Consider the following 144179-nt stretch of genomic DNA (forward strand, 5'->3'; position numbering starts at 1 on the left):
TATATTGTTCAAAGATTAAGGGAAATGGTCCTGATCTATTAATCAAATTTTCTTGTGCTTGGAGGAATATAACTATCACTATGAGGGTGATAGCCATATAGTTGTTTGAAGATAATGTGGCTAAATTTATTGGCACACCAATTGAGATATTAAAAATTTTCAAGGATAGGAGAAGAAAAAGGAGCATGCCTATGCTTTCTTCAAAGATAACAAGTAGTTCATGAATTGGAGGATGACATTATGAGGACTTCATTTTCCCCTCTATGGGATGACTTTTGCATGCAAATAATGAAATATATGACAATTGAAGGTGGGTACTAAAAAATGAAGGTAGGTACCAAAAATTATACTCGACCATTTTCCTTGTTAAATTATTATAGACATGGTAGAGCAACAAGAATTCCATTTTTTGATCATGTCCTTAGAGATTAGCTATTTTGGATTACCAAGAGTAGAAGAACAACATGTCCTTATTTATTTTTTTTCCAATTAGGTAAACTTGGTGTTGGCTCAAAAATTGCTAGCAAAAATATTCTAAGCATAAAACTCCTTTGTATTATGAAGGCTAGTTCTAAGGGAAAATTTCTTGTGGTAGACCCTAAAACCCATTCTTAAGAGGGTCAAGGTTAGCTAAAAGGGTATATTGATATTTATCTCTTAGAACCTAGTCCCAAGGATACTTGAAGGTAGCAAATTTTGACGAAATTAAGAAATTTGTTCCTTTTAAAGGTGTGAAAGTTGGCTCTAAGAATGAAACCAAGTCTAGCAAAGGATTTCCCTTAAAAAAATTGTTAAGAAGGATTCAATTGTCTAAGTTGATATTTAGACCTTTCAAATTAATTTTTTCTTTATGCCCTCACCAAAAACTCCAATTTTAAGGGCTTCAAAAAGTGAAATTCTAGGGAGGGTATAAACCTTGGAGAAAAATCTAAACACTTGATTGGGCATTGTGAAAGGTTCAATTACTTGCAACTCAAGACGATTAAGGAGAAAAATGAGTCTTTAAAGTAAAGAGGTCTTCTTAAGGATAATGTTGACTTTAAGGAGGTTGTTTCTAATTTAAAGATTAGGGTGGGGAGGCCTGAATAAGAGTTTTAGGAGATAAAGGGTGTCTTGGGGCAAGTAGGGAAGAAAAAAAGCCATTAGCATATTGTTAGCACTATAGAGGATTTGAACAAAACAAGAAAAAGAAAGAGCATATGCACAATATGGTGCAAGTATGTGGACCATAGGCTGACATAAAAGCAAGGTAGCAAAGTTGAAGAGGTTGAGGACGAGTCCTTGACACTCAAAATTCAAGATCTAAAAAGCCTCAGAGGTAATGGAAAGCCTCAGTGTTCTACTATCTGGTAAGCTTGGGAGCTCTTGGTCTATCATTTTGTTGAATAACGATTGAACTTTGATTGTGTTTTTGTTGATTGTATCTTTGTTTCTATTTAGTCCAAGTGGATTTTAAGATCTACTTTTTAATCTTTTTTTTATTAATGTATTTATTGTACTATCCTTGTAACTTGTCGAAGTTTATGGAGCCCTTTGAAAATCTTACTTCTATCCTTATTAAAAACCAAAACAAAACTTGTACATAATTTTTATGATTTATTATATTATTATTGAAAAATTAAATAACTCTTTAATAAAAAATAAAGAAATAAAGTCTAAAATAAAATAGTCCCTAGATAAAAGTTAAAATAAATAATATTTATGTGTTTTCTTATTTATTGACTATCTATTTATGTTTCCATACATGTGTATGTAGCAGTTTAGAAAAGTATTAAAAATGATATTCATATAGATATTGTAAAATAAACATCTCTCTTATATTAATCTTAATTCATAATAAAGGATAAAAGTAATATATGATAATGTTTATATTCTAAATTAATGTTAAGAAATTAAGATACATCAATTCTAATAGGCCCCAAGATTAATATTTCTAAATATTATTATATTAAAATACTTTTGACATCAATAAGTATTTTAAATCATATGAATATGTTACAACATGACGAGTAAGCATACATCTAAATAATCTTTTGGTTAAGGAGACACAAGCAAGGAGATCCCATCTTTAAAGTCACAAAATGGTTGAAATTGGCCTAATTGTACCTTTCACAATTCGAACCTTAGTAGATGATATAATAAAAGAACATAATATCATTCTCACCAATTATACCCAACCAATTATACTACAAACCTTTAATATTAAAATTAAAATGAATATGAAGCACCAATATAAATTATTAAATCATTATAAATAACCATAAATAAAATTAATAAACATTACCACTACACATTAAAACCATAACAATTTACACACCTTACATCATCAACATTAATCTTTTCTTAATTAAAAAACAATATATTAACAATTAAACATGTAGAATATTAAAATAAAATTATTAAAAAATATTAAATTATTATCATTATTTTAATCAAAGTTAAGTATGTTACAACCAAGACAAGGCTGTCCTCTTAAAACTTTCTAGATACTCAAACTACATTGACTTACCACCAAACCACACATGTACATTTAACTTAAAATTTAAGATAACAATGATATATATATATATATATATCCTCACCAAGAATCCAATTATTATAGGCTTGCACTATTTCATACATATATATAAATATAGACCTCATCAAGAATCCAATTATTATAGGCTTGCACTATTTCATATATGTAATGTATATATCTCCTCACCGATAATCCAATTATTATACGATGCCACCGCCTCCAAATATTCAACTATGGTAGTAGTTTAACAAGCCACCATCTACGTTTTTCTCCCATCTTTCACATCAGACGCCTTGAAAGATACATTCAGTCAATTTTCGAATTTTTTACTCTTTCTAGAAATAGAGGTTGAAGTACTGATTATATAAACGCCGTCATATTCCTCCTTTTCTCTTTCAATGTTTGGTTTCCGTTACTTCACATTTCTTGCCCTGTCACCTCAATTTTTTAATTATTTTGTTCTCAATGTTCAGTTGTTGATGCGGTTGCAAGGAAACTTCGGCCTTAGATTTGGTCTGACAGCTTTGAAAGGGGGGAACGATTTACAGGTGAGCATACAGATAATGTAGAGAGATTCAACACGTTGAGATAATGTCAATGTTCAAAGGTACACATTGTTTGGTATTTTGTCTATTTATAGATTCTCTGGTGTGGGTTGAAGTTCAAGTAGGATTTGTCTTCTTTTCATGGCGTTTTCTCTTTAACTCTGCTTAGATTAGACCCATTGTGATGAATACCCATGATTGCTGAAATCTAGCTCAATTCTGGATATGTATGATTGTAGAAAGCCCTTGTAATGAAAACTGCTGTGTTACTACTCTTGGTGGAAAATATTACTAAAAATGGCTTCTCCAATAGCTGGGTGTGTTGCTTTAATGTATTGATTATTTAAGTCTATAGGGTCGTTGAAACTGCCGCACCCTGTGTGGGCTATATTGTGTGAGCGTTAGTGGAAGGGTAACCGAAATGAGGCATGTAGTGTGTCAGCATTAGCAGAAGGGTAACCAGAATTGTGTATATGGTCTATAAACATTAGCAGAAGGGAAACCAGCAATAGGTTATTCTTTGTGTAAGCATTAGCAGAAGGGAAATCAGAATGGGGTATGCAGTGTGTAAATTTGAGTGGAAGGGAAACTAGCATAGTGGTTGTAGTTTATAGTTAACTATAAACATTAGTGAAGAGAAAAATCAAGTATTGGGTATAGTGTGTACAAAAAATGGCTTCTGATGATGGGGAAGAGAAAGTGATTGCCACCGCTCATCACATTGTCAAGACACTCTGCACTACAGATAGCATGACTGAAGACATGATTCATATTTTCTCCAAGTTTGATCATCGTTTCTCAAACATGGGTGAGAATTTCTCAAGGAGAAATGCACAGTCTTGCACCTCCGAAGGCCTGCAAGAGGTATTGAATTTGTTGGAGGAGAGGATAATGAGATGGGACACACCCACCTCCAAATCTGACAGAGGGCAAATGATGATTTGGGGAGGTGAAGGAGGAGAATCCTTTTTGTATCTTGAGGCAGTAGATCGTGTGCAGAGGATAATCAAATCATTAAGTATGGTCCCAGATGATGAGAAAGATTTTGTTTCATTGGATCGGGCGCAGAACATCCTTCAGCAGGCCATGGCTCGTTTGGAGGAAGAGTTTAGGGTGATTTTAGAAAAGTATAGCGAGTCAGTTGATCCTGATTGGCTTTTTGATCCCATTTCTCAGCCTTGTTTGAGTACCTCAATCAATGATGATAATGCTTCTCACACATCTGCTGAGGATGAAGGAGATGAAGATGATGTACCCATTGCTCAGCCAGTAGCTGATTTGAATTTCACTATTGATATGCTGCCTTTGGAGGTTGTTCTTGATCTTAATGATATTGCTAAGCATATGGTGGATGCAGGGTACGTGGCAGAGTGCTGCCAAGTTTATGGCAGCATTAGAAGGGCATTTCTTGAGGAAAGTATTGCTAGACTGGGTTTTGAAAAGCACATTATAGGACAAGTAGACAAGATGCAATGGGAAAATCTTGAGGTCAATATCTCAAGATGGATACAGGTTATGAAAGTAGCCATACATGTTTTTTTTAGGAGTGAGTCTAAACTCTGTGAGAGAGTCTTTGCCGGTCTACCTTCTGTTTCGGATGCTTGCTTTATAGAGCTTTCCAGAGGAACGCTTCTTGAGCTTCTGAACTTTGCAGAAGCTGTTGCAGTCAGTCGCAGGTCTCCCGAAAAACTTTTTAAATTGTTGGACATGTATGAAACTTTGCGTGACCTTCTTTCTGAAATAATTGCTGTATTTTCTGGTGAAGCTTGTTCTGAGATAAGATCAGAAGCATCTGCAGTTTGGTTACAATTATCAGAAGCGGCATGGGGAATGTTTGTGGAATTTGAGAATGCAATCCAACGAGATTCGGCAAAAATTCCTGTACCTGGAGGTGCCTTGCATCCTCTTACACGTTATGTAATGAATTACATGAGGTTTACATGTGATTATAAAGAGACTCTTGAGCAGATTATGGGAGATGGCAGGGTTGAAGATCCTAGAATGCCTGATCGTTCTTCCAGTCTTTCCCCTGATGATTGCAAGAACAGTGGGGATGAGTTGTCACCGTGGTCCATCCAAATCATTTGGATTATTGAACTTCTAGATGACAATCTAGATGCAAAGTCTAAATTGTACAAGGATCCTTCTCTTAGTTACTTGTTTTTGATGAACAATGGCCGATACATTGTGCAAAAAGTCAAGGATTCAGAAATCGGTTGTTTAGTTGGTGATGACTGGGTGCGGAAGCATGCAACCAAAGTTCGACAATATCACAAAAATTACCAAAGGACTGCCTGGGGTAAAGTCCTTTCTTGTTTAAAAGACGAGGGGATATATGTCAGCGGAAATTTATCTAGCACTAGCAGTGTTTCCAAGGCAGTGCTGAAAGAAAGGTTCAAAAATTTCAACGACTTGTTTGAACAAATTCATAAAGTACAGTCTTCTTGGACTGTTGCAGATGATCAACTTCAAACTGAGTTACGTATTTCCATTGCTGAGATGGTAATTCCAGCTTATCGCTCTTTTTTAGGTAGATTCCGACAGTTCTTGGAAAATGGCAAACATTCAGAGAAGTATATAAAGTACACTCCAGAAGATTTGGAGATCTATATTAATGAATTATTTGACGGGATTTCTGGTTCCATGGGTAGAAGCAAAGCTTTGGCAAATAACTGATGTGTGCCTGGCTTTGTTCAGTTATATGGTTAACAGTTAGTTAAGTTGTTTGGACCATTCAAAATATTTGTGACAGTTTTCTATTTCTACTTAGATTGTTGGATACAGGACACACCTTTAAGATTATACATTGCTGTCCATATGCAAATCTTTGCAATCAAAATCAACAAAGAGTTCTACGCTTCACTTAATCTTCATCACCCTTTTTTTGCAATGATGAGTGTACTAAGTGATCAAGCAAAGATGCTTCTCTCTGTAAAATATTTCCACTGTTAAATCATACTGTACTTCAGGTTCCATTGTCAAGCTATTAAATTTAGGAGACAGATAGAATAATTGGATTTAAGGTCTTAGACTAAACATGCAAATTGATGTTACTGATGATGTAATGGGTTTTGAATGACAAGAGATATTTATTTTCTCAATTTATATAATGTTTGACAGCTAGAGAGTAAACTCCATACACAAAAGTTGCTCTTACTTTTAATGGAAATATTTGTTCAAGGGGCTATTGTGAAAGCATCAGATATACATTTATATAAGGAAGCCTAGGAGATGATATATACGACTATATAACATCTTCTTGATGTGAGTAGGTACGGGACAAGCTTGGCACTGAGGATTCCATTGTGCATCCAGACTATATTTTCATATTACCTTACCATTAATATCTCTATTACATTTTGATTTTCTGTATTTGTTGTGGATTAGGCATATCAATGATTTCTTCTTTCCCCAGGCAATCCCAAGTACGGTGGGTTGGTCTACAAACATTAGTGTTTTCCATTTTCATCACAGTATTGCTTGATTGGAAGTTAAGTATCGCACAGATGAGATTCTAATAACTTCATGGTGGTGCACTGGTTTTTCATTTCTCATGCCTTTTCCGTGGTTCATAGCAAGCACTTGTTAAACATGTGTAGAGTACCAATTTATCATGGGATGGCATGAAATATGAAGGGATGGCTTATTGACGAATCAGTTAACTTCTCTTTTAGTGTCCACTGTCAGATGCTTTTCTATTGATTAAATCTCTTATTGAAATACTGCTGTTCATGTTATGATTGCATAGAATGGCTGAATCTATTCAGATTTTTATTTTATATCATGCCTGCATTTAAAACAATTCTATGAATAAGATGGTATGCTTATTTAGAGTTATTGCTTCAAAATGCTGGGATCCGTATGTTAACTTTCTTTTTCTGCTGTATGTTCTGGATCCTGGGAGATCCAGTGAATTGCACTCGAAATTGCTAAAAATCAGATGTCTTATAATCCAGAAGCAATATAGTTAACGAGGATTTGCTCTTGGCTATGAATGGATATATATCTTCCTGTATTTTTCTAACTACATACATTTTTACGTATAGTCATACAATGTTGTAGAAGGTTAAAAAAAAACATTATAACATATGAAACTGATAGTCTTCCTTAGGCAAATATTTGTCTTTCATTGGTTATGGCTGAGTGCATTAGAAAAAAACAATTGAACTCAGTACTTGAACCATATGGGGGCCTCTGTCCCACTAAGGGCAATAGAAGAGACATTATATGTAATTGTGTCATGCCCCTGATCTGACAGTGACCCCAGCGCATGAAATGGCCTTACAGTAGGATACCATTAATCAGAAAATCGTCTCATTTATGAGACTTCCTGATTTTCTCATGAAAGGAGATGCAGGCCAGTGATCCTTTCAAAATCTACATCAGATGCAGCAATCCTAGCATAATATCAAATAAATTAAGGAAATGGTAAGAGTTGAGTGTACTTTAATTAATGTTGTTATTAATCCTTGAAGTGGTGCAGCCACCTTAATGATTAGTTAGAGGTGAAGAGCATGTAATCAAAGAGGTGCCACACTTTTATTTGTAAACTGTTAATTAGTAGAGGTTAAGAGAAACAATTGGTCAAAGTGAAACATGAATGGGCAACGGTCAGATAGAGGGAGGCGTCTCTCCACAGCAGCCAGCCAATGAAAGAACGTGACCATCCAAGAAGAAGGGGATATAAGGAGGCCATCTCAGTAATCCAAGGACATCATGGAAAGGGGATCAAGGAATATATATTGATCGTTCGTTAAGAGCATTTGTCTGCAGTTAAAATATCATAATTCATATGATTTCTTATGTAATCAATCAGAAGAACCCATATATTAGTGATCTGATCACGCGTACTTCTGCTAATGCCTATGGAGGATGGGAATGATTTGTGCAAAAGGAAAAGCGGTCTAATTCCACACCAATCAGGTGCTCCCAAGATGGGGTAAGGATCAGTGATCCGGAAACCTTGAGGGAGTAGTCCCAAGATGGGGTAAGGGCTTGCATCCGGAAACCTTGAGGAAGCCTCTTGTAGTTTGGTTTCTCAGCACCCTAGCACCATAATTACCCCTTCCTCCATCAGGTGGTAACCAGATTAGACCATAATATGAAGGAATAGTAGTAATAAGCATAATAACATTTGGTTATGCATTCAATGATGTATGACAATTGTTGATAACATGACAGCTTCCAAGTAGGGGACATTACAATTGGTATCAGAGCTTTGATCCTGCCATCCTACAGGGTAAAGTTGAATCAAGGAATATTCTACTCAATAAGAAGGATCTAGTAATAATTGACATGTGTATGCTCCATGTTTGCATATAACCATGTGTATGCTCCGTGTTTGGTTCATACTTGATGTGCTTGTCTACTCTATGAGCGTTTATGATTACTATAGACATATTCATATCATAATAAGATTTATATTTTTGGATTGATCTGAAATATGAGGACATTGCATTTAAGGTCATAAATGTGTGTTATATTCCCTTGCTTTGTCTTGAAGAGATATCCATAGGAACAACAAAACAGCTCTTACACAATACAATTGATGATAGAAAACTTATCTTAAGATTACAAATCTTCAAGGGAATCCTCGCATTAAGAAGATCTAGTTAAAATGATAATTGCTTGGGGACAAAAGGAACTTGTCTAGTGCTAGATTTTTCATACTTGGAAACAATTTTAAAAAAAATGTTGAATCTAGATGTATTTGGTGCGGCTTTAAAATTGCCCTAATTTTGGGTATAGGCGAGTAGGCCCCTAGATCACATTTGGGCCGTGTTGTACCCGTATTCGTACTAGGTACATCGATACGCATACCAAGGATGCCTTGGTCACGTACCCTAAAACCTTGGAAAAAAGTCCTACAAATTAAAAAATGTTCCTCTTCCATCCAAAATGACTCAAAAAGATTTTCATTTATTTTTTGGTAAAGCCTCCCTTGGGGTTTGGGGGCAACACCCTCAGTAGGGTCGATGGGTAGGGGCAACACCCCCAGTAGGGTCGATGGGTAGTGCCTCTCACAAGGTCTAGAGGCAACACCCTTGGCGTGCTCCTTGTTGCAATATAGGGTGGGGTCGATAGGTGGAAACCTTGCCACGAAACCCAAATTAAAGGTTTTGAGACCACACAAACTGTCACGGTGTATGCTATTTTGCATAATTTTATCACTTTTAACCATCCTTCAAATGTCCTCCAAACTCTTCAAAAAATGCTTGATTTTCATACTTTTACATTTAAGCATTTTTAAAATTCTATGCTTTTTTGTATGATTTTCATTAACCGGGCCTTGTTGACCTATCAAGACTAGGCAAGTTAGTTGAGTCTAGTAGACTTGGTGAACTTGACTAGACTTGTCGAGTACCCGGGTCACAAATCCCTGAGCCACATTTTGACTTGCTTGCTTTGGGACTTGTAGAGTCTAGGTGAGTCTTGGTGATTCTTGTAACTATGGTTTTTAGTTGGTTTTAGGGTCAGCAACTCATGGGTCCAGCCAATTTTTCCTAGTTTTTAGCTTAGGGCAGACCTTGGGTGAATCCTGGGATGCCTCATCCAAGAACTGGGACCCGATATGCATTCTCTTGGTACATGGACCTTTCTAGAAGAACCTAGTAACATAGTTATATTGCTCTTCATAAAGAGTTTATTATCATTATTTGCATTAGATGATTGAGGAACATTAGAATAACCATAGGGAGTCCCATTGTCATTGGCATTAAAATTATGCTAACTATTTGGCTCCTCCGAGAATTTTGGGGTAGTGACAACATCCGAGTCAATTTGCTTGGCTCTACATCCCATTACTTCATTGCCTCTTCCTTGTAGTTAGTTTGCTTTTGTGAAAGAGGACACATGTTAGATGCAAATAAACTAGCACCTTTGCCTTTTTTGGTTCTAATCGATACTTAAATTTTGTTCAAATGAAAATAAAGTGGCAATCTATTGAGGCAAAGTTAGAGACTTAGAGCTATAAAATTATAAATCAAACTTGAAAAATGAAAATAAACTCAAATATAGAGAATTTCAATTAGCAATCTTACTTGTAAAGTTTTGATAGCAAGAGGCCTTATGTATGAGAATGTTTGGCTATGGCGGTACCACCAAGAGTGAGCATCCTTCTTATACTTGCCATGAAGAGCACAAATATTTTGACAAGTGGAGGATACAAAATCAGCAAATTCAATCATAACAGTATCTTCCACATCAAGATAAGGGATGAGTCTGGCAAATATTGGTTTGTACCTTTTGTTGATTTCCAATCTTTCTATGGAGGCACCTTCCTAGACAAAGAAAGGATCTTGGAGTTATAATATTTTGGAATCAATGGAAAATCAAAAAATGTAGTGGGCTTGTCATTTTGTTCCAACACTCAAATAATTGTTTGCATTTGTTTGAAGAGATTTTCTTCAAGATCTTGTTCTTTCTCATTTCTCAAATAAAATAAGATGGATCATACTCAAAATAGATTCAATGAAACTAAGGGGATACTCTACACAATCCCATAAATTGTTATCTAAGATCATTTGCTTAACATTGACTACCCTTTTACTCTTGGATTACCTCCATATAGACTAAAGTTGGTTGATAAACATGCTAGAAAGTCCTCCTTGTATCTTCACAAGTTGTCTCAAGACAATTGTGTTGGAGGTGAATTGGGTCTCAACAACCTATTTAAAATAAAATAAAAATGAAGAATAAACTAAGTTGCTGATTTGGTTTGGGGCCAGGCATAGGTTTGGGATTCAGGTTCAATATGACAATACTTTCCCCCGAGTAATTTGCAAAAAAATTATTAAGTATGCTCATGTATTCTATTACATCCCAACTTTAGCATTGATGGGAAGTTTCCAAGTGGTTCAAATTAATATTATAGTTATTTTAATACATAGAGCTACTAATATATTAGATTAAAAATAGTAAGGTTGTTTTGTAAGAGATGTGAATGCAATTTGTTTTGTATTTATTGGAAAGTCTTAATTCTATCTTTCGTTGCCTCATCTACCTCATTTTTCTTTTCATCCCAAGTGAAAATCCTAAATTAAATTTATCTTCTTCAAATTGGTAGATGACATATCCTCTTCCTTTCTTCAAAGATTGTAGATGAGTGAAAAAATGAAGGTTATTGATAATGAACTTCCTCTATCATGACTAGTTGGACCTGCAGGCAAATAGGATATATCTTGAGCAATACATGGCACCTTTGCATTGCTAGATAGTCGAATCATTGCTTTCTAAGAGTCTATGAATTATAATATAATGCTTGAGCATTTGGAGGGAATTTTTTTTTTTGAACAAAGGGGTAAAAATTTATTAAATTAGAAGAACCAGTACAAGACTGAGCAGCATCAAACCCATCAAAGAGAGAAAAATAGGAAAACACCAACCAAAATGCAGCCCAAAAGGGGTCACTCCTAATCAATCATGTCATCCATGAGAATCTTATCAAACATTTGAGCATAGTCTTGTTGTGACGTTTTCACACATCGCCCCATTGCAAATGGGGACCCATGTTTCTTTTGCTCGTTTTGTTCGTTTTCGCTTTGCTTTTTTAGGGTTTGGTTAGTTTGTTAGTTGTTTGGATTTAGGGTCAAGCCTTAGGGTTTTAATTACCGTCTTTTCGGACCAAAATCCAGTCAGTTTTGGGAGCTTTTTGAATTTCCTTTTCTAGAATGCAAATTTTGAATGAAATGAATTCGCCAGAATGGTCTATTTTCAATTGGAATTTTGAATGCAGAGCTTAAATTTGTCTAAGTGTTGAAGATGAAATGTGAATTTTTGTCCAATTGAATATTTTTGACCAAATTTTGACATTTTTGATTTTTGATCCTAGGCATCTCAAATGATTTGTTTTCGCCTTGTGAAGTGTTAAAATGTCTAAAATCATGTTATTTTGGCCTGTAGGAGCAAAATCGCTCCTGTCCCTCAGTGAAGGACGGGAGCTCGTTTTCAAATATTTTACTATTCCTGCAGGGTCAAGATGAATTACGAATTGGAAGTGATGGAGAAAGGCGAGATCTTTCCATTGAATATAAATTGAAGATTTTCATGAGCACAGAAATGCCTCCAGGGGAAAAATCGCTCCTGTCCCTCAGTGAAGGACCGGAGCTACAAATCCAATTTTGCTTTGTCCTTGCAGGATTTTAACGTCTTGACGATGTGAAAAGGTCCAAAGAGGTATATTTTATCAAATGAATATAACTTGAAGTGCTGTCGGGGAGATCAACAGGGTAGCAGGTCCGGCTTGAGTGAAGTCCTGATCCTGAAATTTGGCTAAGTCTGGAATGCCCTGATCCTGAAATTTGACTAAGTCTGGAAACTGAAAAAACCTCCAAAAACTAGATTTTGCAATATAACTCCTGGAGGTCTGAAACCACTCTCAAACATCCTGAAAGTATATATGGAATATAACTTAAAGTATAAGAAAGAAGAAAAATTGTCCTGATAAAGAGTGCGAAAAGTCAAATTTCGCTCGTGTCCCTCTCCAAGGGACCAAGGCGAATCGCTCGTGTCCCTCACCAAGGGACCAGAGCGAAAATTCTTAGTTGAGCCATTCCTGACCTTGTTTGGACGAATCGAGACATCAAAGGCATGGTGAAGGACGAAATGAGCATGATAGAGCATCCAGACTTGATCAAAAACAACGAAATGATGAAGTTTTTGCCTAGAGGGTCAAATTCGCTCCTGTCCCTCACTGAAGGACCAGAGCGAAATTTGCATAAAGGCATAAAATTTGAAAGTTTATCAAGCATCAAGTGATCACGAAGGATCAAGGAACTTTATTTTGCACGATGATAGCGATGACAAGTTGAACGAGGCAATGACAAGCTCAAAATCATGAAGTTCGCTCCTGTCCCTCTCCAAGGGACCAGGGCGATAATGGTCATGAGACGCACTTGTTCGCACAAGAAAGACATTCAAGCTTGAAGGACCCAACAAACATCGCAAAATCAACGTGGAGATGAGAACTTTGAACGTCAAAATTGCGAGAATCAGGACAAAATTGATGGATCGCTCCTGTCCCTCTCCAAGGGACCAGGGCGATGAGGTACGTATCTTTCACCTTCACAATTTGGCATTCAAACAAACATTTTTGAATTTATTTTAAATGCTAAAAATCGATAATCTTTGAAAATTCAATTAAGTGGCATTTAAAATTTGCGCAAAACATTAATTAATTATTTTTGCCTTGTAAAAAAAAATAAAAATCGAATTTATTAATTAATAAACAAGGAAATTTAATTAATTAATTATTGTTTGCAATAAAAATGGAGCGCTTGAGTTTATTTTATGAAGGTCGGCCTTTGTTATTTATTAAAAATCATTTATAATTGCTTTATTATTACCAAGTCGGCCTTAAGGTAAGTATGAGGTGAGCGCTATAAAGGGAGGGTGAGAATCTTCATTTTCACATTATCATTCTTCATTCACATGCGATTTGAGAAGTGCGAAGTTGTATTCAAAGGAGCGAATTTCATTCCAAGCAAGGTGGTGCGAATCTTGAAGTTTCTATTGGTGCGAATTGTCAAAGGCATTGAAGATCACGTCAAGGACAACTCAAAAGGTGGCGAAATTGATATTTTGAAGAAAGATCACGTTGAAGACTATCTATACGTCAATTTTGCCTAGGCAAATTTTTTCTCATTTGCATTCTAGAGTTAGCTCTCTCCTGAGGTATGGCGATATTGGTTTTATTGTCTTGATTTTGAATTGTTCATCGTCATTGCCTTAATTTTGAATTTTGGAATTTTGTTTTGCCTTAGCTCAGTCGTTTTTTAGGAAATGATTAATAAAGGACTTATCATTAAGTTTCCTAAAATTTGCTCTCTAATTTATGTTATGTATTGCAAAATCATGGTACTAATTTTGAAATGTTGTGTAGGCATCAAATGGAGATCTCATCAAGGAAAATCAAGCCGAATCAAGGACGATCTTCGCCAGGACGGTCTTCGCCAGGACGATCAAGCCAGGACAAGGGCGACCTCTTTCAATCTAGCGTTCCAAGGCGAGGTACATCATCATCCTGCACATCAAGGATACAAGGAGTTAGAACAAGGGCTCGTTGAAGAAGCAAAATAGTTCCAGATGAATTAATTAAAGCAAGCTTCTCAACAACATCAAGTTGAATATCTACCAAGTTACAAGTGTCAAATGAGGTGGCATCCTAGTCATCATTTCTCCAATCAGTGAAGTCCATCTCAGCATGTCCAGATTCAATGTACTTAACTCATGGAAGGTGGCACAAACTCCGATGTACCTACCCTGGCTATCCATTGGTCGATTTTTCTAGAAGGGACATGTGTCCAAGCAATACAATTTTATCATTGGTCAAACATTAAATGTTATGTAATGGTTGTAACAAACCCTAATTAGGGTTTTTCATTGTTGAATCTTGGCCATTGATCTTGAATTGATCTAAGCCATCAGATTGTATTGTGGGCACTATATAAGCCCAAACATTTCATTTGTAAAAGAGAATGAGAATTAGAGAGAATTAGAGAGAGTTGTAAATAGTTGAAAGTAGTTAGAGAGTAGAATAGGAGGATAAGGCAAGAAATTGTTGCCATTGATTGTAAACAAACTCCATTTTCATTGAAGTAATGGTGAAATATGTCGTTTTTCTTGCAATTTGCATGGTTTCTTGTTGAGTCTTCAATCTTAGATGGTAGATGATTAAATGAATGGAGGGAATGTGATTGATTGATGGTGGAATTCGTACATCCATACTACTAGCAGTTTGTTGATTGCAAACTTGCCTTGTGTAGTCGACTGGAATCGTTCAGCTTAAGCTCAATTTCAATTTGTCGCCTCTTCATTGATATGCATCAACTTGGATGGTATCTATGCTTGCGGTGATGATTCGAACATCATAAAGCTCCCTTAGAAGATCGCACTAGTCTTGTGTAGATGTTCCATTGATGTCAAAACAAGATCTAGTTAGAGTTTTGTCAAAGATCAATCATTGCTCCTACATTCTTAGTATTAGGATTAGATCCTCTCTTCGCCCTTATCCTTTTTCCATTTTTTCCAAATCTAAGTTAGTAAGAGCCTGTGTCCAGCAAAGCAGATCGGAAGTTCAATGTAAGTCCCCTTGTGATTCCAGCAAATCACATCATACCACTGGAGCTTGTCCACATGTGGAGACCCCACTAAAATAACCTTGGAGTCCATCTAACTGATCCTTTTTGCAGATCTTCAGCAGTTAGAGACTATTTTCTCAAGAGAGGATAAGATGCCTGTCGGTATTTTATTCTGTGTATGATTGTGTACAAAATACACGTCAACAAGTCTGAGGGCAACTGACCCCATTCCCCAACATTCCATCCATCTAGACACTCAAAAGCCCATTTAGCCAAACAGTTCGCCGTAGTAATCCATTCCCTAGGAACATAAAGAAAGGAAATTGATTCCAAATGGTCCTTCAAACTAAAAAATTGTCAAACCACCACTACCAAATGCCACTCAACTAACTTCTGCTTATTCAACATATCCACAATAATTTGAGAATTAGATTCACAAATAATCTTGCGCCATCCAAGAGCTCATCCTCTTTCAAGCACAGAGAGAACAACAAAGCCTCCATAAAATTATTAGTTTGTTGCCCCTTGTACATAGAAAAGAGGAAAATCACATCCCCCAAACTATGCCTACCAATACCTCTCGTCGTGTGTGTGAAGTAGGGTACCTGCAGCTGCAACACAAACACTCAATAGATCATTACAAGCATGGTTAGCAAATTAAAATCAAACGAAAGATAAACCATGACAAAATGACCTATCGCCTCCGAAGAGATGCGAGTGTGGATTTGCTCTCAGATCTGGATAAGCAATCCCAGTGACTTGACTACACCTAGACGGAGGATTTAAAATGATATGATATGCAAGCTAGATGAGATCGATTATGATAGATTGATCCAAGAGGCTAATTAAGCTAATGATAAGCATGATTAAGCTATGATGATGATGCAATTAAGCTAGAATAGAGATTGATTAAGCTACATGATTCAACAATTATGCTAGAAAATGATCAAATTAAGCTAGATCTAAGATGCAATTGCCTATAATAACAATGCTTAAATGATATGCTAAAATGGATATGCCTATAGTAACAATGCCTAAATTAATATGAGATGGGATCCTTTGTGATCCAAAATGTGGGATATTTATAGGATTTCCAAGGCTAGGGGTGAGGTGGCAGGAATCAATGGTCAAGAGTGAGTCTGAAGATATCAAGGGTCAAATTGGAGGAGGTTGGAGAAGAGGTTGGAGGGAGGGACACTTGTCATCTCTGTGGTGAGAAGTGTCAAGGAGCCTTGCTCATAAGAGGGCAAGTGTCCAAGAGAGGAGACATGTGGCCAAAGTGCCATGTCTCTCAAGGAGGGGATATCCAACCTATAGGAGGTTAGGATAAGGAGGTTAGGATGTGCAAGATAGGATAGGGTTAGGTGGAATGGTTTAGGTTAAGGGATGGTTAGGTTAGGTGGTTAGAAGTTCGGAGGCATGTGGGTAATTTGAAATTAAAAATTCAAATAATAGGAAAAGGCTAATTAACTTTCAACAACTCATAAATTGATTTGTTTTAATTAATTAGGGGATTAGAAGAAATGAATAAAAGGGGGGGAGGATTAATCAGATTAATTAATCAAAGGGAACTATTGAAATGATCCTATTAAATAAATCCTTAGATTTATTAATAAGTAGATGAGTGGGAGAATTTAATCAAATTGCTAATGAATTCAATTAAATTGGGAAGGGGGATTAATTAAATAATTGCTTATTTAATTAATTATCTTCAAACCATTTTTAGGTGTATACACCTCCAATCCCCACATGCCCAGGATTTCCCTTGGAAGAACCATCAGTATTAATCTTCAAAACTCCTTGGGGTGGAGGAGATCACTTGCCATCCCACTGAACCTTTTTCTTAGCATGTTGACATTTAACATGTTGAATCTTCCTAAATGTGGGACCTTTAATATCCCCACCAAAAATATTCAAGTTCTGGATGTCATGTCCCTCCTTAATCATTATATACAACATAAATAAAGCAATAATTGTAAAATTAATTAAAACTATTAAATACTTGATAATTTATTAAAAAATATTATTTAATTAATATTCATAAATAATAATATTCTGAAAATATCCAAATAGAATAAATCAATATTAATGTAAACATTATACATTTTTTTTTTTTTTTAATATAAGCAAGTTCTGCCTAGGGGGCAGTACCCATTATATTTCCAAGAGAAAACTTACAAAGGGTGAAGGAGATGCCACTCCTTATACAACATCCAAAGGGGATCAGTTATACAGATACTTGATCCCATTACCTATGACCACAAGCCTATCTCCAACTCCTTCTGGAAAGAGATCAACATTTTTCTGAAGGAAGGCTACAAACCTATCCATGCTATATTCCTTCACGATGCTTGCCTTGAAGATGGACCAAGCCTTTTGCATCTTCTTCTTTTTCCCTTCTGCCTGCAGATTGAAGTGTCCTAGCATACACCCGTCTTCAGGGTTGGAGACAATCCCATCCATAGCTCTCGTCACCTCTATATAAATCCCCTCCTCCACCATCCTACGCACTATACCATTCGTCGACAAAGCATTCCCCAACACCTGAATGATAGGCTGGAACAAATCTTCCACCAGCCTTCTGTCGTGCACATGTCCCCTAGACCAGTAGTCGGGTCCAAGAATATCGACCACGGTTTCTTTCTCTTGTTCATTCGCCTTTTTGAAGAGGCACTCAACCTGATCCTCAGGAGTTTCCTCCAAAACAGTCACCTTACTACACTTGCAGACAATACCTAAATGCTTTGCCATCATCCCTTATGCTGAAAATGAGGCCAAGTTTGGGTCCATAAATAGAATTCTCCTTTGTTCGACCGTCAACAACACCCAAAACTAGAAAGCTTGGGACAATCTGACTGTCAGTCGACTTGTTCCCAAGCGTACTTCCTTGTTTGAAAAGCATACCAAACAGATCACATGTCCTCATAATCGATTAGTCTCCAATCTGGGATCCCATCATCCTCTGCCATCGTCATCAAAAGCTACTGAACTATCCAATTCCAGACCTCGGGATTGAAACCATGTCAAGGGATATGATCTCCTTTAGTCCAATCGGCATCATATCGTCCCTGCCAAATTCTCTGGCAGAATCCTCCTCAATCCCCATGTTCGCCAAATAGTCTGCTGCTTTGTTGCCTTCCCAAAACATGTGCTGAATGTGATAATCACCTAGAAAGTTCAAAAGCATATTAATCCTCGGGATCCAGCACTCCAACCGCCAGTTCTGGAATACGGATTTGGTCACACCGTTGAGGATGACCTGAGAATCTCCTTCAATTATGAGTTTGACAACCCTATTATTAACACACCACTGAAGCCTTGCCTCCAGCGTGGAAATCTCTGCCACATTGTTGGTAGCTACTCCAACCGGACTTGATATGGCACGCACCACCTCACCAACTTCGTTTCTGATGATAGCTCCCACACCACTTCGACCCGGATTACCTCTACTTGCACCATCGAAATTTAATTTCATCCAACCTAACAGCAGGCCCTGCCACATAGCATTTTTTCTTTTTGCTTTTCTATCATTTAATCTGTGATCGCAACTCTGCTTTAAGGCCCAAGATTTCTCCATTTCGAAGTCCCACTTCGATAGAAATTTGTAATTCACCCCTTGAATTCTGTCGTTGACAACTTCCTCTATCGCACTTTTTATCTTGGCCTTAAGGAAATGAGCCTCCATTGCTTCTTCCTTGAAAATCCTTCTATTGTGTTCCTTCCAAACATGCCAGACTAACAGAGAGGGACAAACAATCCAAAGTAATCCCCATTTAGAATGTCTACCTTTAATCGGCCAGGATGAGAGAAAATCCTTTAAAGTTTGATTTTTGGCAGTGAAACATTGCAACATATCTAGAAGCCAATCCCAACATTTATTGGCATATGGGCACCAATAGAGAAGGTGATCGGCCAATTCCTCCTCCTGCTTGCACATGATACACCAATTTGGCCCCGAAATCCAGATCGTTTTCAATCTGTTTCCAGTGAGAATCTTGCCATGAATAGCAATCCAAAGGAAAGCCCCTGCTTTCTGTAGAGGCCACTTACCCCAACACAAGATCGAGGGCCAATTACTATTCCTCTCTCTCTTCCTCTGAAGCTCGTAGCCAAGATTGACTCTGTAATCGCCCGATTTGGATGCACTCCAAAGCAACTAAAAAATGAATTGTCGGAACTCTTGCTTAGAGAGTAAACATTACACATATGCTTATAATGATGTCTATATTAAGGAGAGACTTGAGAAGTCATTTGTTTAGAAACAACAATAAGCCATGAAGCAAACAACCACTATTATGGAGTTTAATAATATGAAGACAGTGATCTAAATAAAAACAACGATCTAAAAATATTTTTGTTAATACAATAATGAACAAATTATAATATCGACTAATCAGTAATTAGTCTTGAAATGACAGTAATCGTCTCATCGATACCCTATTCTAAAGTGAAGAATCACTATTGAGAAGCGGATATCAATCTAAGGATACTAATCGAACAATCAATATTCTGGCGATTGTAGTTTGGAGAAGCGATTCTAATATGCACAGATGTTTCAAGGAGTACGATTCAGTTATGGATTAGTTTATCAGCAAGTGCAGAGATCATTATGCGATTTGGTTAGAAATAAGTAAATACAATAACCTGTTCAGCAACACACAGCCATGCCAGTGTTTTAAGATGCGATCATATTGGAGTTTGGAATCAATTATTTGAAAGATATTAACAGTACCACCATTACTAACAGCAGCGATCACATTAGAGATTTGCTTGTCAAATAATATGAGAAGGCATCGACTCAATATAAGCAGTTGTTTAAAATAATAGACACCTAACAAATGTCAGTAATTAATAAGTGAAGAATTAATTCATGAAGGGGGGGCAATACTGATTATTCTTCAAGGGTATATTAATGGGTACGACTCTTTACTGGTGAAGAGGTATGTCTCATTCGCATAAAGATATATTAAGGGGGGAGATTTTACGGAACTTATGGGGAATCTGGTTTTTACTCAGTGGAGCATTAGTATTCAAAAGGCCAGTCAGGTTGCACATATTCAAAGGTAGGTATTTTGGAACAGCACCATCACAGTTACAGGTTCCCATAGCAAAATCAGGCTCAGCAATATAGCATCATTACTACGATGGGATAGAGAGGGAGAAATCGAAGGAAAATAAAAGGGAAAGCTGTGATTGGTGAGTGGTGCTGCCTGTGGTATGTATTATTACAGAATTTATGCTTCTCTCTATAAACTGTTCTGCAGCTACATTTTATATATATATATAGATATCATAGACAGATAACATAAAAAAATATTAATGTATTAATAAATACATATTAGATCAGATATATAGATATCATAGACAGATAACATAAAAAAATATTAATGTATTAATAAATACATATTAGATCAGATATATAGATATCATAGACAGATAACATAAAAAAATATTAATGTATTAATAAATACATATTAGATCAGATATATATATATATATATATATATATATATATATATATATATATATATATATATACACATTTGATCAGACAAATAACAATATTAGAATCCAAATCAGAAAGAATTCTTAAGATAATAAAAGTAAGAAGAATATGTTCGTATACAATGAATGTCAATATTGGATGAATACCAATATGGGATATAAACTTTGACGAGCCTACTGTATTTTGGTCTCAAGCGCTTTGGTAACTTAGACATCCTCTTCTTCCTTAGAACTAAATAAGTAACAAAGATTGACACTCGCATTAAGAATGATGAATGAAAAAATTAATTATCTAGTATGATAGAATTAATTATCTAGCATGGTCGATGAACGATTCACTTTTTAATAATTGATGAATTAATTGAACTATAGAATATCACAGATTTGATTCATGTTAAGATAGATTTGTCTCCTAATCAAGTAAGTTTATGTCATAAGTATATCGGAATGGATTAATTATGGTGAAAACAAGCCTAGACCTAGTAGGGGACATTACACTGGATAACAAACATGTCACTAGGGTCCAATTTGCAGAAACATCACACTTTGCCATCAAGGTTTCCTAGATTTATCTACCACACTTGCTGCACCAACATCTTCTTATCTTGATAAATCCTACGATTTCTTTCTTACCACAGCTGCCATATCATTAAAGAGGGGCCAATATCCCAAGATATATGGAGGAAAGAGGTCTTAGCTAGGGTTCTTCCAAGACCATTCTAGAACTCGGTCAGAGAATTGGCATGAACACAAGCAGGCTTCTAGGTTCCCCACCAGAAATGCCAAATTTCCTTAGTGAAAGAACATTGAAAGAAAATATGAAAAGTACTCTCATTATTGTGACATAAAACACAAACAAAAGGCCCCTAAAACCCTCTTTTCCAAATATTCTGCCAAGTGAAACACGTGTTCTGCACAACCAGCCACAAGAAAAAAATACACTTGGGCCAAGCAAATCTATTCCATACTTGCTTCCACCAAGGAACATTCACCTTCCCATACACCAATCTATGCAACTCCCTGTATCTTGAAGCCACCAAAAATTTACCCTTTGGATCTGGGCCCCAGGTAAGAACATCTTGTCATTTCAGGGAGTTGCACATTCTTCCAAAACAAAAATCCTAGCAAGTTCCTCTCGAGCATCCATTGATCTTCAAGGAGTCCATTCATGCGGCTCTTTTCATCTAGCCCCTTCCCTCTGTCCCAAATACAAGGTAGCCTTAAAATACTCAACTTTATGCCAACTTACTTCAAGAAAGGTATCACATAAAGATTATAGATGTGGAAATTGCGAGATGATAGGTGGGTGACCATCTCAATAATCATGCTAGTACAAAGCTTCAACACCTTTATTGCATATCCAAAAAAGTGCTTTCTAACTAACTGTGCTCCCCTCCTTAAAGTGTTCTAGATCATAGAACCTTTACCAACAATATTGAACTGGGGCACATCCCTACTATCCACTCCCCCTAAATACTCTATATTAAGAATTTTGGCCCAGCCTTGATCTTGATTAATGCACCATCTCCAAAAAATCTTAGCAGCCAAAACATGATCATTCATGCCCGCATGCCACAAATCAAGACCTTCATCTTGAAATGGCCTACAAACAAAATCCCACTTAACCAAACTCCACTTTGTAGAATGCGAATTCCCTGCCCATAACAATTGCCGAGATAGGGCATCAAATTCCTTAATAAAATTTGCCAGAGTAGTTTGCACAAAACATCTATATATAGGGAGATCCTGAACCACAGACTTTGAGAGTGTCACTCTCCCAACAATTGAGAACCATCTATAAGTCCAATGGTTGGCCTTCTTCCAAAGATTATCCAAAATATCCTACCAAAACCCACTAGACAAATGACATGTTGAAAGAGGAACTCCAAGATAGACAAATGGAAGAGAACCAATTTGAAATCCCAAGATCCTAGCAATCCTGGCTTAAATGATTAGAAGGGTACTAAAGAAGAAGATAAAAGATTTATCTTCATTAATCTTTTGCCTTGAAGTTGCCAAATAAATATCCAGAGTCTTTTGAAGTTAGCTGCTTCAATAATTTTGGCAACACACATCAAAGCCGTATCATCCACAAACTGAAGATGAGAATAGGGAGGTAAACCATTACCCCAATTCCAACCATGAATTTGTCCTTGCTATACACGAGACTTAATAAGTCTTCCCAACCCTTCCACCATTAGAATAAACAAGGGGAGAGAAGATCACCTTGCTGAAGATCTCTAGAAGCTCCAAACAACTCCATAGACTCACCATTGATAGGAGCCACAAAAGAAGAGTAAGTGATACAACTCATAACCCGATTGATCCACTCAATGCCAAAACCAAACACAACAAGCACTTTGCACAAGAAAGTCTATTTGACTCTATCATAGGCCTTGGCCATGTCCAATTTAATGAACATAGCCTTCTCCTTAGAAGTTGCCATAGAATGAATAGCTTTAGTAGCAATGATAATCCCATCAAGAATTTGTCTCCCAACAACAAAACCTCCTTGCTCTTTAAAGATTAATTTATTGAGCCATGGCTTAAGCCTTTTTGCAATCAATTTTCTGATTATTTTATAAATCCTATTACATAGAGCTATAGGTCAAAAGGGATCCAGAGATTTAGCTCCTTCCTTTTTAGGAATGAGGGCAAGGAAAGTAGCATTCATGACCCTTAACATTTGTTTTCTTCTATGAGCCTCTTGGACCACCTCAAAGAGACCTGTTGTGACGTTTTCACACATCGCCCCATTGCAAATGGAGACCCCCTACTTTTTAGGCCCTTCCGGTCTTTTGGCTTTGTTTTTTGGGTCTTTTTCGCAGAAGTCTCTTCAGTCTCTTTCTAAGTTTGCGAGTGTTTGAGGGTCATATTGGTCAAGTCTTCTTTTCGTTTGGGTGAATTTGATGAAGTCTAGGACTCGTTTTGTTAATTTTAGGGTTTCTGCCTTCAACCCTAGATTTTAGGGGTTTCTTTTAGGGTTTTGGAAAAACTGAACTTAGAACTGGAATCGGGACCCTTCAAGGAACCTCCCAATAATATTTGAGCGAAATCGGAGCAACTTTCCTATTTTTTAGGGATTTTATTGTGTCCCAGAATGTCTTCATTTGGCCAAAAAATCAAACTTACTATTTTTAGTAAGTTTCTATTTATAGTAAGTCATCTTGCGTCCTGTCTTGGGGTCTAACACTGACGTTTTGAAAAGTTTTCTATTTTTGGAAAGTTTGTTTTGATAGGACCATTCGGGCAAGGTGACAGGTTAGGCATTTGCGACTACTTCTAATTCCGGAAAGTCAGAAAGAAGACAGAGAGAGCCATAAAATGGTTGAGTGCTGGAAGCACATTCCTGAATGGAAAGCTCGGGAAATTTGTCTCAGTCTGGGAAATCACCCCAAATTCTTATATGGTGGCCTGATCCGGAAGAGGCTCAAAATCCATCCAAGTCCGGAAGAAGAGTGAAAAGACAAAATTCCTCCTCCACAGAGAAATTCCGCCCAAATCCTAAGCTGGGCGCCAAAATAGAATTCTCATGGAGGATTCAACATTTGGCAAAATTCCTCCACAGAGAAATTCTGCCCAAATCCTCAGCTGGGCGCCAAAAAGGGGTCATGGAGGATTCAACATTTGGCAAAATTCCTCCTGCAGTGCAAAATTCTGCCCAAATCCTCAACAGGGCGCCAAAATGGAGAGGTCATGGAGGATTCAACATTCAGTGAAATTCCTCCACAAGCAAGAATTCCGCCCTAGAAGGTACCAAGGCGCCAAAACCACCCTGCCATGGAATTCATGAAAAATGTTGAAATCCTTGCCTTGGTCAAAATAGTGCCCAAGAAGGTCATAGGGTGCTAAAGTTGAGGGTTCTTGGAATACTAGATAATATGTTGAATTCCATGACTTAGGTGAGATTGCACCCTAGGAGAAAGGAGGGCGCTAAAGGAAGTTGTGCAGGGAGAGATGAAGAAGTGCATGAATCCTTCACCAATGCAAAACTCCGCCCAACACTCAGGTAGGGCGCTAAAATGAATGATGCATGGAAAAGACTAAAAATTTATTCCTCCTTGAGCAACTGAGAATTCCACCCTAGGCCAAAGGAGGGCGCTAAAATTAAGCTACCATGGAATTCACAAAAAAAAAACATCAAAATTCTTCCTTCCTTGGAAGGGCGCCAAAAAGAGATATCCATGGAAAAGGTTGAAAGACTCAAAATTCCTTCGCAAGTGAAGAATTGTGCCTTGACCAAGGAAAGGATTTTGAAATGGCTAAGTCAGAAAAAAAAATCAAGGATGAAATGATGAATTCCACCATGAAGAGTGAATTCCATGCCTAAGTTGGAAAACTGAAAATTTGTCTGAGGCACGCGAAAATCCAGGTATCAAGGAAGGACATGGGAAGGATGAATTTCCTCTATCAAAGTCAAAATTCCAAGCCCAGTTAGGAAGTTGAAAATTTTCTAAGGCATGGAAATAATGAAATTCCTTCACCAAGCTGAATTCCACGTTCCACGCTTAAGTTTGAAAGTCCGGGATGGAAATTTCCAAGGCAAAGGAGAATTTCTAGGGTCAAGGAGGAAATGCAGGAAATCCCCTCGGGAATAATTTTGAAAAATCCTATTTTTAGACACCAAATCACATCCAAATTTCAAAATTTTCATAGATTTGGATTTGTAGGAGAATTCTCTCCCTCCTAGACTTGAAACCTTAATTTGTGGAAAATTCCTAAAAAATAGGAGATGGTGAAAATTGATGGAAAACCTTCTTCAAACAAGGAAAGTTGAGAAGACTACAAGAAAATTCTTCTTGAATCGAATTTTCCCTCTCCAACAATTCCAGATGTGCAGGAGTGGATATACGACGGCGGGGTCCACTTGCATGGCGAGGATCTATTGAACACGTGGCAGTAGAGTGGCGCATTCATTACTGGAATATTTGACCAAATGACGGCCTGGTCATTGCATGTTGAATTTATGGCAGATTCTTTCTTGCATGCAACCATCACGTTCAGGAGATGATGGTGCATTTATGGCGTCATGGGCGATTTTTGCATGAGGGTACATTCATTGCATAGTGGGCACTTTTTAAATGTAATAATTTAATTAATGCTTTATGGGTGCCATTTTTGGCAGGATTGTAATTAATTGTATATGGGCTTTATGGGGTATTTATTGCTAATTCCCACCTTGTTGCATCTTGAGTGGAGAATCTTTTGGGCAGGGTGACCCCCCTCATTTGTAATAGGAGGGAGCTTTGTATGAAATTGTTGCAATAAGTTTTTGAGAAAATAACAGTGAAACATTGTTCTTTGATGGTGTCCACTTAAGTTATTTTTTTCAAAACTTGCATGGTTTCACCTTCCTCACTTAGAGTAGAATTTTATTTTCTCAGTTGTTAGATGAAGTGCTTTGATTTCAATGGAAAATGTAATGGTGTTTGATGAATTTCCATGGTTCATACTTTTTGCATCTTGTTGATTGTAAGTTGCAATGTAAAGTTAGTCTGAGCCCCCTCAATTTGTGCTAATTTGATTGTGGATAGTCGTTTGGATTGCGCCGTTTTTGGGTATTCAAATGTACTTTCTCGATTTGAAAATCCTCTAGCATTCCCAAAAGATTGCACCGGTTCTTGCGGAGTTGTAGTTGATCTTGGTGAAGCAGAGCTTGGTTTATTTGGAATTTGTCCACCAGAGCACTATTCATTGTTATCATTGCCCTTAGGAATATATTTAGATCCTTCTAAACCCTTTCCCCTTTACTTTCAGTTCATTTTAATTTGTTCAAAGCAGCAGCATCGTAGAATTGCCATATCCGATGATGGAGTTCCAGCCACAACAAAGAAGTGAAAGAATGATGCAAACGTAAGGCCCCTTGGATTACCAGCAATCACATCAGCCAACTGAGTCACGTCCGTAGCATAAAGGAACCTTGGAGTCGATTGTTTTAACTTCTTGCAATCTTAGCATGCAATTGCACTTTGATCAAGAGAGAGTGAAGTGAATGTTAGGCAACTTTATTCCGTGTTCGACGTAGTCATAAAAAACACATCAACAAGGTCCAACTTAATTATCTCCCAAAATTCTTGGTAAAATTCTATAGGAAAGCCATCCGACTAGGAGCTTTTCCTTCATTCCGAACACAACTTTCTCTATTTTAAATAAAGAGATGGGTTTAAGAAGGTCTTCATTCATCTCATTGGAAACAATAGAGGGAATACAATCTAGATTTAAACCCTCTTCCACACATGCAGGGGAAGAGTCTTTAGTAAACCAAGCTGCAAAGAATCTAGAGGCCTCCTGTGAAATCTCCTTAAAGGACAAAAGTTGAGCTCCATTTGAGGACAAAAGAGAAGTAACAAAGTTCCCAAATCTTCTATACTTCACAAAGTTGTGAAAGAACTTAGTGTTCCTGTCACCTTCTTGAAGCCAATCCACTTGTACTTCTACTACCAATAAATCTTTTCATGTAACTCCCATTCCTCCAACTTCTTCACCGCTACAAATTTTGCTCTATACAAATCTTCTAATAAGCCTCTATCTCTAATTTGGCAAGTAATGACATCCCCCTGGGATTGCTCTTCCACCTTAGCCAAGAAGATATTGCCAGAACATTGCCTATTTTACCTTTTAATCTTATACTTGACAAATTGTAATTGCTTGACAAATGAATATATTGTAGTACCATAAGCGGGTTTCCCATTTTGGCCACCATTCAAGTATGAGGTCTTGAAGGGAAGGGTTTGGAAGCCACATATGTTGGAACTTAAGGGAAGGATTTTTTGAGACTCGGAAATGAGCATCAACTAACTTGATCGGCCAATTTCAGATCCTTTCCAATCCAAAATCTCAAAGCTAGTTACCCAACTATCACCCATCCAATAACAAGAGAACGAAACTCTATCTAATCTCCTAGCTATAGGCTCCCCACCACATCTTCTATTATTGCATGTAAATAAGCCATTGCTAGGTTTAACATAAACTACCTTCAAGAACTCAATATTGTCTCTTAGGAGCCCCACAGAAGGATCAAGCTTGGTATTGCCTCCCCTTTTCAAAACCAAACTAGAAACCACATTAAAATCTCCAGCCAAGATCCAAGGGAAAAAAGGGGTAAGAGGGCATACATATCTAATATGAGACCATAGCAAATATTTTCCCAAAAGATTAGTAGGAGCCTAGACATTAGTGAATAACTAATTCTCACCAGATTCAAGTTTTGAAGCAACCATAGAAATAGAAGACCTACTAGATACCCACCAAAGTGGGCTTAGCTTATGTGGGTCCCAAAGTGTAAGATCCCCAAACAGGGATAATAGGAAAACAATAATATCTCCTCACAATAATTTTTTAATTCCTCATTTGACAACATTCAATTTCTGATTACTCAGAAATCTCATACTACTGCTATGCATATACTGATAAACAGAAGGATGATATATACTGAAAATTACTTCAAGATAATAAGCATCTGCCTTGTTATTAATCATCAGGAATGACAACAGATACATGTGATAAAGATAATATTAATGTTCAGCTTTTCGAATGCGCTAACATTAATATTTATTGTTTCAACAAGAATTACTCACAGACAGGAAGCCACGGTTTGTTGGAACTCCATTCTCTTATCTGCAAATATTCTCTGTTGGGAAGTCAAACTGAAGACAACAGCTACAGCCAAGAATATCATCCACAACTCATCCACAGAATCTTTGCAAACTATCAAAGGTCCTTCAAATCAATTGAATTGGCTGCAATAATCTCCTCACAACATCCCCGACTCAAATCTCTATGGCAGTGCGGTGAATGAAATATTTCAAGTGCTCGACTATAGAAATGGATCAACTCAATGATTACCAGCCAACATTAATATTTGTCTGGTAAAACATAGTCACAGCTAAATATAGATCTTCATTCCCGACTATACACTTTAGCCGATAGAAAATAAGTTCTTTTAATTCCTGGCCCAAATAATTATTCCCGGTGATTCCAACCTTAGTGAAAAATAAAATATTAATCGGCAATATTAGTTGGACCCCAACTCCACAAAGATAATCGCCACTATTAGTTATATCGCTAACCTTGATGCAAGCTCGACTCACTTATAATAGGCTCAAACTCTTTTATTGACTCCACAAATAATTACACCAAAAAGACCACAACAAAATATGATTCATATAAAAATAATAATTTCTTATTTCATTGTAGAACTGTAATTACTCAGAGCAAAATATTATTTCTTTCAAATAGATACAAATTAACTCAAGCTGGTCAATATTCTTATTACTGCAAATTTGTTTCCATTGGAGACTTCACAAATTTGGCACAGATGTAGACTCCGTCACAAATCCACCCCTTTAGAAGAACTAGGTTTTGGTCCAACCCTTTTGTTAAACTCTTGAAGGTTTCCGTCTCCAGAAATTCATCAATCGTTTATCAAATCCCAGCATGCCTTTGCTACAATCCCAGGACCTCCTTACAAAGTCCTCCAAGAAACATCTAGAAGATTAGGCCAATTGGAGAACTTTATTAAATAAAGTGACTTTATAATAATATATTATTATTTAAGCCGTCACTTGTAGTGGAGTTGGCTGGGGCTTGGGGTTCGCATCCCTCGAGGTCACAAGTTCAACTTCGCTTCGTGGTGGGAAAAGGCATGGGGTTAGTTATATTGTGTGCCAGTTTTTGCTCTGCTGATCCGGGGTATAGTAATGGACTTTATCGCTAACATTTTAAGTGGAAGCCTCCAGACCTGGGCCACTATAAATTAAAATATTGATGGGGCCTCTAAAGGTAATCCCGGGTTATTAGGTTTAGGTTATGTCATCAGAAATCATTTGGGAGTTATCACTAGATGTGGTATGGCTAGAATAGCAGATGGATCCAATAATGTGGCCGAAGCACAGGCTCTCTTGTTTGGGATTAGATTGGCCATCAACAACAAAGTCAAAAAGAATCAGAATCGAAGGGGATTCCATGAACACAATTTCGGCCCTATCAATCCCATTAGTAGATAAACTCAATTGGAAAATTGAATACTTTATTCAAGAAGTTAGACAACTCCTATCTCAGTTTGAAGAATATTCATTCTCACATTGTTTTAGGGAAGCAAATGCTCTAGCAGACCTTCTAGCTAACCAGGGTTGCCTTCTCCCTCATGGAGAACAGATCTTCTCAGGTTCTCAGTTACACGATGTTGAAGGGCTCGAGCTCAGAGCCAACTTGGAGGCTGTTTAAAATGTCGATGTCCACTTCATAGCTTGTTGGCTGAGGAACTCAACTTTCAATTCACTATCTCTTCGCTTTAATTTTTCGAATTGCCTTTTCCACTTTAGCGGGGAGCTTAATTTCATTGAAACATCATAAAAGCATTAATGAACTCGGCCCGCCCTGGCATGTACCATATCAACTTCAAATAGATTATTCACCTGGCAACATGTGTGAAGAATGGACACGTTCCAAGTACTTCTCATTCTTTGGAGTCCTTCGACGGCCTACTATTCACATTTTCCAGTTCATTTAGTACTTCAACATGTGCCAGAATTTTTATGATATATTGATGAGACCCCTCGAATTTAACCATACAATGCCTTGGTTTCCTGCTAAATTTGAGGTGGTCATTCATTGTTCTTTGTTCATGGCTAACGAAATTGTGCTCCATGACCCTTTTCATACTCTTTTTCCACAGGGTGTCAACCGACTTAATCTGCAGTCTCTGTTTATCATACCATGTTCGAAGGTGGAAAAAGCAATTATCCAAATCCTTGGTGCAGATTGGTTGGAAGCTAATCAATTCAGTCCTCCTTCGTGGGCGATCTCTAGGTTTGCATCTTTTATTATGGATCTTTCTTGGTCAGTAGAGCTTACAAGATTCATTGTTGGCTCTGTTGTCCAACCTAGTCTTTTCACCTGGGAGGAATTAAATCACCAAATTGCAAATTATAATGTTTTGGCTAGGGTTTCGTGGGTAGGAGGTTTTCTTGACAGAGAAGAGGTCTTGCAGGAGTCTTTAGCTAGGGCTATTTACATTTCTTTCATGAATGGCCTCGTGTATGACTCTTCTGCCCCATTTTGCTACTGGCTGAAACACCATGCGGAAATTTTAGGGGAAGATTTAGTTTCCCAAGCTTACAACAAATTTCATGGGTTCTAAGTAATCTTCAAGCATGCTGACATAGATCCCCATGGCTACGCAAGCTCCTTCCCCACACTGATGGACATAGAATCCTTAACGGGTTCTTCAAATGGGAGATAGCTCAATTGCTTGCCCGACTATCAATTTTGAAACACTGCAAAAAATTTAGCCCTTTAAAACTATGCGGACTCATTACAGTGTCTCGAGAAGATATTTGCGATATGGTCAGAATTGAAGGCTTCCTAGTATGGCATGGTAGGGAATCTTGCTTTCCACGTCTCGAGAAGGCAATTAGCCTGGTTTTGGGCGAGATTTATATATAATGTTTTGGAAGTTGGCGGATTCTTGTTTCGGTCTACATTCTTCGAGATTGGACCCAATTTCAGAGCATGCTAATTCCCAATTGGTCGTTAGGATAAGGGTCGAAATGGAATTTTTTGGCAGCAGTTTACAGAGAAGGTATTTTTCCTGTTTGTGACCATGGCCTTCAGAATGTTTAGACTCGAGACACCGATCATGTTCATTTGCCTTGAGGTTCTAGACACTTCACTAGTTTGACTTCCCAGCTTTTTTTGTATAAAACAGGGGTTCACGAGCTTCCACGTCAGCTTTTCAGGTGGACTATTTTCCAATCACCATTTCGAGGTTGCTTTTTGTGGATGGGTTCTCTCTGTCCCTTTTTTGGCAACATTAGGGTTATTTGATACCTTAATGGCATACCAATCATTAGATGATTGGATTTTGAGGCCCTATATGTGTTAATTTGTTCGGGCAAGCTCGGGTTGAGCTTGATTTAGCTTGTTTTAGGTATATTTCAGGATATTAGTATAGGTTGCTTATTTATTTTTTCAAATCTCGAGCCATAACCAGAGGTTTCTTAGTGGCTCTTTCCTCCGGTTTGCTCTTTGAACTAGTTTTTTGTATTCTCCATTATATAATATTAATATCTTATGGTGGTTCGTCACCTTTGGCCCCAAAAAGTAAAAATAATATATTATTATTTTATTGTTTCTTTTAATTAAATTAATTAATATTAAGTCATCATATGAATATTTTATTTATATTTTGATAACTTAATAGAAACCAATTTAATTAAAAGTCACCCTAAAAATTGGGGACATTACAGTCCTCCCGGCCAAACATTGCTTGTCCTCAAGCAATTCTCTGCTACACCACCAGGATCCCAAACTAACCATCTAAAACATATTACATCACCCCACTTCTCCACTCTGACGAAACTAGTAGTGCCAAATTTTGCTACTCTATTATCCTGAAGCATTCGCACTATCAAGCTGATTGACAGATCCCAAATCATCACACTCTTATGCCAATGGAAAGTGGAGTGGTAGAAGTCTCTTATCATGCCACCAACACCCAATGTCCATCCAAATTTGTATGAGTTTCCAAGGATGGGAACAATGATCATCCTAAGTGCATAATCAGTTGTGATAATATACCATATGCTGCTGTTGTAAATGAGGACAGCATCTATTTGACTAAGACACTCACTCCAAGTGAAGCAATAAGTACCTCCAATGACAAAGGATGATGGGAGTTCATCAATAAGCCAACCTCCAATAAGAGAAAGATGATACAATCCTTTCCAACTACTTTGGTATGCTGCTGTCTCAGAAATCTTTGTGGTTTCATGATGCCATGTATCAAAACTCAGCTGACACTTATCCATTCCAAGTAAATGCCACATATCATGAAGAACGTTGATTATGCGCACTTCATACCCTGACAATTGAGCAACTTCACACTCCAATAATGTATCATGAGGCAGAAGAGTAGCAATAGCTTCTCCAAGAGTGTCTACATGCTTAAACAAAGCTGAATTACCAATGTTCCTATCCATGTTTACTTCTTTATAAGCTGGTCTAGAAAAGATAAGCTCTACCATGAAAGCCTCTAGGAGAGACAACTCCTCAAAATCCCCACAAATGACCAAAGGTCCAACCAAGTAAGCTCTACCATGAAAGCCTCTAGGAGAGATAACTCCTCAAAATCCCCACAAATGACCAAATGTCCAACCAAGTCACTTATGCCTCCCTCTAGACTTGTAGGTATAAAACTAGTGGCTATTCCACCAACTGTGTGCTCAGTTAATTTGTCTTCCTCTATGATTTGAGCCTTTAATAGATTCTCTAAAAGAGGAAACTCATAAACCTCATGATGAATATAAACAAAAAATTCTGAAGCATATTGTTGTGACCTAATCACACATCACCCCATCCCAGATAGGGGCCCCCCTTTGCTTTTTGGCCCTTTTGGTCGTTTGGCTTTCGTTTTTGTGTGTGTTAGTGGCAATCTCTTCAATCTCTCCGTGTTACAGGTGTGTGGGAGTCAGTTGGGGTTAATCCGCTTCTCCGTCAAGCAAATTTTGTGAGGTCGGGGGCCTGTTTTGTTCTTTTTTTAGGGTTTTGCCTTCTGTCCTAGATTTTAGGGGTTCCTATTAGGGTTTTGGAAAAACTAAGCATACGACTAGAGTCGGGACCCTTTAGGGGACCTCCCAGCAAAATTTGAGCCCAAACGGAGTAACTTTCTATTTTAGAAAGTCCCTATTTTTTAGGGATTTTTCTGAGTCTCAGAATGTCGCCATTTTGCCAAAAATCAAACTTATTATTTTTAGTAATTTCTATTTTTAGTAAATTTCTATTTTTAGTAAGTCATCCTGCACCCTGTCTTGGGCTCTAACTCTGACATTTTGGAAAGTTTCTATGTCGGGAAAGTCTATTTGTGGCAGGGTCAGGCTAGCAGACGACGGAGAGTCAACATGCACAATCACTTCTAAATCTGGAAAGTTGAAAGCAGACAGGCAGGGGTCTAAAATGGCTAAATCTGAAGAATCATCCTTGAAATGGAAGGTCAAAATATTCTAAGTCTGGAAGTCGTTCACAAGCAGGAAATTTCGCCTCTCCACGAACAGAGTGAAAATGCGCCCAGGTCAGGCCTGGGGCGCTGAAATCAAGAATGCATTCACAACTGCAAAATTCCACCTCTCCATGGACAGGGTGAAAATGCGCCCAGGTCAGGCTTGGGGCCTTGAAATCAAGAATGCATTCACAACTGCAAAATTCCACCTCTCCATGGACACGGTGAAAATGCGCCCAGGTCAGGCCTAGGGCGCTGAAATGAAGAAGTCATTCACAACTGCAAAATTTCACCTCTCCATGGACAGGGTGAAAATGCGCCCAGGTCAGGCTTGGGGCGCTGAAATGAAGAAGTCATTCACAACTGCAAAATTCCACCTCTCCATGGACAGAGTGAAAATGCGCCCACGTCAGGCTTGGGGCGCTGAAATCAAGAAGTCATTCACAGGCACGATTTTCCGCCTCTCCATGGATAGAGCAAAAATGCGCCCAGGTCAGGCCTGGGGCGCTGAAACCAAGGAGGCATTCACAGGTGCAATTTTCCGCCTCTCCATGGACAGGGTGAAAATGCGCCCAGGTCAGGCCTAGGGCGCTGAAATCATGAAGGCATTCACAAGTGGAAAATTCATGAATCCTCGGCGTGGTTAAATTTCACCCAAACAAAAAATTTGAAATTTTTGCCTAAGGCATGGATTCCAAGGAGTCAAGGAAGAATAAAAGCAGAAATTCCCCTCGGGCGAATTTTCAATTATGCTATTTTTAGACACCAAATCCCGGCCAAATATAGAAATTTTTATAGATTTTGAATCGGGACGAAATTCCCCATCTAATGAACCTGACTCCTAAAATTTAGGAAGATCCCTAAAAAATAGGGATATGGAGAAAAGCCGGGAAAGTTCCTTCGATGGCACGAGATGACAAGTCAAAGTGGAATTGAGCAAATCCCGCGAAAGATCCTGCAATCTCCCTCCAAAATTGGAAAGTACAGAATCAACGAGTTGGCAGAGGGAATCTTCCAAAGCATGATGCACGACTGGGAGCATTTAAGGAAGGTTCTAAATTCAAACTCACATGCATGGGAAACTGCCTTGCATGTCATGGTAATTAAGGAAAATATGACACGCCATAAATACAGTTACTAATTTGATGCCTCTTGGGAATTCTATATAAGTTGGATAAAACATTTCATTTTTCACGTGTGAGATTCAGGAAAGGAAGAGTAAAGAAGTGAAAAGTTTTTTATACTTAGTCTCTATTTCATCATTTTGAAGTATTCCCAAGATGGCGGAACCTAACAGGACAGCTACTGTTTCCAGGCAAGCAATGATCAAAGCGGAGACGAAGGGTTTTCTCCCCCATTCTCGGTTGAATTCAAGATGGGAAGAGATCGGTGATACCAACTTCGGCACGTTCAACTGGGCTGCATTCAAGATAAGAATGTTCGGAACTGCAGGACACAATCCATCTCCGACAGCTGTCAAGATTGTGAGAAGCGGAATAGTTGCAGCAGCTGGCTTTCCTCCCGCCATTCAATGCCCAGATCTAGTCTTGGAATGTGCAACACGTTACAATCTGGAGCGGAACACGATCTCAACGGCAGACGGCAAGTTACTGGCAACATTGACTCCAGAGGCGATTGGTGAAGCCTTCGGAATCCCTTCACATTACTCCATGACATACAGGACCAACAACGGAGCCCAAGTAGTCTATGAAGTAGGCCCTACTAGGTGTGCTGATTTGATCAACAAGCAATGGTTGTTGAAACCTAGAGTGCACGTTTCCAAGATTCCCAAAACTCTCACAATCTTCAAGTTCAAGCAGGAATATGTGGACATGATAAAAATGCTGAGCAGAGTAATGGGATGCTCGCACACGGTGAACTTTGAGCCTTGGATGTTCTTCTACATTGGCGAAATCATGAATTCTAATACATTGATTGACTGGGCTAGATTGATCAGCCACTACTTGCACGAACAATTGAAGAACCTGCAGGAGAAAAGGTCTCAGTCCTTCTTCATGAGTTCCTACCTATTCTATATGTTGGCACGAAGGGGTGGATTCGATGGGCTGCTGGCAAGAGGAATCATGGGCTGCGGGCCAGCTCAGCTAAAGGTACATGAATGTTATCCTCAGCTGCATCTCCACAACGTGAATTCTTACAAGTTGGCGAATGACACCTTCACCATGTACCTGACACGACTTATGCAAAATAAGTTGCACATGAGGTTGTCTCCGCAAGCAAGTGCTTTGGTTCAGAAGTATGGCGCCGCATTCCTGCAGTTCCCCAAGTTCACCTACATCAGGGCACAGGGTTTCTCCTTCCAATCTTACAAATTGCCTAGATATTCGTCAAATAAGCTTATACTGCTCGAGCTCATGAGGCAATTGATTGCCTATGATCAGCTGCAGAAGAAGAAGAAGAAGCAATCTATTGAATTTCCAGTTGTCTTGGGAGATTTCATGGAGATATGCCCAGGATTGGAGGCCGCTGAAAGTGCAGCAAGCGAGTTGGCATTCTACCGACTACCATTTTACACTTCCAGGGCCCAATATGATCCTTACAGCCAGTTCAGAAAGGTTGCCGGTGTCAAATTCATACATAGATTTCACTTGGAGGATTACTGGGCCGGTGCCGAGGATGACTTTGAGGTCCGGAGAAGAATGCACTCCAGATTGCCCCTCGACACCATCAAAATAAGTGAGATCCATCAGGTGCCAGACTAGGTGAAGGAAGACTCAGATTTGATGCAACCCGAATTCGAGAGGATAAAAGATCAACCTATCCTGTTGCCAGATTGGTCGGAGCCTGAGGTAGATGATTTGAACATTTTGGCTAGGCTAGTGCTAAAATTCACTAAGCACTGGATTGACAGGGAGACAAGAAAGTTGGTTGAAAACCATGTCCCTCTGACATACCAGCTGATGGGAAATCTGGATTCTCACAGCGAGGCAACTAAAGACTCTTCACAGGGTCAGGCAAGAAGAGAGGCCTGGATAGACAAAGGAAAAAGTGCCCCAAAGAGGCCAAGGATAACAAAGACGAAGGGTGCTCAACAGGAAATCCCGCACGAGGCTCAACAAGAAGCTCAGCAGGAGGAGCCTCCACAAAAGAGAACGAGGACAGGAAGGGAACATTCACCAGTCAGCTCCGCGAGCGTACAAGAAGTAGAAATGTTCCCACATCCCGCAGGCCCACTTCCAGGAAACGTTCTAGCACCTGATATACTCAGCATCAATGCTTCACAGGGCCGTCATCAGCCAAGAAGTCAGAGGCAAGAGGTTTCCCCGCGCCTGGAAGAAGTTCGCCAGGATAATTTCATAGAGACTATCCCTGGCGAAATGGAAGAGGAATCTCAAGAACAGGAGCATGTAGGGGAGTATAGCCATTCCATCCCCGCGCCGGATTGGTTGGTAGGCAGATTGGGAAATGAAGCAAGAGGGGATGGGAAATGAAGCAAGAGGGGAGCCCAATCGTGCTAAGGAATTAGAAGAATTATTGAAGAGGATGGATCAGCCACCGGAAAGGAAGGCCCCCCCGGAAGTTTTCCAAGGTAGTCAGGGAAGAATCCGGAGCCCGGACCTTGCACATTGCTGAACCTGTTGTGGATAGGGATAGGAGTGAGATCAGGCAGGAAGATTACGTCATCAGACAGGTGGATCTCGGCCATGCTTCCACCGGTCAAGTAATGGGAGATTTCGACGATTCTTCCTTTGCCATGAAGGAGAAATTGCTGAAAACAAAAGCAAAGTGTAAGTGGCTGAAGGAGTAAAACAAACTTCTATGCAAGTGTGTCAAGAGTTTCAAGAAACCCCTCAGGGAAGCAGGTCCTTCATCCACTCCCCCTCCCTTCCTTCCTCTAATTGACGATGCAGAACTTACAAAGGCAATGGCACAGAATTCCCGAGAATGGGTAGAGGATGTTTATGCTGAGGCAGGGAAATTTGTAGAAGATCTAGCTTAGCTCCATTCGAGGTTCGTAGCCCTCCTAAGTAGGTTGGAAACGACGGAAGGACTATGGGAAGATGTTGATGTCTACCAAGACTTAACCATTTCCCGACTCAGGGCTTTGATGAGGACTCCAAGGCAAACACTGGTAGACGGGAAAGTAATCTAGGAGAATGAAGCCTACGACTTTCCCCGATGGTTCTACGCCATCTGTTCAGGGAAGAACACCCTTGATAAATTCAGCATTGATTCCGTCACCTTGAAGGAATCCATCAGAGGGATATAGGAAGAAATCCTCAGTGCCATGGAAGCTTTATTTTCAAGGAAACTCAGCGACGGGGGAATAACAGTGAATTCTTTGAAATCCCAATTGCATGATTTCTTCTTCGTCGGTTCGTTTCCCAAGGAACATTTTGCAAATGTTTCTTCATTCTCCGGTATGATGAAGAAAACACAGAAAGCTATGGCAGATTGGGAAAGTTTCTATTCCAGAAGTGAAGAGGAGATTGCCTTGATGGAATTCAACATCGAGAATGTGCCAAGTGTCTCCATCGGAGAATTGGAAGCTGTCGTCGGTAGGTTCATCACTTATGCCATTAATGAGAGAGATAATGGTCGTCCGTTTTTGGACGAAAGTCTTTTGACTGAATCATGGTGGCGTATTTATGGCTGAAGAGAACATTGACTAGGCGCGGGACCGGTCAACGCATGCCACCACAGGATAAGGGAATCTTCTTGCATGTCGTCCCCTCATAATGGTTTTATGATGGATTCTTTTTGCATGTCGCCGTCGCTTGAAGGGTGATGGGTATTTATGACGACGTCAGTTATATTCCGGGCATGATCATCATCATGGGCGCTATTTTAGGCCCTTTTAAATTTATTGTAAGTGGGCATAGTGGGTTAGTTAATGCAGATTCCCACCTTGTTGCATCATGTGTGGAGAATCTTTTGGGCAAACCCTAATTATGGTTTTGCATGTAATCTGGGCTGAGACCTATAGAAGGGGGTGACCCCCTCATTTGTAAGGAGGAGAGACTATAGTCAGAGATTGTTGCTAAGAGTTTTTGAAGCAAACACTTAATACATTGTTCAATTGTTGGTGTGTTCTTGTGTTGTTTCGGAACTAGCATGGTCTCGTTCTCTTCAAAGATTAGATTTGTTTTCATGCAATTAGATGATTTGGATTTGATAGGATCACTTGTTGCCAAATTCCTGCTCATACTTTTGGTGTGCAGCTGATTGTTGCATACCGTGCAAAGTTAGTCTGAGCCTCGTTATAAGTGTATGTTCAACTTCGATTGTTAGAAGAGATTGTTCTATCTGATGGTTTCTTTTGACGATTTGAAAATCCTTAGCACTCCCCCTGAAGATTGCACCGCCTTCGTGTAAGTTGTGCTTTGCTGGCGAAGCGAAGCGCGGTCGGATTTTACACAAGTTTATCCCGTCTCCTTGTTCCTAGGATTAGATTACCTTTAGTTTAGTTTCCCTCTACCCTATTCCTATTTACTTTCTGCATATTTCATAATCCGAAAATCTAAAACTTAGAACTTCATTGCAAATCATCTGTGTCAACAAAGTCTTGAGCTTACATAAATTTCTCTGACATACGTAAGGCCCCTTGGATTACCAGCAATCACATCCGCCAACTGAGTCACACCCGTAGCATAAAGGAACCTTGGAGTCGATTTGTCTGATCTTCCTACAATATCAGCATGCAATCGTACTTTAATCAAGAGAGAGTGAAGTGACCGTTGGGCAACTTTATTCTGTGTTGGACGCTGTCATAAAAAACACGTCAACACATACCTCTTTCCATATCCACACAAATTTAAATGTTCCTTTTTGTAAGTGTTGTCTTGCTTGGGCAGTCAACCACTTCGCTTTCTAACCTCTTTGTAGCCATCCCTCACACATACTCTGTGACTTCTTTACATCCCTCAAGGTGTGATGTACAAAATCAGAACGTTTGTGGCTTGAATCTTCAATACATTCCTCACACAAAATTTGAGTGCCTATATTGGGAGACTTCTCAATACCATTATCCTCATGTGAAGTGGCTGCCATCTCATGATTATGCAAAGGTGAGGGACTGTTGTTGCCAAGCAAAAAATCAAAACGGCAGTCATACCTTTCCGTTGCATCCTCAAGAACCTCAAACGCTCCTTCCTTCTTTGTTGAAGGTTCTTCATCAATTGCTGCTCCATAAGATGTCTCTAACTGAAAATCACACGCTTCAAGCTCAATTTAAGCCTCCATCCTCTTGGCTGTCATGCTCACAAGTGTGCCATTGATTTTTGTTGTCCCAAAGTGTGTACCATACCAAAGACAATCCTCCACAAGGTTGCCAACTGTCCCAACTGGAGTACTGCTGTCAACAATCAGAAAATCAGAATTTTCTGAGTTCAGGACAGCATAATGTCTAATCAAGAAATCACCCTCTTCACAGTGAGATGTCAATACACAAGGAGATTTCTTCCATTCTGAATCAGGGATAATTTCTTCCCCAATTGCACCACTATCATCCCTTGATGGCCCATAAATAGTATAAACAATCTTCTCCCCTTTGATCATAGTTTGAGCCTTCATTGCAACTTCTTCACTGGGAGGTTCAACAAAGGCTGATCAAAAAGAAGCATGCAACTGAAAATGATTGCAAACTAAATCCTCTTCGTTAGGTGTGGCTGCAAGAGATGATTCATCTTCTTTTCTTCTTAATGCTTCAGAAAATATCTCATTAAGCTGGAGGCAATGATCTCTATTCAGAAATAGGTTTATGTAATTTAATTTCATCACAACCAAGGCTTCTTTGAGTACCTGTAAAGACGTAAGAGATAGTTCACCTCCAAGGCCTTTGTGTCCTCCTTGAGTCTTCCAACAATAATGTGCCAACATCTTATGAGTGTCATCAATGTGAGCTGGGGCAGCAATAATCTTGTCTTTGTTTACCCTCAATTGTCCTTCCAAGTGATGTGATTCTTGAAGTCTAACATTCTCAAACAAATGTTTTGATTTCCCTTCATAATCATGCCATTCAAAAACAGCTTCCTTGATAACATGTCTTCCACAAAAGTCATGTTTTGAAGCTAGGTAAAAATCATTTTCAATCAAAGGATTGTCACAAGTACTCACAACAACAATGAGTAGAGTCATTTACCTCATGCTCTTCTTCAATTGTTGATGCAAAATCAGACTCTGAGAAGTCTGAATTTTCATCTTTAACTTCATACTTACCAATCCATTTTTGAGCGTCCTTAATGCAAGGCTCATGTGATGGCAAAGGACTGCTGGTCAAACTCAGAAAATCAGGAACATATTCATACTTCTTTATAAGTGCTGGTCTATGGGGTATGTACAGCTGAAAGTCACATGTTCTCTTAGCTGCCTTACCTGCCTTAAAGCTGATCCATACCTGCACTTCCTTAGCTGTTATGTTTTTGCTTCCATTCAACTCCACAGTGAGGTATCCATGACAAACCGCACATTATCAAATTGTAGGATCTTCTTGTTAGGCAATCTTTTAGTCTCTTCAATCAGCTCTCTAAGACAATACAAATATTCCTCCAATGTATTCATGTGAATGAAACAAGGGAAATTAATTCCACTACATGACCAAATTTTTGTATTGCTTTCATATGTATGAACACCATCACTATCCAATGAAACACAAATAGGTTCCTGACCAATAAGATGCAGGGTTGGCTCATGCAATGGAACATTAGTAGGATTCATACCTCCACATAACTGATCAATCAATGCTAGTTTGGCCAACTCCGTTAAAGCATTTTCTTCAGCCTTGTGGTTGTTGTGTGTGTGAAATTTGGGGAACCTGCAAGGGCACAAACACTTCAATAAACCATTATTTGCATGGGTTAGTTAATCAAAAACCACAAAATGAAATCCATTGCAAGTCAGCTTATCGCCTCCTAGAAAGTGCGAGTGTGGATTTCTCTCAGATTGCTAAGCTATCCAGTGACTAGACTACACTCAAATGGAGGATTTTTAAATGCATGCAACTAGGCGAATGCAAGATTAATAGTTAAATGCAAGATTAATTGATTAAGCGAAATGAGATTATCAAGCTAAATGATCAAAGCTCTAAATGAAGCTAAGCTAGATTATATGCAAGAAATTGAATCTAGATAAGAGAAATGAATCTAAGCTAATGAACTAGAAATCTAAATGATTCTAAGATTAAGTGAAAGCTAAATGAAAACTAAGTTGATTGATGAATTAACTATGCAAAGCTTCTTTAAAATTTCCTCGATAACCTACAACAATGTGAGCATAATAACAATGTTAAATTCTCTAATGCTGATTGAAGAATGAGAGCCTGAATTTATAGGAAAATCAAGAGGGAGACCAAAGGTCAGGATTGATATTTAATGAACAGTCGAGATCGATTCGAAGGAAGCACAATCCAGGTGAAATGATTTGATTGGACAATTTAATTCCATTTTGGAGAGATAAGATTGAGTTCAAATTAGCAACTCAGATTCTTTCCTTTTTTCTTGAGTTCAGTCGATTTGTTTCCTTTTTTGAATTTTTGTGCTCATAATTTCCAATTTATTTTTCAAATTAATTCCTCTTTCTTGATTTGTTTCCTTTTTTGAAGATTTGTGTTTATAATTTCCAATTTATTTTTCAAATTAATTCCTCTTTTTTAATTTGTTTCCTTTTTTGAAGATTTATGGCAATTTTTATTTATTTATTAAATATGCAAAAGATATTTAATTAAATAAATGAGATATTTGATTTTAAAAAGATTTTCTATTTTGAATTTTGAATTTGATCAATTAATTAAATGAGAATTTAATTAATTGTAATTGCCATGTTGCATTTTTATACCTTAGGAATTAATTAATTAGGCTCTCATGATTGATTTAAATTGATTATTTGATTTGGGACCTTGATAAATTTTATTGAATTTAAGCACGTTAGTTGAGATTAGGGGCCCATGGTTTTGGATGACCATTTTTAGGGTATTACAGTTGTCATGAAGACTTAAGTGTTCTCCACTTGTGGGTGCAATAATTGATTCTTGCTTGACCATATCCTCATATGGCTGATTTTTGTCTTTCCCATGTTCATTTGTAAGCTGCAAATCACAAGCAATTGATTCCTCTTTCTTTTCCATCCTTTCTTTAATTGTAACTTCTAAATCTTTTTCTGGCTTCAGCTCTTTACCTTTGCCATTCATTTCAGTATCTCCATAAGCATTAAATCCCTCTTGACTAGGCACAATTTGATCTTCCTTTGACTTTGATTGAGTTCTTGATTCAGGATCCAATTCCTCTTTCCTTTTTTCTTACATAGTACCTATCAAAAGATTTGGTAGCTTTGACCTCCTCAAGTTCACTTAAGTATTCATAAAAAATTCTAATAACCTCCTCATTCTCAGGTATAGGAAGTCTTGACAAACTATGATATTCTTGAAATGTTAATAGATCCTTCATCCTTTGATATTTGTTATACCATTCGGCAATTGTAGAAGCTGCAAGTTCATTATCCCTTTCTTCCATTTTTGTAATCATTATCAGCATCTCCCTTTCTTCCATGTTTGACCTCAACATCCCACAGGCTGGGAGGATTTTAGCTCTGATACCACTATAAGATCCCCAAACAGGGATAATAGGAAAACAATAATATCTCACAATAATTATTTAATTCTTCATTTGACAACATTCAATTTCTGATTACTCAGAAATCTCATACTATTGCTATGCATATACTGATAAACAGAAGGATGATATATACTGAAAATTACTTCAAGATAATAAGCATCTGCCTTGTTATTAATCATCAGCAATATACAAACATGAATGACAACAGATACATGCGATAAAGATAATATTAATGTTCAGTGTTTGGAATGCACTAACATTAATATTTATTGCTTCAACAAGAATTACTCATGATTAGGAAGCCACAGTTTGTTGGAACTCCATTCTCTGTTGGGAAGTCAAACTGAAGACAACAGCTACAGCCAAGCATATCATCCACAGCTCATCCACAGAATCTTTGCAAACTATCAAAGTGTGTAGGGGAAAAAGTGACACTAAGCAAACATGCCCTAATCTCACCTTCAATCACACATTTGTGGAATATGAAAGAGCCTAGAGGTATCACACAATTGGCTACTTCTTCTTGTGAAAGAGAGAGCCACGGGCTACCTATTAGGATTTCTATTCCTTTGTTGTAATTGAAAGATAAAATGATGCAAGTTCAATTCCTAACCCCAAAATGCAAGTATGAACTAATGACAAGATTGCAGAATTGAACTTAAACAATGGAAAGCTGTAAATACAAGGATAAGACAAGAATGCAAATGCGTACCCGGAGTTAAAATCTGACTGAAAATGTTCGGGACGGGGGTGCGGGTGCCACTGTCCTGATTCTGCACCTGAAACTGCACCTGAAACTGCTATTTTTGCACTTTGGAAAAGCTGTCAAAAAATGCTGAAAATGCTGTCTGTCAGGAGGACCAGGGCGCCCAGCGCCCCTGTCCTGGCAGGACCAGGGCGCCCCACGCCCCTGTCCTGGTCTTTTGCTCTGAAATTTGGTGCGGAGTGCTATCTTGACTTGCTTTTCCCGGATCTGTCACCTGCGGCGTCGTCCGAGTCTCGAAACCTGCACTTATATCTGAAAAGGGTATGGGCGGCTATATAGGGTTTTGCCTTAGTCAAACCCCCACTTCGGTGATTTCCACCTCCACGAATAGCCAAGTTGTATTGTAAAATGTATTGTGTGTGCAGACCTAGTGTGTGTGCAAGGTCCTTAAATGCAAGAAAGCAAACTAGAGCAACCTAGAAAGTAAACCCTAATTGCTTGTAAATGATAATGTAAATGCTCTAAATCAAGATGCAAAGTGATCTAAAGCATGGATAAATGATATATTGAAGCTTATGCAAAGACATGAAAACAACATGAAATCATACCCAACCCCCAAGGGAGAGGTACAAGCCAATCTTCAGTCGGTAATCTCCTATTGTTCTTCAATGTCCTCCAAGCCCTAAATGGATGAATGGATTTGATAAATGCTTGATGGATGGATGTTGAATGTTCTTGAAGTCTTCAAAGATCTGCTCTTTCACTGCATAGAAGGTCCCTGAAAACAAAATTCCGATCCTTTCAAATGAAGAAAGAGAGCTCTTATATATGAAACCCTAGGTCTTAATTTCAACTTTTGGCCGACCTAGAGATTGAATCTCCTGGCAATTTCTTGGGGTTAAGCTTTATTTTATGATTGGATCGTGCTCCTAAAATTTCGGGAAAAATGTCCGGGACCATGTGCACTCCGGGCGCCATGGTCCTCTCCGGGCACCATGGTCCCGACAACTTTTCACCAAATTTTCAGGGCCGTCGGATATGATGATTTTAGAGAGAATCCCGAAGTTACAGCTGATTTCGAGATGTTTTGACCCTCGAAATCAAGCCCCCAAGTTCAAAATAGGACCTAATTAGGGTTTTTGATTAAATGATGTATTGGAGAAATAAAATGAAAGGGGCACACTTTAATGAAAGAGCCCAACTTTATGATGTGGGAGATGATAAAATAGGACCTTAGACCTAATTAATTTAATTAATTAAGCGCTAAGGGGAAATGCAATGCAAAATGCAAAATGCGCCAAGGCGGGTGCTAAACTAGGTGTGAAATTGTACAACCCTAGCAAGTGCGTACAATTTACGACGCTACACAAAGGTCCTTCAAATCAATTGAATCGGCTACAATAATCTCCTCACAGTATCCCCAACTCAAATCTCCACGGCAGTGCGGCGAATGAAATATTTCAAGTGCCCGCCTATAGAAATGGATCAACCTGATGATTACCAACCAACATTAATATTTGTTTGGTAAAACATAGTCACGGCTAAATATAGATCTTCATTCTCAACTATATACACTTTAGCTGATAGAAAATAAGTTCTTTTAATTCCTGGCCCAAATAATTATTCCTGGTGATTCCAACCTTAGGGAAAAATAAAATATTAATCGGCAATATTAGTCAGACCTTGACTCCACAAAGATAATCGCCATGATTAGTTATATCGCCTACCCTTGATGCAAGCTTGGCTGACTTATAATAGGCTTGAACTCTTTTATCTACTCCACAAATAATTACACCAAATAGACCACAACGAAATATGATTCATTAATAAAAATAATAATTTCTTATTTCACTGCAAAACTGTAATTACTTAGAGCAAAATATTATTTCTTTCAAACAGATACAAATTAACTCAAATTGGTCAATATTCTTATTACTGCAAATTTGTCTCCATTGGAGACTTCACAAATCTGGCACAGATGTAGACTCTGTCATGAATCCACCTCTTTTGAAGAACCAAGTTTTTGTCCAGCTCTTCTGTCAAACTCCTAAAGGCTTCTGTCTCCAGAAATTCATCAATCGTTTATCAAATCCCAACATGCCTTTGCTACAACCCCAAGACCTCCTTATAAAGCCCTCTAAGAAACATCTAGAAGATTAGGTCAACTGGAGAACTTTATTAAATAAAGTGACCTTATAATAATATGTTATTATTTTATTGTTTCTTTTAATTAAATTAATTAATATTAAGTCATCATATGAATATTTTATTTGTGTTTTGATAACTTAATAAAAATCAATTTAATTAAATGTCACCCTAAAATTTGGGGACATTACACAAAGGCAAGCCATACCCTAAGCCCCAATGCACTAACTATGGCTTCGAGCCCAAATTTTGGAAGCATACCATCAATTGATGATTTAGTTTCTTGAATGAAAACCATATCAGGAGAATGAGAACCAATCAACTCTCAAATAGCCGTTTGTTTAGGGGTGCTATTCAACCCCCTTACATTCCATGAGAGTAGAATCATTTTTGAGATGGAGAGAAGTGGGAATCAATGGTCTTCACTGAACTAGACTTGACCAAAGTCTCACCAACTAACTTCACCTTTTCTTGATCTTTCTTCCTACCCACTTTAGGAGGTTTCGCAGGAGCACTCTTTTTGAGGGTTTTTTTCTGTAATCCCAATGCAAGCGGGGTTCCCTTGCTTTTACTAGCATCTTGAGAGTCTTTCTCCAAAATAACTGCTAAATTGGCTAAGCCTGAACAATCCTTCCCTTCTTTGCACTCACTTGTCTCCAATTCCCCAGAAGTCAACAAGGGAATATTTGTGTCCATTTGAGCATCTAGACCTCCATCCTGAGAACCAACTGGAAGAATACTGTCCTCAATAACTATTTGATCCATCCCCATAGATACCTAACCAATAGGTGTACCTGCAAGGGCCTCATCAAACTGGTCTAAATCCTCTAATGCATCAAATCTATTAAACACCTCATCAGTTTGCCTATCCTTTAGAGTTTTCTTCTGCCCTCTTCCCTTTTTTCTGACTTTGACTAGGATAAATCCCTCTTCCTCCTCCAGCATAGGTGCTTTCCCTTTATCCTGTTTCGGTAGTGGACGAGACGACCCATTAGTAGAGGCCCTTGCAGGGTTAGATGTAGGACATAGCTGCTTCAAATGGCCATATTTGTGACAGATTTGGCAACAAAATGGAAGAGTTTCATAATTGATTTGTTGGATCCTAGACGAATTTCCATGGAATTTGGTAAAGGCTTGCTTAAATTGTCATGTCCCCCGAATGAATGTATTAGACATAGTTACATATAAGTATATCCTAATTTTCTGATATTAATGAGAATATATGTTTTTGTTAATAGTATCCCAAAACACTAAATAATAATTAATTAATTATTAAATGAAATCAATTATTAATTATTTAATTGTTAAATGTTCAATTCATATAAATCACTATTCAAATCGTGGCGGCTATTTTATGAATGTAGCTAATAAGTTCATTAAGTGTATTTGACGAAGGGGTGCACTGGGTGTGCACATCGTCTGATGGTTGCGACCCAAATCAAAGAGACGTGATTCAGAATACAAGTCACGTCTCTCCTAAGACATGACTCCTTATTGATGGCCGTAAGTATAATAAGATCAGGCGTTTAGTTTAGAAGGTCACGGGAGACAAAAAAGAAGAAGAAAAGAATACTGCGATATAAGTCGGCAGGCATACCCGGCAATAATCAGGTCTGATTGCATACTCAGAACTATATAAGAATTACGCTTAACTATGACATGAAGTTTGTAACTCGAAATCCTATTAAGACCAGCATAATACGATATTATTGTGAATGGGTTTTAATACAAGAAAATACGGGTAATTCAGGAGGTTCTTTGTTTCAGTAAGAAGATCTTTAATTATCTAATTGGGGTTATCTATGTAATGCTTAGTCTCTGCAAAATCTAGAATATTAAAAATCCTGAGTACGTTTGCATAAGTCAGATTATCTGAAGATGGGTTACTAAGCATAAATATCGAAATTATAACCTGCAAATATTCTAGTTCAAAGGAATAAATTTACTCCAAATTACGATACTAAATATGCATACACTTAATGGTCAAAGAATCACGCTTAATTAGAATTGGACAGGGTCAAACATTATGTGAAACAATAAACTCCAAATAACATTGAGTAATAGCTAATTACAATAATACTGTACATTTCATGTATTCCTTAGTTAATCAATTTATGCCTGTTCCTGAACGCTTCTGTTTTTTTGTAAGATTATCTCTTGTATTAACTCACACTGTTAGATAAACAATAGTAATTTACTGTATGAATAATGAAATCTGGTAAATCAAACTATAATGAACGAATTAATGAATATCACTGTTAATTCTCAATCAATAATTCAGAGGGATATGGGGATATGCAGGGCCCATCCAGGAAGTTAACTACTGAGTTATGTCAGTAGCCCAGGGAGGCAAGTGACTGCCCCTGGGCTTGGGTTTGGCATAGTATGGCCGCCCCTGACATGTCCTAACCCTCTGAGTTAAAGATGATGATAAACAAAAAGGAAGGACCCACGCCTTTTGGCCAGGAGGGCATATGACTGCTTCTGGACCATTATGGATGGTTGGGAAATTCCACAACAGTTCTTTACTAACAAAAATGAATAAAACTTGTCACTAATAATGGTAATCATTAGGTTATATAAATAATAATGTTAATCATTTGTTTAATCTGCTGTCTAAGTTAATATATTGACCTCATGTATTGTCTTTGGATGATATTAATTGTGTTCTAAGTAAGGTGTTTTTCTTGTTATTCTGACTTACTCTTGTAATAATTTACAGGCAGATTGAATCTGTATTGCTGTTCTCAGTAGGGGACATCACAAGTGGTATCAGAGCAGGATTTCCTGCCAACCTGTAGGTATTATTAATGCACAGACGGGGCAGTAAAATGGGTGACCAATTGAGCAATGACTTTAGGACATTCATGGAACAAAATGAGAAAACCAATCAGTTGATCTTACAAACACTCCAAAATCTATGCAATAATATTGCTAGAACCACCCAAAATAATGGAAGGGACACAAACTCCCATCATTCTGAAAATAATCAGGGGAATTCCAGTACCAGCACAAGACCCACAAAACCATCCTTCTTACTAAGGGAGGAACTTGGGGAAGAAGAAAATACTTCCCCTTTGGATAATTTAGTTGACATAGTGAGAGCATATTCAAATTTAGAACCTGAACTAAAAGCAAATGTATCTTTTAGAGATTACCATGAAGCTAAGATGAGATCTGCTCCCCAAATAAAAAGGAAAAAATGCTTTGAAAAGGACCTTAGGGAAAGAATAAGTAAAATCACTATCCCTAACTTTTATGGATCAGGAAAATTCTTTGCCTAGTCATCGGTTCAAAAACTTGATACCTACCTTTCCCTCAGCCCTATGACGGAAGAAAGTGCGATCAAATTTGCAGTCTTACATCTCACAGGGGCTGCTCATGATTGGTGGCACCATGGTCTCATCACCTTAGGCCACCAGAACATCACTTCCTATGAAGAATTCACTCAGAAAATTATCAAAAGATTTGACCAAAGGCACCCACGGTGGTACTTTAAGGAGTTAACCAGGTTAAAACAAGAAGGGTCTGTGGAAGATTTTGCCACTGAGTTCCAAAATTAGCAGTTATGGTACCTGAAATTTCACAAGAGAGGCTCACCTACCTCTTTGTGGAAGGGCTAAAAGATTCCATCCGTAGTATAGTAAGTGCCATGGTTCCTAGCAACCTAGAGGAGGCAATTCTGAAAGCAAGGAAGTTTGACACCTCTTCGTCTAAGGAAAAACCTAAAATATCCTCATCTAATGCCTCTTCAAAAAATTAGCATATGGGGGAAATAGATAAGAAAGAATATCACTATGAAAGGCCTTGCCAGTACTGTAAAGAACCATGGGAAAGAGGTCATACTTGTAAAAATGAAAAGTTTCAGAAATACCGTGATGAACTGAGGAAGAAGAATCTATGCTTTAAGTGTAAGGAACCCTAGTCAAGTAATCATAAATGTAAAAGGGCCCAAGCACACCGTCTAGAACAAGAGATGGTTGATGATACGGAAGGAAATCCCATAAAGAGGGCAAAAATGTGAAAGTGCTGAGGCTGTTATTCTAGCAACTATCTCACAAAACTCCGAGCATAGATCACTCATGTTTAAGGGCACCCTTCTAGGGAAAAGGGTAATTGCCTTGGTGGATAGTGGGGCATCCCACAATTTTATCAGCAAAGAATTAGTGGCACGGAGGAAATTAAAGACTCAAGAATTTGAAGGATTCGAAGTAGCATTAGCCAATGTGTTCATAGCCCCTTACAGTCAGCTTATCCCACAAATGGAGCTCAACAATGGAAATCACACAATTAAGGGAGATTTCTATGTGGTGACCCTTGACAATGATGTCATTTTAGGTAGACCATGGATCCACTCATTAGGTCGTTTCATTATGGATCTCCCAAACATGGAAATTTGTTTTCAGCACAATGGAAGGGAGGTCACACTAAAGGGTCTACTGGATGGAGCAGCCAAAATAGTAACGTGTAAGAAAATGGAAAAAATTCTTAGACATAGGCAAGGGGAATGGATTGCTCGATGTCTAATATTGGATCAATCAACGCCACATGACAAGGCAGTTCATATTGACATCGAACCAATTTTAAGGAAACACAAAAGGTCTTTGAAGACATTCCAGCAGGACTTCCTCCCAACCGGGGTTTTGAACACTCAATTGAGTTAGAAGAAGGTGCTAAGCCAGTAATTACCAAACCTTATAGACATCCTCATAAATTTAAGGAGGAAATTGAGAAACCCATCAAAGAACTATTAGAAATGGGTCATGTACAGCCAAGTTCAAGTCCGTTTGCCTCTTCAGTAGTATTGGTAAAAAAGAAGGATGGGACAATGAGAATGTGTGTGGATTATAGTGCCTTGAATAAAATAACTATAAAGAATAGGTACCCTATTCCCCGAATTGATGAACTGCTTGATGAACTTCACGGTGTCAAATATTTCTCAAAAATTGACTTAAGGTCAGGTTATCATCAAATAAGGACGAGGAAAGAGGATGTGCCAAAAACTGCTTTTCGTTGTCACTATGGGCATTTTCAATTCTTGGTGTGACCTTTTGGCCTCACTAATGCCCCGACAACATTTCAATCGTGCATGAACCACACTTTTCAGAAACTCCTAAGGAAATGCTTACTTGTGTTTTTTGATGACCTCCTCATCTACAGTAGAACATGGGAGAACACCTTAAGCATATTGATGAGGTACTAAGTATTCTTGAATCATAATCATTGTATGCTAAAGCCTTCAAATGTGAATTTGGCTTGGAGGAAATTCTTTACCTTGGTCACAAAATTAACTCCCAGGGAGTCAGTGTTAATGAAGAAAAAATCAAAGCCATCAAATGTGAATTTGGCTTGGAGGAAATTCTTTACCTTGGTCACAAAATTAACTCCCAGGGAGTCAGTGTTAATGAAGAAAAAATCAAAGCCATCAAAGAGTGGCCAAAACCAAAGAGTTTGATCCAATTAAGAGGATTTGTAGGGTTGTGCAGTTATTACAGGAGATTTGTTAAGGGATTCTCCAAGATAGCAGCACTTCACTGATTTGACAAAGAAAGGAGCCTTTTTCTGCAGTGAAGTATCACAGCAAGTCTTTGAAAAACTTAAGGAGGCTATGAGCTCATGCCCAGTTCTAGCAATTCTAGATTTCACACAACCCTTTGAATTACAATGTGATGCTTCGGGCGACGGAATAGGGGCAGTTCTCATACAAAACAAGCACCCTATAGCCTTTGAAAGCCGTAAACTATCAGAAAAAGAGAAACATTATTCCGTCTATGATAAGGAAATGTTGGCTATTATGTACGCACTTGCAAAATTTAGACAGTACTTAGTTGGGGGTAAATTCAATATAAAGACTGATCACAATAGTCTCAGATTTTTTATGAACTAAAAAGACCTTAATGATTGCCAACAAAAGTGGGTGAGCAAAATTCAGGCATATGATTTTGATATAGAATATATAAAGGGATCAAGCAATGTGGTAGTAGATGCCTTGTCCAGATGGTCCTACCTAAATTCTTTAACTAGCATCACAGGGGATTGGAAGTCCCAAATCACAGTGGAATATGCCAAAGATTCCTTCACCATTGAAATAATGGAAGGGAACCAGCCAAATGAGGATTACAAGGTGATGGAAGAATTGATCTTCTATAAGGTTAGAATTTTCCTTGCAGCCAATTCCAAATTCAAGGACACAATTATGGAGTATCATGATAACCCCTTTGTAGGTCATCAGGGATATTATAAAACATACAAACAAATAAGAGAAAAATTCTCATGGAAGGGACTCAAGGGAGATGTTTTAAGTCATGTTCAGGAATATCTAACTCGTCAGAAAAATAAAGATGAACAAACACACCCGACAGGGCTCCTTCAACCACTGCCCATACCCAATCAAAAGTGGGAAAGTATTTCCATGGATTTCATTACAGGCCTACCCAAGGTTCAAGGTAAAGATTGCATATATGTAGTGGTGGATCGACTAACCAAATATGCACATTTCTTTGCAATATCTACTGAGTTCAAAGCACACCAAGTGGCAGAAGTGTTCTTTAAAGAAGTATTTCGTTTGCATGGGTTACCAAGGAATATTGTCAGTGATCGTGATAGCCGCTTCCTTAGCCAGTTTTGACAGGAATTGTTTAGGTTAGCGGGTACAAACCTTACCCCCAACACCAGTTATCATCCTCAGACAGATAGGCAGAAAGAAATAGTCAATAAGTGGTTGGAGGGATATTTGCAAAATTATGTAACAAATCAGCAGAATGCCTGGATTAGGTGGCTACACCTAGGGGAGTATTGTTACAATACAACCCATCATATGTCTATTGGTATGAGCCCCTTTAAGGCTCTCTACGAATATGATGCTATGGCTTTTGGTGGATTAGCTGTACAAGAAAGCCGAGTACCGGGAGCTAAAGATTTTATGCAACAAAATATTGATATTCTAAATTCTCTCAAAAATAACTTGCAACATGCTCAGAATCAACAAAAATTTAATGCTGATAGGAATTGAAAAGAAAGAACCTTTGAGGAAGGGGACTTGGTTTTCTTGCGGCTCCAGCCTTATAGATAGTCTTCATTGAAGTCCATTGGTGCCGAAAAGCTCAAACCACGATTTTATGGGCCTTACAAAGTGCTGCGGAAAATTGGAGAGGTAGCCTATGAGATAGAACTTCCAGAAAACAGCCACATCCATAACATCTTTCATGTATCATGGCTTAAGAAAGTCTTGGGACAGCAGGTTGTTCCTTGCATAGAGTTACCCCCTTTGGATGAGGAAGGTAAACTTGTTTTGGAACCCGAGACTGTTTTGAATATGAGGGAAAAAGATTACGGAATAAAACCATACTGGAATTTCTGATTAAGTGGAAGGGATTGCCAAAAGAAGATGCTACTTGGGAAGGAGAGGAAATTTTTAATCACCCTCAACTCAAATTGCTTGAGGACAAGCAATCCGAATGAATGTATTAGACATCGTTACATATAATGGTGTATATCCTAATTTTCTGATATTAATGAGAATATATGTTTCTGTTAATAGTATCCTAAAACACTAAATAATAATTAATTAATTATTAAATGAAATCAATTATTAATTATTTAATGGTTAAATGTTCAATTCATATAAATCATGTATCAAATCGTGGTGGCTATTTTATGAATGTATCTAATAAGTTCATTAAGTGTATTTGACAAAGGGGTGCATTGGGCGTGCACATCGTCTAATGGTTGCGACCCAAATCAAAGAGACGTGATTCAGAATACAAGTCATGTCTCTCCTAAGACGTGACTCCTTATCAATGGCCGTAAGTATAATGAGATCAGGCGTTTTTTTAGGACACGGGAGGCAAAAAAAAAGAAGAAAAGATATAAGTCGGAAAGCATACCCGGCAATAATCAGGTATGATCGCATACTCAGAACTATATAAGAATTACGCTTAACTATGACATGAAGTTTGTAACTCGAAATCCTATTAAGACCAGCATAATACGATATTATTGTGAATGGGTTTTAATACAAGAAAATACGGGTAATTCAGGAGGTTCTTTGTTTCAGTAAGAAGATCTTTAATTATCTAATTGGGGTTATCTATGTAATGCTTAGTCTCTGCAAAATCTAGAATATTAAAAATCCTGAGTACGTTTGCATAAGTCAGATTATCTGAAGATGGGTTACTAAGCATAAATATCGAAATTATAACCTGCAAATATTCTAGTTCAAAGGAATAAATTTACTCCAAATTACGATACTAAATATGCATACACTTAATGGTCAAAGAATCACGCTTAATTAGAATTGGACAGGGTCAAACATTATGTGAAACAATAAACTCCAAATAACATTGAGTAATAGCTAATTACAATAATACTGTACATTTCATGTATTCCTTAGTTAATCAATTTATGCCTGTTCCTGAACGCTTCTGTTTTTTTGTAAGATTATCTCTTGTATTAACTCACACTGTTAGATAAACAATAGTAATTTACTGTATGAATAATGAAATCTGGTAAATCAAACTATAATGAACGAATTAATGAATATCACTGTTAATTCTCAATCAATAATTCAGAGGGATATGGGGATATGTAGGGCCCATCCAGGAAGTTAACTACTGAGTTATGTCAGTAGCCCAGGGAGGCAAGTGACTGCCCCTGGGATTGGGTTTGGCATAGTATGGCCACCTATGACATGTTCTAACCCTCTGAGTTAAAGATGATGATAAACAAAAAGGAGGGATCCACGCCTTCTGGCCAGGAGGGCATATGACTGCTTCTGGACCATTATGTATGGTTGGGAAATTCCACAACAGTTCTTTACTAACTAAAATGAACAAAACCTGTCACTAATAATGGTAATCATTAGGTTATATAAATAATAATGTTAATCATTTGTTTAATCTGCTGTCTAAGTTAATATATTGACCTCATGTAATTGTCTTTGAATGATATTAATTGTGTTCTAAGTAAGGTGTTTTTCTTGTTATTCTGATTTACTCTTGTAATAATTTACAGGCAGATTGAACCTGTATTGCTGTTCTCAGTAGGGGACATCACATAAATCAATTTCAATACAAACACGGGCATAAATGATTACCTTTTTGTCCACTAGCTTGCCAAGCAACAATGCAACCAAGTGGAAAATTCATTTCTCCAAAAATCCAGTGAGAACCACGGAAGCTCCACCCAAACTGGAACCCTCGACGGAAGTTCCTCTGTAGTGTTAAATCCAACATGCCACAGCTTAATGAAGAGCCCAACTTGATCATAAAAATAAGGCCCCCCTTCAAAAGCGTTATTTCTGTTTGATATGCCTAAAAAAACCACGAAAAAATAACTATTGGCAGCCAGCATCACCTCCATTTCCCCTACCAGATTCCATGTGCAACAGGCCTACGATTCCAAGAAAGGTAGTGAAACCTAAATCCCTATGAACTTGCAAATCAAGGCATGATCAGTCAAATGATTGATGTCCTCAGTAGAATCGGGTTGAATCACAAGAATGAGCTTATTTTCGCTCCTTGCAAGACAACAATTCACCTTCACAGCCCGAAAACTTCCATTTGTGAAGAGCTTTCTCCGATGACAGTATTATTCAAAGCAAGGATTGGATTTTCATGCATGATTTGGGACGAAATTCCCCCTATCACAACATCTCTGAAAGGGAGATTTTTCTTTATCAAGGAGCCTCTAGGCATTGCCATGCATAGCCTTCAATGAAGAACATAAAGCCCAAAAACCCTATGCCCTATGCCCTAATTCTGCTCAAAAGTCATCCTGTAGATGCATGGACAAGAAATAGGCACATAAAATAGAAATTGAACCCCGCATAGGGTGCACACAAAACCACCGATCTGCTCCCTTGAAACCACCAAACCACAGCATCAAACCACAAAAAAGCACCCTAAAGCCCATGAAAAATACCATGCACACCCTGCACACCCCAAATAACCCGCACTATGCCAAGTCTGAGAGAGAGCACAGCAGAAAATCAGACTGCTAGGGCCTCTTAGCCCTAGCCAAAACCTCCGCCCGTCGCAGCAGCTCCATTTCGGCCTTGTGATATTTCTATTTGGAGGTATTTTTGATATCATGGGCAAGGGAAGAATTTTCCATACATTTATTTGCTTGAAATTTCTAATGCGATGACAGCAAATAAAGAAGTCCTTGTTAATGATGGATCACGGAGTGTGATCCGAAACGTTGATCTAAAAACTTGCACACGATCTTATCCGGAAATCTACTACAAGAAAGTCCTTGTTGCTTGAAGAAATAATGAAACTGACAGAATTTGTGGCTGGTGATGAGCATTTGGATAATAGTTATATATCATTAGATATGAATCTGAATCCTGATATATTTATTGCTGTTATACTGCTGTTGTTGCTGTCACTTCTGTCATGATTAATTTATTTTACTGTTATATTGATGTCATGATATATTTACTGCTGCTGTTACCTGCTGTTATAGTGCTGTCATGATATATTTACCAGCCTTTTTTTAATGTTATGAATGATTTTTCTTTTAAACATCATAAAAAATTGCTTTGCTATTGGGGATATCTGGCCATCCCCAAGATGGTTGAGAGACATACCAAATGTTCCTCGGCCATCTTGGGTATGGCCAAACATTCTCACAGTGTTTCCTATTTCTGCAACACATTTTAGAACCAATATTAAAGATTTCGAAGATTTGTGGGGATGGCTAGGGGATTTTTCATGCTGCCCCGCCATACCCAAAATGCAATTGGGGATGGGGATGTGTCCCCATGGAACACAAGTTTTTATCCAGTCAATTTTTCTGCCCAACTTTTGTAGCATGATGACTTGATTTAAGGGCATCTACTTTTGCATGCTCCTGCTCTTGAATATATTCGAACAGTATAGATGTTGGCACAGGTGCATCCTTTTTGCTCGGGTAAGATTTAATGTCTATGCCAATTTTAGCACATAAATGGGCTTTAACAAGATTGTATGAGCTTGTATATCACACACCATATCTGTTGCAAATCTAAGCATCTGTCCCACAACGTGGAAGCTTCTCTATCAGTACTGCTAGAAATAAATTTAAAGCTGCTACTTGTATCATAGGACAATGCCTGCAGTTAAAATAATTCTATATCTAGAACAGTATGATCATTTAGAGTTCTTCCTTCAGAATGCTTTGCATTTGCATGTTAGCTGTCTAATATTGTATGCATCTCAATGGCATATCTATTATTGGGATCTCTCTCTCTCTCTCTCTCTCACACACACACACACACACACACACACACACACACACACACACACAAACTTAATTTAGTAATTTTTGTTTAGGAGTTATTGCATGTAGGTTCAGCCCATGTAAGGTTCTTTCCAAACCACTCCATTAGTTAGCTTTGGCTAGTTATGGCAGTTAATATGTTGGTAATATTTGGTGCCGTTATTCAACTTTTCTAGCTTCAAATCTCAACCATGTAAATAAAAATGTGTGAACACAGGATACTTCAAAGCTCAAAAACCTAGAAGTAGTACCCAGCCCCCAGTTTTATTTTCTTTGGCTTATGTTTGCCACTTTTTGCATCCCGAAGTCATTTTTTATATTTATAGGTAAATTACAAACTCACTGATCATCTGGTAATTCATTGTAGACACATAAGGTGAAGGGGATTTAGCTAGGTGATGCATTATTTGGTTGATTAGGATAAGGGTATACTAGGGAAATATTTAGGTGTTTACACACCTCAAGCTAAGGACACCTTTTGGTTAGATACAATATCTGAGGATTTCCTTTTGCTGAAATTTGGCTTAGATGCTACATTCAAGGGGTTTCTCTTCCTCTAAATGAGTACTGATGCCATTAATGAGGTTTTTTTTAATCTGAAATTTGCCTAGGACTTGTATTTAGCCTCTCTGATAAGGCCTGCCTTATTGCATGCACATTAACTAGGGAGAATGCCTGCTCAAACCTGGATCATCATTATGGTACTCGCTCTTTCCCACTAATAGACTAGGCACATTTGACGTAATGAAAAATAATGGAATTGTTATGGGCAGTTGGGAAGTAGTTCTAAATTTTAGAAATACTTGTAAAAGCATAGTGATAAATATTCTCTCTTCTAATGAAATTTTGAATAGGAACTATTAGCTCATTAGAAAGCATGTTCTTCATCAATGATTTGTAATGTCCCTTTCTAGAACATTTCTATTTTTTGCCCTAAAACACTAATCCTTACTCAAAATGATAACGGCTTTGTCTAAAATTATGGATTATTATAATATTCAGATTAATAATTTTTGACATATTGAAAAAAGTCAATATCTTTGATTTTCTGTTATATTTCTCCTTCAAACTAGGTGATGATTTCCTCATGTATGGATACTTTGAAAGTGCTTTCAGGTCTGCCTGAATTAGAGGTTTTTGTACTTAACTTGCTAAGAGAATTTAAGGGGCTTGTCGTTAAAAATTTTAATTTACCTTGGAGGGTTTTCGTCCTCTTGGCTGCAGTTCATTGGTAGACAGTCATAATATCTGTTCCAAAATTGATGATCTTCTCAATGAAATTGTTGGTGTAAATAATTATCCATCATGGATATTATTACACTTTACTTAAGTTTACTTAGGAAATGCATTTCATAGTAGTTTGGGTATGAGACACTTAGGTGTTTGTGCCACATTGGGATAGTGTGTGTAGGAGAAATTCCACCTTTTATGGTGTTGATCTTGTTGTTACACTCCACATTCAGTGGGTGATCCACCTCATGTGGACTATTATATTATTTCTCCTACCTACCTGCACCTATTTCCTACCTACCCTTGTTTCTTATTGAGCCACATGTCATGTTTGTGTGCTCACATATTCTTAGCCTTGCTTATATAAGCAAGCTCATCTACATTGTATGTAATTTTGATATTGATCATTTTCTATTGATGAGAATACAGTTTATTTTTGTCCTATATTGTCTTTATTTTGTACATTTCATTGAGCTCTTGATCTTGGCAAAATCTCACAGAAATGATTTACTTTTTCTATCCATTTATTGAAAGAGTCACTATTCTTCACAAGAAATGAGTCACCACCCTTCATTGCTACCTTTTGAGATTAATAATTTATTTTTACTTAAGCTAATGTGCCAGTGCTATTTTATATTGCTAGTGTCACTTCCTTATTTAAATAATTGCATATGACATGGACACAATTTTTTAATCTTCCAGTCATTGTGATCTGTTAGCCTCTTTGGTAGGGGTATGATAGTCTGCCTTTCCCAAGATTGCTTGTCCTCAAACAATTTTAATTGGGATGATAAAAAATTTCCGCTCCTTCCCAAGTGGCATGCTCCATAGGCCGATTCTTCCATTTAACCAAATATTCCTCAATAACTTTATTTCTTAACCTTTTTTTTTCATATTGATGATGGCTTAGGTTCCAAAATTATTTTTTCCTTGTCATCCAATGGGGGTAACCTTGGACATGGTGTAATATGTTGACCTAGCACCTTCTTAAGGCAAGATACGTGAAAGACATTATGAATTCGACTATTTGCTAGTAATTCCAATTCATAAGCAATTTCATCGATCCTCCTTATAATCTTATAAGGTCCATAGAATTGTGGCTTGAGTTTCTCTGCACTTCTCTTGAGAAAGGATTGTTATAGGTTGTAACCTAGGAAAACCAAGTCTCCAACATCAAATGTTTTTTCAAATCTTTGACAATCAACATGCATCTTTTGTTGATTCTAGGCATGTCATAAGTTTTCTTTGAGTGTGGTTAAGATATCCACACTCTATTGCACCAAGTCTCATGCTCCAAGGACTGTGCTATTTGTAAGAATCAAATCACCAAATGATATAGTCTCATTACCATATAATGCCTTGAAGGGAGTCATTCTTATTGACATACAATGGGTAGAATTGTAGCAATATTCTTCAAGATGCAACCATTTCACCCATGTTGTTTGTTGCAATGTGTCATGGTTCCACAAATGCCCTTAAAGCCACTTATTTACAATTTTAGTTTGCCCATATGTATGTGGGTGGTAGCTAATGCTTGGGGTAAATTCTATTTTGGACAAGTTAAGAGTTCTTGCCAAATTAAACTGAGGAATTTACTATCTGTCACTTATGATGTTTCTAGGTAGTCCTTGTAGTTTAAAGATTTCTTTAAAGAAGAGATCAGCTACTTGTGGCACTTTATATTCAGAAGATATGCCATTAAAATGAACATAATTAGTCTATTTACTACCATAAATATACAATCCTTTCCTTGTAATTTCAGGATCCTTGTGATGAAGTCCATTGAGATATCCCATTTTTGATTTGTTATTTGTAAGGGTTGTAACAAAGCATACTTAGTCTATGTACTACTGCAAATATGCAATCATTTCCTTGTACTTTTGAAAGCCTTGTGATGAAGTCCATGGAAATACTCTCCCATTTTTTATTTGGTATTGGTAAGGGTTGTAACAAATCGGTTGGAAATGTTTTCTCTATCTAGTTTCTTTGATAAACCATACATTCCCTAATACGCTTCAAAACATCCCCTTTAAGGCCTTTCCAAGAGAATCTTTCCCTCACTTGTATTTTTAATAATAACCTTAATGACGGGTGCTAATGGAGTGTCATGGTATGCCCTTCAAATCGTTTAATTTTTGGTTTTTGGATGAGATATATCATGTCTTTGTAGAGAATGAGCTCCTCCACCACCTTGTACTTGTTGTATTGTAGTTGGCCTTCTAATATGTCATTAGCCAATGCATCCTTGACATATTGAGGAAGTATCGCATTTTTCCTATCAACGAATTTTTTATTATTATAGAGTTGTTGCCTTTGTCTTTGCTAGTCATGCTTAAGTTTTCTTGGTTTATGGAAGCATGTATTCCTAAGGTGTCAAAACCTTAGTCAACTCTCAAAAAGGTTTTGAAAACTTCATTTAATCCCAACAAAGTCATTTTACACTTAAAAATTGTGTGTTGTCCCTTTTATTTCAGCTATTTTCAGTGGTTTTGAAACCTATGTTGGAAATCAATAGGATTCTTGAAACCTTTAAAGTTTTGACAAAAATAGTTTTTTAAAAAGACTCAAAGTGTACTTCTCTCTTTTGCTATTGGTCTTTGGGCACATTTTCATAACTGTCATTAGAGCTCAACAAGGTTTTGAAAACCTTGTTGGGGCCTGATGTAAAACTCACAACTTTGAAAGTTTCTTAACTTTATAATGAGAATCCTTAAAGACTTGCAATATTGAGATTTGGACATGAAAAGCGGTTTTGAAACCACTTTCAGAGCTAGATAAGGTTTTCAAAACCTACTAACATGTCGATTGACTATATCAATCCGTTATTTCCAAATTAGTGGTGCTAAGTATTGTTTGAAGGAAAAGCTCATACATGCTCATATTTAAAGCTCTGCATTATACTCTGATACATCAAGGCATTAAATGCAAATACATATAAGGAGACTAAATCATCAAAAGGTCTCATTTCAATGAGCATTCAAATACAATTTTAGAGAGAATGAAAGGGCAAGATTGTGAAGAGTTCGTAGGAAGAAGATTGAGGTAAAAAACTTAAATCATTTAAAGCTACAGTGAAATTTCTCTCTCGACTCACCGTGTATTTGAAAGTAATTTAGAAAAGTGTTTTTAAATCAATTCTAAGGAAGAAATTGTGGCTTCTATATTTCCAAAATTATGTTAAGAGCACCTCTTGAACACAAATATTTCACTTAATTTTGGTCACCATGAAGTATAAGTATTTGGTTATGAACATTTATCTAGCCTATCTAGTTCCTTGCAAAAATTATAGACACAAAATTAGGGAACGCCAACTTGAATGATTTTTAGGAAATGATTAGCAAAGAAGATAGACCCCCTATAGCGTAGAGGATGATATAAAGTGGTATGTTACAAGTTGTCAAATTTCTAGTGGTTGTGCAATGCACATACCTAGTAATTGAGTGTGTAAATCATTGTGACCCAAAAACTAAAGAGATAAGGATGAGTGACAATAAATTGTTAATCATTGCGAATGTAGAGACCTTCTGTTCATGCTTGTGTATACTAGAGAGGGAGACATGCAAATTTTGATTTTCTCCTCTCATCAGGGTTTCAATGAAAAGAAGGGTCATTACAAAAATGTCCCACTCCCAAGAAGGGTAAATCCCACTTGCCAAAAAGACTTCATAGATCTCATTTCGAAAAAGAGAACTCGGATATAATAGTTCTCTAGCATAGGCTGAAGAGTAATGAAAATGTCCATGATTTCAAAAGGTGGATGTATTTCTTCATCTAGATAATCATTACTAGTGAACAAGTTTTAGATTGGGTACAACTTATTAGTGATTAATTGCACTCAATAATAATCGGTTTCCCATTGAACAAATTCTCCAGGTCTATGTCCAATAGAAGTACATGATGACATGGTTCAAATTTATGACTAAATTATAGTCAACTTCATCTGGAAAACAACTACAAGAGATTTAGAATAGTGAATAATGCATTCACAATGAAATTGGCAAGAGAGATACAAGGGGATATGGGTTTGAGAATCTCCCTTGAGGCCATTGAAGTAGTAAATGCCTATGGAAGTCATTTCATCCAATTTGAAAGATTCACCTACATCAAACTTGGAGGATTCAATGGACTTCCATACAAACCACCTAAATATGTTGAAGACAAATTTGTCCTCATTGAAATATGTTGACAAGTGGTAGAGGTAAATAAAAGATGTCGGGAAAGGATGAAGGTAGGCATTCAGATTCCCATTAGACGCGATTACTATTTTTGCAAATCTATCAAATGGAAAAGGGGTATATTTCTTCAAACTTGAAAGATTTATTTGAGCTTCCCACTTGTAAATATGTTAGTACAATCTGTATTGGTTCCACTCTTGATCGAGATGAGATGGAGATGTTTGTGGAGTTGCTATTTTCGAGCTTGGTTGGTCAAAGTATAGGTTGTTAGGAGTTGGTGATGGATATAATTGGAAATGAGGTTGTTGAAAGTAGGATTGTGGTTGAGGTTGGTCGAAGTATGCAGGGTTTTGGGGGATGCCAAGGTAGGATTGGGATTGCAGGGATTTCATGGGTTGGTTGAGATATGAAGAAACTCGTGGTTGCAAAAAGTAAATTTACATAATGTAGAATGGTGGGAGCATGTGAGGTTTGGAGTATAAATGGATTGTGATGGATGTGATCATTGTCAGACACATTACCATCCTCACATAATCATTAAATTGTCAGCTAGAGGGTGTCTAAAGATGTCTGCAGTAGGAATATGGTATCTGGGGGGGTTTCCTTTTGTTGCGATTTTGAATATGGATTCAGCCCGAAGCTACTCAAAGTGGTTTTTAGTTCTTACATGAAACTCTCTTATCAATCCTAAGTTATGTTCAAATCTAAATCCTACTTAAAGAATTTGATTACCACAATGACTACACTTTCCCAATCTTGAACTCATACTCAAAATGATGGAGATTACTAACACACTTGCAAAGAATTGAATATTAATTTGTTTGGAGAAATCAAACTTACACTACAATTGCAGAAATGGATTCCTAATTACCCTTGTAGAAATGAAAGAACCTAACTACTTTTGCAAAAAAGAAATTCTAAACTATTGTTGTAGAAAAAATCACACAATACAAAATGAAAAGAGACTCCATCCTTATAGCATGAATTCAAATTTTGACCAGGGTTAACCATCACATTGATTTTTTGATTATTCAATAATCGAAACAATGACCAACTCTATTGGATTGAAATTATGATTACAATTATGGAAACTACTAAATCTTGAAACAATCTATCACAATCTAACCAACAATCCTTGATGCAAATGAAAGAGAGAAACAATTCTACCGAACTTAATGAACATGAAAATAAACTAGTCAACACAAATAACAACACAAAGATCACCTCTCTTCAGTTGAGAGGGCCTCGCTCTTCCTCTTGGAGAGATCTATAAACTACCTCTACTGGATCAGAAGCTTCAAATTTTCATTCAAATGGCCCCCAAGAGGGGCAAATTACAAAGTTCTCAACAAAGAGGGAAAACTACAAACTGAATTCAAAATTTCTGAGATAGATCAAGTAGCCTAAAGAACTAATAGATCAAATATATTGACCTCATTTGAAACTGAAACAATAAATTCAACTATGATAAGACTCAGAAGAACCGAGTCTGACTATAAGATCGAAATGAAGGTGCAATATGCACTTGGAGACATTCAAAACATTTGTAAGAGATCAAAAGAATCATTTAAACAAGGGATTACTTCATGTGTGGGAAATGGAAAGTTGGTCCACATCATTAGAAGTTTGGAGTTGCATCCGGCTTTCCAACAATGTTCATTAATAGGCATTTTAAACTAAGATTTTGGGAGGCAAAATAGGAACTACCTACATTCAAACTCCACAAAGAATTGAATGCATAATTGATTTAAAATAAAACATGTATCCATTAATTAGCAAGATAATCATTCAAAAAGTAACCATTTACATCAGGTTTATCATTTCTAAAATATTTCATAATTAGATCAAATAAGAAAAAGAAGTTATCAAAATCATTAGTTCCTAAGTGGCGAATATCATCAAAATATCAAGGTATAGAAGAAGTATTTTGTTAAAACATAAAATTAAAGTGGCATTATATATGCCCCATCATCCCTCTCCCTCTTGTTGTCAACTAGGTTCCCATGGTTGAGGATCTAAAAGATCTCTATTTGTTTGTTCCATCCATATGACCAAATCAACTCTTTGTTGCATGCTTTCTACATACTATTTGGGTGCAATATAACCCAAGTGTTTTTGTACCCTTTCAAACCATGATTCAAGTACATTGTTTGGTAGCCGATTTGGTGCATTCACCCTTAGGGTTGGCATGATAACAAGGGGTGGTCTAAATTTCAGTCAAATCCATTTCTCCCTATATTCTTCTATGAGCAAAATAATAGTCCTTACCCTTCTAAGACTTCAGTTGACATTAGCTGGAGAGATAGGCTCCCTTCTTCTCAATGGTAAAGGTATGGAGTTGTACCTTTCAATATAGGCTTGGGGAGCTTTTCTCACCAATTCTAATTCATTATCTTTGTAGCAGTCAACATTAGCTTGAAAGTTTCATCTATATATTGTAGCAAGTCTTTCAAATTGAGCTATAACTTTAAACTCTCTTTCATAGCTTTTTGTTTTGGGCCATTCATCCCTCATTAGTAACCCTAACTTGTTTTGTGCTTCTCTATATTCTCGTAATCAAGTTGACCATTCAATTTGATTCTATAGAAAAGAGACAAATGACCTAATATGAAGTTTACCCACATAGATATTCAATAATGATTATGGATAGTGACCCATTAAAAAACCATGTTGGAAAAACTCACATAACTAATTTTGAATGGTGAGATCACTATGTACAAAGTTATCAATGAACTCCATGTCACTTTCAAAATCCAGAGGCCTTTTCAATACTAATTGATTCAATTTTTATTAAGAAACCATTCTCTCAAAAATAAATAATACATACTAAAAGGGTTCCTAGTGGCTACTAAAGAAAGGCTATCTCCAGGACCTCCTCCACCCTGTGCTCAACTTCTTCTTATTCTTTCTTAGTCGCCTGTAGTTCAACTCTTAACAAAGCAACTTCTTGTTTCTATCTAAGAGCAACTAAGGACAAATATCTTGGTGGGGTTAAAGACGTGGAAGCTTCATGATTATTGGTCCTAGGAGGAGGTCTAACAACAAGTTCTTTGGCTTTAATCAATTCTTTTGTCAATTTATCTCTCTCCTCCACATTCTTGTATGCTTGTTGACTAGTTTGGGATAGAGCTTCATTAGTTTGAGCCAATTGCCTTGACACATTTTTCATCTCTTCATTATATCTCTGCCTCATTTCTTCACTTTGTGCCATAGCTTGGGCAATTTCTTCCTCCTTTATCCGAAGCAATTCATCATGTTCTCCTTTTGCCTTAGCTATCTCATCCTCCTTCTGCTTCATAGATTGTTCATACAAAGATAATTTTATCCTTTGTTCTTCCATCTCTTGTTCCAACCATGAGAGCATGACTGCATATTATAGTTGATCTTCCTCTTCTTTATCTATTTGGCTTTAATCCAATCACCATCTTCTTCTTCTTCCCAATCAACAGGGTATTTACCTTCTCTTCTTAAAAAAGGCTCTTCTGTAGGAGGTGATGGAGGGTTTTCTTGATTCGACATAGGAAGTGAAGATGTATGTACTAGTGAAACAGGGGATGTGGGCAGCCTAAAGAAAATAAAACTTGCCAAAATCTATGCAGCTTCTTCTTCTTTTCCCCCCATTTCTTTCATTTCCTCATCCATAACTTATACAAAATGTGAACCAGGGGAAAGAGAATCACTTAAAGATGGGATTTGTAAAACAAGCTCATCTTCTTCCTCTTAATTTCTAACCTTAGGGCTTCACTTTTCCTTATTAACAAGAACCAAAGATTCCCTTTTCTCCTTTTTAACTCTTTTTGCCCTAGGGGTTTTTGGTGTGACAAGCTTAACATGTCCTTTCCTCAATAGAAATTGAACCCATTTTTCTTGATCATTTAGTTTTTTGAGAAAATGGTGTTTAACAATTAAGTTAATGAAACTATGGTGGCTTATGGGTTCACCTTTGCTCTTGTATTTGGCTCCCATTGCACTAATTTGAGAAAATACAAATGCGGGCATGTTTATCTTTATCTCTGGTCTTGTATTACCATGTCAAACATGAGTGATGAGACACAACCTTGGGCCCAATATCGTTCCTTACTGACCTTCTCATATGAAAAACTTCATTAGCCACATAACTGTCGTTTACTAAGGCTCTTGTAGAGTTGCCTTGTTTATCCCCTTAGTTTTTTCTTTTTGTCTTACGATGACTGGTTTAGGTTATGGTGGCACATGGAAGACATCAATGGGCTCATCAAAATTACTTTGTCTCGTTATTATAGACTCCCTCATTCAAAATTTTGAAGAGTTCACTTTTCACTTATACAGAGACATCAATGCTATCTTCTCCCATTGATGTTATATTTATATGTTGTTTATGCAAAAATTCTTCTACAATTTCTAGGTCATAACCTTCATACTATTGTACTAAATTCAACCAACCAACTCTCAATAACCTTAAAGTCTTTGGATCTAAACTGAAATCTTCTGATTTTGATTTTCTTTTATAACCCATAGCTTCTTTGTTTGCAAAAGGAAAAATGCTACCTTCTGGTTCGAAGACTATATGGACAAAATAAGAAAGTTTCTTGATTAAGAAAGCACAATAGATTTGACACAATATACACATATTTGCCATAAAATTCATAGTACTTGGAATGAATGCAATTTAACTTCAATTTGTGCGAGCATTTATTTCTGTGTCCAGTTATCTTGTACTTTGTCATTTCAGCTCGCCTCTAAATTTCCTTCAAAGTACCCTCGTTGTCACTTGTTGATTTGGCAATGAAATGATGATGATAGAATAGTACAATGCTCCTTCAAATCTTTCAAAATCTTTGTTTCAACAATGATGATAGACTTCACAATCATCACTTTTTTTATTAAAGGTGCCAACTCACTCTTTACCAAGCGAAACTTGTCATTTCACAATTATTTCCTCTTGCCACTTGTTCTTATTTTGATATTTGAGTGATAGTTGTCACTTTTAAAACATAATTACTAAGACTCCTCCTTAAACTTACCACTATAATAAATGAAATAAAATTTAGAAAATAACACCTCAATAAATGTTTACCCTTCATGATCATGCTTGGAGCTAGCCAAAGTTGATCTAAAATATTGACGCCATGTGTCAGGAGCCACTTGGAGAGCATTCATGTTTTTGGCTTGTGGAGCATCCCAGTTGGACTTGGAGTTTTCTTTAAAATAGGCTCAACCAAAGTTAACTCTTTGAACTTGTGTCTAGAGCTACCTAGAGGTATTGGATCCAAAGTAAACACCAAGAGCTTCCAGGAGTCGCTTGGAGCTGATTTTCCTTCAATCCTTGAGAAAGGTTTATTCTGTTAAGAGCTATTTGGAGTGATTGAAAGCTTAATTGATCGAAAAGAGAGGCTGCCAATTATTTGTTTTCAACCTACTCTTCAAGTATGAACCGCCATTTTTGGTTTTCATCTCACCCCAAGGATTGACTGCCACTAGTAGTTTTTAATCAAACCCACCCCTTTTTTGGGAAGGTAGACCACCATTTCTAGTTTTCAATCTACCTTCTTTATTACTCTTCTACTTGATAAGGTTTAGGGAGTAAAAATTTTACCAAGGGAGGAAAGATCCTCCAGGGTAAAATGCTCTACTCAAAATTGGATTTCTAGTGTAAACTTTTCTTTAGATGTTGGTTTATGATACAAATTAAGTCAATGGTCATTTACCAACATTGTCTTCTTTTTCCAACAATCAGACTTATTTGCACAACACCATTATTAAAGACTTTACAAACTTCATATGGCCCAACCGATCGAGTGTGTAATTTTCTTTTGAATTCTTGGAACCTTGAATTAGACAATAATGCCCAATCTCTAACAACAAACTGTCTATTGCTGACATTTTTATCATGCAATAATTTCCTTTTCTTTTGAATCAACTCTCTGTGATGAAATGCTTCTAATCTCATTTCATCTAATTTATTCATGTGCATAATTATGTTCTTTTGAGCTTCTCATAAATCTGTTCCCACTTTCTGAGCTATTCTCAATGTCTTGATCTCAAATTCTATAGGAAATACTAGAGTCTTCCAACATACCAAATCTATACGGTGTGAATCCAGTTTTGGTCTTCCATGTGGTGTTATAAGCCCATACTGCTTCAATTAATCTATCTGCCCAATCTGATCTTCTTGTTGACACTATTTTGTGATAATATTGTCCAACTCCCTGTTAGTAACTTCAACTTGACCATTCAATTGTGAATGATAAGGAGATGACTTCCTATGTGGAACCTGATATTGCTAATGGAATGCCTAGAGCATCACAAACATAAACTAAGGTCCTTGATAAAAAAATCAAGGATACTTGGTGCTCCAAACTGCTGCAAAATGTGTTTGAACAAGAAATCTGCAAATTTTCCTCATGAGTTACTGGAAGTGCCTTGACTTTTGCCCATTTAATGACAAAGTCAGTGCATACCAAAATATAGTAGTTCCCTTTAGATGGTAGATCTATTGGACCCACAAAATCGATTCCCCACTTCTCAAATGGCTTTAATGAAATCTGTGGCTAAAGAGGCATCTGTGTAGATGAATTTGGTCTCCCCATTCTCTAGCACTGGTCACAATGCTTGTAATGTCCCCTCTTTAGTGACAGACTACATGAAGTCAAATTCTGGCTTGCAACATTCCCCAGACTAGGATTAATGAATTAAATAAGGGAATGCAAGATTAAATTAATTTATACCCCCAAAAGCTTATGATTGGAAATAAAAAATTATAACTCATCCATGTCACTTAAGTTGGGGCCATTTCAAGTTATTAAGTTGTTTCACCTAGGCGAATCATTATGGGGGGTCAATTTAATATTTTACACAACTTTGGATAAGACGTCTAAGTCTTTTAAGGAAGATTCTAGATGGATCAATTACTTTTGTTGAAGCTATTATTTAAAGAGGGATATCATGGATTTGGGCCCCATCATTCTGATGTTGATTATTATTATCTTGCTCTGCAAATCGAAATCAATGCCCCCTCTTCTCAGGACGCAACCCCTGTGAAGGCATGTCTTCTGGACGAAAACCCATAAGCTTTTCTCGAGGTCATCTCCAACATTGAAAGCATCAATCACTCCTATCACTTTTGTTGGTAGATGATTCTTTTGGCGATTAAAGGCAAAAATAATTTGGATAGGGGGTAATTAGAAAGGGTTTCGGTAGGCGACTAGCTTCAACAAGGTTCAGAAATAACATAAATTCGCCATAGGCCTTGCCTGTCATAGCATAGTCTTGCAATAAATATTCGTAGTCTAAGTGAATTGCTTGAAGCCAAAAAGCATTAGCTACAGGTCTGCAACAAGCTTGAATCAATCATCACAACAGGAAATCCTTCTACACTCTGGAATGAGTAGAAAAGAAAAGAAATATTGAATACATGTAATCAAAATTTTGAGTTGACAATTCTGGTTACTAGTTAATAAACATCTACTGCTGTCCATCTTATTTCAGTCTACTATATGTTTGAATAAATAAACGCTACTTGAATTCTTCTTATTTCATATTCAAGGATGATTGTGTAGCTTAAGTTGTTAAACGCTAGTTAGAATATTTTAGTGGTATCAGAGCCACCTTTCCTGCCAGCTTTTGCGGGAAAGCATTTGCATGTTAGCTTCCTGGTGAATTGGGTGGTTGCATATTAGAATAAAGAAATTCTATGCACAAATATAACACCAGAAGTAGGTTCCGGGCATCAGGAGGAATCAAAAATCCGACTAGGTGAAGGTGAAAGGGGTGAGAGAAGAAATGGATCACCACCTAGAAATTTAATCAATCAAATGGATCAGTTTTTGATAGCCTTTGCTCATTAGCAGCAACAAATGATGCAACAATTCCAAGATCGAATGATCACTGCTATGGGTCAGTTGAGGATGGATCGTTCTAGGTCCAGTAGATCGAGTATTGTACCCAGTTGGGCCAATAGTAGACATGAAAACTAGGACAAAGTAGGGTCTAATGCTATTAGGACAACAACTACACATTCAGATAGACCCCTACGTCCTACCTTCTTGCCTAGACAAAATGAAGAAGAGACAATCCCAGAGTAACTAGAGGTAGAAACCCATATAACAAATGATGTGATAGCTGCATATGCTGATTACATGACACTTCTGGAACATGTTAGAGCATTAATGAACTTGAATCAGTTCATGGATCAACGAAAGGACAAGGCTAGATATCGTATGAACAGACAAGATGGAAGGCCTAGAGGACAGGGTAGACTTGGTGCTCAACCAGCTAAATATAAAGATGCACTAAATAAAATCCCTTTACCCACTTTTGATGGTAGTGGACAGGTGAGTGCTAGATCTTGGGTACACAAACTTCACACCTTCCTGTCACTCAAACCGATGGAAGAAGATAAGGCCATTCAATTTTCCACAATGCATTTAGGAGTAGCGTATGACTGGTGGCATCATGGGCTAGTTTCCTGGGATCATGCACTAATTCATTCTAATGATGAATTTGTTAACAAATTGATTGCCCGGTTTGACAGAAAAGATGTGGAAGTCTATTATAGGGAGTTGGCACTGCTTAAGCAAACCGGTCATGTTGAGACATACATCAACGAATTTAAGAAAATTGTAGTTATGGTTCCCGATATGTCTGAAAAGTGTGTTACAATGCTATTTGTTGAGGGCCTAAGTGATATATTGCGTGAGTTGGTGAAAGCTCACAAGCCTAGCACATTACACGATGCCATTGGTCTAGCATTGGATCTAGAGACCACACCTCCCTTCCTACCGCATAAGTTCTTTAGTGGTTCTCAGTCAAAGCAAAAGAATTCCAAACCACAAAGAAACTTCCCACCAAAATCAGATCAGGAGTCCAGGAATGAACTTCGCAGGAAGACGTTACGTTTTAACTGCAAAGAACCATGGGAGCCTAGCCATCGTTGCCTTGGTAAAGGCAAGGTGCATCTGATTGAGGTGATTTCTAAGGATGAAGAACATGAAGAACAAGATCATAGCACTAATGAGGTTTCAAATCAGGGAGACCTACCATAGATATAGGTGGAGGACTTTGCGGTTAAGGAAATTCCGCGTATTGTTACCTTATCTGGAGTTCCCCGTAGAAGACCTTTCAGGTTGAAGGGTGTTCTTAGGGGACAGAGGATGGTTTGTTTGGTTGATAGTGGAGCCACACATAACTTCATTGACAAAGGATTGTTAATGAGGTGTGGGCTTTAGGTTGAGGAGTTTCCAAGATTTAGCGTCATAGTGGCTGATGGTTTCCTGCTGATTTGCACCAAGGTAATTCCCCAACTCAACATACAATTTGGTGACTATACGTTGACATGGAACTTCTATGTGATTAATCTCAGTAACATAGATGTTGTGTTGGGATTGGAGTGGTTGGGGTCACTTAAACGTTATGTTCAAGACTTCAAACAAATGCAGCTGGAGTTTATGTAAAATGAGAAAAAGACAATACTTAAGGCAATGATAGATGGTGGACCTAGGGTGGTGTTAGCTAGAAGGATGGAGGCCCTTATCGGACATAGTGATGTAGATTGGATAGCACAGTGCTTTGTTTCTTCTAAATCAGCCTCCAACGGAAAATCGGAGTAGCATGTGGACATATAGACAATGTTGGATAATCATAGTGTAGTTTTTGGAGATATACCTCCCGATTGACCACTTGACAGAGGATTTGAACATGTGATTGAGTTGGAAGAGGGCTCAAAGCCCATGATCACCACACCTTATCGACATCCATGTCACTTTAAGGAGATTGAGAAGACAATCAAAGAGCTTCTTAGTATGAGACATATCAGGCTCAGTTCGAGCCCATTTGCCTCATCGGTAGTTTTGGTTAAAAAGAAGGATGGGATGATGCACATGTGTATAGATTACAGGGCATTAAATAAGAAGACCATAAAAAACAGGTATCCCATACCCAGGATCGATGAACTACACAGGGCTGTGTACTTCTCCAAAATAGATTTGCGCTCTAGTTATCATTAGATACGAGTTAGAGAAGAGGATATTCCCAAAACTGCCTTCCGATGTCATTACGAGCATTTTGAATTCCTAGTCATGTCATTTGGACTCACAAATGCACCAGCAACATTTTAGTCTTGTATGAATCATGTGTTTCGGGAGCAGTTGAGGAAATTTGTTTTGGTCTTCTTCGATAACATCCTGATTCACAGACCATTTGCAACATTTGGACGTGGTATTGGGTATTATGGAGGTACAGTCACTTTATGCAAAAGCCTCTAAGTGTGAATTTAGGTTGACAAAGATCTTGTATCTGGGACATATCATTGGCACTAATGGTGTGAAAGTGCATCAAGAGAAGATTCAAGCAATCTTAGACTGGCCACCACCTAAAAAAATATATGAGTTGAGAGGTTTCTTGGGGATATGTTCATATTACAAAAGGTTTGTGTGTAGGTTTTCACAGTTAGCTTCTCCACTGATTGACTTGACTAAGAAGGGTGCGTTCTCATGGTCAGAAAGTGCACAGTTAGCTTTTGACAAGCTTAAGGATGTTATGAGTTTGTGTCCAGTGTTGGCATTACTGGATTTCATGCAGCCATTTGTTTTGGAGTGATGCATCGGGGCAGGGAAGTAGTGTAGTGCTAATGCAAAACAAGCATTCGATTACTTATGAGAGCAAAAACTTGAGGGACAATGAGAGACTTTATTCCACATATGACAAGGAGATGCTAGCGATCATGCATGCAATAGCTAAGTTCAGGCAGTACTTGGTTGGGACTCGTTTCATAGTGCGAACAGATCATAACAGTCTCAAGTATTTCCTAGAGCAGAAGGATTTGAATGAGTGGCAACAAAAATGGGTAAGCAAGATTCAAGCTTACGATTTTGATGTGCAGTATGTAAAAGGAAAGAAAAATGTTGTTGCAGATGCTCTCTCTAGGAAACCCACTCTTTGTTCCCTTACAGAGATCGCAACTGACTAGAAGACACAGTTATTGGTTGAGTATTCAAAGAATCCTTTTGCTTTTGATTTTATTGATGGTAAGGTGCAGGTTGACAAATATGCAGTGATGGATGACATTATCTATTCTAAAAATAGAATCTATCTTGTACCTGGTTCCAAATTCAAGAAGAAAATATTGGAGGCACTACATGATTCACCTATGGCAGGACACCCAGGTTTCTACAAAAGCTATTGCCAAATTCGTGAGAGGTTTACCTAGAAAGTTTTGAATGATGATGTGCTCCAACATGTTAGAGAATGTTTGACTTGCCAGCAAAACAAGTCGGAAGACACATTTCCTGTAGGTCTTTTACAACATTTGCCGATTCCTGAGAAGAAATGAGAAGGGATATCAATGGATTTTATCACAGGGCTACCACGTGTGCAGAGGAAAGATTGTATCTTTGTGGTAGTTGACCAACTTACTAAATATACACACTTCCTTGCTGTCCCTACTGACTCCTCAACGTTGTAGATTGCAAAATGATTTTTCAGGGAGATCTTCAGATTGCACGGATTGCCCAAAACAATTATAAGTGATAGAGATAGTAGATTTATGAGTATGTTTTGGCAAGAGTTGTTCAAATTGGTAGGCATACAAAAATAGTTAACAAGTGGGTTGAAGGCTACTTGTGAAACTATGTATCGAGACAACAACGTGTTTGGGTGAGGTGGCTCTATCTTGGTGAGTATTGCTACGATACCACCTATCACATGTCCATTGGCATGTCACCCTTCAGAGCTTTGTATGGATATGAGGCTTTATCATTTATGGATTTAGCATTCGATGACAACAAGGTTCCACAGGCTAAGGAGATTGTGCAGAGCTACAAGACATTCTCAAAGCACTCAGAGAAAACATATAACATGCTCAGAACCAACAAAAGATATATGCTGATAGGCATTGAGTTGAGTGGTCTTTTGAAGTGGGAGACTTAGTGTTCCTACGTTTGCAACCATATAGATATACCACATTGAAGATGAGTGGGGCAGAAAAGCTGAAACCACTTTTTATGGGCCCTACAAAATTTTGAAGAGAATAGGAGAGGTTGCATATCAATTGGAGCTACCTGAGGGCAGCAAAATATATAATGTATTTCATGTTTCCTATCTCATGAAGGCTTTAGGCCAGCATACAGTTGCTTCTCCTGAGTTGCCACCTCTAGATGAAGAAGGGAAGTTGGTTTTAGTTCCTGAAGGCATTGTAGATTGGAGAGAGAAGAGGTTAAGAAATAAAATGGTTTGGTTTGAGAATATTTAATCAAATGGAAGAATCTGCCTCTTGAGGATGTTACTTGGGGAGGAGAAGAGATCCTTCAATACCCCAACTTGCAATTGATGGAGGACCATCAATCTCGGGAAGGGAGGATTGTAATGTCCCCTCTTCAGTGACAGGCTACAGGAAGTCAAATTTTCGCCTGCAAAATTCCCCAGGCTAAGATTAATGAATTAAATAAGGGAATAAAAGATTAAATTAATTTATACCCCAAAAAGATTATGATTGGAAATCAAAATTTATAATTCATTGATGTCACTTAAGTTGGGGCCATTTCAAGTTATTAAGTTGTTTCACCTAGGCGAATCATTATGGGGGCTCAATTTAATATTTTACACAACTTTGGATAAGACGCCTAAGTCTTTTAAGGAAGATTCTAGATGGATCGATTCCTTTTATTGAAGCTATTACTTAAAGAGGGATATCGTGGATTTGGGCCCCATTATTCTGATGTCGATTATTATTATCTTTCTTTGCAAATCGAAATCAAGGCCCCCTCTTCTCAGGATGCAACCCCTGTGAAGACATGTCTTCTGGACGAAAACCTTGAAGCTTTTCTCGAGGTCATCTCCAGCACTAAAGTCATCAATCACTCCTATCACTTCTGTTGGTAGATGATTCTTCTGGCGATTAAAGACAAAAATAATTTGGATAGGAGGTAATCAGAAAGGGTTTCGATAGGCGACTAGCTTCAACAAGGTTCAGAACATAACATAAATTCGCCATAGGCCCTGCCTGCCATAGCGCAATCTTGCAATAAAGATACGTGGTCTGAGTGAAAGGCTTGATGCCAAAAAGCATTAGCTATAGGTCTGCAGCAAGCCTGAATCAATCACCACAATAGGAAATCCTTCTATAGTTTGGTATGTGTAGGAAAGAAAACAGATATCGAATACATGTAATCAAAATTTTGAGTTGATAATTCTGGTTACTAGTTAATAGACATCTACTGCTGCCCATCTTATTTCAGTCTACTGTATGTTTGAATAAGTAAATGCTACTGGAATTCTTCTTATTTCATATTCAAGGACAATTGTGTAGCTTAAGTTGTTAAACAATAGTTAAAATATTTCAATGCTTCATGTGTCGAGTCACATTTGGACATGGTTGGCCAAGTATACCTAGCTCCAAGGATTTTGTGAGTTTTTGATTTAGGAATAGCGTCCTCCATCAGTTCCATCATGACATGACCTAAGAATATCATAAACATCTATTTCGTGCACACATCTCCTTAATACATGATCAGGGCAATATTTAAACAACATTCCATCAATCCATTTAAACCTACAACTTTCACAAACTATTCTTTTGTTTTTCTTAGAATTGAAATTAGAAATAATCTCCCCTGTCACTAGATAATTTGCAATGTCAACAAACCATGGTGAGTGAATGGATATTGCAAACATGTGCTCATCTAGAAATGTGTCCCCCATTAATTCACCATTACCTTTTAACACCAGTTTGGAAAGAAAGTAAGTCACCACATTATCCCTACTTGGTTTGTCCACAATTGTTATATTAAATTCTTGAAGCAACAACAACCACCTTATGGCACATCCTCCCACAACAACTTTGTTCATCAAATACCTGATAGTTGCATGGTCCATATGTGCAATTTTTTTTACCTAGTAATGTAGTGCCTAAACTTATTTATCACATAAACAACTGCCAATAATTCCTTCTTTGTCGTGTGATTCTTCTCAGTTGGATTGAGATTTTTACTAATGTAATAAATATAATGCATTGCTCCTGATTCATCCTTTTGTCCAAGTACAACTCCAATAGCAAGGTTGGATGCATCAACATGTATGTGAAACAGTTCTCCCCATCTTGGACCTTTTGTTACTGGGGATGTTGACAATGCTTGTTTGATTTCCTCAAAAGACTCTTGACACTGGTATGTCCAATTAAATTTAGTATCATTTTTAAGTAAGTTAAACAAAGGTCTTGCAATTTTACTAAAACCTTCAATAAACCTTCTATAATATCCTGCATGACCCAAGAAACTTCTCACATCTTTTTGACTCTTCGGTATAATGATTTGCTAAATAATTTTTGCCTTTTTAGGATTCACTTTAATTCATTCTTTTGAAATGTGATGACCTAAAACAATCTACTCAATAATAATCAGTAAACATTTCTCATGATGTAAAGATAACCTATGCTCTTTACATCTTTGCAAAACTTTGTTCAAACTTTCCAATCCTTCGTCATAATTTTTAACATGGACAATGAAGTCGTCCATATAAACTTCCACACAAGTGGTTGTTAGATTTGCAAATATGGCTAAGGCAGCTCGTTGGAATATTGCAAGGGCTTTACATAGACCACAGGGCAAAACTATGTAGGCATAAGTTCCCCAGGAGCATGTAAAAGTGGTTTTATTCGGATCTTCAAGTTTTACCTGAATTTGATTGTAATCACTAAAGTCATCTAGGAATGAGAAGTAACCACTTCTTGCAAGATTGTCCAACACTTGATTGATAAATGGTAGATGGAAGTAATCTCTTTTAGTGACCTTATTTAATTCTCGAAAATCTACACAAGCTCTCCACTTCCCATTCTTCTTTGAAACTATAACCAATGGAGAAATCCAATGGCTATTTAAGATAAGGTAAATGAACCCAACTTATAGTAATTTCTCAATCTCCTGCTTCACAAAGTCCCTAAGGACAATATTGATCCTCCTTTGTGGTTGCCTCACAGGTTTAACATCCTAGTGTAAATGTGATGTGTACAAATGTTGGGATGAATTCCCTTCATATCCTTGTATTCCCATGCAAACGTTTCTGTATTATTTTCCAAAACCTCTCTCAAAGACTTCTTTTGATCTAGTAATATAGATCTATTAACAAGCAATGGTCTATCTCCTCTCAGCTTAATTTTTTTTTACCACTTCTTGCTGTCGACTAGGAAATTGGGTTATGAAAAACTAATGGAGCATGCATGAAAATCTAAGATAATCACAAAACTTAATCAAACACGCAAATCAAACCTAATCTAACTAACAAAATTACTAAAACAAAACAAAATTTAAAATATGATGCAAAACATCGCTTCCCTGCTTCTTCAATAAAACTTTGTTGTTTTTCCTTTCTTCTCCAATATGGGTATGTTGCTCTCACAATGCAAGGTGCACAAAAACAAATGCTAGCAAGTAGTATGATGGTGATATTACCAAAAGTGTGATTATGCAAATTAAATTGACAAAGTGATGATGCTAAAATGAAATTGCTAAAACATTTGACATAATAAGGATGCTAAAACTAGATGAACTGAATAAAGAATGGGGCCTCCTTTTATAGACATCTGAATTTTGATAGATGGCTAGGGATCAAATTGATTTTTGGGACATCAAATGGACATGATCGAGCACATGACAAAGCTGACATTCAGGAGTTAGATGAAAATGGAAGATAGGCGAGGAGAAAATATTATTGATAATTAATACATAAAATCTTTAAATATCTCCTCATGAAGATCGAATTAGCAGGTTGAAGATATTATGGAGATTTAATAAATAAAAATTATTAAATATCTTCATATGAGAGGATAAATACAAGAATTTAAAAATAAAAAACTGAGGATTATCTCCATATGAGAGGATAAATAGAGATAATTAATAATTTAGATTTATTAAATATCTCCTCATAAAAAACAGAAATTCTCAAGAATTAATAAATAAATTTATTAATTATCTCCATTTAGAAGAAGATAAATATAATAAATTAATAAATATAATTTATTATTCATATTTATGGTTTAGGTAATTAAATGAAATGAATTTATTTAATTAATAAGAGAAGAGGACAAATAAATAAATATTAAATTTATTTATTTAATTTTAGAAGAAGGGTTAGTAGGAGATGGGGTTTAATTAATTAAACCTAAAAGTCAAACTGATGTCTAGAGACTTTAATTTGGTCAAGTCAAATTGAGTGAAATTGGAAAAAAATGAGAAGAATTGGAAGGAAATGTGAAGAATTGGGAAAATTAGGTCAAAATGGGTCAAATAGGTTAAAGGACATAAAATGAGACCGAAATGATGCCATGGAACAAGAAAAGGGGTGAAAATGATGCCATTAGCACAGGTTTTGTGAGAAAATGACGTCGTGGGATCAAAATGGGAGCAAATTGACATCATCGGGACAAGTTTTGGGCGAATTGATGTCATGAAATCAAAATGGGGATGAAATAACATCAATGGGATGTATTTTGGGACACATTGATATCATAGAATTGAAATGGGGAGAAAATGATATCAGCTGGACACAAAATGGGAAAGGAGAAGTGAGAAAGGATCGACGAATAGTAAAGACTATGCACATGATGAATTAAAAATAGGAAACGTAGGCATTGACGATTTTTTAGAGTCTACATTTTGCCCCTCTTTGAAACAATGCAATTTAGAGCGTTGTTCCAAATAAAATTTGAGAAAATTCACATTAAAACATGCTTGAGGCATGATAGGTTATAAGGGTGGCCCCTTGAGAAATTGACCAAAAAATTTGGAGAAAAGGTTAATTTGTCGACAATGATACTAGGAGTCCAAAATCGTGAATGGAAGTAAAATTGGAGTTAAAATGTAAAAATTACAAGCTCTAGAAGGTGAAAAAGACCTTGACCAATGCAAATGGGAGTGTGTGCACGTCCATCTAGGCAACTTAGTGGGTTATAAAAAGGGTGGGAGGGTGAAAAGAGCTCATTTTCACTCTCATTTGGAAGAATTGGAGCTCCGGAGCAAGGAAGGATAGGCAAGGATGGTGTGAATTCTAAGGGAGAATCATTGTGGTGAGCCTGTGCGGAGCTACTGACGACTGAAGGACACAGTACAAGAGGTACATAACCTGATGCCAACTTGTCAATTCATGATTTGAGCATTTTTTTCTAGGTTAGATTTCTTCATTTTTCGATGCATGTCGGGGGATCTAGGGTAGAGTTGCGCAGTTGATTGTATTTTCTGCATAGTTGTCTGAAGACTTGCATAGTTAGGGGCTTAAGTTGCGGAATTGGGCCCTGAAATTACGCATTTGGAAGACAAAACTACATAGTTGAAGGCTTGAAGTGCACATTTGATTGGTTCTAATGTGTATTTGACTAGGTCAAAATGTAGTTTGACTAGGGTTTGTGCTAAGTTTGATTGAGATGTGGATTGATTTGACCTAGGATTGATGCTCATGTGCCCGATTAGGGTACTCAGTTAGGGTTTCCAATTAGGGTTTTGAAATGCATATAGCTGTTGGGTGATATAGGACATGATTGATGTGGTTAGAGTTAACATAATGTTTGCCCCATTGTCTTTTAGTTTGAGCTTCCACCTTTACAGACTCGAGAGAATCGACCTATATGCATGTCACTGCATCATCAGTTGTGGGGACACTAGAGAGATTGCCTCTTGCACTTTAGGACTGTATCACATCAAATATATGCTCGAGATAAGGGCAAATAGGGGACTTATCACCGTGTTAGCCGAGCAGTGGCATTTAGAGACAAATTCATTTCATCTGCCGATGGGAGAACCGACGGTCACACTAGAGGACATGTGACATATATTGAGGATTCCTATCCATGGAGAGCTAGCTGCGTATGATCCTTTGATGGAGAGAGAGGCCCTTAGTCAGATGTTCGAGGTGGATGCATATGAGTTATGCATTGTTGACTATGAGATCAGATGGGAGACAATGGTGGTTCAAAATTTTAAGTTGGTGACTGTTATCGGTATAGTCATAGTAGGATTAGTGATGCAGAAGCATCTGATGAGAAATCTTTCATCAACCAAATTTTTTTTCCTTTCTTGTTTAATTCTTTGTGCAGTTTCAGTATTCTTACTGGTATGTACCGGTAGTTGCTTGTTCTTCGTGGTAGATCTTGTTTGCAGTTTCCTGGCGGTTTCATGTGGTTGATTTTAGATTTCTAGTTCATTTGGCTTCTTCTCCGGTTAGTTATCGCTTCCGGTTGGCTGTTTCTGGGTTCCCGGGACAGTTCTTGTGCTTACCGGTTGGTTTTCCTTCATTACCGACACAATTCTTGGCGTGTGGATCCATCTTGGTTCTTATCCGATGTTCCTTGGCATGTGACCGACCTTCCTGCTGATCTGCATCACTTGGTTGTTATTTTCTAGAAAGATTTCTTAGATCTTAGGGCCGACCTAATTACACGTTTCATTTTCCTGCATTGGTGAATGTAATCTTTTGAGACCGACCCAGATATGTTCTGGTGGGTATAAATATGATATTATGTAATTATTTATAAGGGCAGAGGAAGTAGAACTGAGAATAAGGATTGAGATTTGCATGTTGTGATCCAGTTGATTCTTAGAGTCCTGGTTGGATTGTATCTGGCTTGAAGCCTGCATGTAACCAGTTAACTACCGGATGTTCTTTGATGATAATCTAATGATTACCAGATGATTCCAGAAGTTCTATGGCTTGAATATGATCTGTTTATATGAATTTGTTATGTTTTCTTGTTGTTTGCATTGCGTCTCTCTCGCTGCATAAGCCGGTTGACTCTTCTGAGGGTTTTAACCGGTTATGGCTGCATCAATTACTAGCACCACATAGGAGAAGACGTGGATTCCTGATTGGATGAGGTCGTGTGCTAGAGTGGATGGTGATGGATGGGATTGTGTTCATATGGGGACCATGCATGCTGGGCATGTTGTATTTTCATTTGCACCATGTGGCATACATACAAACTTTGACTATCAGTTGCAGGATGACATTGCTACAAGTGTGGGCATTTCAACACATAATAGTGTGTAGACCTATACCAGATAGACAGGTGCGACTAGGACTACCTTATGTATATTGCTATGACGAGGCACTGTCATAGGGACCTTTGACGAGGCACTGTCATAGGGACCTTTTGGGTATACATTGTATTGGAAACATGAGTGAGATTGGCTCAGAGATTTTACATGGAGACCGTATAGGGATTGTCTCGGTTGGCCAAATGATGACGAGCATCTCCTGTATTGCAGACAAGAGAGATACCTGATAGGTCAGACTATTTTGAGACAAAGGATCATTGAGGTTCAGTTGTTGGAGAGGGTGCGATGATAGTTTTGGGGAGCTACAAGATGTCCCTATAAGTATGACATATTATGCACGATCCAACAAAGAGGTTGGAGATTGAGGACCCATCATCAGACCACATGTAGTAGTTACATAATTTGAGCAGTTACAACCTAGATAGTGGGGCGTAGGTCCAGATGTTATAGATGTAGGCACGCCAATGACATATGATAGGTGGTTTGCAGAGCATAGGCCAGTCCCTTTGCCAGATCCAAAGATTCCAGTATCGAGGGTGGGGCCATGATGAGATCAAAGGAGAGGACAAGATGATGATACAGAGGAGTCGAAGGGGGATGAGGATGAGGATGATGATGGGGATGAGGGAGGAGATCATGGTGCCATTCCTATATTAATGGAATGGGATTATGACAAACAGGCTCCAAAGGATGAGCCCCTACAAGATGTGGTCGTAGGTGATGATGTCGAGCATATTCCAGATGACAGGGCTGTGAGGGGTGAGGTGAGGTATTGAAGAGAGCATATCTCAATGCTAGAGAGACAAATAACATCATTTTAGGCAATCAAGACAACTTGGGGTGCTGAGTGAGAACTTCTGATTTCAAGTATGGAGAGACTGACAGTGGATAGGGATTAGTTGAGTACAGAGAGGTCTACACTATTGGCAAAGAGAGATACCCTGATATCTTCTCGAGATACAATAGATAGGAGAACTTGGGCGGTAGAGCGAGCACTTTTAATTGCTAATAGAGCCAGACTTGTAGTAGAGAAGGATACACTTATAGCCTATTGAGATACAACAATGTCCAGAGCACAAAGTAGATGAGGTTGTCCAAGAGTTTATCCAGAGTGTCACAAACATTAGCATGCATGAGGCCATGTAGGAGATAGGAGAGCTAGGGAAGGAGGCCAGATATTGGAGGAATTTGTATGAGAACGTGGTACCATGTGAGCAGAGTGCACCATCATACTGGACACAGAGCAGGTCATGCAACAAAACACATTCCCGGAGGACACAAAGTAGTGTGGGGGTGAAAGGGCCATTGATGCCACTAGTACAAGCATGACCGAGGACAAGAGGAGCTTCATCCTTAAGACAAGATCGAGGTCAAGAGGACCGAGGGAGCACCCAATGATACTTTTAGTGATTACATTTCTTTATGTTGTAGACACTTTTTGAGATTGTACCGATCTTGTGAGCTCTATTTGACACAGATACTCTGATTTTTGTACACTGATACTTTCAATGGTGTATATATATGAGATGCAAGTTCTATATGAGACTACATGATTTGTTGTACTATATGAGATGCTTCTTTTTGCTGTTGATAATGCTTATATTTATGTTATGTTTCTATATGATAATGATGATGTTATGCTTCACATAATGCCATGATGCTATTATGAGATGTACACATTTGATGTTTATGTAATGTATGGATTATGATGTAATGCTATAATACTAAGCGATGATACTAACAAATTTTTGCAAGATGAAATGATATATGGATGATTATGATATGCATATGTATTAACATGTTGTGCATGCAAGATGTATATTTTTGTTCTTTAGAGTACAAAATCAAGAAGACTGGGAGGAATGACAGAATAAATGCTAGTAAAAGATAAAAATTAGACAGAGAAAAGTTAGAAATGGTGAAACGTTGCTTTCATAAGTGCACCTTTAGCAATAGAAAGCTTTATTTAATATGGCAAGTGGATACATCATGTCATGACATATAAGGTCAGAGCGATAATGTGATCCCTTTATAGAAAAAAACAAACTTATTGCAGACAAGGAATGTTTCCATTTTGTCCTTAAACTTTTGTGTATGTTAAGGGTCAAAGTATGTGTGGTAGTCACAAAGTGAACGTACCAACACAAATACTCAAAACATATTTGCGTTTGAATGTCATGAATACATACCACAAACAGGAAGCAAAATCAAAAGATCATGAACCATCTCGGCCACCCTTATCACTTGTGGATATTTTTGAGTAGCATAGGAACATGACCAAAGATAAATCAATGAATGATAAGACTCACTAGATCAAGCGAGTCCACAACCATTCTGATCTTGCTGTCAGAGTTGATAGTTTGTGTTTGATAGAACAATCATAATGTCTACTTTCAGGAATGATGTACCCCATTTAAGACGGACACAGTTTGGTTTTGAGTATACTGCACCTTGTATAAGACATGATAGTTTGGATAAAGTTGATTGATTGATATGACAGATTGATTTGTTTGATTGCTGATTGGATTGATATATTGTCTATGATTGCATAATTTGTTAAGCGAGGTGTTATACGAGAATTCCGTCCATGTTTTCTCAAATGTCTGGCTTGGGACAATCTATTGATGGACTAAAAATAATTGTTTTTGGAATTTTTTTTTTCTAATTTTTAGGGTTTTTGTTGTTATCCAATGTTTTTGTTTTTTTCTCCAAGACATTATCTGAATGTTTTTGGGATAAGTTTTTTAGGACACTATAGAGATGTTTTGATCTTTCTTCGAGACGTAATTTGGATGCTTTTAAGGATTTTTTTAGGATGTCATTTGGATGTTTTTGATATTTTCTTAATACATTATTTGGATGTTTTTTATCTTTTTGAAGTACATTTATTCTATTTTTAGGGATTTTTTCAGGACACTTTGCTATGTACATATTGCATCCTTCAACCTTAAAGTGGATGAGATTCAAATAGAGTGACAATAGATAACAGAGTCATGACTTGCTGCACATGGCACCCGTTTTCTAGGTTTTCACCACAATACTTACCCAAAGAGCCTATGATGCAAAGGTCTTGGTACCGGTATAGGATAGGTTCCCCTAATCCAAGAACACACCAAGGACCCTAGAAATCACACAACACTCTCAGGGGTTAAGGAATATCCGTTTGACAAGTCCCACATCCCTTTTTTCCAAACAAAAGACTATCGGTACAAGATCTCTTTCATTGATTGGTACAAGGTCTCTATGGTCAACAATGGTTTGGTCCCTTCTCTAATGCAACAATGGCTATTTAAGGTTTGATTTGGAGTCCCCTAGGTCAGGGAGGCCTCCTTCAATCATTGAATTCAGGTTCCCTCTACCAGTTTGGGTAACTGCTTCAACAAGGCCTACAAAACCTAGTAGCCCTGTCAGATCGGTTTTACACACTTAACTCTTTATTTCTCCAAAAGACCAGACAAAAAATCTCGGATTTGGGTACCCTTTTGGCAGTTACAAAACATATCTTAAGAGTTCTTATTGGTAGAGAACACAAGAATCCAAACCCTACTTTGGTTAGGAGATCGGTATAGCTCAATTAGGCCTATTTTACAAAGGAGTGTGTAGACACAGACCTTAACTCACCAAAACAACTCAAGGAATACTCTTAAGCCATTGGAAATGCACCAATTCCTAAGTCTTAGGCCACGATCAGACCCTTTAACCCCTGATGTGAGACCTGTTTGCTTACACTTGCCGGTGGCCACATAGAGTTGCCCACCTTGATGCATCAAACCCTCGCCTCCAATTGGTCCTAACCTGCAAAAGGCCTTTAAAATCCTAAAATACATTGGCCATATTTGCATCTCCTCCACAGCCGTGAACCACCAATGAAGGATCAACAAGGTAAGGCCATTTCTTTGCAAAACTGTAGACAAAACTGCCAAATCTAGAACAATTCCAGAAATTTGCCGATTTCTTCCTTTTCTTGGCGAATTAGGACCTCAGACTTGATGCATCTGAAAGGTGATTGGCCACTCTAACACATCCCACTGGTTTCCTAATTAAAAAACAATCGTACAATATGATACATCGTGTAGGATAACGGGATTGCAGGAAATTCTCAGAAATATATTACTTTAATGATGCCAAAGGTTTACAGAGTCATTCTCTCCTCCTCCCAATGGTGATTGGGGATGACATTTTATACCTTCCTTAATGGTTATCAACCACCTTTTGAACCAAGGTGATCATTGGAAGGAAGTTGCTATTTGCAACCAAAAGTTGTCATTAAAAGTTGTCAAGTTTGAGCAACTTTTGACATTTGTTAAATCCGACTACCTAGAGTTACTTGAACATGTTCTACACCTTCCTAAGACATCTCCAACACATAAAAACCTAGAAAAATACTCAACCAAATACCCCTAGGCCCATATGCCCATGGTGGCTTATCAATTTGCCAAATCCATGTCATTAGGTAACAAGGTGGGGTTTATTACAAACAAATCAAACATCAAACAAACAAGACTACCCTATTACATAGATTGAAAGGTGACATTCTCATGTGTGTCCTTTAGCCTTTATTCATGAGGTGCTCCTACACCATTCTCCCGGGGTGAATGAATCTCAAGCCCACTTGAGATGAGGTCATGTAATGTAGTGCCATGCTTCTTGATCAGATCTTCATCCAACCAAATGACTTTAGAGTCTAGTTTTCCTTTCCATTTGACCAAGTATTGTTTGTACTCATTTTTCCTGGTCTTCTTTACAATCTTGGTGTCCAACACTCTTTCAAGTTTAGGTGGCTCATGCTTGGGAAAATCTATATTTGCTGCTTCTTCTAGGACCTGCTGTGAGTTACCTGCATTAGAGTCACCTTTAAAAGGAGTTAGATCACAAACATTAAAAATATGAGATATGCCAAGGTCTGATGGTAATTGAATTTCATAAGCATTGGTGCCAAACTTCTTCAAGATTTAACATGGTCCTATTTTCCTTTGCATGAGCTTAGTGTGTTTGCCCTTGGGTAACCTTTTCTTCTTCAAATTAGCCCAAACCAACTCTTCAACTTGAAACTGTACCTCTCTCCTTTTCTGATTTGCATGTTCTTTTTATTTTTCTGATGACTTTTGAAGTTGTATTTTGACCTGCTCATGAACTTCTTTTGTGGCTTCAACAAACCTCTCACCATCTACACTTATGGGATCCGTATGGGGTAGTTTTCTCAACTCCAATACCCCTCTTGGATGCAACCCACACACAATCTGAAATGGTGACTTCTTGTGCTTCTGTTTATAGTGTCATTGTAGGAAAACTCAGACTAAGGTAAGATCTAATCCCACTTTTCACCATTCTGCCTTGTAAGACATCTCAACAAATTCCCTAATGACAGGTTTACTTCTTTTGTCTGCCCATCTGTTTGTGGATGATAGGCTGATGAGAAGGACAAATTGGTGCCAATTTTCCTCCATAGAGTTCTTAAAAAATGGCCAACAAATTTGACATCTCGATCAGACACTATGTTCAATGGAAGTCCATGAATCATTGCTACTTCTCTGAAAAGCAAATCTGCTATATAAGACACATCACTAGTGGACTTACATGGAAAGAAATGTGCCATTTTACTAAACCTATCCACTATCAAAAACACACTGTCAAAACCCTTTTGGGTCCTAGGTAAACCCATTACAAAGTCCATTGACACACTCTCCCATGGTCTTGAGGGAATGGGTAAGGGTTGATAGAGACTACCATTGGTACTTCTTCCTTTTGCCTTTTGGCAAATGGTGCATGTGTCTACAAACTTTCTTACATCAACCTGCAATTTGGGCCAAAAGTAGTACCTTCTTACCAATTGAAGTGTCTTGTCCAAACCAAAATGACCTGCCATAGCTTCACTATGCTTTTCCTTGATGACGCTAGTCCTCATTGAGCATTTTGGTATGCTCAATTGCCCATCTTTGAAAAGAAGTCCATCTTGGATCAGAAAAGCAGAAAACTCCACATGATACCTTTCACCAAATTCAAAACATACCTTGTAAATCTCCTTAAAGTCCTCATTTGCAACATACATGTCTTTCATTGCATCAATCCCAATGCTTTCTAATTGGATTTCAGATATGGTTAGCACTCTCCTACTCAGTGCATCAACCACTTTGTTGGCTACTCCTTTCTTGTGTTTTATGGAATAGGTGTAGTCTTGTAGGGATTCTACCCACTTCATATGCCTATGGCTTAACTTTTCATGGCTATTAATCAAACTCAAGGCTTGGTTGTCAGTATATACCACAAATTCCTTTGGTAGCAGATAGTGTCTCCATTTTTTCAATGCCTTAACTAGTGCATACATTTTTAGGTCATAAGAAGAATATTTTCTCTTTGCCTCATTGAGTTTTTGACTAAAGAATGCTATAGGTCTGCCCTCTTGGCTTATGACTGCTCCTATGGCCACATGACTAGCAATACATTCAATCTGAAACACTTTGTTAAAATCACGTAAAGCAGGTACCGATTGTTGAGCTACCTTTTTCTTGAGAGTTTCAAATGCCTCATCCACCTCTTTTGTCCAAGAAAACCTACACTTTTGACCACCTTTTATGGTTTCCAACATTGGAGCACATATTTGACTGAAACTTCTTATGAACTTTCTATAAAATGTGACTAATCCATGGAAACTTCTAACTTCACCAATAGTCTTAGGAGTAGGCCAAGAAAGAATTGCATTTACCTTATCCTGATCCATCATCAAGTGACCTTTGGAGATCACAAATCCTAGGTAGATGAGCTCTTCCTGCATGCACAAACACTTCTCCATATTGATCATCAATTCCTCTTTACTCAACCTTTTCAAAACCATGTCTAGATGCCTCAAGTGTTCTTCCTTTGCCCTGCTAAATACTAGGATGTCATCCAAATATACTATTACAAACTTCTCTGTGAATTATTTCAAAACTTCATTCATGAGTCTCATGAATGTACTTGGGGCGTTACACAAACCAAATGGCATAACCTTCCATTCATACAACTCTTCATTTGTTTTGAAGGTTGTTTTCCACTCATCACCTGGCTTAATTATAATTTGGTGGTATCCACTCTTTAAATCAATTTTAGAAAAATATTTTGCACCCCCTAGACAATCAAACAAATCCTCTATCCTAGGCATTGGAAATCTATACGTTATGGTGATATTGTTGAGAGTTCTTGAGCCAGTACAAAGCCTCCATGTTTCATCATTTTTGGGTGCCAAAACTGTCGGTACTGCACATGGGCTAATACTCTTTCCAATCATATCAGAGTCTAGCAACTCTTGAATCTGCCTTGCCATCTCCTCATTTTGTTGTGGTGTGAGTTTGTATGCAACCTTGTTAGGCAATGTAGCCCCTGAGATCAAGTCAATACAGTGACTGATCTCTCTCGTTGGCGGCAAACTCCTTGGCACTCCATCTGCAACTATTCTGTGGTATCAGCCAATGATCTCCTTCACTTTCGGACTGAGATCCTTGTCCTTTCCTTCTGTCCTATCATCTGCAGCAGGCTTCCCCTTTGAGGTTGGTATTGGAAGCAATGCAAAGCATATTCCTTCTTCTATCTTTATCTCCTTGAGGAATGGTTTTCCCTCCATCATCATCACTTTGGACTCAGTTTTTTTCTGCTCTTCATTGTTTTCAGTCTGGGGCAATAGCTCTATGACCTTGCCATTCTTTGTGATGGAATAGGTATTCCTAAAGCCATCATGGTGTGCTTTGAGGTCATACTGCCATGGTCTTCCAAACAAGAGGTGACAAGCATCCATGTTAACAACATCAAACAAAATCTTATCTTTATAAGCTCCTATCCAAAAGTCTACGCATGACTGCTCTTCTACAAGAGTTTGTTGCCCTTTTGTGAGCCAAGAAACCTTATAGGGGTATGGATGGGGTATCCTCCTCAATTTCAACTTCTCTACCATTTCTATTGACACAAAATTATTTGTAGACCCTGAGTCAACCAAAACTTTACATACCTTTCCTTCTGATTGGCAAGTGGTGTGGAAGATAGACTTCTTCTGAGGTGGCTTCGTATGTGTTGGTACCTTCAAGAGGGTTCTTCTCAACATTAGTGCCTCTCTGGTCTCTGGATAACCATATGAATAAGGTTTAATACTGCCTTGGTAATCTGATTCTTGGGTTAGATTGGCTCTCCTGTAGTACCGCTGCCCTAATCAATTTCTAAATCTCGGTGTGACCTTGGAGATTTCAGGTACAGTGCCGCATGGGTACAAGGTTCGTCTCCACCTGAATTTGCAGGCTTGAGTGTACCCCTTTGGTCCTTAGAATTTGGATTAAGTGGTCGTAAGACCCTCGTTTGACCATAGTCGTCTTCAAGTGAGCATCGTCAGTCGTCGTTGGTATTCCCTTTGGTTGAGTTTGCGGGTCGTTTGTCTGTTTGGCTTCTTAGGTTGCGTGTTTTGTGTGTATGGTTAAATTGAGTAATTAGTCTTTAGTATTTAATTTGATTAAATATGTGTTTGTGCATTAAAGATTAATGGACTAAATTAAACATGATTTATTTATGTGATTATCGTTAATTTGAATTGCTCGATTTAAATTGGGAGCAAGTTCAATTAAATAGTTTATTTTAATGTTAAATTTATTATGTTTATGCTTATGAAAAGAAAGATTTAAATTTAATTGAAATAGAATTAATTTTATCTTCTTGGCATTTTGGAAATAGAAAGGTTAAATTCAGTTATTTGGAAAAATCAATTTTAAATTGAAAAGCAAGTTAATTTATTGATATAGTTGGAAAATAATGATTTTTGAGGAACTATTTTAAATAAAATATTTTAATTCCAAAAATAAAATTTTGGTCAAACCTTTCCCATTTAACCTAGGTTTTTGGAAAAATATGGGAGATTGATTTTTTGTTGGAAAATATTTTGGGATGGAAAAATTTGGGGGTTTTGGGAGGAAAAAGAATTTCTTGAGCTGGAGAATTGGGCTCTTCTTCAACTTTGCCAGGATTGCTGAGCCAGGTAGGCCTCTGGTTTATTTCATTGGCTTCTTGTTTTAAAGAATTTGTTTTGGATTTTTGAAGAATTATGTTTGTGAAGATTAAAAAAAATCTCATTTATTTGGGGGAAATGAAACAGTTATAATTTTAATTCCAATCCAATCCCCTGTTGTTCTGTTTCCATTCCAAGTTTAGATTATGGTTGCTCTGATTGTTTTAAAATCAAAATAAACTTGAGATTGGTTGGTTACAATGAAAATTTGATAAAATTCTAAATTAATGCTTTCAAATTCAAGTTTTAATTAGAGATATCTATCTGTGGTTTGATATATGGATGTTAATCAATCTTATTTGGCCAATATGTTGTTGGTTTTAGAGAAATTTTCCCTTTTTCGGATCTGGGTATTTGAATAATGTTAAAACAAAAACCCATGCTTTCTGAAAGAAAAAAAATATATTATTTTCAGTCTTGGGAGGCTGTGTATTTTGCTGTGTATGTAATTTTTTTAATAGTAAAAAGAAAAAAAATTAAATTAAAAAAAAAAAAGTATATAAAAACCCACGTGGCGGGGATAAACCCCCACCACGGGGAGGTAGCAGTTGCTACCATGGTAGCGCGGGGGCCACATGGAATTCACCCCCCCGCTCCCAGCCCCCACACCCCCTCTTCTTTGCTTTTAAAAAAAAAAAAAAAAAGATTATAAATTGTGTTTTTTTTAAAATTTAATATTATTTAAATGTAAATTTTAAATGAAGTTTTTTTTAATAAAGTTTAAATATGACATTTAATTAATAATTTATGATTAATTTGTAATTAATTAATTGTATAAGTGGCAAATATACATTAATTAATTTTCAAATTCTATTTTATTATTAATGCATATTTTTCTAATTAAATACTTAATTTGTTAATTTCGTTATTAATTATTAATTTTTTATATTTAATTAATCGCGGATTGATAAATATATATATTAATTAATAGTTAATTTTGGTAATTTTCTATACATGCGTAAGGAAATAATTGTTAAGTTGGGAACAAACTATCTTTATTTGGGTTCTTTATATGTATATGTTTCCTTGATCTGTATAGTGTAACTGGGCTCTGGAAAAGATGAATTTGGAGGGATTGTTTTTGAGCTAGTATGGCAATGATGTTTTATTTGAAGAGTAATATCATATTTAGTTGGTTAATGGTTATTTAATTATATTCTTGTGAACTTGGTTTAAGAACTCATAATGGTGTATTTATGTACGATGCTTATGAACCTTAGGGAGTTAGAAAACCAAGAACAAATTGTACCTAGATGACTGCAATCTAACTTAGATCATTTAGAAAATTTGATCGACATTTAATATTTAAACCGATTTGGAAAAAGATTGTATCTTTCAATTGTTGCCTATGCAAGTTTAATTTCTGTATTCATTTTTTCTTAGGTAATGGCAAGTCGTGCTTTGTTTGATAGGACCCTATCGTATGGAGTGATTTGGGGTACCTGTTTCAGTCCTCAGGCTCGAGTTTGACTGTTGCTTTGTGGTGGTGTCGTAATTGGTCATTTCCTTTATGCGGGTGTCGAATGATGATTTGTGGTTGACCATAGCTGGTCAGGCCTCTAGTTAGAGTACCGTCAGTGCACCTCATATGAAGTCGTGTTTGACCAAATGGTTGTTCCTTCCATTTTGAACTCCGTTTGCTTGACCATGTGTGTTCCTTGGTTTATCGAGTTCGTTTGAGTATAGTCTAGTGTCGTATGGAAAAGTGGCTTTCGATTGGGGGTCGCGCCCAAAGTGGCTGTTGGGTAACCCATCGAAAGTGAGTCTAATAAGTGATAACCTAATAGTATATTAGAGTGTTGTTAATGAATTTCTAAGTAAGATAATTGTGCCTCATACATGGGATGAGTGCTAACACAGACTCGACATGCTGTGAGAAGGCCTGAAATGGCAAACCATCATCCTTGTCTTCATGAAAGGATGTGTGGGTCCACATGAGGCTTGGATGGGCTTGGGGTTCGGATTAGGTTGCCAAGGTAACCCAGTGTATGGGGTCGGAACCTATGAAGACCTGCCATGGTAACCATACCAAGTTGTGTGATGACACTTGTCCCTATGTTCGCTAGTGTGTTTTCGTGTTGTCTTGATAGGAGCACTTTTGTGGAGTCGTCCTGTTGCTTATGTCCTTCTGAGAACCTGATTGTCATGCTCGTCCCTGGGTTGCGACGACTTAGTTTTGTGGATGCTCCAGTGGACCGTTGTATTTGCTTCTATTATGTTCAGATGGATCATTTCCTATTCTGAGATCATTTATGTATTTATTGACCAATGTGGTCGTTTGTATATTGATTATGTTTCGCCTTGATGGCAGGATGGTAAATTATGAGAACCTCATGTATTCTTAACTTTATTAATTATCAAAGGGGTCTTGCAGTTGAGCAGACCCAGAGATGTAGCCCTTTAGGGGTGAACTCCGAGATCATCTTGGTGTTATGTGATGCTTTTGTTCTTATGTTTCATGTTTAGTGTTAGCATGTATGAATGTCTTTTTGATAGAATGTATAAGTGGATAAGATGAAATTAATTTTAAATGCATGTTTGCAGTCCTCTCTTGAATGCAGTAAATTAGAGCATGAAAGAATGTAGCTTAGGATAATGGAATATATTCAGTTATTGTTAAGGAAATTAAGTATGCATGGAAATATCTCATTAGTTTATGAAAAAATTCAAGTGTGTTGTTAAATTAGATGCATGACTTAAATTCTAAATGAAAGTTTGAATGAAGGGTATAGATAAATCTTAATGGATGAACCTTATATTGTGATCTATATTTTCATTTATCTGAAAGAAATTATCCTTGTTTAGGAATTATCTCGTTATAAGATAATCAGTTTATTGGATTTATTAGTCTTAGTTAAGTTAAATGTGTAATTAAGTAATCATGTTGGGAAACTGTTTAGGTGTTAGTTGATGTCTTCCACTGTGTAATCTGAACTTTGATGTCTTGTTGTATCTTAATGTTGTGTAACTTTAAAAAAAAAATTATTGCACTCTATTATTGTGTTTTAGCTTATCCCTTCGGGGTTTCTTGGCGGGGCATTACATTTGGTATCAAAGCCCATGTTGCAAACACTGGGATCTCTGGTGTCGTGTGTGCCCTTAGTTGGTGTGAGGTGTATCGACCTTATGTGCATGCTTGTCCTCCTCTTTGTATGTGAGTGATTGAGCAGAGCTTAACTTGTGTGTAACGCGTTTGTTCACATCTTGTTTTCATCCTCTTGATGTTGGTGTTTTGAGTGAATAACTGTGCTTTGTTTGCTTATTGATGTCTTGGTCTACGATTACTCAGATTCTGAAAGAGAGTCGTATGTACCTTCCTTATTGAGTGTTGTACTCTTTGGACTAATCCATTTGGGTTGGTTAGTGCTTGCTTAGAATATGAAAGTACGAAATGTGCTTGTTTAAGATTATGATCTAGTTTAGTGTTGTTCGCTTGAAGGACTAGTATGGTAAATATTTAATGCTTATTTTGTAGCAAATTGAATGATTATCACCCTTCCTCCTCTCTCTCTCTCTAGAAATTAAAATGTTTGGGATATGTGTAATTATCTCTGATTTGAGTTTTCTCTTTGCGAGAGAAAAGGGTGTGACTTCTTGAACCCTGTGTGAACCCTATGACGCTTATGTGTTTTTAGATAATATAAGGGGCTTTGGGTTTGAAAGTTAATATTGGCTATTGAGAGAAAACTGTATCTTTACATTAAAGAATTCTCCATGTGTAATGTAGGAGTAACATAATTAAATTCTATCTTGAGTGAGGTGCATTAATATGCGAATAGTTGTTATGTGAAACTGCTTTGTTTGTAAAAGAAGTATTAAAGGGAACATGTTATAGTAGCTTCGAGAGTGTATTAATGTGTTCCATGGAATATTGTTTTAAGTGTTGCATTAAACTAGTTGAACCGAGGATCTATTTAGCAATGCTCCTTTGAACTTGCTTTTGGATATATGTAATTGCCTTATTATCTTTAGAAAGTGCGAATGAAAAGCTTGTTTGATGTGTATGCATTAATGTGTATTATTTAGTTGATAGCTCCTCGCTCACCTTCTTATCGTATTTGATTTTCAATGATAGGTTGCAAATTATGAAATGTATTGTATTAAGAATAAGTGAGTGTTCTCAAGAGGTCTGGTATTATCGAAAAGATTGCTTGTTTTGATCTCTATTATTTGGAAAACTAGAACCTCCTATTGCAACTATAATAATTGGAGATGTCATGTAGTTCAATTGGCATTCTTCTAAAAACGGTAGCGAAATGAAAACCGTGCAATAAAAAATGATAGGCTTATAGTGAGAAATTTTAGTATATAGTGTGATCTTGTTGATCTTGTGTCTTTGTAGGAAATAGTTGGATTATCAAACTCTCTTTTCCTTCTCTCTTTGCCTAGATTATAAGATTTTTAGAAATACTACGAAGAATGCATTGATTTAAATAGAATGTTTATAAAACATGTGAAATTGTGCTGTTGCAGTTTGACTTCATGTTGAAAGATGAAAGTCCTCATTGGAAAAGAAATTTGCATAGTTAGTAATGTGGATACGAATGCTTAGTGAAATTCGAGAAAGATATAGGAATGATGTTATTCCTTATGTAATTGTGAATTGTTAATAATTTCAGTACTTGTATCTAGAGTAAGCTTGATTCAGTTATTCATGTGGGAAGCATTATTTAAACCTCCCTTGAGTAGATGATAGCGTTCTGGAAAGTACTCCTCGTAAATGTGACTAAACCAGTACTGGTGTATTCATGTTTATTGTAAGGAAACAATGCTTATTATATGTGCCCATGGGTTGGTGAAGTAATCAACCATGGAGGATATGTTGCTTATGAGTATGGGAAACCATATTGTTTAGGTGATGTTGCTTATTTGTTTCCCTACTGAGTACCAAACCTCGGGTTGTGGGTAATTCTGTATGTTAAGGGGTAGTATTCGAAGTCACCATTCCTTGAATTGTATGGATCGGTGTACGAGTAATGTCGATGCGAAGTGACTTTAGCTTCTTTATTTCGAGGAATGATAGAGTTATACAATAAAACTGTATCAAAGGTGTACTTAATACTTTCCCTTTTTGAAGAATCTATTGATAGGTTTATGTGTGGCAACCTATTCCTTTCCTTTATTTGAGCATTTTGATGGCATTTCTTGAGCATAGTGCTGGTGTATTTTGGAGGATCCTTTGCCTTGTCTTCATGAAAGGTAGGTTTATCCACATGAGCTTCCAATTAGTATGTGTTGGTGGTCATGTATACCTCTGGCTTACGATGAGTATCCTTATAGATATGTCACTATGCGGGACGTGACCTGCGCGTGCTTGTTTCCGTGAGGTACACTACCATGTGAGATACGCCCATTGCATGTCTTCTCCGCTTGGGGTATTGCCATGCCGTGTGACGACGTGATGCAGGGTGATGTCGAGGTGCACACCGCCATGCCATGTGGGTAGTGTGACTATGTCGCACCACATGATGAGCTACTGCGATGGCTAGATGATTGTTCCTTCCTTCCTCGTTGGCGGCTAGATGCTAGTCACATAGTGATGTTATGTGCAGTTGTGATATTCTTTATATTTCTTTGGGGACCAACAATTTATTTTACTTTGACTTTGAAGGTTTAGCCATGATCTTGTGATCTTTTGCATATTTGATTTGGTGTTGCAATTCCGACTTATTTTATTGCCTTACTGTTTTTGATTAAGGAAAAAGCAGGTTTTGAAGTGGCCCCGAAACCCTTTACAATCAAAACTTAAATAACTAAAACAACATAAGCGATGAGAAACAGAAAAGAACAGAACCACAAAATACCATCGGAAAACTAGAGAAAACCCAAAAAAGCCCCATTAAGCCAGCAAGCCTTCCAGAATTCAGATTTTTTCTAGGGCTTTTTCCAGGGTGTTGTTAATTTCGTGCAGCTCTTTGATGTTGTCTTTGAGGTTAGGGGGATCCTTTGCGGAAGCAGCCACATCTTTCTTGACACTAGCCCTGGTTTTCTTCGCAGTACCGCCCACCGGAGTAGCATGACCGCTTCCAATCTGGATGGTCTCATCATCCAGGTCAAGATCCACGACCGGATTCAGAGTGCAGGAATGATCAAAGACCTTGGCGATGTCCTCCAGGTTTTTAGTGACGACAGAGAGGATACTTGGGATAACGCTCGTCAGATTTTTCATCGCTTATTTTCCCTCTTCCAACTATTTTACCTTATTCTCCATTTCCTGCTTCCATTTAATCTGCTCTCTGTTTTCATCCTCCCTCTTCTCATCCGAGTTTATTCCCTTTTTTTCTAGGTTTTTCAGGATCTCATAGGTCCATCTATCGTAATCCATTCTCGCCTTAGAGATTTTCTTGAGGTTATCCAGGATAAGCCCTTTACCAACACATTCCTTATCCTCGCTATCCCTGTCCTTAGTCAGGTCCTTCTCAGAATCTTTGTTCGTTTCCTTCTCGGAATTCACTTCGGTTTCCTCGTTATCCTTGAGATCCACTTCTTCCATCAGGTGGCTGTTGTCCTTACTAGGGCATTTGCTGAGGATAGGGCTTTCATGACAAGGCTCGTTATCCCCGCTTTCTTCCTCATTACCTAGCTCCTCGTCTTTCCAACTATCTTCACTGTTGGATTCGTCCGTCTCCATTCCGTTGCTTTCCTTAACCATTTCCTCTGTTTCCAACCCAGGAACACTTTTCCTTTTTTTGCTGGAGGACGCCTTCTCCTGGCTGGTTTCTCCCTCTTCCATCTTTCTCTTGCCCAGAGAGGCGAAAATCCTCTGATTTTCCAGCAGGGCGAGGGTTTTGCAGTGCTCATAGATGAGCAGCAGAAGCCCACAATGGAGAATTGGGCTGGAAGGGTTATTCCTATGTTTATTGAGGGACCTGGAGAGGGACTGAAAAAGGTAGTAGGGCAGGGATACCTTTCTGTCGTGTCTAAAATGGTTTAAGAGCATGAAGTGGTAGGTGTGGGCCTTGGAGAAATGACCTTCAACTGTGATGTATTCCATAATTGCATTAAGAACCCAACCCCACAGCTTTTTGATGTTTGCAGCTTCGTAGTAGCCCCTAGTGGCTTTGCCGGTTTTAACCCTCTCTTTCTCTTTTTGCGGGAACAGATTGACCGCGTTGTTGGAGACTTTAAGGTCTCAAAAGAAATTAAGCCCAGAGTAGGGCATGCTGGTCACAATAGATATGAGCCCAGCGTCTAGCTTAAACTTAACTCCATAAATTTTAAAAGAGCCATTAGACCAGTTTTTAGAAATATTAGAAACAACTAGGTTAACCCTACCTTTGTCATAATCCACGAGCTTCTCCATGAAGCTGGAGAGAGAGCCCTTCTCCAATTTCGCCTAGACTTTTGGCATCGCTTTCCAAGTCGACGCATTGTCCAGTTCTTCCCACCTTAGGTCTCCTCCCATCTTCGAATACGGGCTATCTACTTTGTTTCTTTGCAAATTAAAACATTCTTTCTCGATGTTGCTCAAGTTTTTGAACTGAGTAACCCACAAAGCATGCGTTAGATTATTAAAGGTTGTTGAAGATCTGCTGCAATGCCAAGTAATGATGGCCTTTCCATCAAGGCGTAAATGATGCTTTTTACTTGTCATGATTAAATTGTCCTTCTCTCCCCATATAACGGTCCTTTCTAAGGAACTCTTTAATGTTTAAATTGAGATCCTCCTCGTGCCAAATCATTTGGGAATCAGAGTTAACCCCAGAATTCGCTAAACAATCCGCAACACTGTTTTGTTCTCTGAAAGCATGTTGAATAATAATTTCTTTGAAACTTGCAATGATATCCCTAGCTTTCATGATGATATTTTCAATAGACCAAGAAGGCTCCGTTTCCGCCTTTAAACACTTAATGATATTAAGTGAATCTCCCTCAAGCCATAATTTATCATAATTTAGATTTTTAGCTATAATTAAGGTGTTCAGGGTGGCAGAGGCTTTGACAAAATGGCTAGTTTGATTCCCCAGAGGTCCAGCCACCGCCTTAAGACAACTTCCAACAAAATTCCTAACAATGCCCCCGTATCCAGTTTTACCCGGATTCCCTTTAGAAGCCCCATCAAAGTATGCCTTAATCCATCCCTGGGGAGGAAAGCACCAGACCAGACCTTCTCTTCCAGTCTCCTTGCTAGAAGTAGTGGTAGAAAGGTTCCACCTGTCTTTAAAATCATCTTTAGCAGCAGGTCCCTAATCAGTGCAATAGAGGCATTAAAAAATACTCCTAAAGATTTTATCCACAACCACTTCAGGAATAACTCTTTTATCCCTAAAAATCCTGTTGTTGCGCTCTTTCCAAATATTCCAGATAACAATCGGCAGAGTAAGTTTCCAAGTCTCCACAATTTTAGGATTAGAATTAGGGCAATGCCATTGCTACCAAGAGTCCCCAAGGGAGTTTGGGAAAACCCAGCTCAGGGTCCACCTGGTTAGGATGATTTTCCAGATATCCTGGCTATAAGTACATTGATTAAGAATGTGGCAAGCCGTCTCTTCTTCCCTGCAACAAAGAGAGCACCTATTAGGAAAAATAATACCTCTTTTATGAAGATTGTCCAGGGTCAATACCTTATTTGGGATGAAAATACAGAAGAAGATATTGACCTTTGGAACTAACTTCTTGTTCCAAACTTTAGCCCAGATGAGAATTTCTTCCACCGGGTCATTGTGAATAGCCACAACAGAGGAAACAGAATAAATCCCATCCAAGGTTTCCCTCCATATCAATCTGTCATCTTTGTTTTCTCTAGGGATTTTAGCAGAGAGAGCAATCTGAAGGAACTTGAGCCCCAGACACTGCTGGCTAAAATCAATCCAGTTCCCATTTATCCAGTAATCTCTGACCTTTTCACCATACCTGCTTTTGAACCGGTCTTTCCAATCTTTAAGGATTGGAATTTCCTCCAGAGGTTTATCCAGGATCCATCTATCTGCCCAAAATCTTATTCTCCTCCCATCCCCAAGGTTCCAAGTTCTGCTAGCAGCAGCCCAACTTTTAGCAGATTGCATAGCATTCCATATAGCGGATCTTTCAACAGTGAATGAGTTATCAAAGAATTCTTGCGCAGAAGGTTGCATATAGAGATATTTGTTTTTCCAGATAGAGTTCTATTCTCTTTCCTCCCCTTTGAATCTCCATATTTGTTTGGCTAATAAAGCTTTGTTCATAGAACCAATGTTCCTTAAACCCAGCCCACTTGAGGCCTTAGGGGAACAGATTTTGTTCCAAGCAATAAGGGGAATTCTGTTTTTGACTTCCACTCCCAACCAAAGGAATTTTTTTTGGATTCTTTCAATGGCTTCCGCAAACTTTGTGGGGATTTTGAACAAGTTGAGAGCATACACATGAAGGTTTTGGAGAGTGGCTTTGAGAAGAGTCATTTTGCCCGCTTGACTAAGGACAACCCCTTTCCAACCAGCAAGTTTCAGGTTAAGTCTGTCTATCAGCTTGTTCTAGAAGGAGTCCTCATGCTTAAGACATAGAGGAAGCCCCAGATAAGTAGAGGGAAACTCAGAGATATTGCAGCCAAGAATCCTTCCAATCCTTAGTTGCCTTTGGACCGGGGTATTGATGAAAAATAGAGAACTTTTATCCCAATTGATTTTTTGGCCAAAGGCAGATTCATAAGTATTCAGAATAATCTTCATATTATTAGCTTCCATGATGGTGGCTTCCCTCATAGTAATAGAGTCATCAACAAATTATTCATGAGAACATACAACATTGGAAGAAGAAAGTTTAAGACCTTTAAGATTGTCGTCTTCCACATTTTTGAGAATGAATCTGCCTAGGCATTCAACAAGTATGGTGAACAGGATAGGGGATATGGGGTCCCTGTCTGAGACCTCTAGAGCTTTTGAAGAAACTAGACGGGGAACCATTGACAATAACAACAGAGGAGGAAGTTTCCATAAGTTGAGAGAAAAGCTGAATAACTTTGTAACCAAAACCAAATGCTTTCATGATCCTAAGGAGAAACTGCCAATTCACTCTATCAAAGGCTTTAGCCATGTATAAGTTTAGGAAGAATCCCTGGTTATTTGCCACTTTCAGGGAGTGGATATTTTCATGAACGGAGATAATGGAATCCACAATTTGTCTCCCGGGGACAAAGCCATTCTGCTGGACAGAGATAATCCTAGGGAGAATTTCCAACAACCTGGAAGTCAGAACCTTGGATAAAATCTTGTTAGCAGAGTTACACAGGCTAATAGGTCTAAACTTATTGAGAGAATCAGCTTCAGGGATCCTTGGGATAAGGACTATGAAGGTGGCGTTCAGTTCCTTAAGAAGTCTTTTGGATCCATAGAATTCTTTAACACCATTGCATATGTTAGCCTCCACTATGTGCCAGAAAATTTGGAAGAAAAACATAGGGAAGTCGTCTGGTCCAAGGGACTTATCACCCTGAAAGGAGAACACCGCCTTTTTGATTTCCAGATTAGAGGGAATACGAGATAAGAGGTGGCTATCAGCTTCCATCAGGATAGAAGGAATAGCTTGTAAAAGGGTGTTTTGATTGCTAAAATCCAGGTTATCCACTTCACGCAACAGGGTACTGAAATGCTCGAGAGCTTCCTTCCTAATGTCGCAATCCTCTATTAAGATACCTTTATTGCAGGATAATTTGGATATTCTGTTGGCTGCCCTATTCTTAAGAGTAGTCAAGTGAAAGAAGCGGGTGTTTTTGTCGCCTTCCTTCAGGAACAAGGCTCTAGATCTTTGTCTCCAGAAAGTCTCTTCATTAGAGATGATGGTGTGGTATTTAGATAAAAGATTATTTTCAGCCATCCTAAGATCTTCAGTCAACCCAACCTCTTGGATTCTATCCTGAACATCCTTTATTTCAGCTTTGACTTGAATTTTGCTCTTGAATATATCTCGAAAAATCTGTTTGTTCCAGGTTTTAATTTTAGCTTTTAGAATGTTGAGCTTTTTAGCAATTCTAAAAAGAGCCTTACCCTCGACTTCAGAATTCCACCATTCAACAATACAAGCTTCCAGAGAAGGATGGGAGAGCCAAACTTTTTCAAATCTGGAAGGGAGTTTCTCTTGGCCGAAAAAGAATTGGCAGTGAAGGAGATGGGGTAATGGTCTGACCCAATTTTGATAACGAAAGCAAGGGAGCAGCTATACATAGAAAACCAGTCAGAAGAGATTAAAGATCTATCAAGCTTAACTTGAATCAGATCAGCTCCGGTTCTTCTATTGGTCCAGGTGTAGTTGATACCCTGAAGATCCACGTTAATAAGAGCTTGGTCATTAATGAAGTCCATGAGGTCTTGTTTCCCATCAAGTTGTAAAGGGATACCTCCCATCTTCTCTTCATCTTTGAGCGAAGTATTGAAGTCTCCCATAATAATCCAGCTTTTGTTAGCAAACTGGAGTCTGTCAGCTGCAAGGCTTTTCCAGTATTTAGCTCTCCCAGATTTGGTATTAGGAGCGTAGACATTAGATAACACCCAAACAAAGTTGTCCTTAATATGCTCAAGCTTAACAGAGTTCCTATTAAAGGCAGAGATGATTTCCTTACCAATTATAGTTTTTTGGTTCCAAAAAATCGCAGTTCCTCCAAAGGCTCCCTCCGAGTTAGATCCTATGACCCCATTTTCTTTGAAAATTCTAATCTTTTCAACTTTTTCCATAGACATCTTGGTTTCCTGCACGAGGACCACATCCAGTTTATGATCTCTAATGATGTTTCACAACACATCCTCCTTATGAGGGGCATCAACCCTCTGATATTCTAGGATATTATCTTCATACTTTAACTGGGGATAGGGTTGACTCAATGGAACACTGTGTTCCATCAGCGAGGTTCTTCCAGCTTTCCTGTTCCCTTTGGTGTTTTAGGGATGGCCTTCCTTGCTTTTTGTTCCGACTTTCAACATCTGCCTTTTTCTTGATCTTACTTCTAATTGAGATTCCTCCATTGAGTTCCTCCTTATTCATTTTTTTTTCTTTTAAACCGAGAATCCGAAGATTTCCATCCAGCAAATCCATGCTTTGAGAAGGAGTTTTACAAAGAAGTGGCTGTGGGCTCCCATTAGTTAAAAGCAGTAAGGGCTTGATGTCAAAAGGGTCTTGAGCTTCATTAAAGTCTTTCTCGACTGATTTTGAGAATGATGAGGCTGGTATGGTTTCTTCCTTCTCCTAACTAACATAACCAGCCTCCTGGTCCGGGTCAGTTTCTTCCTTCTCCTGACTAACAGATCCAGGCTCCTGGTCCTCTGGGTTGTTTTTATTGTTCAACTCAGTACTTTTCTCTACTGCTTTAAAACTCTCTGGTTGGTTGTTAGAGCAAACACAGTCTTGTTTATCATTACTGCTATTCCCTATCCTCTTGACTTCATTTGCTAAATCTGTAGCATCCTTATTTTTGTTACACTTAGTTGATGAGTCTACTTTTTTATTTACCGTTTGCCAGATATTTTTGTTCTTGATGTTACTGTCAGTCTTGCTTTCCTTACTTTTCTTGAGCGGACATGATTTTGCCCAATGCCCCAATTTTTTGTAGTGGAAACAAGCAAATGGAAGAGATTCGTATTTTATAGCTTGGGACCATTTACCAAGTTTAGAAATGATTTCTATGGATTGAGACATATCCATCATTTGATTAACATTAATGCAGATACGAGCAAAGACTAACCTTGATTTAGCCACCGTCATCGGGTCAATCGCCAAGAGTTCTCCAAAGGATTTTGCAATACCCTTGAAAACTTCCTCATTCCAGTATTCGAGCAGAAGACCCGAGAGACGTGTCCAAACTGGCGCAGAAATCAAGGAGGACTCGTTAAGGGCAAGGTTTAGAGCCCATTTTTGAAGGGCCAGGGATGACTTGCCAAACATCCAGGGGCCTTCGCAGAGAGCTTTGTTCATGTCTTCTTCAGAGTTAAAAGCGAAGGTGAAAAACCCTCTAGGCAGCACTGCCACGTCCACTTGACCTTTAACGAGCCATTTTCTCCTTATGAAGTTCCTAACATCATCAATGTTAGGCCTAAAGCCAGAGAATCATCCCACTAGAGTCATGGATAGGCCAGCAACAGTCATATCCACCACTTTGTCCGGAACAAAGATAGCAACTAGTCCAGAGGCTGGGTCTAAAATATTTGTGACTTCCGGAAGCCCAAATTTAGCCAGCGGCTTCACCCCAAAGAGCGAAGACCATTTTTTTCCTTTACCTCTATCATGTGGGTCCCCAGGTTTCAAATCTTTATCCTCTCCCGGTTTTGCTTTTTTCGTGTCTTCTTCTGTCCCTTGAGATGCCTGACCTCTTGCCTAATTGCTAGTTCCGGTCCCAGAAAAACTGCAATCTCCAGGAAATCCGCCTTCCCCAAGAATTTTGCCATTTCCCGATTTGAAATTTGGGATTCCCGCTCCTTTTTGCTCCGCACCCACTCTCATGTTCACTTGACATTTTTCTGCCATTTATTACCATTTATTGCCTTACTGTTGGAATTGATGATTTATTATCTTTATTCATCTGTACTTTGGTGGCTAAACTAGTTTATCCTTATTGTTTTCGTATGCTGGTCTTGTGTTGAAATGTGAAATTCCTCTCCAAGGACATATGAGACGGTCTTGGCAGAGTGTGTACGAGGAAGCAGACATAAGGAACCTTGAGGATGGCGGTATGTGAGGCTGTGATGCAGCTAGGATCCACTACCTACCTATGTGTGGTGACTATCTCTTGGAGGCTAACCACCTTACTCAACAAGGGATGTTCATGAAGGTCTTGTATGGAAGGTAACACCGCTATGGTGTGCCTAGCACCATCAAGCCTTGAGTGAGATATTGGATATTTATGATCATATTGTTGTTATGAGATCAGGCATAGAGATGCTGATCATGCATGTTATCTTTGACCGGGCATTTGACATGCTCACATGTGACCTTTTGAGTTATGCATTCCAGTAATGTGGATTGTTATTATGTGTAATCATGGAGTAAATTGTGTTAACTTGTCACTATGTTATGAGACATAGTCATTGGAAAGGTTTTTTTAATATACCTGACAAGTGTAAACAATTGAGTTATCTATGTTTCTCTTATTTCATGGAAGTTAACTTGGTTGTAGAAATGGAATTTTGAAGCTAGTTCTATCCGATAAAGTTTTATGAAAAAGATGTATTGGTAAAGGAAATTGATCATGATGGCATGTTTTCTTGTCATGCTTGAAAGATGAGTATGGTAATTGTTGCTTACCTCTTTTAATGCTTTAATTTGGTGTAATGAAAGGAAGAAAATTCTTGTCTCTTTGCTATGATTGTGGATAATTCCTAGAATGTTATAAGAAATGTATGGATTTAGATGTATCTTGCCAATGGGTAATGGCATTCGTAGAGGATTTTGCAATAATGTTTCAATTATTTATGGAAAGATTCCTATGTGCAATTTGATATTTGTTGAATGAGTTTCAAGGCTAATGCGTGCAACATGTTCTCCATCTAGCTTTACGACTTCTAGGAGTAAGTTGGAACCTAGGGGGGAAAAATGTAACACCCCTGCCCTAATCAATTTCTAAATCTTGGTGTGACCTTGGAGATTTGAGGTACAGTGCCGCATGGGTGCAAGGTTCATCTCCGCCTAAATTTGCAGGTTTGAGTGTACCTCTTTGGTCCTTAGAATTTGGAATAGGTGGTTGTAAGACCCTCGTTTGACCATAGTCATGCTCAAGTGAGCATCGTCAGTCGTCGTCGGTACTCCCTTTGGTTGGGTTTGCGGGTCGTCTGTCCATTTGGCTTCTTGGGTTGCGTGTTTTGTGTGTATGGTTAAATTGAGTAATTAGTCCTTAGTATTTAATTTGATTAAATATGTGTTTGTGCATTAAAGATTAATGGACTAAATTAAACAGGATTTCTTTATGTGATTATCGTTAATTTGAATTGCTCGATTTAAATTGGGAGCAAGTTCAATTAAATAGTTTATTTTAATGTTAAATTTATTATGTTTACGCTTATGAAAAGAAAGATTTAAATTTAATTGAAATAGAATTAATTTTATCTTCTTGGCATTTTGGAAATAGAAAGGTTAAATTCAATTATTTGGAAAAATCAATTTTAAATTGAAAAGCAAGTTAATTTATTGATATAGTTGGAAAATAATGATTTTTGAGGAACTATTTTAAATAAAATATTTTAATTCCAAAAATAAAATTTTGGTCAAACCTTTCCCATTTAACCTAGGTTTTTTGGAAAAATATGGGAGATTGATTTTTTGTTGGAAAATATTTTGGGATGAAAAAATTTGGGAGTTTTGGGAGGAGAAAAAATTTCTTGAGCTGGAGAATTGGGCTCTTCTTCAACTTTGCCAGGATTGCTGAGCCAGGTAAGCCTCTGGTTTATTTCATTGGCTTCTTGTTTTAAAGAATTTGTTTTGGATTTTTGAAGAATTATGTTTGTGAAGATTAAAAAAAATCTCATATATTTGGGGGAAATGAAACAGTTATAATTTTAATTCCAATCCAATCCCCTATTGTTCTGTTTCCATTCCAAGTTTAGATTATGGTTGCTTTGATTGTTTTTAAAATCAAAATAAACTTGAGATTGGCTGGTTACAATGAAAATTTGATAAATTTCTAAATTAATGCTTTCAAATTCAAGTTTTAATTAGAGATATCTATCTGTGGCTGGATATATGGATGTTAATCAATCTTATTTGGCCAATATGTTGTTGGTTTTAGAGAAATTTTCCCTTTTTCGGATCTGGGTATTTGAGTAATGTTAAAAAAAAAACCCATGCTTTCTAAAAGAAAAAAAATATATTATTTTCAGTCTTGGGAGGCTGTGTATTTTGCTGTGTTTGTAATTTTATTTTTCTAACAGTAAAAAGAAAAAAATTAAAAAAAAAAAAAAAAGTATATAAAAACCCACGTGGCGGGGATAAACCCCCACCACGAGGAGGTAGTGGCTGCTACCATGGTAGCGGACTGCTACCAAATGGTAGCAGCGCTGCCAATGGCAGCCGCTTGCTACCAATGGTAGCGTGAGCTACCATGGGGGCCACGTGGAATCCCCTCCCCTCGTCCTCTTTTTTTTTTTTTTTTTTTAAAGATTATAAATTGTGTTTTTTTATATAATTTTTTTAAATGAAAAAAATATAATAATCATTTAATATTATTTAAATGTAAATTTTAAAATAAGTTTTTTTTTAATAAAGTTTAAATATGGCATTTAATTAATAATTTATGATTAGTTTGTAATTAATTAATTGTATAAGTGGCAAATATACATTAATTAATTTGCAAATTCTATTTTATTATTAATGCATATTTTTCTAATTAAATACTTAATTTGTTAATTTCGTTATTAATTATTAATTTGTTATATTTAATTAATTGTGGATTGATAAATATATACATTAATTAATAGTTAATTTTGGTAATTTTCTATACATGCGTAAGAAAATAATTGTTAAGTTGGGAACGAACTATCTTTATTTGGGTTTCTTATATGTATATGTTTCCTTGATCTGTATAGTGTAATTGGGCTCTGGAAAAGATGAATTTGGAAGGGTTGTTTTTGAGCTAGAATGACAATGATGTTTTATTTGAAGAGTAATATCATATTTAGTTGGTTAATGGTTATTTAATTATATTCTTGTGAACTTGGTTTAAGAACTCATAATGGTGTATTTATGTATGTTCGATACTTATGAACCTTAGGGAGTTAGAAAACCAAGAACGAATTGTACCTAGATGAGGTAGATGACTGCAATCTAACTTAGATCATTTAGAAAATTTGATCGACATTTAATGTTTAAACCGATTTGGAAAAAGATTGTATTTTCCAATTGTTGCCTATGCAAGTTTAATTTTTGTATTCGCTTTTGCTTAAGTAATGGCAAGTCATGCTTTGTTTGATAGGACCCTGTCATATGGAGTGATTTGGGGTACCTGTTTCAGTCCTCGGTCTCGCGTTTTACTGTTGCTTTGTGGTGATGTCGTAATTGGTCATTTCCTTTATGCGAGTGTCGAATGATGATTTGTGATTGACCATAGCTGGTCAGGTCTCTAGTTAGAGTACCATCAGTCAATGCACCTCATATGAAGTCATGTTTGACCAAATGGTTGTTCCTTCCATTTTGAACTCCGTTTGCTTGACCATGTGTGTTCCTTGGTTTATTGAGTTCGTTTGAGTATAGTCTAGTGTCGTATGGGAAAGTGACTTTCGATTGTGGTCGCGCCCAAAGTGGCTGTTGTGTAACCCATCGAAAGTGAGTCTAATAAGTGATAACCTAATAGTATATTAGAGTGTTGTTAATGAATCTCTAAGTAAGATATCTGTGCCTCATACATGGGATGAGTGCTAACACAGACTCGACATGCTGTGAGAAGGCCTGAAATGGCAAACCATCATCCTTGTCTTCACGAAAGGATGTGTGGGTCCACATGAGGCTTGGATGGACCGAGGGTTCGGATTAGGTTGCCAGGGTAGCCCAGTGTATGGGGCCAGAACCTATGAAGACCTACCATGGTAACCATACCAAGTTGTGTGATGACACTTGTCCCTATGTTCGCTAGTGTGTTTTCGTGTTGTCTTGATAGGAGCACTTTTGTGGAGTTGTCTTGTGGACTGTTGTATTTGCTTCTATTATGTTCAGATGGATCATTTCCTATTCCGAGATCATTTATGTATTTATTGACCGATGTGGTCATTTGTATATTGATTATGTTTCGCCTTGATGGCAGGATGGTAAATTATGAGAACCTCATGTATTCTTAACTTTATTAATTATCAAAGGGGTCTTGTAGTTGAGCAGACCCGGAGATGTAGCCCTTTAGGGGTGAAAGCCGAGATCATCTTGGTGTTATGTGATGCTTTTGTTCTTATGTTTCATGTTTAGTGTTAGCATGTATGAATGACATTTTGATAGAATGTATAAGTGGATAAGATGAAATTAATTTTAAATGCATGTATGCAGTCCTCTCTTAAATGTAGTAAATTGGAACATGAAAGAATGTAACTTAGGATAAGGAAATATATTCAGTTATTGTTAAGGAAATTAAGTATGCATGGAAATATCTCATTAGTTTATGAAAAAATTCAAGTGTGTTGTTAAATTAGATGCATGACTTAAATTCTAAATGAACGTTTGAATGAAGGGTATAGATAAATCTTAATGGATGAACCTTATATTGTGATCTATATTTTCATCTATCTCAAAGAAATTATCCTTGTTTAAGAATTATTTCGTTATAAGATAATCAACTTATTGGATTTATTAGTGTGAGTTAAGTTAAATGTGTAATTAAGTAATCACGTTGGGAAACGTTTTAGGTGATAGTTGATGTCTTCCGCTATGTATTTTGAACTTTGATGTCTTGTTGTATCTTAATGTTGTGTAACTTTAAAATTTTTTTATTGCACTCTATTCTTGTGTTTTAGCTTATCCCTTCGGGGTTTCCTGGCAGGGCATTACATCTCCTTTCTCCTTGGGAACTAGACCCCATCTTCTCCGGGCATTTGCTGGCAATGTGTCCCTCTTGGTTGCACTTAACACATTTTATTGGTCCTACTCCTCTTCTTGATGATCTTCCTCTGAAATTTGGCCTTCTACCTGTGAAGTTGCCTTTGTTGTTGCTGTCATTTCTTGAGGAGTCTTGACTGCTCTCTCCTTGGAATTCAAAATTTGATCCTCTTCCTCTGAAGCTGCTCCTTCCTCTTGGTTGCTTACCCCTTCTTCTACTGCTCTGCTCTTGTCTTCTTTTGAGCTTCTCCTCTACCTTTAATGCTAATTGATAGCATCTATGAACAATGTTAGGGCAAAAGAGGTTCAACTCTTCTTGTATGTTCTACCTTAGGCCATTTAGATACCTTGCCACTCTTTCACTTTCATCTTCAACCTTCTTAGACTTTATACTCAATTTCTGAAATTCTTCAGTATAGGTACACACATCCATCTCTTTCTGTCTGAGATTCTGCCTTCTCTTGTGTAATTGGACTTCATAGTCCTCTGGTACATATACTCCCTTGATCTTTGTAATCATCTTCTTCCAAGAGGTGATCATTGCTCTTCCCTCTTTCACTCTTTCTCCTTGCACAAAATTCCACCATGTTAGGGCTGCTCCCTGCATTTTTGACTTGGCAATCTTCATCTTTTGGTTGTCAGCAATGTCTTGACATTCAAAGAAGTTCTTTAAGGACTCTATTCAGTCCATCACTCCATCGACATCCATCTTCCCACTGAAAATAGGAATGTTTGATTTCTTGTCCATGGTTCTCCTCTCCACAGACTTCAAGGCATTGACCAGGTACCTATTCTTTGTAGGAACTTCCTCTTTTTCCTGCCCTTGTGGGTTCTCCTCTTCTTCTCCCACTTCCTCTGATGCATCAGGTCCTTTCTCCAGCATGCCTTCCAAGTTCTCAATCAATCTTCTATGCCGATCATTTTCTTCTCTGTTCTCTTGCACCATCTTGGCAAGTTCCACATTTGTCATCTTTTGAGGCATTCTTCTAGCCTCACCCTCTGATTCTTCTGCTGACATGTACTATTCTTCTTCCCAAAAGGATTCCTCCTACACTCTGATACCAAAACTGATGCAGAGGTCCCGGTACCGGTATAGGATAGGTTCCCCTAATCCAAGAATACACCAAGGACCCTAGCAATCACACAACACTCTCAGGGGTTAAGGAATATCCATTTGACAAGTCCCACATCCCTTTCTTCCAAACAAAAGATTATCGGTACAAGATCTCTTTCATTGACCGGTACAAGGTCTCTATGGTCAACAATGGTTTGGTCCCTTCTCGAATGCAACAATGGCTATTTAAGGTTTGATTTGGAGTCCTTTAGGTCAGGGAGACCTCCTTCAATCATTGAATTCAGGTTCCCTCTAGTGGTTTGGTTAACTGCTGCAACAAGGCCTACAAAATCTAGTAGCCTTGCCAGACCGGTTCTCCACACTTAACTCTTTATTTCTCCAAAAGACTAGACAAAAAATCCTGGATTTAGGTACCCTTTTGGGAGTACAAAAAATTTCCTAAGAGTTCTTACTAATAGGGAACACAAGAATCCAAACCCTACTTTGGTTAGGAGACTGGTATAGCCCAATTAAGCCTATTTTACAAAGGAGTGTGTAGACACAAACCTTAACTCACCAAAACAACTCAAGGAATACTCTTAAGCCATTGGAAATACACCAATTCCTAAGTCCTAGGCCATGATTAGACCCTTTAACCCCTGATGTGAGACCTGTTTGCTTACACTTGCCGGTGGCCACATGGAGTTGCCCACCTTGATGCATCAAACCCTTGCCTCCAACTGGTCCTAACCTGAAAAAGGCCTTTAAAATCCTAAAATACATTGGCCATACTTGCATCCCCTCCACAGCCGTGAACCACCAATGAAGGATCAACAAGGTAAGGCCATTTCTTTGCAAAACTGTAGACAAAAGTGTCAAATCTAGATCACTTCCAGAAATTTGCTGATTTCTTCCTTGTCTTGGCCAATTAGGACCTCAGACTTGGTGCATCTGAAAGGTGATTGGCCACTCTAACACATCCCACTGGTTTCCTAATTCAAAAACGATTGTACAGTACGATACACCGTGTAGGATAACAGGATTGCAGGAAATTCTCAGAAATATATTACTTCAATGATGCCAAAGGTTTACAAATTCATTCTCTCCTCCTCCCAATGGTGATTGGGGATGAAATTTTATACCTTCCTCAATGGTTATCAACCACCTTTTGAATCGAGGTGAGCGTTGGAAGGAAGTTGCTATTTGCAATCAAAAGTTGTCATTAAACGTTGTCAACAAAGTTGTCAAGTTTGAGCAACTTTTGACATATGTTAAATCCGACTACCTAGAGGTACTTCAACTTGTCCTACACCTTCCTAAGACATCTCCAACACATAAACACCTAGAAAAATACTCAACCAAACACCCTTAGGCCCATACGGCCATGGTGGCTTATCAATTTGCCAAATCCATGTCATTGGGTAACAAGGTGGGGTTTATTACAAACAAATCAAACATCAAACAAAAAAGACTACCGTATTACATAGATTGAAAGGTCACATTCTCATGTGTTTCCTTTAGCCTTTATTGCTCTTAATATCTTAGTCATGAGGTGCTCCTGCACCAGCCTATTTATCAGGTTTTCACTAGTGGGTGAATGATTTCTCTTTACTATTTTCTTTCTTTTTTCTCTTTCTTTCTTTTTTTATTCAGGATCTTTTTTCAAAATTTTTGATATTTTTTAGAAGTATTTTTTCAAGTATAATACTTGTGGAGGTACATGCTATTTATAGGCTCAAATAGTGGTTTTCCTTTCGGTGTTGCAATTTGATATGCCTCAAATCCATAGGCTGCAATGACTACATAGCGACCTAGCCAATTAGGCTCAAACTTTCCCAAATTTTCCCTCACTTTTTGATTCTTTGGCTTCATTATGAGGACCAGGTCTCTCACTTCAAAGTGTCTACCCTTGACTTTTGTGTTGTAATTTCTCCGGAAACGGGTCTGATATGCTTGCATGTGGACAAGTGTAGTTTGGTATCGCTCATCCGACAATTCCAAGTCATGCAATCTAGATACTATGTATTCTTCTTCATCAATGATGTGTCGCAAGGAGACTCTCAATGAGGGGATCTCATCCTCAATGGGAAGTATGGCCTCAACACCATAAACTAGGGAATAGGGGGTAGCGCCTGCAGGTGCGCAAATGCTAGTTCGGTATGCCCATAAAGAAAGATTGAGATGCACATGCCAGTCATGGCTAGCGTCATTGACAGTCTTTTTGAGTATCTTTATGTAAGTTTTGTTTGACGTCTCAACTTGACCATTACTTTGTGGGTAGTAAGGAGTGGAAAGGTGGTGCTAGATATAAAACTTCTCACATAGCTCCCTAACATCTTAGTTTCTAAATGGGCGACCATTATTAGTGACAATGGCCAAAGGGACTCCATATTGGAATATGATGTAACTCAGGATGAATTTGGAAATATGTGTGCTAGTGATGTAGGTCATAGGGATGGCTTCAATCCATTTGGTGAAGTACTCTGTGGCAGTGATAATGAACTTATGACCATTGGCAGAGGTATGGTGGATCTTACGTATGAGGTCGAGTCCCCATTGAGAAAAAGACCATGGAGATATGATCGGTTGAAATTCTTGTGTTGGTTTGTGAATCAAGTTTCCATGCATCTGACACTTATAGAACTTCTTTGCAAAATTGTGGGCCTCTTGTTCCATTGTAGGCGAGTAGTATCGAACACTTGTCAGTTTCTTTGCTAGACTTAAACCATTGAAATGACCCCCACAAATACCATCGCGAACCTCATGTAAAGCAGTTTGCACTTCTTCTAAATCAAGACACCTGAGGAGAGTTTGGTCAAGAGAGCGACGGTAAAGAGTGTCACTGATGATAACATATCTAGAGGCTTGACAGATAAAGGAGCGATGTTGGTTATTTGACATATTGGGAGGTAAGGTTTGGGACTTTAGGTAATTATATATATCTTGGTACCAAGGGGAATTGGGACCAATGATCTCACACATGAGCTCAAATTGTGGAATCTCAAAAGTAGGTATCGACAATTGTTCACTAAGAAGTCACACTTGTCAACATTTTGTGGGATATCGAGCATGGATGCAATAGTGGCGATGGCATCTACTGGTTTGTTTTGTAGTCATGGTACTTGACTGAATGTGATTGTAATAAACTTGGTTTTTTTTAAGTCAACCAACTTCTTGTAAGGGATTAGTTTCTCATATTTAGTTTTATAATCATCATTTCCTTGCCGGATGACCAATTGAGAATCACTATACACCTGAAGATTCTTGATATCCCATTGCACTGCAATTCTCAGCCCTACGACTAAAGCTTCATATTCTACAATGTTATTTGTGCACTCAAAAGTGATCTTGTATGATTTTAAGATTGCATCTCCTTGTGGAGTCAAAAACAAAATACTTGCCCCTGAGCCATGCTTGGTGTGCGAGCCATCAAAGTATAGTTGCCATTCAGTGGAAGATGCAATATTAAATATGGACTCATCTGCAAAATTGAATAGCAGTGGGTGATCATCTTGGACATGAGCTTTTGCAAGTTGATCCACTATCACTTGTCCTTTTATAGTCTTGTGGTCCACATATTAAATGTCAAATTCATTCAATATTATAACCCATTTAAGAAAGCGTCCTCTAAGTGTTGCTCTATTAAGTAGGTATTTTAGCAGATATATCTTTGCTACAAGCAATGTCTTGTGACTCAACATGTAATGTTTAAGATTTTGGGTAGTGAAGACAACTGCTAAGCATACGTGTTCAATGGTTGTGTAGTTCAATTCATAGTCGACAAGAGTTCAACTGATATAGTATATAAATCTCTCTTTTCTATCTTCATTGTGTTGTGCTAAGAGAGTCTAGAAAGTTGTTGCTGAAATGTACAACATAATTTGTTTTCTTCAATAGGAGACATCAAGACCGGTGGAAATAACAGTTTTTTAATTGTTGGAAAGTTTGCTCACACTGATCGTTCCATTTGAAAATTACTCCCTTGAGGAGAAATTGTTGGAAGGCATTTGTCAACCAATTGTTTTATGAATCCCTTGATAGATTGCAATTTACCTTGAAGACTTCTCAGTTGTTTCAGATTTCAAGGCGGATGTATACCCATTATAGCCTTTACCTTTACTGGATCTATTTCAATGCCACAGTGAGAAACAATGTAACCTAAGAGTTTTCTTGATGTAACCCCCAAAAATTTTTTCTTAGGGTTCAAATGAAGCTTAAATTTTTCCATTCTACCAAAGATCATTGTTAGGACACTCAGATGGTTATCTCTAGTGATTGATTTACATAATTCGTCATCTACATAATCTTCCATCAATTTGAGCATGAAACCATGGAAGATGATTGTGATTTCTCTCTGATAGGTTGCTCTGACATTCTTAAGGTTGAAGGGCATCGCATTCGAACAATAGGTTCCCCAAGAACATGTGAAAGTTGTTTTATGCTAATCCCGAGGAACTATTCTTATCTGATTGTAGCTGGAGAAACCTTCTATTAAGGATATCATTTCATAGCCAGTTGTCATGTCCCGTATTATGTCAATGTTTGGTAAAGGGAAGTCATCTTTAGGACATGCTTTATTCAAGTCTTTGAAATCAATGCATATACTTATGCACCCAATGTGCTTTCTTACCGGTACTAAGTTGGAAATCCACTATACATAATTAATGGGCCTCATGAAACTCATATCTAACAATTTATTGAGCTCAACTTTCACTAGTAAGGCAATTTGTGGATGCATTTTTCTCAGCTTTTGTTTGACTCGTTTAACACCTGGTTGCAATGGTAAGTGATGAAGGAACAATTCTGAATCGAGACCTAACATATTTGTATATGACCATGCAAAGTTTATTTGTTTTTCCAAGAAGAATGTGATACAGTCTGCTTTCTCTTGTTCTTACAATGAAGCTGTAAAATGAATGATCTTAGGGTTATCTATTGTACCCAAGTTGATTTCTTGTGTTATTTCCACTAACAACTGGTATTTTTCATGATTTGTAAAGGGTGTGTCCAATCTTCCATCCTTGGGTACCTTGGAGAGGTTTTCACCCTCGGATACATCATTTATTTTTACTTTTTCAATGTCTAAAGGTGCCTTGTGGTTTTCACCAAGAGACTCATCTTTTTCATTATTTTCGTTTTTATTTTCATTTTTGTGACTAGAAAATGGAGTTGAATCCGAAAAGTATGTTGTGGAATTTTTTTTGTGACCTCTTGTTGGTATTCCTTTTGGAAGCTAAAAGAAATTTTCTATGGCTTCATCATTCTCGAAATAGTCTAAGTTTGGTGGTCCTTGTTGGTCCCAATCGATAAGTTTAGTGTAAACTACAGGGATTGCATCATCAGTATTATACAAATTTAGTGTGGAAAAGGTTATGGTTATGACATGGATATCATTGGAATCACTGTTGGTACCACTTTCTTCAGATTATGTTCTAGGATCCCAAAAGTCATGAATCCATGCTCTAGGACAAGTTTTTACATGATGGCATATATTTACATGTTTATCTTCAAGGGAAAGGTCATTAAGATCAATGAAAACATCATCTAGGGCATAGAGCTAGAGGAATAAGAGTCCCATTCCCACTCATTGGGATTGGTTTTGTTAAGGTTTTCCTCATGTGTCTCTTCATCGTCAAAAGTACGTCCCTCTTCACATAAGGTTAACTTAGCGTTTGAGGGACCAATCTGTAATGGTACAAATCCTAGTCCTTTGTTTTTAGGTTGTGCTTTTAGCAAGATCAACTCTATGACACCTTGCTTCTGTGAGCCAAGACCACTATGTCCATTGTATCATTTCTTTTGCATAATAGTGAATCATTTTCCATACTTTTCTAGAGGTAATTGGATAGGTGGTGTTTCTTCCTCATCTTTGTAAAGGCAGTTAGAAAAGTCCTCTTCAGTTATTTCTTTGTTGAGTCCCTCCCATTTTGAAAATGTGGTAGGAGGTTGGTATTGGATAACAACCTTTGGTTCTTTCTACAGAGGACGAGGTTTCCCATAGGACTTTGGGGAAACAAGTAGCTTCCCAATCTAGAATTTCTGTGCCATAGTGTATTCTCCACACCCTTGGTCTTAAATCTTGAGTTTTCCTTTGGACAATTTAGCCAGTGTTTGAGGATACACACATTGTGAAGTGTTAGTAGATGATGGAGCTTCTCCGTTAACTGACACTTGCTACTCAGGTGTTCCTTTTAGGTTGGCACAAAATTGAAAGGAATTTGGATCTCTAGGGATAGTGATCTCTGTTCCATTGTAAGGGTATTTGAGGCACTGCTGATATGTAGATGGAACTGCTTTCATGGCATGTATCCAAGGACCACCCATAATCGTGTTATAAGGAAGATCCAAGTCCAAGACTTGTAGTGATTTCTCTTAGTGGTAGGTCCAATCCGGATAGGTAACACAATGACTCCTTTGGAAAGGTGCTCTACATCATCATACACCTTGATGGTTATTTTATTTGAAGGATCTATGCCATTTTTTGAATATTCAAGAGCTTTGATAACCCTCAATGTACAAATGTTTAGTCCTAGCTCACCATCTATCAAGGCTTGTATGGTTTTGCAGTAATGGATGAAGACTTCTAAATTTAATGGATCATTATGGTTAGATTTGTCATTAGTGATATCGTTCTCAGTGAAGGTAATAGGGTGAATGAGAGCAATGTGTCATATAATAGCCTGAAATAGGTTGAAATTTATGTCTGTAGGAGCTATGGATTCTTGTAAGGCCTTATCTAGAATTGCTATGTGTGTAGGAGAAATGCACAACAAATCAAAGATAGAGATTTGCGTGGGTGTTTTTCCTAAATGATCAAGGAGGCTGTACTGATTGGTTACTTGCGATGTAGGAGGAGCTCCTTGCGAAACAATCTTGGATCGTCGGGTAGCTACTACACATTGGGAATTTGGGTCCTTGACATTTATGGTAGATATGTGAGTGACACTCAAAGGCAATTGATTATATACTGATGGGAAGTATTGGTATAATTGGCATTGCTCTTGGTGTTAGTAGTGGAAGTAGAGGCTTTTCCCTTACCATGATCAACTAGGGGAGGCTTAAATATAGTGTGATTTGTGTTGGAGGATGCTGCCAAAGATTCTATTTCAACCAATCCTCGGTCAATCAAATATTATATAAGATGTTTCAATTGGAAACAAGAAGGGGTTTTGTGTCCCTTTGTTCGATGATACTAACAATATTGATTGTCATTCCACCACCCTGGTTTTACTGTAGGTTCACTTCTGATTTCGGGCAATTGAACAAGGTTCGATTGAAGTAGCTATTTTAAACAAATTCAATGGGCTCTCGTAATGGCGTGAATTGTTTGAGAGGCGTGTCTCTAGTTTCGAGGGGGTTTACTTTGTTGGTTCCATTGCATGGTGTTTGTTGCTTGATTTTGTTGTTGAGCTAGTTGTTGAAATGGCACATTATGTTGAGTTGTCTATTGAGGTTGGCTGCTTGTTTGAGTGTTTGGATGTGCGGGTCCTTTGAGAGTGATCTTAGTTTGCACGTTGTTGATTTTCCTTGCGTCTACAACTCCATTGTTGGTGATGCAACCACGACAGGAGGGTCTTCAAAGAGAACTATCCGGACCGTGCAACAAGATCAACACAATGGACACATTAACACAAAATAGGGACAATGCTAGATTAGGCTTCAATTGTATCATGAATTCAATTACAATTGACTGACAACATGCAGGCTACAAGCAAGATAACATGCTTGATTATGAATATACATTCAGTCCGAAACAAGAAAGGTTCCAATCTAAACTTTCTTTATCCGATTATCATTCTTGTTGTTCCTTAACTACTCATCTAGGATCTAATACATCACTATATAGCATCCAAAACATATCCAGGTTGGCCAAAGAAGGGATACAATCCCTAAGGAGGGAAAGTATAATGTGCAGATAGGTCAGCCCTATGCATGAAGAAAAATCCTTTGAAAAGAACTAAAATGAAATGCGGACCAAAAGGAAGGTCAACCAAGCATATGGGGACATCGTATGAAGTGCCAATTGGCTCTGAAAGTCAAGGAAATTATTTGCAAGATAAGGAAACACCATCTAGCCGTTATGGTTCAAACTCGTCTGGAAACTGAGAACTACCAGGCAATCCAGAATCAACAACTTGCTGGAGAAAGATCCAAACGTCCTGTAGACTTGGAATAAAGAGGATGGACATGTCCACCGATGAAATCCATGTCCACAAGGAAAATGGGCAACTCAGAGGGGTCCGACGTGAAACACAAAAATATGCAAAACTGAAAGCAAATACTTTTGGTTGATGTAAGATTGCCAATGAACCAAGGATTCTCCTACATCAGACATCCGAGGTTATTTGAAAAGTGAGTCCCTCACTTTGATGGGGCTAGATGAAAACCAAGACGGTCTACCTCATCTTGAGAGATCCAAGAAGAATCTTCCACTGGTATGTGATTCCACTTCACAAGATATTCTCTTTATTGTCTTCTTCGCGTACTCTTACCAACTCTGCTACCAAAAAAATCCTCAATCTCATCCGGTTTCTTCTCAGGAAGCTGCCTTTGTAAATATGGTCCATTGTGATCACTAAGTTTTGCCTCATGATACTGATAGATATCTACAATGTTGAATATAGGTGATATACCCAAGGTATTCGGTAGCTCAATTTCATATGCATTACTTGAATCAAACTTCTTCAAGATCTTACAAGGTCCAAACTTTCTCATCTTTGAATTATTGTATGTTCCAACTGGAAATATTTCCTTTCTCAGATACTCCATTACCTCATCTCCAACTTCAAATTCCTTATGTCTTCTCTTCTCATCCGCCTTCTCCTTATACTTTTAGTTCATATCTTCTAAATGTTTTTTCACCTGATTATGCAATGATTTCATGTGGTCTACAAACTCCTCTACTTCAGTACTTCTATTATCCTCATGGCTGATGTCTCTCAATTCAAATATACCCTTAGGATTCATTCCAGTAACAATCTCAAACGATGTTTTTCCAATACTACAGTTCACTAAATTGTTGTATGCAAACTTTGCCTATGCAAGAATCAAATCCCAACTTCCGGTTTTATCTCTAACCAAACATCTCAACAAATTTCCTAAACTCGTATTCATTGCCTCTGTCTATCCATCTATCTATGCATGAAATGTAGAGTCGAACTTCAATTCGGTCTTCATCTTCTTCCAAAGTGTCCTCCAAAAGTAGCCAACAAACTTAGTATCTCGGTTTGAAACAATACTTCTAGGTAACTTGTGCAACCTCACAACCTCCTTGAAAAATAGGTCTGCTATATGCACGACATCTGTTGTATTCTTACATGGTATGAAATGTGCCATCTTGGAAAATCTATCTACTACCACAAATATAGAATCATTGCCTCTCTGTGTCTTAGGCAAACCAAGTATGAAATCCATGCTTATGTCTACCCAAGGTTTCTTTGGTACTGTTAAAGGTTTATAAAATCCCACATTCTGACTACCTCCTTTAGCAACTTGACAAATCCTACAACTTTGAACGAATTTCCTTACATCCTTATGAATTTGAGGCAAAAAGTAGTTATCACTTACCAAAGCCACTATCTTGTCAATACCAAAATGTCTTGCTAATCCTCCACTATGTTTTTCCTTTATCAATCTATCTCTCATAGAACTCTGAGGTACACAACTGATTTCCTCTAAACAACATCTCATCTTGAATGAAATAATCCAACTAGTTTCTACAATTCATCACAATAGGCTCTTTACAAGTTGTCCAAGGTTTAGCAAAATTAGGGTCTTCCTCATACAAGGTCTTCAACTCATCAAATCCCAACACTTCAATTCTCATTTATGTCTGCAAATTTGACCTCCTACTCAAAGCATCAACAAATCTATTTGGCTTTCTACTCCTATGTTTCAAAACAAAAGTATAGCTCTGCATGAACTCAACCCATCTCATGTGTCTTTGGTTTAGCTTACCTTGACTATTCAAATACTTCAATGCTTGATGATTCGTGTAGAACACAAACTCCCTAGGCAATAAATAATGTCTCCACTTCTTCAAGGCTTGAATTATGACATAGAATTCTTGATCATACACTGAATATCTTCTCCTTTCTTCATTCAACTTTTCACTAAAATAAGCTATTGGTCTTCCTTCTTGACTCAACACCGCTCCAATTTCATTCCCACTTGCATCACAATCCACTTGAAATACCTTACTGAAATCCGGTAGGGCTAACACAGGTTGTTCAGTTACCTTCTGCTTCAACAACTCAAAACTTCTGTTTGCTCCAGATGTCCATCTAAAATCCTTCCGAACTCCTCTCATTGTCTCAGTCATAGGGGTACACACTGAACTGAAATTCCTAATGAACTTCTGATAGAAACTAGCCAATCCATGAAATGATCTTACCTCTCCAATGCTTTCCAATGTAGGTCATTCAACAATTGCTCTTACTTTCTCAAGGTCCATCTTTAATCCATCTACAGATATCATAAATCCCAAATATACTAGTTATTCCTTCATGAAACTACACTTCTTAAGGTTGATCAACAATTTCTCTTCTCTCAACCTCTACAAAAGTTGTCTCAAATACAACAAATGCTCTTCTTTTGTCTTACTAAAAATCAAAATGTCACCCAAAAACACAATCACAAACTTACCCAAGAACTTCTTCAATACCTCGTTCATCAACCTCATGAAAGTACTCAGTGCATTCATCAGTCCAAAAGGCATCACCAACCACTCATATAGTCATTCATTTGTCTTGAATGTAGTCTTCTACTCATCCCATTCTTTGATCCCGATCTGATGATATCCATTCTTCGAATCTATATTTGTAAAATATCTAGCTCCACTCAAATTCTCCATTATGCTATCCATCCTAGGCAAAGGAAACATGTACTTCATTGTGATCCGATTTATGGCTCTAGAGTCAGTACAGATTCTCCACTCTCCATCCTTATTAGATGCTAAGACAATAGGGATTGCACAAGGGCTCAAGCTTTCCCTGATCAAACCTTTCCTCAACAACTCCTGTACTTGTCTATTCAGTTCTATATTCTCTGTCGATGTCATCCGGTGTGCAGATTTATTAGGCAAACTAGCTCTGGGGATCAAATCCATACAATGACTGATACTACTCATAGGTGGCAATCCATCAGGTACTTTATTTGAAATTATGTCCTCATATTCTATCAACAACTTCTTTATCTCCTCCAGTTGTTCCTCTTCTAGTTTCAAATCAGACTTCTTAGGGATTAGGGCATAACACATATTTTCACTCCTTAAACCATTCAAAAATTTTCGTCCATCAACCAAACAAATTCTAACACTTTTACAAATCTCACTCTTAACAGTCTCTTACAAATGTAGCAAATTTTATTTCATCCTATTTGCAACAATAGTATATAATATTGCCAAGGTCTTCCTTATAGGATATGACATACGTCCATAGGCATAATATCACACTGAACTTCATCATGGTAGGATCCAATCTTCAATTTTACCAAACATTGTTCACTCACCAATACCTTATGATCATCCCAAATCCATGCTATCTGGTAGGGTTTAGGGTGCTTTAATCTTTGCAGCTTCAACTTGTTCACCAAGTCTTTTGAGGCTAGATTATCTGAACTACCACTATCAATTATGTCTTTGCAACACTTACCTTCCACCTTACACCTTGTCTGAAATAAATTCTTCCTCTGCAATGGTTCTTGGGTGATTTCATTATGACATAGAGTTCTCCTTATCATCGAAGCTTCTCCATCTTCAGGTTTATTCAAGAATTTGGTAGGTCCTTCCTCAGCAAACGTCGTTCTTCTACCGTTCTCTGTCCTTCCAGTTGAATTACCTTGTTTACATTCAAAAGCTCAGTTTCCTTCTCTACACTCAAAGCAAGTTCCTCCAAACTTCTGTTCATCTCTCTTATAACCGTCATTCTGGTAACCACTCTGTCCACCATTCTGGTAAAAGTTCCTATCATCTCTTTGGTGCAAATTGTCATCTTTGCCTTCTTCCTTGCCTTTGTTCTACTCTGCAAAAGATTGTCCACCTCCGGTAAATGTTCTGCCTCTTTGAAATCTTCCTCGTATTCCTCTCTATCTCTACTCGTGTCTTTTGTTCAACCGTTCTCGGCCTTCAATGCATATTGATAAGCTTCTTCCACACTCTGTAACTTGATAAAACTGATCTCCTCTTGTATAGACATCCACAATCCATTGATATACTCACAACCAATTCAACCTCATCATCAGTATGTCTGGATTTGATGTTCAACTTGTAGAACTCTTCAGTATACTCCCTCACACTAGACTCCTTCTGCCTTAGGTTTTGTAACTTCCAGAACAAATTCACTTTATATTCTACAGGTAAGAACTTCGCTTTCAACTTACTCACCATCCTATCCCAAGATTTAATTTTCTCCTTGCCTCTTCTCTGTCTATTTGTCCACAAATGTTCTCACCACAACGATGCACGTCCTTTCAACTTTGTGCAAGCATACTTCACCTTCTTATATTCACTTGTGTTTTCAAAATTGAAATATTTCTCCATCTCCGTGATCTAATTTATCAATTCATTTGAATCCAACTTACCACTATATTTTTGGTGGGTTAAAATGCAGTTTGTTACTCACGCGAGTTAGGAGTCTTAGTAACCTTTCATATCCTTTCTTGAGTTTCGATTGACCTTCATCTTTTGGTTCAACATTATGCTCTTCTTCATCATCACTCACATCATCAATGTGTAGACCTCTTCTCTGGGCCATTTCAACTTCTTCTAATCATGCCGTAATCTGTCTAAACATATCCATCATCGCTGGATGTGCATCTCTTTGCACTCCACCTCTAACATTTCCTCTTCACACCATTTAGACAAGTCCTCTGCAACCGCTGGTTGGATCCGAAATTTGCCACCCTACAACAAGTTTCAATAGGACACAATCTTACTAGATGAAGAACCTTTGCTCTAATACCAACTAATGCAGCTACGACGGGAGGGTTCTCAAAGAGAACTATCTAGATCGTGCAACAAGATTAACACAACAGACACATTAACACATAATAGGGACAATGCCAGATTGGGCTTCAATTGTATCATGAATTCAATTACAATTGGCCAACAACATGCGGGCTACAAGCAGGCTAACAGGCCTGAATACATAATATACATTCAATCTGGAACCAAAGAGAGGTTCCAATCTGAACTATCTTTATCTGATTATCATTCTTGTTTCTTAACTACTTATCTAAGATCTAATACATTAATATATAGCATGCGGAACACATCTGAGTCAGCCAAAGAAGGGACATAATCCGCAAGACATGAAAGTATAATATGCAGATAGGTCGGCCCTAAGCATGAAGAAAAATCCTCTAAAAAAAGAACTGAAATAAAATGCAGACCAAAAGTAAGGTCGGCCAAGCATATGGGGGCATCGTATGAAGTGCCAATTCACTCTGCAAGTCAAGGAAATGCTACGTAACATAAGGAAACACATTATGGTTCAAACTGGTCCGGAAACTGAGAATTATCAGGCAATCCAAAAGCGATAACTTGTCCGAAAAAGATCCAAATGTCCCATGGACTTGGAATAAGGAGGATGGACATGTCCACCGATGAAATCCATCTCTGCAAGGAAAATTGACAACTCAGAGGGGTCTGAAGTGAAAAATAGAAAGAAGCAAAACTGAAAGCAAATACTTTTGGTTGATGCAAGATTGCCAATGAACCAAGTATGCTCCTGCATCAGTTGGTGACATTCTTATTTCTAGACCAGAATTTGCCCTTGTTGTTGGAAGTGCTAGGATTATTAGTGTTAACTTTGTAGATATTGATAATCTCTTAATATATGAGAGCCTTTTTGATGTTCTTCCCTTTCTTAACGAGTTTATCAATTGTAATAGGACTTTTGATTTTCAGATTGTTCATCAATTCTCGTACTAGATTATCAATGCTTAGGTTCACTTGCTGATCCTCACTGATATCGAGTGGACATTGACAAACTAAGTTTCTTCATCTCTGTAAGAACGTTACAAAGGATTCCCCTATCTTCTGCTTAGTGGTAGACATATCAATCATGGTGACTTCGTTGTCGATATTGAAGGCGGAGTGACAAATGAAATTTTTAACTAGTTCATTCCATGACTTTATATTGCCAGGTAATTGTGCATAGCAGTACATGTCTTGTCCTGAGAGACTTTGAGGGTATAGACGCATAAGAAATGTGTCCTCATCATGGACCTTCATACAAGACACGTAAAATTCTATGATATGATCCTCAAGGTCTCCTTTTCCTCTATACTTATTAAATTTGGGCACATTGAAGGTTTTTGAGAAAGGAGGCATATACATTTTTATATCAAAGGGATTAGAACATAGATCTTGTGGTGTGTAGCTTCTTTTAATCCCTTTAGTTTTTAATGCTTGAACTTGTTTGGACAGTTTTTTGATCTATTGAGTCATCATATCCGAGGGCCCTTGTCTTGGAGGTTCATCATTCATTCATGGATGACCTCGTTGTCGATATATCATTCACCCAAATGGATTTTTCTCTTGATATTTAGGGATTGTTGATTGTGGGGTTCTTGCTACTGACATATCTTGGTATGGATCGCCATATTGCACTACTAAAGTGTCTTGATACTAGGCGGTTTGTTGTGGTTGTTGATATTGCATTGTGACAGGTCCTAGTTGTTGATATTGAAGTGTAGGCCGACACGGGTGTTGATATTTCACATTGAATTGTGTTTGGGGAATTTGTGTTGTTTGTCAGGTTAGATGTTGGACTTGAATTGTTGGCATAGGATGATGTTGTTGTTGTCGCTCGTGTTGTTGCACCTGCGCCATTGGTATTTTTGAAGTCTGTTGTTGATACTATGGTGCATATTGTTGTTGGTATTGCGACACATGTTGTTGTTGATACTACGATTCACAATGTTGTTGCATTTGTTAAAATTGTGGGTCTGGTTGATATTGTTGGACAATAGGTTGTTGTGTCATTTGGTGTGTTGGTCCAACATGTTGATGAAATTGAGGTTGCAAGGGTTGATATTGGATGCCTATTTGCATCGTTGGATGTGTTTGTTGTTGATATTGAGTAGCAATTTGTTGCTCTTGAATGGTTGGGTGTGCATAACCCTATCTTCCAAGCAGGTTATCAAGCACCTCAATTTTATGCTTGTGATGCTTAGGAGGTTTGGTTTGTGTTATCATGTTTGCAAAAGGGAAGCATTATGTTGCATTTGTATGTTTTTGTTCAAAGGTGGTATATAAGGCACTCCTATTGTATATGTAAACACATCTTGGGCCATTTGTTATTGTTCACGTACTTGAGGAACATTCGATATGTTGGGTTGAAATGAGATAGCTAATTATGTTTCTGTAGTCACTTGCGATACTGGTACCATATACAGGTCAAGTTGGGATATTGACAATGTGGTAATAAACAAAGGGTTGTCAAATTTTTCAAATGAAGGCTGAGGGAATTTTTAAGGTTAATTTTTATGATATATTTTCCCTAAAGTTGCCTTTGTAGTTTCCAGTTGTAAGAAAGTTAAGTAGCGGAACAACTTCCTATACTAACCTTGAGAGGAAGGTAATGCAATTTATTTTAGAGATCGTTATAGCAGTTATAGAAACTGAATAGAAATAAACAAAATATCATGCATACCACAACTCAACAACACAATGATTTACGTGGGGAAAACCCTTTCGGGAGAAAAATTCCACACTCCAAAAGCAGCTCAATATATTATTCAACAATCAATAACAGATTACAATATACTTGCAGACTAAGATCTTCATAGGAATACCACTAATCAGAGACTTAGAGGTAACTCAACAACCATTAGACTCTTATACACAACCTCTATCTCACGCACCTCATATAAAGGATATGCTATACAAGAAACCTTCAAATGGTACTACAAAACCATGGGCTAAAACCAACCAATTAAGTAGAGCTGACCTTATTTCCATTCTAAATGCCATATGACATGTCAAAACACACATCAATACGTGTTCCTCCCTTTTACAGCTCATTTATGTGTCTGGTGCAATTTATATTTCCTATTTCAAGAGTCCAAACTTCCGGAGGCCATAACTTGTGAACCATGTGTCTGATTGATGAACTGTTTGAAGCATTGGAAAGCTTGTGAAGTGCTTTATCACCTCACAATTGTTTGTACCATTCACTCCCACTTTTCAAGGCATTTCATGTTGAGACATGGACCAACTAGGACTCGAACCTAGGAGCTTTCGTACGTTGCTAGAGTGCTCTACCATTGAGCTACTGGCCCCTCTCAGACCAATCCATCATCGGTCTAGGTGTGACTTATTTACAACACCAACACCCCCCCTTAAGCCACACCTCTCGTGTGCTTGGGGCTCCTAGACTGGACCTCACTCTGATACCATGTTGAGACATGGACCAGCTAGGACTTGAACCTAAGACCTTCCATATGTTGCTGGAGTGCTCTACCACCGAGCTACTGGCCTTGATCGAACCAGTCCATTGTCGGTACGGGTGTGGCTTATTTACAACACCAACATTTCAGAGCCTCTAATATCCTCAAAATTAATTTTAAATCTTTCATCGCACCCTCCAAAAATGGAAACTTTAATATCTTCAAAACTAGCTATGATCTTGCGACGAAAATTTGTTGGCATGCTCATCTAGCCAACCAAAAGCGTCAGGGATAATTTTGCACCATTTCGTGTTGAAACGAAAACTTACTATAAATAGTAACCTCATGTAAATGCAAGGTTGAGACACCATTTTCCCAACATTCTCCCACTTGTTAAACACCTTGCAAGAGCAAAGGGAGTATCAACACAATAATTTAATAGCTAGGGGCCATGAGGTCCATAGACTCCGAACACCATCTGAACTTCTTTGTGCTCACAACCTTAGTTATAGAATCTGCAACATTCATCAAAGTCTCTATGTTAACCAACTTCACCCTGCCATGTTTGACCATATGTTTGACAAAATGATCCTGAACATCAATGTTCTTGGTCTGAGCATGAGCAAATCACACTCTAACTATCATAATAAACTGTTGGTTTACCTTGTTTTATTCCAATATTTGAACACAGTCTCTTTAGCGAAATGGATTTCTTACAAGCATGAGTAGCTGCCATATACTTTTCTTTTGTAGTGGAGAAAGCAACCATAGCCCATTGCTTACTCATCCAACTAATTTCACCACCAAATAAAGTAAACAGATAAGAACTGGCGGATCTTCTGCTATCAATATCACCCGCCCAATCTGAATCCACATAACTATGAATATCAAGGAAAATTATGTCTCCAACCAAATTACCATGATAACACAAAGAACAGTCTGAGGTACCCTTCAAATATCTGAAGACTCTTTTGACTGCATCCTAATGAACTATACCAAGATTAGACATAATTCTGGAAAGAACTCCCATGATTGGGTCGTTGTAATCCTCATATTTAATTTATCAATCCAAGCGGTGTCCATGGTTGTATGCAATAGATAATTGAGAAAACTCATTTGATAATCTAATTTAAGTTGCAGGAAATGAAAGCTAATCTAAGGAACACTTGCATGAAAGGAAAGGCTAATCTAAGGCACACTTGCATGAATTGAAAATGCTAAACTAAGGAACACTTACTGAAAATAAAATACTTGCTTGAATTCAAATTTACTCTGAGAAATTCTAGAAAATACATTGCTGGAAATGAAACTAGTCTATCCTATTTCCTCAAGTTGAAACAAACCTTTCTAATCCCCCCATTTGCTTGGTTGATTACAATATATTTATAGAATTTTCATTCCATATCTACCCAACCAATCTACTAAGAATGTGGATCCAAGATCCTATTTTTGAGGGGTTGTTTACAAAACTTTGAGAAAACTAACACTACTGTCCTTCATCCTGCCAATCTGTCTCAGTCATTTTTTGATGTGAATTGATCCTTCACTATTTCAAATCTTACCAAACCCTCAAAAGGGGTTTTAGACCTTGAAGTTTACTTTTCGATTCATTTTGAGGTTTTGAATTTTGTTGAGAAACGAGGGAGATATTGTTGTTTTACTGAGACTGCATTTTTCACAATTTTTGGGTGCTTGATTTCTAGGAAGTCTTCAAGTTCTAAACATGGATGAAGGAATTACTCATCAATTAAATTGACCAAATTATTTTTTATCATCATGAAGAAGATTATACAATAATGCAATTGCATTGGAGTGCTTTGGTAACTTGATTTATCTTTGTTGGAGAAAGATAACACAGTGTAATGTGCAACTGCAACTTGTAGGAAACAAATACTTTGCCCATTGATTTAGGAATGACTGATGTTCCATGATTTTTCCTGATTGATGGAGTGTGTTGGAAGTCTTCAAGAGTCTTCTCTTAATATCTTTAAAGCCTTGTACAATGTCTGGAGTTGCCTGGAGTTAATGTTTGGAGCTACAACTATTTTTGAAGCTTCTTCTTCTCATGAGTTATTTAATAATTCATTCATTAGCATTGTAATATCTTGCACACTCATGGAGACATATTAGAAGCAATTTGGATCACATTTGTTTACTAAAAATAAACCAAATATCTACTTTATATTTTACCTTAAACAAGTTAAAGAACTTCCAATTATTACTCAAATCCACTTTTACAATAATACACTAAAAAGAAAGATGATTTTAATGGGTTAAATATGAAATAAGTTATGGTCTCATCATCCCACTCCTTGGGAAATGTCTAGTGTAGTACAGACCATAGCATACATCAAACTTCCAATTGCACTCCGGTAAGGAACTCTACTCATGTATTCCATCTCTGATGGAGATTTAGGACAATCTAAAACAAATAATGTCGTTCCAACTATGAAGGGAACACATAATGGTCTACAATCCTGCACGTTGAACCTCCGTAAAACTGAATTCACATACTTACTTTGGCTTATACATAGCTTTCTATTCACTCTATCTCTTCTAATTTCTATTCCAATAATGTGTTTTGTTGCGTCAAGATCTTTCATTTCAAATTTAGCAGCAAGCTAAAACTTTAGTTCTGAAATCATACCGTTCCTTTTTACCAATGTATAACATATCATCGACATATAATGCAATGTACAAGAAAGTATCACCATCAGATTTATAATAAACACAATGATCTAAATTAGAATAGTCAAATCCCAAACTCAACCCATATGTATGAAATTTTTATTACCACATCCTAGGGCTTTGTTTGAGGCCATACAAATATTTCCTCATATTTGTTTGTTATTAGGGGGAGGTTCATTTTTCTTTTGTGTCAATTTATTCACATCAAAATCTTGGGGAAGTGTAGCACCAGATTTGGCTAGCATTAGAAAGTATTTTTCTTTTTCTTCCTCCAACAATGTTTGCATAAATTTGTCGAATTGAGGATCTTTCTTGATGTCTCTGATGTTTTGTTCTGTTATTTCTCCTTCAACGTGTATTTCATCTTCATGTTCCATGATTATATGTTCTTTGATTGTTTCCAATGTTTTGATTTCAGTCTCTGTGATCCTTCATTTTTGAGGTCTAGTTAGAACGGGCATACACGTATGTTATTTTGCTTAGGATTCGATTGGAAAAAAGGTTGTTTTGGGTAAGGGATCAATAATCAATTTCAAGGCAATGAAGTGATATGACACTAAAAGAGAATTCAAGTGTTTAAAAGTTTGCAAGTTTTTCGATCTTCGGTTTAGGAGTGCAATGGTGATGATTTGATAAGAACTAGGTCCAGTAGGAACGATATATCCTACGATGTGGGACAAGGTTATCCTGACCAAACGTTTCAGTTTTGTGATAAAGGATGAATGATCCTAATGAGAAACTATGTTGGAGTGTTCAGTTTATCAAAGAGGGTGATAATGCACTTTGAGATGTTTAGATTTTGAACTTGTTGAGGGTGAACACTTTGAAAATCTTGGGGTGTTTATCTTCTAGAGTTAGATTTTGACGGATGATAACTTGACCAAGCAAACCAAGCAGACAATCTAAGCACGGATTGACAGATAATAGGTGTTTATGCTTACTGCAAATTGATCAGGCATAAATGATAAATCTGAAACAGGCATGCATGACACAGCTCTGGACTAACATATGTAGAGTTTCATACGACATAAGATTCATCTTAGGACGACACAAGCTACCGAGCCATACGGTAGAACAAAGTTTTTCATATAAACAACAACAACTCGTACGACTTGGGATTATAGACCATATGACAAAACAAATGACTCGTACGACACAGGATAACAGATAGTACGACAAACAATTTTATGCAAGTTAACTCGTCTGACAGAGATTATGACTCATGCTACAGAGAATTAAAGCTCATACGACAGGTTGCAGAGAATGGTAAAAAGTTTTTGTTTTGCTGATTTTGATCTTTGAATTCTGATGATGTTTTGCTGATGTTTTCCAGTTTTTAGGTGTCTGATTTTCTCATTTAGGGATGAATACACAACAAACACATGATGTGATAAATGACTCCAATCAAGCTAAACCCTAAGGAAGTTGGCTAAGAATGAAAACCTTTGCTTGCTGACTTAGGTACACACCCAATAGCTAATCAAAATATGGCCGTTGAGTCTCACGCAATGGAATCTAAACGCCATATTATCCGACTCCAAATGCTAATGAGGGCACGATACGACAATTGTCTTGGGAGAGTTACTATCTCTCTTGCACAAAGATTATCACCCTTATGGAGGTGAATCGGGTAGCTTCTATTTTAACCAGCACTAGTAAGGGATCTGTTCGGCGCGTCAGGGTATAAACTCAATTAAGAGGTCTCCCAGCCTTGAAAACCAAGGTTTGATATACCCGAAGGTATGAAGGAGATCTATTCCCGAGCACCGTCGTTGCTTTGATTTTCATCAAAAACACATTTATTTTATAGTGGGTTGGATTACTTGGCGTGAACCATTCCCACTTAGGTCGTTCCCCTCTCACCAGCCTTAAGGGCTAAGAGTTAATAACTCCTCGGGAGGGCAAGCCTGCTAAAGACACGCACTAATGAAAGTAAAAGGATGAGTCTAGCTCTCTGATCACCTAAGAAAGGTGAGAGCATACTCGCCTATCATCAAAGACATGAAATACATGGTTGTTCATTTTTAGCCCAAAATCAAGTGTGCCTAGAAATTTAAATGTATACACCAAGTTTAGTTGAATTCATAGGCAACCTGCAATAAATCTGTTAGTAGTCATGATTGTGTTTTGAATTATGTCTTTGACAAGCGTATCTTCATAAATTATCCTACAGAAAAGAATTAGGTTGCCAGAAATCTCACAGACAGAACAAGATTAGCATTAGTGATCCGAACTACGAAATTTAAAAAAAAAACTGTATGAAATTTTATCCTAACTTCAAATAGGCATAACTTTATGCTCGGGACTCAAAATTATGAGCCTTTTAACTCGTTGGAAAGGTCTCCAAGAGTTGTAGATGAGATTTTGAAAGATCATGGACATGGAATAAGGAGGATGGACATGTCCACTGATGAAATCCATCTCCGCAAGGAATATTGACAACTTAGAGGGGTCTAGAGTGAAAAATAGAAAGAAGAAAAACTAAAAGCAAATACTTTTGGTTGATGCAAGATTGGCAATGAACCAAGGATGCTCCTGCATTAGCTGGTGACATTCTTATTTCTAGACTAGAATTTGCCCTTATTGTTGGAAGTGCTAGGATTATTAGTGTTAACTTTGTAGATCTTGATAATCTCTTAATATATGAGAGCCTTTTCGATGTTCTTCCCTTTCTTAAAGAGTTTATCAATTGTAATAGAACTTTTGATTTTCAGCTTGTTCATCAATTCTCGTACTAGATTATCGATGAATAGGTTCACTTGTTGATCCTCACTAATATCAAGTGGACATTGACTAACTAAGTTTCTCCATCTATGCAAGAACATTACAAAGGATTCCCCTATCTTCTGCTTAGTGGTACACAGATCAGTCATGGTGACTTCGTTGTCGATATTGAAGGCGGAGTGACAAATGAATTTTTTAACTAGTTCATTCCATGACTTTATATTGCCAGGTAATTGTGCATAGCAGTACATGTCTTGTCCTGAGAGACTTTGAGGGTATAGACGCATGAGATATGTGTCCTCAAAATGGACCTTCATACAAGACACATAAAATTCTATGATATGATCCTCGTGGCCTCCTTTTCCTCTATACTTATTAAATTTGGGCACATTGAAGGTTTTTGAGAAAGGAGGCATATACAATTTTTTATCAAGGGGATTAGAACATAGATCTTGTAGCGTGTAGCTTCTTTTAATCCATTTAGTTTTTAATGCTTTAACTTGTTTGGATAGTTTTTTGATCTATTGAGTCATCATATTCGAGGGCCCTTGTCTTGGAGGTTCGTCATTCATTCGTGGATGACCTCGTTGTCGATACATCATTCACCCAAATGGATTTTGCTCTTGATATTGTTGTTGCACTTGTTAAAATTGTGGGTCTAGTTGATATTGTTTGACAATAGGTTGTTGTTGTGTCATTTGGTGTGTTGGTCCAACATGTTGATAAAATTGAGGTTGCAGGGGTTGATATTGGATGCCTATTTGCATCGTTAGATGTGTTTGTTGTTGATATTAAGTAGCAATTTGTTGCTCTTGAATGGTTGGGTGTGCATAACCCCGTCTTCTAAGCAGGTTATCAAGCACCTCGGTTTTACGCTTGTGATGCTTAGGAGGTTTGGTTTGTGTTATCATGTTTGCAAAAGGGAAGCATTATGTTGCATTTGTATGTTTTTGTCCAAAGGTGGTATATATGGCACTCCTATTGTAGATGTAAACACATCTTGGGCCATTTGTTATTGTTCACCTACTTGAGGAACATTGGATGTGTTGGGTTGAATTACCAACGTATAGACAAACTTGAAAATTCTAACTTGCAGTTTGTGGAGAAACACAGAGGCAAAGAGTCGTACGACACAGATTTACAGGTCGTACGACATAATTTTTGACTTCATTCGAAACCAGAGACAAACTCGTATGACATATAAATGAGTAGATATGAGCAAAGAATTTTACATAATACACTCGTACGACAAGATTTTTGAGTTAGTACAACATAACTTTAGGTTTCGCACAGTATCCAAAATAGATTCGTACGACACAGGATCAACCTAGTACGACTAAAGAATTTGCAAGAAATAGACTCATACGACACAACTTTAGACCAAGTACGAATAAAGAATTTGCAACATAAAAGCTTGTATGACACAGAATTATACCTAGTACAAGTCAGGTTGAGGTGTCATCCTAGACTAAAAGGAAGTTCGTACGATCTGAAAAGGTAACTCGTACGAATGTCTGAACCAGAGTTGGATAGAGATGAAGTTTGTTGAAGATTAAGAGGCCGAAAATGATGATTTCTGCCCCATGGTGGGCACCAAAATGTCATGCTCTGTGAAGTGTACCTGTATCTGCAAACACAATGCACTCAATAAATCATTACAAGCAATGGTTAGTGAATTAAAACAATGAAATGTAAAACCATAGCTAATTGACTTATTGCCTTATAGTAAATGCGAGTATGAATTTTGCTCTCAGATCTTGTTATGCAAATTCCAGTGATTTGACTACACTTAGATGGAGGATTTTAATGATGAAGATGCATGATCTAGCAAGAATAGCATGATTAAGCTATATGATTTCATGATTATTCTAGAAAATAAGCTAGAATGAAGATGCAATTAAGCTAAAATTGAGCATGATAACATTGCTAAAGAATGATAAGCTATAAACTAGATGCCTATAGTAAGAATGCATAAGATGAGAATGAGATGTGATCCAAAAATGATATGAAATTGGGACCCATATTGCTCCAAAATGAGGTCTATTTATAGAATTTTCCAAGGCTAGGGGTGAGGTGGCAAGAATCAATGGTCAAGATTGATCTGAAGATATCAATGGTTAAATTGGAGGAGGATGGCAAAGGGGGTTGGATTAAAGGGAACATCTGTCATCTCTATGGTGAAAAGTGTCAAGAGGCTTCTAGAAGGAGTTAGATGAAAGGGAACACTTAGTGACAAGTGTCACAAGGTTCTAGAAGATGTTGGATGAAAGGGGACATGGTGGTAGGTAAAATGGGTTAGGTTTAGGAGTGGTAGAAGTTAGGAGAATTTGAATTTAAAAATTCAAATAATATTAAAAGGATAATTAATCTGAACAACTCATAATTGATTTGTTTTAATTAATGAAGGGATTTAGAAGAAATGATTTTGGATGGGGGGAATTACTTAGTTTGAATTAATTAATTAAAGGGGTGAAATGAAAAGAACCTATTTAATAAATCCTTAGATTTATTAATAAGTAGATGAAAGGGGAAATTTAATCAAATTGCTTAGTGAATTCAATTAAATTGGGAAGGAGGATTAATTAAATAATTTCTTATTTAATTAATTATCTTCAGACCATTTTTAGGTGTATACAGATATCCTCCTCCAAATCACCATGAAGGCAAGCAGTTTTCACATCCATTTGCTCAACCTCTAAATTATAAGCAACATCAATAGAAAGAAAAAATCTTATGGATGTCATTTTTGCTACAGGAGAAAATATCTCACCATAATAAACACCCTCAACCTGAGAGTAGCCTTTTGCAACCAACCTTGCTTTATACTTCTCAATGCTTCCATTTGAACCAATCTTTTTCTTGAACACCCATTTGAAACTAATAGGCTTCCATCCTTCAAGCAATGGTACAAGATCCCATGTATCATTTTTTTAAAAGTTGCCATTTCTTCTTCCATAACAATCTTCTAGGATTCTGCATCATTAATACCTAATGTCTCTTCTATAGATTTAGGTTCATCCACATTAGTATTCAAAGCAAAAATACATCAACAATCATCAAGTGAATACCTTCTACGTGGTTGTTTATGTCTTGTAGACCTTCGAACAAGCTGAGTTGGAGGTTATTCCTTCTCTTCTGACGATTTAGAGCTAGATGAGCTCTCCTGAACTTATTGCCTAACAAGTGGTCTCGATTCAACTCTTTCAAGTGTAGAAGGCAATTGTATCACATCTTCCTGTTTAGTCTATTCTGGCTGCAATGTAATAGGAGACACAATTTCTCTAAAAATAACACTTGTACTATGAATTACCTTTTGTACAACAAGGTCCTAAAGCTTGTATCCTTTCACACCATAATTTTACCCGATGAAGATACATTTCACAACCTTGTTCTCCAACTTTGTTCGCTTCTCCTTTGACACATGTGCATATGCCTTGCAACCAAAAACTCAAAGATGTCTCAATGAAGGCTTGTGACCCTACCATGCTTCAATAGGCGTTTTATCAACAAGAGCTGATGCAGGAGACCTGTTAATCAGGTAGCAAGCAGTGGCAATAGATTTAGCCCAAAAATTTTCTTCTAGACGAACATCACTCAACATACTCCTAGCCCTTCTCCATCGGTGTCTCGTTCATACTTTCTGCAACTCTATTTTGCTGTGGAGAATACAGAGTTGTCTTCTGTCTGTTAATGCCACATTCTTTACATAATCTATCAAAATAATTAGAGAAAAATTTATTGCCATTATCAGAGACTTAGAGGTAACTCAATAGCCACAAGACTCTTACACAACCTCTACCTAATGCATCTCATATATAGGAGATGCAATACAAGAAACCGTCAAACGATATTAGAAAACCATGGGCTAAAACCACCCAATAAAGTAGGGCTTACCTTATCTCCACTCTAGATGCCATATGACATGTCAAAACACACATCAACACATGTTCCTCCCTTTTACATCTCATTTATGTGTCTGATGCAATTTATATTTCCTAGTTTATTAGTCCAAACTTTCAGAGGCCATAACTTGTGAACCATTTGAAGCGTCGAAAAGCTCGTGAAGTGCTCTATTTACTTGAATAGGGCTATGTCATTTACACCCACTATTTGGGGCATTTCAGAGCTTCTAAAGTCCTCAAAATTAATTTTAAACCTTTCATCACACCCTCCAAAAACGAAAACATTAATATCTTCAAAAATAGCTATGATCTTGCGACAAAAAATTACCGACATGGTCATCTAACCAACCAGAAGCTTTGGGGACAATTTCGCACTATTTCGTGCTGAAATGAAAACTTACTATAAATAGTAACCTCATGTAAATTCAAAGTTGAGACACCATTTTCCCAACACCCGTCTCATCATAGGCCCTAGGATTTTACTTGTTTGTTCCAGTTGTGAGATAGGGTTTATTTGAACAGTCTATTGGACAAGGTGTGTTTGTTCGTGCATACCAAGTTGAAACTCAGATTCACCTAGTAAGGCTTGATATTCAAGAGCCGATACCAATTTCTCTTTAAGATGATTGAAGTATCGCATTGGATATTTGAAGATTAATTGGTCCAAAGTTTCAACAATTCTAGTATCATTTATCGCTTTGCCAATTTATTTTTGAGACATTGGTTAAGGAGAAATGGCTCTCCAGTGAAGAATTTGAATTGGATGATGTGTTTGATCGTATGCTTACATTCACAAGTGACTTAGGTTGAACATAACCAAAGTCAGGATGAACAATTGTTTCTATTCTGGATGACAATCCTTGTTGGACAGAACTTTGAGCTGATGGACCTAAGTCAAAACATGGTGGCAAATTTGTCCATGATATTAGCAGAATATTGACCTCTACCAGGTTCCCTGATTGAGAATTTGGTCCTAACCCTAATTGAGTCGTATCATGTTGCAGTTGTGTGTTTGTGACCGAACCCATATTTGGATTGGAACTTGGTTGCATGACATTACCCAGTTGTGTCGGATTGGATTGGGGTTGTCTCAATGGTGTCTCTTCCAATGATTCTGTTTGCTACCTAGAAACTTTCAATGGTGTTTCACCCATATGCAGTTTGGACTATATGAATGTTTTTATTTTTGATAAATGTAAGAAGAAAATGCAAGATGAAATGCAACTAAAAGGATGTGTCCTACGTTTTGATATTTTTGAGATTTTTGGAGAAATATGGACAAATGTAATTTAATAATGACAATGCGCCTATATATTTTTTTTTGGATTTTGGAAATTTTGGAAAATTTACAGATGACAAATGCACCTTATGTTTTTGTACTTTAAGAGACTTTGGAAAATCTTTTTAGATTACAAGTCAAAAGGTGTAACTCTAAGAAATTTCTATGAAGTCAATACCTTGGAAGGATAGAAGGACAAACTAATGATTAAGGACAAAGTCTTACCCATTGCTAGACTAATGAGCTAGGGTTTTGACTTGATAGTGATTGATAGTGGACAAATTTATTGATAAGGTGTAGACTTCTTGACAATGACATAGGGTTTGATCTAACACTTGATATTTTGGGGATTTTTGAAAATCTGACTTATGATCTAAATGTAATATGACTCGGATGACCTAAAATGAGAATTGGGTTTAAATGGACAAGTGTTAAAGGAAATGCAAATGGACTAACGTGAATTTTTTTGGAATGAAACTAAGATATGTCATAATTCGAAGATGATGTACGCTAAGATGATAATGGCCTTATGACTTAGGAGAATGGGAGATTATGCAAAGATTACTCTAAAATGATTTTTGGATAATGCTAAAGATGAACCTAAAATGCAAGAGACATTATGATTGTGCTTATCCTAAGATGAGTTGAGATATGATATGAAAATAAACTTATGACTTAGGATAATTAAAATCATACAAAATATAATCTAATGATGATGATTTTGAGATTATATGAAATGAACCGAAAACCTAGGGTAGTGAAAATCATGCAAAAGGTAGTCTAAGGTGATTTGAAATGATATGAAATGAACCTAAAAATTAGGATAGGGATGACTATGCAAAGCTATTCTAAGACAAGACCTAGGTTGAAACTGTTAGGATTCCCACAGATACTAAGAGGGGGGGGGGATGAATCAGTATCTAACCGGTTATAAGATTTTCTTATCTTAAAATATGTAGAGCATATTAATACTGTGTACTGGTAAGTAGAAAGTAATGCAATAAACAAAGATAAAAATAACCACATGAAAAACACACCATAACACAAGGATTTAATGAGGAAACCCAGTGTGGGAAAAACTTCGGTGGGATTTGTGACCCACAATATTCACTTACTAGCCAATAAGAGAATATTACTGCTACAAGAGGGGCCTGCACATGCAGGAAGGCCAACTGCCTAGAGCTCACTGCTCAAATACAAAATAGGAAGTCTCACTAACTTAAAAAATGGATTATATAAATCCAGTGTCTTGTACTGCTTCAAAATAGCATCTATAATGCCAGATCTCGTACCGGTTTCTGCTCTGCTTCTTACATAAACCCTTAACCTATAATTTGCATAATAGGTCTGCCTTATTTTGCCTAATTACAATCTTCTTACTTCATTTCAAATGTTGTACAATGATCTCTCTTATATAAGAGTCATTTTACAACTTGCCAAGTCGGCTTACAATGATTTTACAAATAATAAACAAAATATATTACAATAAAAAATCTTGTCGGCCTCTATGACGGTATGCTACCTTTCACTGCCGGTGCCGGTGATCTGAGTGCCGGTGTAGAGTCTGATCTTGCTAGTGTCGGTGGAATGCCTTACCGATGTCATATGATTGTAAGGTTGCCATCAATGACAAAAACTTCAATCACCTACAATGTCTCATTGGAGTGTGCATATGCCAACAGAAACATATTAGGTTTTCCATGTTTTGAAGTTGTGAGACTACCACATTTGACATTGTTTTGGGTTTTGAAATGAGGTTTTGAGTTCGCAATGTGTGAATTTTTGGGACAAGATTTTGATTTTAGAATGTTTGAAGTTTTGGTTGAGGTTTTGATTTTGATTTTGATTTGGAAAATGTTGATTAGAAGAACCCATAAAACATAATAGACAGAAATGGCTATTTGATTTGCTTGACTTTGGAAAAAAATAGTTATGACTGAAAGGGGCCTAAATTAGCCTAGATTTAACATCACTAGTTTTAACAGTTGAAAGTACTTGGAAGCATGTACAAATTAGGATGTAAAGAGGATACTACTCACTAAGGCCTTTTGCTACAAATAGTAATACCTCAAAGAAAGTGGATATGTAGAGATCTGGTGACACTGGCTCTCCCACCATGGCACAGACGCACTAGATCTCATTCACTGAAGGTTCAAAATCCTTTTAAACCAAGGAATTTCATACCTCACAATGAAGGGTACATGAATGGTTAACTTCAAGATATGACCCGCATTCTCTAAAATAGTGAGTATGGGTTTTGGGTTTTCCACAATAATGGTTTGTAGTTATTCTTTGAGGAACAAGTTTGACAAGTAGATTCGCAAAGCGAGCTTTTTTATGCTCTGACAACCCTTATTGGAAGACTTGAATTTAGATTGCACCTCAACTGTAAGCAACCTTTTGGCAAAGCCTTTTATATTGCGACTTAAAGAGAAATACAACTCAAAAATCACTATGAGGTGATGAAACCCCCATAGTTTTTTTTCTAATAAAAGAAAAACTCGAGTGTCATTGACACTTTTATTTTTCACCCAAGATCTTGAAGGTGAGGGGAAAGGATGCTTAGTGCAACTGTGGGTCCACCTTATAGAAGGAGCAAGCGCTCGAGACACAAAAAAACACACATTCATTCCATTTAAGAAAATGAGATGTTTTCTAATCTATGAAAAAACAAACACACAATTTATTTGGGGTTTTATGATGTCTTAGATAAGCGTCCAACCCCAAACTTGTTAGTAGTTTTTTTGTTTCATTCTTTGTCCCACGTGTGCCAAGGATGTTGCATAGACCATTAGTATCACACAAAACCTTATGCTAAGCAGAATTGAAAACCCTAAAAATCTGATTGAAAAACCGTAATCTGAAATTAACTTATACATGTCAACTATGCAGGGACAGAGGGTCAACTGCACAAAACATAACCCCAAATGTACAAAAAGATGCTTCCACTGTGTAGCAGGAAGCTCTAAATATACAACTCGAGACTCGACCTACAAAATAGAGAAACAATCAAGTTAATTTGGCAAATTGATGATATAAAACCCTAAATTGAGCATCAAAACATTGAAATTAAATAAAAACAAAGTCTTAATTTTATTGAGGTTGTGAAGGAGGTGGCCGAAAAGGTTGAGACCGTTCTTGTTCTTGTTGTCATCTTTATCAATTTTGTACAAGTGCTCTACGTAGGGCATCTGTGTGACGTTGTGCGCTATCTTCTTCTTCCTCTATGACACACAATGTTCGCATGTACTTGACATAACTTGTCTTTGTCTTCCACGTGAGGGTATTCAACTCGATAATGATGTTCTCACCAAGGAAAACCATTTTGATTCATTCTTTTAAACTTTTAACCAAATTGGATGTCCTAAATGTGAAATGATGTCTAGATTAAGCTAAAATAGGGTTTATTTAAACAAGTTTGCAAAATAAAATGGAAACTTTGAAAACAAGTTGAAACCCTAATTAGGTAGATTCAGTTCGTTTTAAAAACCTTGCAAATTGAAATGTGAATTTGATTCCAAATTGAATTCCTAATTAAGCTACGTGATGATTGTTGTTCATTTTAACCAACTTGCAAATTAGAATGAGAAATTGAAATTGAATTGAGATCCTAATCAGCTAGATTGAATGCCCTCTAATCACTTAGCAAACTAAATGAGAAATTTACTTATAATTGACCCCTAATTAAGCTATGTGAGGGTTCATTCAACTCCTATTTAGACTATGTGCAAGTTGTTGGATTCATTTTAACCTTAAATCAAGAAATTTGATTATTAGGCTTTCAAATCAAACTAAAATGTTACATGCACATGTTAGTTCTTCCCAAAACCATGCATATGAGAAATCTAATCATAAAATGCTTTGCATGTAATCAATCTAACCCTAAAAACCCTACATGTAAGAAAGGATTAACCAAAACTAAGCATAATTGTCAAACACACATAAATCTTGGTCAAATGCACTGAAATCTCGATCAAATGCACATAAATCTTGATCAATAGCATAGGAATAACTGACAAATGTGTAGTTTTGGGCTCCAATTGTGCAACACGATACTCCAATTGTATAGTTCTGGGATCCAATTGTGCAACACGATGCTCCAATTGTGTAGTTCTAGGCTCCAACTGCATCGGTTTGGTCTTGGACTGCTCGACGGATGCAAATTCAACTTTTTGACACCTGGATGTAATCTAAAACTCAAACAAATATAAAATTGGGCATGCATTTACGTCAGGTTCAACAAGAAATCGGGTTATGAAAAACTAATGGAGCATGCATGACAATCTAAGCTAATCACAAAACTTAATCAAAGATGCAAATTAAACCTAATCTAACCAACGAAATTACTGAAACAAAACATGATTTAAAATATGATGCAACCATGGCTTTCATGCTTCTTCAATAAATCTCTGATGTTTCTCCTTTCTTCTCCAATATGGGTATGTTGCTCTCACAATGCGAGGTGCATGAAAATAGATAAAAGCAAGTAGTATGATGGCGAGATTACTAGAAGTGTCATTATGCAAATTAAATTGACAAAGTGACAATGCTAAAATAAAATTGCTAAAAGATTTGACATAATAATGATGCTAAAACTAGATGAATTGAATGAAGAATGAGGCCTCTTTTTATAGAAATTTGAATTTTGATAAACGTTAGATCGAATTGATTTTTGGGACATCGAATGGACATGATCGAGCACATGACAAAACTACCATTTAGGAGGTGGATGAAAATGGAAGAAAGACAAGGAGAAGATATTATTGATAATAAACAAATAAAATCTTTAATTATCTCCTCATGAAAGATCGAATTAGTAGTTTGGAGATATTATGGAGATTTAATAATTAAAAATTATTAAATATCTCCACATGAGAGGATAAATATAGAGAATTAATAAATTAGATTTTCTAAAATATCTCCTCATAAAAAGCAGAAATTTTGGAGAATTAATAAATAAATTTATTAATTATCTCCATTTTAGAAGAAGATAAATATAATTTATTATTTATCTTTATGGGTTAGGTAATTTTAAATAAAGTAAATTTATTTAATTAATAAGACAAGAGGACATATAAATAAATATTAAATTTATTTAAATAATTTTAGAAGAAGGGTTAGTAGGAGAGGGGGTTTAATTAAGGGTTAGTAGGAGGGGTTTAAATTTATTTGAATAATAATAAACTAACATCTAGAGACCTTAATGTGGTCAAATTGAGTGTAATTGGGAAGAATTGCGAAGAATTGGAAGGAAATGGGAAGAATTTGGGAAATTAGGTCAAAACAAGTCAAACAGGTCAAAGGACATGAAATATGACCGAAATGACGCCATGGGATAGGAAAAGAGGTCAAAATCATGAGAATTAAATTGGGAGAAAATGATGCCATTAGGACAGGTTTTGGGAGAAAATGTTGTTATATGATCAAAATGGAGCAAATTGACATCCTCGTGATAGGTTTTGGGACAAATTGATGTCATGGAATCAAAATGAGGATGTAATGACATCAATGGGATGTATTTTGGGACAAATTGATATCACGGAATCTAAATGGGGAGAAAATGATATCAATTGGACAAAAAATGGGAAAGGAGAAGTCGAATAGGATTGACGAATAGTAAAGACTACACGTGCGATGAATTAAAAATAGGAAATGCTGGCGTTGACCTTTTTTTAGTGTCTATAATTGCATATTAGATGGATCACAAATCGATGTGTTCAAAGGAATATAGCATGGTAATGACTCATGAAGGTTAAGTTCAAGGTTAGGATTCTGAGAAAACACTATATCATCCAATGTACCATAATTTATAACATCGTCTTGAGCAAGGAATTGTTTGGTCATTTCAAACTTCACTCTAGTGTCCTCATTTGCTTGCCCTGGGTACTCTTTATACTCCTTAGAATGTTCTATCAAAGTTACCATTGCTAAATCAAAGATCTCATCTTCCTCCGTATTTGTTTCATCATTAATCCAAAACTAATTTTTGGACTGCAGGGAAGGTTTTGTAGGAGGATAGAGAGAAATTTCTTTTTTGTTTATAACCATAGAAAATTGTCATCTTTCATGAGTGACGGTTTATGAGAGTAGCAACAGTAGCAAGCCAAGGTCTACCCAAGATAATGGGATAACAAGATTTCTTCTTTTTTCTCTTTAGGATAAGAATATACTGGATAATCTCATGTGTCTATAGTTACCATTATATCTTCAAGGAGCCCAACTGGTCTAGCAATTGACTGGGCAACCAGGTGTAAAATTATGGCGATAGGTTGTAATTCAGTCAATTCTTAGCTACATTGATGTATCATCAGTTATAACATTTATAGCCTCTCCCAAGTCTATTAGCACATTGAAAATTTCTATCCCTTTTATGCTTGAAGAAATAACCAAACTTTTAGACTCACCATACTTTTGGGGAACTAATTTATGTGGCGAAGCATCAAATAATTTTCCCCCAATTTGAATAGTAGAAGGCATCTTTTTCTTTCTACTTGGATTTTTAAGACACAATGCTTTTATAGCTAGATAAATTTTAGGGATACCTTTAAGGGCTCTCAGAATTGGAATCTCAATATTTTCTTCAATTGTCTCAACAGTGGAGAGTCTTCTATAGGATGATGTTTTTCTTCAAATTTCTCTTTTTATGCTTGTCTCAATCTTTCAAGAAATAGAGAATCTTTAGGGAGAGGATCATTACTCTGATTTTTTTGATTATCCTCACATTCCTTAGAAGAATCCTCCCCCTCTTGTTCTCGAATCACTGGTCTGGTAGGAAATGTCCACTTGTTTTTGGGATTTAGGATAGGTTGATCATGTATCTAAGGTTGATTTACTTGCTTATTTCCGATGGTTTGCACTAACCTAGTTAATAAGGATTGATTTTGATTCCAAAGGTGAGTGGAAACTGTTAGACA

At 37.4% G+C, this 144179-nt stretch overlaps 2 protein-coding genes and 1 long non-coding RNA gene across 4 annotated transcripts; all 3 read left to right on the forward strand.

Annotated features, from left to right (window-relative positions):
- The first annotated feature begins 2871 nt into the window (after nucleotides 1–2871).
- On the forward strand, nucleotides 2872–56493 carry LOC131045474 (uncharacterized). 2 transcript variants are annotated; one of them, XR_009105814.2, is made up of 2 exons: nucleotides 2872–3066; nucleotides 55075–56493. It is a non-coding gene; the product is annotated as an uncharacterized LOC131045474 (long non-coding RNA). The 2 variants fall into 2 exon arrangements; XR_009105815.2 differs by having other exon boundaries at nucleotides 3010–3125.
- LOC131045473 (exocyst complex component EXO70B1) lies at nucleotides 3121–6173 on the forward strand. The gene has a single exon (XM_057979060.2). It carries the CDS (start codon nucleotides 3736–3738, stop codon nucleotides 5737–5739), a length of 2004 nt encoding a protein of 667 aa, XP_057835043.2. The 5' UTR covers nucleotides 3121–3735; the 3' UTR covers nucleotides 5740–6173.
- A 16442-nt stretch (nucleotides 56494–72935) lies between the features above and the next one.
- Nucleotides 72936–73304, forward strand: LOC131045476 (uncharacterized mitochondrial protein AtMg00860-like). The gene has a single exon (XM_057979062.2). The coding sequence runs from the start codon at nucleotides 72936–72938 to the stop codon at nucleotides 73302–73304; it is 369 nt and encodes a 122-aa protein (XP_057835045.2).
- The last annotated feature ends 70875 nt before the right edge of the window (nucleotides 73305–144179 follow it).

The sequence above is a fragment of the Cryptomeria japonica genome, chromosome 7, assembly GCF_030272615.1.
Source record: "Cryptomeria japonica chromosome 7, Sugi_1.0, whole genome shotgun sequence".
In the NCBI taxonomy this organism is placed as follows: domain Eukaryota; kingdom Viridiplantae; phylum Streptophyta; class Pinopsida; order Cupressales; family Cupressaceae; genus Cryptomeria; species Cryptomeria japonica.

Coding starts and splice junctions, on each gene's coding strand:
- LOC131045476 (XM_057979062.2), top strand. CDS start 72,936: ATGGAGGTACAGTCACTTTATGCAAAAGCCTCTAAGTGTGAATTTAGG.
- LOC131045473 (XM_057979060.2), top strand. CDS start 3,736: ATGGCTTCTGATGATGGGGAAGAGAAAGTGATTGCCACCGCTCATCAC.